The following is a 126,769-nucleotide window of genomic DNA, read 5'->3' as shown; positions in this document are numbered from 1 at the left end:
TGTTAATATTTCATGTAAAAAGAAGGAAGACTAGAAATTAGAAAATTTCTGAAATCTTTTCACAGACTCTTTGAAGGTACTTTATGAGGGAGGAAATGTATTTTAAAAACTGTGCACTAAAATACATACAATCCAGTTATTTCTGATGGTAACCAACAATGTCACCATCTTTTTATCTGCCTCACAGCCAAGTTGTCACAGCACTGCTGACAGATAGGCATTCGAAAGAGCTGACCACACTACTCTACTGATGTATTGTGGTGACACAATCTCAGACTTTGAAGTTCCTTCCCTTCAATGACCCAAAATTGAGTTATCATCAACACACCATCACTCTAATGTCATCAGGAGTCCGTCCCTACATTTACCTAGTCCATGATACCATCTATAAGGGGGAAATTTGCCTCTCTAGATTGTCTTGTCTTCAAGTCTCCTCTTTCAGACATGTCTATACAAGTGGAGGCTCAGCATCTGAACATGAAGGATTCACAGATTTCTCACATTATTATCATATTGAGGTTGTTTTTACTGGGATAAATTTAGTCTTCTTCATCTTTAAGATAGAGGACAGGATAGAGAACAGGAACTACTTGTATTTCTTACCTGAGATGCAGCCAAGAAATGATAATTCCCAACAGCCCACTTCAGATGAATCAGAGCATCAGAGCCTCCTGCAGAAAGGGAGGCAGACAACCTTTCACAACTTCCATCGTATCTGGATGATTCACAGACATGTTGCCACACAAATTATTTTCAACTCGTGTCAATGTATGAGAGAAACTTGCAGACTGCATTTCAACTTGAGATGTGGGCAAAAAAAAACATTAATTAATTAATTCCCTTATGTTTGGTCTGAACTGAGAAAGGCCATCAAGCTAAAGGACACCTGCATAATTAAGGCTCAGAAGCAAATACTAAATGAGAGAGTGAGGCAGCATTTATGAATTGATGCTGACCAGATACATGGAGAACTTTCATCACATCTTTCCAGTGAAGTCCTCAAGGAAGTATCCAAGTTCCTGGAAATTACAAAGTCTTCACACAAGCAGGTCCAGTTGCTCTGTAAACATTTACAAACTCCGAAGATACTATGACGATGTTGGATGATTGAAAACCTTCACAGATAAACCCAAAGGAAAACAAACTCTGGTGATAAATCTATTTTATCCCCTGACTGGCCTTCACTTGTATGGAAATGAGAACATATTCTCCTCATCAGAAAAAAGCATGTCCACGGGTCCTTCTTCCACATTTCAGTCTTAAACGGATAAAGATGCTTTTCCTCTTTTTCAAAAAGTTTATAGTTTATGTATTAGATTTGTATCAAAAACTATGTCCTGAATAAACTCCCTTACTCTCTCTCAAACCTCACTTTAGACAACCATTACCTTTTTCGATTATGTGTCAGTCATTATAAGAGCTGGTTTCCCCTTCTTAGAATTAAATAAAAAGTCTTATACACTGTGGATATTACACAACGTTATTAGATATAATGCTGCACAGACATTTTTTGGCATTAAATTATATTTAATTTGGTGAAACAACTGCAGATCAGTTCTGAAGAAAGTACAAAAACATACGTTTAGAGAACTACTCTGACCAATGTAATGGTTTTATCCCTCACAGTCCATCATGACATCCACACTAAATAAGAAACATTTACCAGCCCTTGCAAAAAGTGAAAATCTCTCTCGCCTCATGACATCTTTGAAAGTATGGTGACCTAATGTCACGGTGCTGCACGGACATAACTTATTTTTACAAGTGTGCTCGGAAGACAAATAGATATTTACAGCCTCTATACACCAGGCTCTTCATGTTTCTATTTGATTTATTAATAATCGTAGTCCTCCATTGCCATTAGCCATATAGTCGCATTTACTGTTGCCATAAAATACTGACAAGACGTTTGAGGCAAACCCGGCCTCAGCTGGAACATCCTCTACGCGAATATGCTGTAATTCTGTTTTTATTATTGTCTTGACTCCTGTTGCTTGGAAACTGAGGAAGTTTCAGAAATGTGAGTGTTGCATGTCTCTCTTATCGCAGTAAACACCTGACTGTTGGAGCCAAATAACACAGAAGCTATCCATCAATGTCACCCGGCCTCTAATATGAATTTACATTGCACAACGTTTCACTATTGGTTTGTGTGCAGCAGAGGCAAAAGTTGATAAATTGACATTTTGGCTCACCTTTCAAAAAATAATAATGTCTGATTTCTTGAGTTCACTATTTCTGGCAATTATTTGGTTCTATTACAGCAGTAGATCTAGTCGAACATGTTTTTTAACAATCACTTAAACATCTCTTTATTGAGTCTCATTACATTTCTGCAGGAGTTGAGATCAGGATGTCATGGAGTAAATGCCTTATTCCACTGGTCTCACACGAACATGGACCTGCAGGGGTCTTTTCTCCAGTGGGACTAAGTATGAACTTGTAAAAACAGTGCGGTATCACCTCTTATTGTTTCATGAAATTCAAGCTGGAAAACATAGGTTTCTTTCCTGCTTATAAAAAGCTCTAGAGATGTAGAGCGGCCAGTGGAAAATTATTTTTAGGTTTACTTTACAAGGGTTGGTCCCCCCCTTCAAACTGCTGCTCAACGTCTGACTTTTAGCTTGAGAACCACGCAGGGCTCTTCTGGAAATTACATTTTAAATATTCATATGTTGGCTGGGTTCCTGAATCAAAATCATTGTAATATTCAAACTATATCAATTTCTAGTGAAGAAGAAATGCAGGTTTACTGGTGACACAGCTCACTATCTCTGCATGTGTATGACTGCTGGTTGACTAGTGCAGACATTTGTCGGGCTCGTGGTGATTAGTGTAAATGTTGGTGACAGTTGAAAAAGGTGCAGACTTTTGGCTTTCAGTCGAGAACATATCATGTTCCTGCCAATGTTACCTTATTTTTAAATAACATTAGTTGTAGCCAGAACAAATTGCATTAATCAAGAACTGGTTTCCGGCTAAAAGTTTTGTTTAAACTTCTATTTTGCTCTTTTTGAGTTCTGCCTTCACTACCGTACCTGCACAAGCTCTTCATGATTTATAGTTTGTAAAGGGCTTTGAAGGGGAGAGTTTCTCTCGCTCTCACAGGTGCACCCAGCAGTCAGCAGCTGAAAACACAGACTCTCTGGCTTTAACACGTCTCAGACCTTAACACCTCACCCTGTGCAGCAGCGACCATGTGCTAAACTTTGTCAACTTTGATAGATTTGGCTCAGCTTGCCGGATAATGATATGATCAAGGAGCTTATATAAAAGGAGACAAGGACAACAAAAAAGTTTATAAGAAGAAAATAAGGAAACAAATTAAACAGGACCATTTGGGAATAATCCCTTTATAGTAACACAGGGACATAAGTAACACTAACAGTATATATCAGGACATTTTCAGAAGGGTTACCACTCTCATGTCAGTTAAAGGTGATGTTACTACCAGACGATGCTTAGATTTTCTTACAGACTAGGGTCAAAATCTGGCCTTTTACTTTCCAGCGGAAAAACAAAATCCACATTTGTTTAATCCATACTTAGTATTAGTAGAAAAAAATCTAGTAATTGGCCAGCATCATTATTGGGCATGAACATGAATCTTCCTTATCAGTTTTATCATGGATATGATATGGTTTTCTGGCAGAGCTTTAGGTTGATTTTTACAGTCTTTACGTTAAGCAAAGCTAAACAAAAACTTACTGCAACATCTTAGTACTTAAACATAGAGGATATCAATTATATCATTCAACTCTTGCAAGAAAAAGAGGAAACACATTCCCTAAGATGTAAACAAATTTTAAGCACGAATTATTTCTTCTTATCTTGTAATTTCTAAAAAATTAAAAAACAAAAATGTTAAAATCCCCGTCCAATGTGTGACCTCCATAAATCAAAGAAGTGCTACTGTAACTTAACGTAAATGTAAACAAAAGCTGTTAAATGTGATGTAAAGTAGATTTATGTTTAGCTATATCCTAATCCGTCACACTAGGCTACCCAGCCGGGCAGCGAGGGCTGACAGTGATTGGTTTAATGGGCTACAAATGGTGGCTATGTCTGGAATGCCTCACAACATACATGGCCATGACCTCCTCGGACGGGAGGGATTAACACGCTGTGTGGGAGAGGACAGAGCCTCTTCCCTCACACAGAGGGCAGATCTCTACGGTCAGACCCGCTGGTTAGCAACATTACAAGGCCACAAAGGGGAAGGGTCTGTGGTTTGGAGGTGTTGCCCTCGACAAGCTTTCTGCACATGCAGCTTTCAGAAGGTTTACAAGACCCCCAGGGTGACGCTGGTCCGACTGTGTGACCATGCAAATACTGTGGATTAGGAGGGTGTAAAAACTGTAGCTTTTATTTCCGTGCATGAGGGTCTTTATAATGTAGTCCTCCTTCAGAGAAAAGGCTAAATACATGCAAATGCATTACAGAGCTTTCAGAAATCTAAAACCCACTATAACACATTGCTTTGAATTTCTTACATGCATCATCAAAGTATTGGAATCAGAGCCCAACCCCTGGCAGGGACCCTTTAGCTAAATGGGGACCACATGCACACAAAAGTCAGATACATACGACAGGGAAAAAGTGTTGGAGCTCTATTTCTCTGGCTGACTCGGAATTTACACCCTGCCAGCATGAGGCGGGGAACAGAATGGGGGAAATGTGTAAATCTGCTCGGTGAACCTGTGAATTAAACAGCTCTGAAAAGATAATGTGAAACCTTGGCCGTGAATCAGGCAGCAGCACCATACTGTACCTTAGTGCAGCTGTGTGGCCTGGGACAATCATTCCTGAATGCAGTAAGTCACAAAGCAGAGGTGGTTGTAGAACACACACAATGGAGAGGACAGGATTATTCATCATTGTAGTCGCACTCGTGGGAAATATTTTACGTCCGAACTGACTGTAGAGGTGACGCTGTCCCAAAGGGAGCAGAGACATGGCGACTAATGGGGCATGGGCCAGATTTTTCCCTCAGTAATGACACACTGAGCCAAAGCAGACGTCTGCTCACTGTCCACCCAGCACCAGGCTTCACAAGCTGAACGCCACACTTAGAAACCCAGAGCCAATCAAATCGACTGGGTGAAGTATGATGACAGCTCTAATCAAAGCAGTACACTAAATCTTACTGTATGCCCTGTATGTGAGGTCTATACCACACAGTGTCAGCACATGTGTTTTATGTGTGTGGGGGGAGGTTTATTAGACCAACCAGGTGAAATACTGCAAGGGCTTTAAAACTGCACAAAGAAAAATAACTGGCACTCACAGCATCAATTATAGACAGCTGCACAATGTATGGATCGCCTGCAAGAGCTGCAGTCCCTGCAACAAACTCCTTCTGAGGTAATAGATCCATTCAAAGGCATTTGTTTTAATTACAGTGTGTAAGCGTGTCAAAGGCCTCACACAATCACAGAGAGAAATAAAGGGAATAATGAAAACATAACATTTTCTAACATCTGTTTATCTATAGTAATTCCACAAACGTCTGTCTGTTGAAAGTGCATCTCTATACGCCTTCTGTCTGTGGGCCAAGTTGAGCATGTCTTCCTCTACATCTAAATACCTATGAGATAGCCGATATGCAATGTATGGCAAAATAACAGCAATTAAATAAATCATTCAAACGTATACGAAGCACATACATGAGCAATAATAAAGCAAATTAATTTTAAACATCTACAATAAAATATGTGAATAGCCGCACAACAGCGTTCATTGCAGATCAACCAGGCAGGATGAACACAAAGTTTTCTAACTTCGATCTGCACCACAAACAGTATATCAAAGCTCTGCACACAACGTCCAGCACACAAACAATAAAAACTGACTGAATAGTTCTTCAGAACATTAACAAAGGCCAAGAGAACAGACCATTCCAGACAGCTTTAGAATGGGCACTGCACAAGTTTCATGAATGCACAATTTTCTTAAATTTTAAATGGAGGAACAAGAGGAGCACGAAATACAAGAAGAAGCTTCGGAGGGTGTCATCCAAAACGGGTGCACGGATATTGCAAAAAGCAAGTGTGGAGGAGCCGGGCAGGCAATGAGCGAGGAGATGAGATCTGATGGCTGAGCGAGACAGACAGAGACGTAACCTGGGAATCAAACTAGGACGATGAACAAGGCCAGGGATCGGTGTGGTAACGACAAGAGAAGCAGGTAGCAGAATCTTGGGGGGAAAAACTCTGCTAACTAAGAACAGGCGTTCACAAGGAAACAGACTAACGAGAACTAGGACGTCTGCCAAAACCACACTGGTCTACTGAATGATGAGGAGAAGACAGGAGGGATGAGATTGTGGCGATGGATGAGGAGTAGCAGCTGAGTAGGTGAATTGATGGAAGAGATGCAGTTACACACACACACACACACACACAAACACACACACACACACACACACACACACTTTATTTAAGTCTTTTACTTTCCTGCATTTCAAAGTAAAAGCATTGCAGCTATATTTTGCTCCACGGCATAATCTGGTAGATAAAGGTACTTTACTCTTACTGTAAGAGTAAAGTACCTAGTAAAGTATGTAAGTCTTACATAACAACATATGATCATCTATCAATAATAATCTATCAAAGCTCTGTTTCTTAATTTGCACTTACCATATTTCATGTCCATGGGTTGATGCACTATAGAGATATTTCCTTTACATTTCTAAGAGTGATTCATTTGAATAATCAACGCCCCAACAGGTAAACTGAGTAATAAGTAAAGTGACTTATTATAGCTCTTTTCCAGTGTAAACCTCTCAAAGCTCAGTTTTATAGTTCAGGTCAATTTCCCCCATGCACACATTGCTTCTAAATACAGTATCACACACCGGTAATGCACAGCTATCAGAGCTTTAAGCTTCTTGCCCAACACACACACACAGGAGCCCGAGATCAAACCACTTAACTTCTGGTTAGTGGACAACCCTCTCTGACCCCTGGTCCAAAGAAGTATAGTCCACATTTTTATGGTAATGCTTCTAAAAATGGACTTTGAATGCTGCTAATGGAGCCTCTTCACATTGTTGAATTGCAACTCCCACACTGTGGTCATCACATACTTTCCTCTCACACACAGGTGCAGTCACAAATATGAACAATAGGTTTTTTGTCAGTGTCTCTCTAAAATCCACTGTCCTCTCATGATGATACCACCTTGTTTTGTTAAGGATTTTTCAGCCCAGATCCCTGCCAGCTCTGACCTGACAGGCTCTGATGTGTCCCAGTGCGTCAGGACAGTGCGACAGGGAGCCAGCATGAACAGACCTTAAAATATAGGACATTCATTTTAATCTACAGATGTTATTGTTCTATTTCAAATACAGTCGTACATATCCTCATTCTCTTTTTTCCCATAGCGGCTATTTTAACGTGAAAATCAAAGTAGGTGTTACTGACCATACACATTATGGCTCTTACTGAACCGTAATTAATGTTTTCAGTACAACGCTAAATGTCAAGAGCATCATGTCCAGCGCAAGGTCAGCACCCAGATGCAGATGACAGATGGAGGAATATGGGAGAAATGTCCATATCCAGAGTGTGTGGTATCCGAAAAAACTACAGGTACAGTCAAACACTACAAACACTTGGAATATACAGCAGGAGAACACAATGAAACTGACATGACAGACTAGCAAAGAGGAAACACAGGTTAACAAGAGCCAGGTTAAACTAATGTGGAGCAGGTCAAGGAAAAAAGTTTCAAAATAAAACAGGAAACAAAGAATTAAACTTGATCAATGTGAGTTTTGTCAGTTGTGTTCACAGCAAGGAATTAAATTTGCTTGTTAGCAACTTTTGGTGCATCTCCAACTCTACTTCCCTCGAGTGTTGCTGTGTCCGACCTGATTCTATCGCTTCCAGCCAGAGGACGGGCTCTTTTAGCCTGAAGTCTCCCACTCCACCCTTACAAGCTACTTGGCTCAGTGACACTTTGTTCTTCCTTCATCTGGAGAAGATGAAGTTCACACCTTCAGGATCAGTTGACTCTTTTTAACAAATTGTGTTAACCTATTTCTAAAATCTGTCTGTAAAACCTCCTCATCAGGACTTTTAAAACCTACTCCCTTTTAAGCCTGGTTTGACCAGAGGTCTAAACGTTTGGCATTTCTGTCAGATTTTTGCACACTTTGGTAACCATCTAGCTTAACATTGGCTTAATGTGAAAAATAAATTATTTTATAAAGTAATCATTTATTCATCTTTTTATTTTTTGGAGTGGATGCAGGCTTGGGGTTTGTTTCATTGGATTAATGTGTTTTCCTGTTCTGTGTATGTAATTAGAAAAGCTCTTGATGCTATGTTCTTCTGCAGTCCTACTTGTGATATCTCTTGCAGACTGCACTCTCATAAAGAGACTGTTGCTATTAAAATTTCAAACAGTAAAACTCCATTTTACCGTCTATTTCTCCATCCTGCTTCTAATTCCAAATATCTATTGCCAGACCTTGCTTACTAATTTACCATATGTTACATCAGAGACTGTGGTCATGAAATGTAACTGTTTGTAGGCAACAGATACTAGCGAGCCAAAACATGTCTCACACTTTGTTGCCCTAAACCACACAGCATCATAATGACGACATGCTCAACTCACCAAATAGCTTCTGAGAAAGAACAATCATGTTTGTGCACTGACTCAAGAGTTCCCAGCTGCTTCATCAGACCAGGAGACAGGGAAAACAAACTGATATCGCAACAGAAACCTACAGCCTCAGTGTAGTTGAATCTCATTGTACACGAAGCTGGATCAAACCCTGTGATATTCCGAGTTCAATCAGGAAGACTATCTCTCTGTCCCGTTCATTCACATCCCCCCCCCCCCTCCTCTGCTAATCCACTGACAGGTGTTTGCAGTAATCCAATCAGAGTTTGTCATGATCTCAATCAGCCACTCATGTCGTGGCTGTCAAACTTGAAATCTGTTCTCCTCTCTGTCAACAACCAATAGTGTCTACACACGAGGGTTGTCCTATACGCTGCAGCCTAACCCCCTTTAAACCTTGATGACATCACAAGGGGTCCAAGCACCAAATAGACTAATTTATATCACATCACTTTCGATTCCTACCAAATTTGTTGATTCTTCAAATAAAGTCTCTCCTGATTGTGCAACAACCGAATTTCGTCGTTATACATTCAGTTAAAAAGTGCCTCTCTAATCACGACAGGACGGCTGATCTAAGAGCGGATTAACAGTCCACATTAAAATCCACACAGGTGTCATGGTTGCCTCCCCCTGGATCCCCTTTCTTGTTCATAAGGCAACACTAGTTCTGTTTATGAGGAATTAGCAGTGCGACTGGAACAATTCTCCGGCCCATCAAGCTGCTTGGTTGAAGCTACCTGTTGTTTTACAATTTCCGTTTACTCGCCTTGCTTTCAGAATACATGCTGCACATATACCACGGAGCTGCAGTGTTCCCATGGTCGCTGACCTTAATAAAAAGCCCCCCACCATAATGTCCTTTATTGGGACGACCAGGCACTTGTAGCCTACAGGTCAAAGCTTTGTGACCCAACATAGATATGTGAGATGTAATATAAACAAAACGCTGACAAATTGGACTCCAGGCAACAAATAAATTCTTCTCTTCCACAAGGTGGGCTTTATTCTATAGAACAAGCGGCTTGGAAAGGTTTGGCCTGTGCAGATGTTAAACTGTAAAGGTAGCAGTAAGCAGGAGCAGATGGGGACAGTGGGCGACCCTCCTGTGGTACAGGCCTCAAATTACTCTGTGTAAATGTTTGGTTTCATTATTTAGTGCTCTTGACTGTTCCCTGTAAATTTGGAGCTTTTGAACATTGTCCGTCATCGTGGTGAAATGCAGAATGCGACCGCCGACTGAGTTGCGTCATTAGCAAACAATGATTTGAACAAAGAGGGATGAATGGACGCATTTCATCTTGTTAATGTGAAACATGTGGTGATGAGCGAGAGTTGGTCTACTGCAGAGGGAGATGACGAGGTGGCTGTCAGCTGCTGAAAGCCAAAAGTCTGTCACACAATATGATTATCTTCTTTAGTATTTTCTTTTCAAGTGAGGAAGGCACGAAAAACACGGATACTCCTCTAAATACTCTGGTTTACTGTAAGAATTCATTGAGTCACAATCTTCAATATCTCCTTGGAACAACAATTGAAGAGTTTTGAAACTGACTTTTTTTATATTGTATAATAAGATGTTTCCATTCATGAAAACTTAGACAGATCATCCTTGGATAAAAGCTAAGAGGTTATAGTAATGGACCAGAACTGTATATACAAGAGTTATATATTACAGAATATTATATATTGACAAGAGATAGTGTTCATTGTCTGACTGAGTTGTTATATAAGCGATTATAATATGAACACTGATCATGTTTTTGAGCTTGTGACAAGAGCCCAAAACTCAGCAAGTACTATATCAGTGTGTAAGCATATATCATATAATTGTAATTCTATTAAACTTTATTCTATTGTATAGTATTGTATAATTGCTTTTGCTGTTATCTTCTGCTCTTTTGTTTAAAGCGATGTTTCAGAAGAAATGTAGATAATTTGTCCATAAATCTTTGTCATCCCCCAAGATTTGAAACATCTATACCTCCTGCATCAGCTTGTTGATGTTTTCTCTAATATAGATTCTCAGTAGTGACGATTGAGATTAAGATAATTAATGCTTGAGTAATTCGGGAACAGTTGCTTGAAAAAAAGACAAATGACAAATCTTTCAGTGTCAATTTCCAACCTGTTGCTGGTTTCTACACACTTGTTTCCTTATATGAAGTTTCTGTATCTAGTAGCAGAGAAGATGGAAGCGAGAAGATGGGATTTTCCCTCTGCGAACTGAGACAGCCATTCACACATGTAGATTGATTTTGTGTGAAGTCGATTAAATAAACATCACAGAAGGTGGTGTAGAGAGTTTGGCACCACTTATGAGAAACAGGCAGGAGTGAGTGTGTGTGTGTGTGTGTGTGGTACAGGACTGTGATTGAATAGACACATCTGTGTGGTCTGCCTCACGTTCGCCTCCCACGGTGGTGCGAAGCGCAGGCACAGGAGGAGAAGGGTGAATAAGCAACAAAGGGGTTAATAGGATGTAGGACGGACTCTTTAAGCTCTATAAGTACAGAGTCATGACAACAAACACAAAGTCTGTCGCACAAAGGGCCTGACTTACCCAGCACAATTGAAAGAGGCTTTTTTATAATTGGCTGAAGATATTTGTCACATCATCTGTGGTCACTCTGCCATGACTGTGATCTGAGAATCCTCACTAAGAGGATTGGCCAAAACACATACTTAGCTGGGATCTTTGTTTAGTTCAAAACAACCTCCTGCCAGAAGAAGGCTGCAAATAATAATAAAGTCCTCACAGGCCTAATAATGTCTGGTTTGGAGATATTAAATGATAATTAATGCTTTACTGCATCCTTCTTAAATCAGTGTGTAAAACCTGGGAAACATTTACAGATTGCTTTCTGTGTATCACATGTGGAGGCTGAAATGTTTCCCGTAACTTCATTGTCACATAATCATCTGACTTCCATTACTGGTTTACTCCTATTTATTTATTTCCCCTGGCAGGCGAACAGAGCCGAGGTGATGCAGAGTCGACGTTGCCGGCTGGCTGCCTGGGAGTGGTGCGTAAGTTCATGCAGCAGCCTGTTAGGACTGGGGACAAATGCCAGGCAGAGGAGAAAAAAACATGGCTCATGCTGTAGTCATTCAAGAAGTAGAGACAATGTGCGTGTGAATCAATGTTTGTTGGTCCAAGTTATCAGCCCGTGGTTCTGTGTTGTCCGTCCCCTGTGGCTTTTTTTCACACTTAACTGTCAAACAGAGCCAACGTGGTGTAAGAATAGGTAACAGTAAACTTCACCGCACTACTCCAGGGTCTGATGCCCCCTTAGATTTCAGATTTGATACTTCTTTCTGGATTTTTAGAGTTTATATGCTGAATTATATTTCTGACACCCACATTTTCAATGTTTTCATCCCTGTTTGTTTCTTTGTTTGATTGGAACCAAGATTATCAAGAAAATACTGGATGGAAAACCATGGAAATTGAGTCAGGAAAGAACCCATTAAATCTTGTTGCAGATCCGAATCAGAGGGTGGATCTAGGATTTTCATTTCCCTTTCTTTGACAATGATGTAGGGCGTTTTTCAAAATGTTGATGATTTCTCGAAGAATAATTTATTTATCTTGATTAAAAACACATCATGAAATATTTAGAGTGTTTGTAATTTGGTGCAGATCCATACGACTGTCTGGATCTAGTGAATTTAAATGCTGTCTACTGAGTGACATTCAGTTTTTATCTATATTACACTGTAGTCTATATCACACATGTTTGGCCATATTTGCCTGAAATCCTGTGCAAAACTGCCCATGCACAGTAAAAATAAGAGAGGAACTACAGAGAAAGGTTGTAGAGTAACTGTGGTTTTCTCCACTCAGAATATATTGTATGTGAAAACTGTGTCCCTTCTATAAACGTCGAGGGAACAAACTTTCTTTAATTTTGATGATTTCAACATCAAAGTGCCTCTGCGATGTTCAGACAATAGCTCTAATCTGGACTGGACTGGGAACGTGCCCACTTTCTTTTTTATATCCTCCTAAAGAAAGCACAGAACATTAAATGTGGACCTTGAAAGCTCTGAAATCCTCCAGGGTTGAAACACCACTAATAGCAGCCTTTCACAGCATCCTCAAACTCTCCCGACATTTTGTGGAGTTCAAAAACAAATGTGTGTCGTGCAGAAAGGCCTGTCAGCAAACACAACAATGGAGATAGTTTGAATAGGAACGAGTGTCATGTGTTTTTGCTTAGCGTGGCCTGGCCCATTGTTTACGCGGAGAAGAGAGAGGCACACTGAGTACAGCTGCTCTGGAGTATTTGGGCCTCGCGGTCTTTAACACATCTTCATTGTAGCTCTCACCGGTCCTCCGTGCAGCTGCAGCCATGCGCCACGCTGTCCCTGCAAATGCACAGCAGGGACAGCGTGGTGGAGAGCAGATCTGTGTGTCCCGATATGCTGCTCAATTCATATCGTGCTTGCAGTGCATTCTTAGGGGCATGGTCACACATGCACAAATGCAAAAGCGATTATCACGGGTCAAAGTTGACCAAAACTGAACTCTCCATGCAAAGTCTCTCTGCGATTTGCTTTGCCACAAGAAGGGTATGTTTTTCTTCACCTTCCCTCTCAGGCTGATTGGAATTTAACCAGGAAGCCACTGATGCGTTCATATATGTGTGAAACGGACCGTATGAAATTCCCATCACTTGCTTGAGTTTAAATATGGGCACTGTCACATATTGAGTCAATATTGTGAGTTTTCCATTTTGTAGTGGTGGTCCGAAGCTTTTGTGAATTTTCGAATACCCTATATAGTGCACTAACTGTTTCCCATAATGCATCATGAAAAATCGTTTACAACAGATGGTCACTAACCAAACAATATGGACCATCATGCAATGGGCTCAGCGGGAACAGACCGATAATTTCTACATTTAAACATGGTCAATCAACAGGGTTTTTTAACCTGAAAGTCTTTATACCGAGTGTATTATAAACATTTAAAATATATTATGGGATTTTGAACCGGCTGACATTATTGTTATTGTTGCAAATCCTAATCCTGCGAGAAAGACTTCATTAATCAATAGTGTCTGAAAGTGTTTTTTTCTTTTCTGATCACTACATGTTGCTCTATATAGAAGACCCTATATTGTAAGTCGGGCCTAGTGAATGAGTGGTGTGATCTCGGACTCAGTTGTGGACTTTATCTTGTGGGAACTTACCCGTGATATTCACTTTGCATTCATATATTTGTGACCATGCCCTTAGTGTCTTAGTGTTCAAGTGCTTTCTAAAGGGAGGGTAGTCTGGCTTGGAGAGCAGGGTCTCCAATGGTCTAATTGGATTCCTATTAGGAATATTACGGCTAAACAAACCATAGCAATCAATTTCAATTTTAATATTTTGACATACATTATACATACATACATTTCTGGATTGGGGTCTTGTGGGCGATCTTAACTTCACTAATTTACAAACACAAAGAGTCGATTTTATGTTGAGCTGGTCAAATAAAATCAAAGTGAAGTTTCAGCTCCCTCAAAAATAATATTAAATTACACTTTTTTTCTGCCTGTGTCCCTCCTTACTTGCTCCTGCAGCCTGAACGTCATCCCTGTCCGTTTCCATCCAGCAGCCATTTGATCTGGTGATGACGGACTCGAGACCTCTGACCATGCTGTGATTTCAAGGCCCGGAGCAACTGGAGATGGATGGGCTGAAGTTCTGAGCTGGCACAAGGAGGCGTGAAAGCTGGTCAAACCGAGACGGAGCGTTCATTAATCATGGTCAGAAGAGAACTCTAATAAAGAGAAAGAGGCAGATCTGATCTCAGCTCTGGTTCTCTGATCCTTCACCAGGATTGGGCTCCAGATGTGAGCGCTGACAGTCTCACACACACACACACACACACACACACACTCACACACACACACACACACACACACACACACACACACACACACACACACACAGCTCCATATACACACATTGTCTTGCATGTAACATCACAATCATGCGGGATTATGCCAGATGTCAGATGTGTTTTGACATAATGTAGCTGAAATGTGGTTTTATTGTATTAGTACTGGATGGCAGCTTTCACCTGGAGACTCGGAGCGACAGCCAGGGCTTTGATGCTATTTACTTCAAAGGCATCTGCATGTCGTGTGTGTGTGTGTGTGTGTGGTTATAGGAAACCAGAAATTGAGACCAGTTTTCCTCTCTCAGATGAATCAGTTGTGTTAATTGTGTCCACACACACACATACACACTAGAGTTGAATCAGACTTGTGCTATTGTGACCCGGCTGCTTCAGAAATGTCTGTGAAAAAAATGTTTTCCATGTGCATTACTCCAGAAATCCACAAGAGGGAAACATTTGAGCAGTTATAAAAGAGTTATAAACCTCTGAATAAATCATTTGAAATACTTTAAAATTGAAAAGAAATTGTGTGTTTTGCTTGAAGTATATACATGAGACTATATAAATAAATAAGCACGAGTATAGCCAGTAACATTAAGTCTCTACACTTATAGATCTACTATACTTTACAGCGGCATGTATCCACACAGACACGTTTAAGGGACTTTGGGGGTCACAGGCAAAAGGGACCTCATTTTGCCCTGTTGGTGTAAGATTTACTGGTTGGCCAAATACTATCACTTGATATGAGTCTTTCACACACAGACACATCAGTATATTTTTCATTTAAACATTGCAGAAAATATGTTTATTTGTCTTTTACAGTAACAAAGCATTCATTTTCTATAAGTTTTTACATTTATTTGTCATAAGGGTTTGATAACAACATCTGAGGAATCATTACCGATAAATATATAGGCCTCAGGCTCTACTTGAGATTCGAGCAGAAACGCAAGATCCCATCTGAGGTGAATGTTAAACATCAACCTTCTAATGGAGCAATGCTAAAATACACTGGGGAGGATATTGAGTTACACAGTTGTCAGCATGGAGAAACACTGACGGACCTCCACTATATTCTGCTCACCTCAATTTGTTTCTGAAGTAGGAGAGTAGCAGTCAAGATGAAGTCTTTTTTTTTTCTTCAGCCTGAAGGTTTGGGAAATCGGAAGAAACTGATTTTGAAAAGTGGCCAAAAATGATATCTTAAATCTCTGGTCGGTACTCAGGGACTATTTATATATTTAAAAGAAATGCTTTGGAAAAGTTAAAGAACAGCTTAAAAACAGCATATGGATCTTATGTGTATAGTTTTTAATAGTAAGGTGTTTAATCACTCCTAAGTGGGGTCACAGAACGTTGACTATTTTTGTAAACCGGTATGACAGGATAGGTTACTGACGGCCGCTGCACTCCTGAGATACAGCTTTCTTATTGATCTGGCTGCTGGGTGGAGGCAGAACACAATCGATATGTTTGGCCAAGAGCTAGTGAGACACACTGAGGTGAATCAGCGTCTAGGCGGAAGAAAATACTGACGTACTATGTACAGCTCTGAAAATGATTCATCTACCTCTTATTTCTGTGTCATACCAATGCATTAAGCCCAGCCCTCTTGGCATTGAAATACATCCCTAATTTACAATTACATTACACTTTACATGGCATGATTTCTCCTTCCAAAAGAAGAAAGAGAAGACACACAAAATAGATAGAAAATAGAAAAGTTCTAAGAAGTTTAAAAAAAGTTTAACAAAAAACTATTACGTATCTATAGACTGATTCTATCTAGGGTTGCAAAATTCCGGGAATATTCAAAGTTGGAAACTTTCCATGGGAATTAACGGGAATATACGGGAATTAACGGGAATAAACGGGAATATACGTGAATTAACGAGAATAAACGGGAATATACGGGAATTAACGGGAATAAACTGGAAATGTTGTGGGTAATTTATACTAACTGTATTTACCTTGTCATATACAGACATAAATATAAACATTTTGTTGTGTCATAGGCTGATTTAAGCCCTGAGGAAACTTTGGGCACTTGACTATATGCTTCTGCATCGTTGCGTCATTCTTAACATAGGTCTTTGCACAGTATTTGCTAATGTACACAGCCTTTCCTTCTACATTGGATGAGGTGAAATGTCTCCACACATGAGATAGTGCATGTGGCATTGTTCTGTAGAATAAGATGAGAACAAAGTTTGTAAAAAAACACTAATGCAATGCTAGAGATATAAATAGTTAGCCAACCAATTGGAATCATCTGTAAACATATTTTAAAATTGATGGACAAATGAATGGAAATAGGCTAGATGAACAGATGAACAATCCTCAATCAGCATGCTAATATATTTTCCCAGTAATATCATGGAAACTTACCTGACTAGTCCTGCACACTACAGCAGGCCTCAATAGCCCTGCTGTAGAGTGAAGGATGCTGGGAGATATCTGTGCATGTGAAGGAAGAATGCACAGTGGAGGGTTGAAACTCAACGTGCAGCGTGTGCTACATTCCATACATCTTTAAAATAGAGTTTTGAATGATGTTTTTATTGCTCAGCGTTTAATTTGCGTAGTTTTTTTTTTTTTTCAAAATTCCCAAAATTCCCGAGCTAAACTTCCCATGGAAAGTTTCCGGAAGTTTCCGGAAATTTACCGGAAACTTTCCGCCCCTTTGCAACCCTAGAGCTTTGTAGCCAATCCCAGCTGATTTTGGGCAACAGGTGGGGTACACCTAGGTTGCCGGTGTATCACAGGGCCAGACAAACAACCTTTCACACCCACTAGAGTCTCCAGTCAACCTTGTCTCAGTCCGCATGTCTCTGGACTGTGGGAGGAAGCCATTCAGTGAGTATTCAGAGGGAACCCAAGCAGACACAGAGAGAACGTGCAAACTCCACAGAGAATGACTGCATCATAGCGTGGATCGAACTGGGATCCCTCTTGCTGTGAGTCATGCATCAATCACTATCAATCCCTGCACTAAGATTGATGTATTTAAAAAAAGATAGAGAATTAAATGGTAATCTGTTCATCACTAAACCTTCACGACAGTGTAGTGGAAATCTACCTCGAGATGTGAAATAAAGAGTTTCTCAGACCGTTGTCTTTGAGTTTTAATAGTAAGCTCTGCAGAGGGTTACTTGGTCAGCATCAACGCTCGGAGTGCAACCTCGAATAGTTAAAAAGAAAGGTTTTTTATACATTGTGGTAAACAGCAAACATAACAGAAAGCAGACAGGACACTTCTGCCTTCTGGCTTTGCTGCTACAGAAATAGGAAACAAACCCAGCACCCAGTTGCACAGATCAAGGTCAACAGGACGTGACATGACCAAGTAAGGGCATGAACTCTGAGGTTGCATCCGCTAAGTGCACAGAAAACAGTAGTCAAGACACTGATCAGTGGAATTTTTCCATTCCAACAGTCTGGAGGAAGGCAGTGGTAAATACAAAGTGATGAGAGCATGTGTGGGAAGTTGTTTTTAACGTCTCAAAAAGTTGCTTACAAAACAATTGGTCGGCATGTGTGGACGGTACGTCTCACTGAGGCCTCAGCATCCCAATTTGGCCTGGTGATCACAGAGAAGGAGGAGCGGCCCCCTCTACCCCAGCACAGAGAGGCTCTGCTGTCTCCTCAGGTGAAAGCAGGTGCACAGTGACAGGCAGTAAATGTCAGACCGTGGGCCTGTTGAGGGCAACCAAGCAGCATCAGTCTCGCAGAGTGAGTCATGATGCATCCTGCAGTGTGGAGGACGTCAGAGCTCTGCAAGGCTGAAGATCATGACTTCCTGAATCATTAAGCCACATTTAATGGTTAACACGAATAGTTTCTACGCTAATGGTCTACCGTCTGTAAACATCACAGGATATTCTCCCACACAAGTCGTCAGTGATGCCTCTGTCCTCCTACAAACGATGTGACGGTGTTATTTGTACACTGTGTCTGGAGGCAATTATCACTGACTTCTTGCCACTGGGCAGTCAGACTTAGACAGGCAGGCACATGTGGATCAATAGTGCCAAAACACAGTTGGCTGTCAGACCAGTGGAGGGGTTGTTCAGGGACCATGAGTCGGGAACTGCTGCTCACTGGACTGGACAGAGTTAGCTAGTTAGTTATATTTTTCTGTTTTTGCATGAGAATACTCTAATACTTCAGTCCAGTCAGTGTCCAGGTAGATTCATTTTGGATAACATAGAAATCTGAAAATAATTTTTTTTACTGATTGTTATTAATACGCTACTAATTAAAAAAACAGTCATTTATAAATTGGTGATCACATATGTTAGTGAAGGCATTCATAAAAAGCCCATTAATTTCTTACATTGCAATACGTCATCTGATTCAAAACAACAATGTAATGCTCCTAAATTAATTAAATAACACGAAGGTCACTCAGCAAAGAGCATACCTCTGCCCAAGCCGAATAAGTCCCATTGTGAAACCACACTCAAATTCACTAGATCCAGTTTTTATTTGTATCTGCATCATATTACACACACTTCCAGTCCCATAAATATGCCTGATTTTTTTCATTTAATCATTCTTTGAGAAATCAACAAAAATGTTGAACAACATCTTGCAATGTTTAAAAAAAGTGAAAGGAAATTGCTGGATCTGCCTCCTGATCCAAAACCACACCAGAGTTTATTGAGTTCTTCACTGACCCATATCTCACCTTTCCACTGTGTTGTGGAGATCCATCCTATAATCCCTAATCTTGCTCATGAACAAATGGACAGGGGTGATGAAGACATATCCTCTTTGGCTTCCTTAGTCATGACACTACGTTGCCTTAGTAGATGTAAATATCCACAAAACAAATTGGGGTTTTCTCCAAAGTACGATAGATCTACCCTATGTTCACATGGGTTCATTCTTGGGTCATGCCCCACTCCTCCCGAAAATAAAATACACAGTATTTTTTGCATAATCCAGCTAGTGACAGTCAAACAAATGCAGGTGAAAACATAACCTCCTTGGTGGAGGTAATAAGAGTATTGGTTTTTTTTCAACTCTATCTTTGGAAATATTTGTTCAAAGTTAATGATCTGCACATATCTGAATAATCACCTCATATTCCTTCATACATTTAAATGTTGTTAGAAAGATAATAAATGGATTTTGGTCCAGATGCCAGAGGCCCTTTGCAGGGGTTTACTGGAATACCTGGTAATTCATTGACGCCTCCTACTTCTCATCACCTTGAAACTTTGCCATTTTAAATAATAGTTGCTAAATGATGTGTTTCTCACCAGCAGATGCTAGAAACCTGTTGTGAGAGCAGCAGAGTTGAATCAGGCCCACACACAGAGGAAACCACCCACTGCAAATAGATCCACAAAATCTCTTTTCTTCACCTCCCCCGGGAGAGTGGGCAGATCTGAGGAATGAAGAAAGGGACGTGTGTCTGTATCAAATGCTTTGCAGCCTCTTGCCAGGATTTTCATTTCATACCCTTTACACTCACAGAGTGAGCAGTATTTGTGCTTTCATGGGTAAAGGATTTAACCCCCAACCTTAAGAGAAGCCTTTTTTAAAGTTGATCTTCTCAGTTGATGGGTGAGGGAGAGAAAACACACACTTGACCACCTACTCCTCTGTAGTGACCTCAGGCCCATCTGGAGCTTCTCTGGATGGGCTTGTGTATGTGTATGTTTAGTATATGTATGTATGTGTATGCAGAAGTGAGTGCTGAAGCCAGGAGACGGTGCAGATTTCCAAGTGAAGAAAGAAGCCGTGAATTTGTATTGAAAGGACAAAAAAAAAAGCTGAATGGAAGAATGACTTAACATGATGAGTGCAATTAAGTGCAAGAATGTGCTTTCCATCCAACTGGGCCCATATACAAATTTCCACATTTTACACATTGCAACAACAACCGTGACGTGACTTTCTATGTGCGTGTGTGCATTAGTGTGTGCATTATCACTATGTGTGCTTGTGTGGCAGTAGTCCCATTTGTTTGGTGATCTGATATGACAAAGATCATCCAAGGAGTGAGATTACATCAGCATTGCGGTGTACATCCTATGGATAGTTATAAGTAGCGGGAAAGATGTCACCCATTGTGAACCGGAAGCAATCAGTCAGTCAATCAATCCAATTTTATTTATATATATACGAGGTGAAATTTTCTTGTTAATTAGTGTGCCATATAAACATTTTTATATATTTCATTATTGAACCATATTAATATTTCCAACAGACATGTCATTTTATTCCATCCATATTGGCTGTATATAGAGCAACACTCTAAAGAAACATGTTTATCTCATTATGATTGCAATAATAAGTTTGTCAGTAACTCCACCAACCACACTCATATTCAGAATTGCGGAGGCTTGATTCAGTCGCATGGTTTTTGGCAGTGTCTAAGACATTGAGAGAGTTGGCTTCTCATACCTGGACACTGCACGTTTAATGGATTCTCCCTTGTCTGCCTGATCTTTGAAACTTCTTTCGTGCTTTTTCAAAACATAACGTGCACACAGCATGGTCCTTATGAAAAACAAAGCCATAGTCTTCTGCCCGTGAGGGCGGAAATGCATGCCTGTGTCTTCGTTTTTTAAGCTAGTGGGCATATGCCATCACCAATACACCTGAACGGCTGCACTTCACAGAGATTCATGTGGGGAAATGCGAGCAGTGCCGGCTGGGAGGCTTCTTATTATTATTATTTAATGCAAGCACATAGTGGCTGGGAAATGTTAACATCAATCAAGCTAAATAAAACAGGCTGCGTGACGGCAAAACCTTTGAACATTTCTTTAATAAGATATCGCCTGTGTTCATTGGCCTTAGGTGGTTGCTGACCCCTGATATAGACCATATTCACAAATGACAATTTGTCTCATAGGGCTTACCAAGGTGCAACATGCAGATGTGAGGGATCCGTCTCCCAGGATGGACAGAAGTCTAATAGTCCTTAGCCCTATCCCTTCGTTTTTGGACGTAAAGGGGCAGCATTGTCCCATTTAGCTAGTGGGCATCTACCCCTTTAAACACCCCTTCAGCCATAGTGTGCTCAGGACCCAGGAGTAAATTGGCTCAGGAGGTAGACGAAATACTTTGCGAAAGGACGAAGCGAATCAACATGGTGATCCCTGCTGGTAAAATGCTGTATGAATCTTGCAAAATAACCATGAAATAATGTTTAAATCCAGCTGAATATCCTTTGCTCCTTGTCGCCATGACAAGCGTTTCAGGGAAATTGCTATTCACTCTGTGAAAATAAGCATGTAACCGGTCTGAGTGAGATAAACAAGTAACGTTCATCACTCCTGTTTCCTGTATGGGAAGTTTGCAAAAAAACTGAATCCCTCATCTTATAACGTTTTCAGTTTCAAACAGAAGTTTCTATGGACAGGACTGGAGTAACATCGAAGTATCTGATGTAAACACACTGACTGAATGTATATTAATCAATCTGTCCTGTCTGTCCTGCAGTTGTCCCGTGAAGACTTTCTAGCCCTCTCCCTTGTGGCTCTGGTCTTAGGGGACAATCCCAGTGAGGGTCACTTCATAACACAGGGTTGGGCCACGGGAGAGGATTTGGGACAGGGCATTAGTCTTCAGAGAAGCTATAGCTAGACCGTACTTTTAACAGGCCCACTGCTACACTGACACATTATCGTGCCATTTTTACTAACTACTAACTTATTGTACATTGGCCCAGGCCAGATATTTCTATTTAGAGGCTGTTTTTCCACTATTTCACTTCAGAGAATTCTGGGAACACAAATACCATATAATTTGCTCTTCATTGACCTCGCTGTGGTTTCGGTTACTGTGGTAAACACAACAAGCTGTGATGTCAAGTTGGAACAGTTGAACCAACATCATTAAACTAAATGGAGCTATATAGCTGTTAGCAGGGTTTAGGACGATTCCAGAGATTTATAATGCATAAAATGACCACATGAACCAAATAACTTTATCAGATATACATTTTGTTAAATTATATAGCCCTGTAAAAGACCTTTTTCAGAAAGAAAATAGAATAAGCACGTTAATTACATACATGTTGAAACTCAAAGCCAGTATATGAATCAGGCCTTGAAATTTGGAGTCATCATTTTCCTACTAAACATGTATTTTATATGTTATGGCTGTGTTTCATATGCAGTAAGTCTCCCATGACGACAGGTCATGACGACGTGACAGCAAGACAGCATTCACAGTAACTAGACCCTTAAACTTAATGGAAAAGCTAAATGGAATTCAGCCATCCTTCGTCTACACCTATACCTTATGTACTGTTACTCAAAATAAATCAAAATAACTAAAAAGATCCCTAGTTAGTAAATATCTCTTATAAAATATAAATTGTCTCACACACTCGACAAAATATCTTTTAATAATATAACTATTTATTTCAAATTCTCTGAAATGATTCTCTCTCATAAGCAAGGACATTCATGTACAGTTGAGACAATACATGCCACAGGCAGGCATCAACATGTTCAATAGTCAATACATAGAAACACAGCAATTTATTTCTAGAAACAAAAAGAATGTTAAGTGTTAGCATTAAAAAATACGTGACACCTGCCAAATAAATGTTAAAACATGATATTTTTAAACCCAAACTTCTCTTCTGGTTATGCTTTAAAGGGTGTCACATAATAATCAAGAATGAATAATGAATATATTTTCCAAATCTTTAGTGTGGGATATCCTTTTAATGCTTTAGGATACCAGACATACATCAATGTAGTGCTCTGAAGGAAACTCTATATTTGTTTCAGGTCTAAAAAAGAATAAAAAAAAGTAATATTTCTTTTCTCAGTGATGTGTCTATGTGTGTTGGTTTGGCATCAATTGACTGAATATGAGGAAAAAACAGTTTTGACCCATTTATATCCCTTTTGTCGTGGCACAAAATAAAACATTGATTCTGCATGGAATGAGAATGCAAGATACTAGAAAGGAGAGGCGGACAAATACTGGCACATTAATACACCACATCAAACCACAGGCAGAGTGGCAACATAAATGCACTGTAACTCAACAAACTCATCTTATATTGCACACTAACATTTGTGTTGCCTCTGGACATAATATAAACATGACTACAACATTAGAACAGACTGCATCCAGTACATCCAGAATAGTATACTTTATAGACTACAGTTTTAAGAAGTCACAGTGGAAATCATCACAAAGGCAATGCAGGGATGCAGATTACTGTTGATATGGAGAAAACTGCTGCTGATCCCTCCTCGCACCTTCTAGTGGTCAGTGCTTCTTCCTCTACAGACCTATAGATACACATGGACCATCTGGATATGGTTACCCCCTGAAAACACTAATTATGGTAATACACGTCATATTTTTATAAATAACATTAAACCAAAGTTAAACCAAAAAAAAATACACATCATAGCTAACAAACTGACTAAAATAAGAACCTTGAAAACCGGGGGGGTGCAATTAGATCCAAGTTACATGTTAATACTACAATAGACTGGAAATAAAGATGAACGACATGTCTCCACTTCCACCCACGATAGTGTCAGCTGTAATTCATGACGTTTCAGCCCACTTTTATAGCATCAAAGATCAAATTAAAGCCAAACTTACTGGAAAAAAACAAAACATTTTAACATTAAGCAGTTTAATAAGAACTAAAATTATAGAAATCATCTTTCAGAAAAAAATATCGACATTTTAGTTTGATCCATGTCCCATCATTTAATATGGAGGACTTATACTGCAGTCCATCACCAGGTGGCGATAGACGCTTTGGCTTCACTTTTGGGGAGATGCCATGTCGTCCGTCTTTATATACAGCCTGTTTCCTGTGTGCAATAACTCCACCCGCGGGAAACTCATGAGGCAACAGAGAAGCAGTCAGTTCATCGGCCCTATAGCATATCTGATTGGATGGCGTGCCAGCGAGCCGTTTCTATTTGCCCCCGACTGCACATCTCCTTCCAGTGTCCCTGTCCCGCCTCTGAAGCATCGCTGCCAATCAGCACACAACCCAAAATGCTGCTCTTAGTGTAGAGGCGGCCCTGTAGATACACAGAGAGAATTGCACTCAAAATAACACAAATAAGGAGATATTCATTTGCATCATATTAACACAGAGTCTGTTTTCTGTATGAAAAGGATGTAGACCGTGGTACCTGCATGATGATGAATTCAAGGATCAATGGCAACTGAGTGATGTCACCAGGGGGCAGGTCAAACAGAAACGGAGCGTTCCACACAGGGCTTGGTCCACTGACTCCTTTGGTCTCCTTGCTAGCAATAACTTTCCCATCCTGACGCAGGTTGATGACAACGTAGTGGTCTGTGGAAAACAATCACATCTTCAGCCATGATTTTATCTATTTATATAATTGTTTTTCTTTTTAGGAAATAAATGGTCTACCCATGTTGATTTAAACCCTCATAAATCTCTGAAAACCTCTCCACTATCACTGTTGTAAATCAGGATTATCACTTGCAAAATATAATTTCCCGTGTAATTCCATTCTTGCATGTTAATTGGATTTGCAGAAATGAAAAAAACAATGTGTCTCTGTCAGATAAGAATCCTGCCTCTGCAGACAGCACTCGTTTACACAAGTTTTAAGAACCATTGAAATTCACCAGGAACACACAACAGACCACATAGCCTCAAACTGTCAGGTCAGGAGTGTGAAACAAAATCACAGTTGTTTTGTTTTTACAGGAGCTCGTGTTCCCTCCTCTCTTCAGCAGGATCATCACAGCTGAGCCTTAAATTAGATGCAGTGAGATGTGATGCGGACAGGAGGGGAAATGACAATGGGCCGATCAGTTCCTAATCTAATTACACTACAAACCAATCACGGATCCTGTCGGAGTGACTGATGCTGGAGATACACAGGAGAATACACACAAGCTGTTTACCAGTGTTTATGTGCAGTGCAACTTGAAGTACCAGCTTACTAATTTTAAATATACTAATGCTTACATACTTATATAATATAACTTTACCCAAAAAGTGAAGTTAAAGAACTTGTAACTGCTCGATGAATTATAATGTGACCTCTTGTGGTAGTGTGAATAATGACACTTCTATCTCAGAGAAGCACACTCTTTAGTTTATTGGAAGAATAATTTTGTTTCTCAGAAAAAAAGCATAATCATTTGATGTTGTCTCACCAGAAAACCACAGAGGGAGCAGCTCTGAGGGATGGGTTTGGCTAAAGTTGTGTTCTACCACTTTTATACTAAAACACGGGTAAATGCACTTAATAAGGCGATTGACTCCTTTCCCATTGTCAGTAGAGGAGTTTGCATCTCTGTTTTTTCTCCCTCCGTTTATCATGTTTGACGTCACAAATGCATTGAAAATGGAGACACTCTCAGAGTCATTTGACCCCAGAGTGAATGCTGATTGTATTCATCCCATTGCAGACAAAAGCCAGATGTTAGTGGGTGTTAGTGTTTTTCTTCACTAGGAGAAAGGTCCAACTTTCACACATCAGCCTGGTGTTCACAGCCCATCTGCTTCCAATAGTCAACATTGGTTCTTTCTCAACCATGACCACACTCTTTCCATAACCATATCCAAGTAATTTTAGCCGCTTAAACGTATCCATACACTGACCACAGAGGAGGAACCGTTTAGGTCTAATGTGACTTTTTAATCTGAGTAATGGTGCAGCACGTTGAATCATATAAGAGCCTGTTGTGTTACGTATGAGTTGCTCACCTGGAGCTCCTGGGATCCGTGTGAGCTTGGCCAGATTCTCAGCCTTCCGGACCATCACCTTGATGCGCTGGGCCAGCGTCTGGTACTGCAGCAGGATGAACAGTTGGCCCAAAGCCCGAGGCACACTCACCGAGCTCTTCCTGTGGCCCAACGCCTCTAGAGAACTCGCACTCTGAAGGTGGGAAGGAGACAAACAAATGACAGAAAAATAAAGAAAATGTGAGAGATTAAGCGAGAGAGGGGGAAGTCTTCTTTCACCGAGCAGATCTTCCCTTCATCCAGTGGGAAAAATAACAAGAGAGTAGAGCAAGTAATGTCCGTAAAGTGCTCTATGTGCTCGTCAACATGTTTCTACACTTCTGTAGAGTATTCTCATTTTAAGGATTTTTCCACAATATCATCTATTTTTAATCACAAATAATCCTGCAGGATTTAATCTGCATCACAATTTCAATCCCTTACAGCTGATTTGTCATCATCAGGGTAAGTATGTTTTGTCTCTGACGTGACCACCCGTCATACATAATAGACATTTATTATATCATATCTATATAGACAGAAATAGTAATTTCTGATTTGATGTCAGTTCTCATTAGCTTGCATTGCTTGGCGTCCGGTGAGTCACAGTCTGTGAGTGTCGGCCCGCCGGCGACTTGCTGAGAGTGTGAAGGCGATTTCACCCAACAAGTGAGTTCCGCTTCACTGACTGTCTGTCACTTGCTCTTCGCCTCAGAGACCATCACTCACACTTACACTGCCTTTTAAAGGAGGAGATGCTATTCTGTACACACACACACACACACACACACACACACACACACACACACACACACACACACACACACACACACACACACACACACACACACACACACACACACACACATCTCTAAACAAACCTTAAAGCTTCAGATAGTGTAACTGCCGCACATTGGCAGTTTGTTTAGTTGGTTAACCTCCCGTTTTTGGTTCCTACTGGTTATAATGGCACTGGGGCGGAACTAATTGCCGCCGTCATATGTTTCCTACACCACACCTTTAAGCGACGTACCTAGCCAAACAGCGCGAAAGAAGCAGCACAATCAATAAGCTATAAATTAAAGTTAAAAGTAAAAGCACATAAGAAGAAGAAGAAAAAACTATAAAGGACAAGCAATAAGATAAGATTCCCTCAAGTAGTAAGCAGTGGACGAGGTATGTTTATCATTTATTTATATCTAAGAAGAATGTGAACGATTTTATTGTGTTGCTTTCAATTGCATGGTTGTGCGTGATAGTGATTTGCATACTATGTAAAGTTGTGAATATGTTTATGTAAGTTAAGTTTGTAAATGTGCAAGTTAATATTGAGCTGCGGGCTGTATGTGAGGTGTGTGTGAAGTGTTTTTTGGTGTAATGTAACACCTGTTGTGCTGCTGTAAAAACGGACATTTGCATATTGTGAATTTGTATTTATTTTCATTTATTTTTCTCTCTAAACCCAGTTCTCACGGGTTGGTTCGACCTGGAAATAAAACCCCGTTTTCTAACAAAGACCTCTGGCCTCGTGTGAACTACTTGGGAGCTACAGATAGAGATTTGTTTTCAGGAAAGTTTGAAGTTGCCTAAGTTTTGAACTGGTACTGCTCACGTACAGGCTGCTAATGGATGCAGCTTCCCAATTGCAATGAAACATTTTATTGTTGAGGTCTATTTTGTATGCAGTGTCTTATTTCTGGGGGCCTCGCTAAACAAGGATTGCAGTAAAGTGAGAGGAAGCTCACTTATTAAAGATAATTTGTCACATATATGTGCTACGTCTCTCTGCAGCGGTTGATTCTCCCTTTCTCGTCTGTTTTGTCCTAATATGTCTTTTGCTGATCGACAAACATACATGTTGTGTTTTTGTTTACTTAGTTTAAAATCTGTCTTAATGTTGGGAAGGCAGCGCTCAATGATTCAAATTATAAAAAATGCATTAAAGCAACAGTAATGATTTGAATAGGTAAGGATGATAATTACATAAAATATTAAAATGTACGAGTAAAAATAAAGTTATCAGAACAATACATATCCCAGTAGTGATACTTCCCACCTCTGAGTATTTGTAGAAACAAAGGTTGAATTAGGAAACCAGATAACAACTGGAGGAAGGTACATAATATCTCTGTGAGAATACACCAACTGTCTTGGAGACAGACAGAGAAGACACATCATTGGTTTGGTGAGATGAGTCAAGGTTTAGATATATTTTTCAAAAAAAATAGTAGTGCCACATGAAGAGTAATGGTATGTGGCCTCTGTAAAATGGGGAGATTGTTATACTTCTTTTTGCAAGGACAGCTCAGAATTGGTGCATACATTTAACATTGCTAATATTTAAGAAACTACAACCATTTGACCTCCTTTGAGGAGAAGTTACACATTAAGACATTCCAACCATGCTGTATCTTCTCTACACATTATGTACACCAGTGTTTTGTGGAGGCAGCAGATACGGTGATTTGATATGATATTGCCGAAAATTAAAAAAGTCACGTATTTCCAAACCCGACACAGAACTGCAATGCATCCCTATAGGGCTAAAAGATTTGAGACTATAGCATGGTATCTTACTTTTAAACCAGATCTTCTTGTATCAAATGTGAATATATAAAAATGGAAGAAACTGTCTAATACTGTGAGCGTATCCTCAGGCACGACACAGCTGGAAGTGAAACTTATTTGTAATTGGACTGTAGAAGCATGTTCTGCTGTTATTATCTGGTAACCCTGTTCCCTCTAGATATCTTGGGTTACATAACTGAACCCAGCAGACTGATTATGAGTCATCCAGTAGTCTCCACAGGGGAAAAAATGATAATGCTGACAAAGTTCTCCCTGGGGTTTTACTTCATTTAACCTTCATGTATTTAGGAATCGCTGACTGAACATTAACACTGATTTATACGAACTACTCAATATACCGCTGCTCTTTTCTTATGCCCACAGTCCCCGTCTATCAGGCACTGCAGCAGCTTAGCATACATTGGTATAATGCATCCATTCAAATGTTCCTTTCAGACTTTCTCCAGATCCAAACCTTTCAGTCACAGATATAATAACTTCAAGGTTACTGCACACTGCTTAGAGAAATAGTGATGGTGACTGAAACCTATGTTATAAACTCAAATACAAACGTAACATTCCTATATGTCAAGGCCTCCTTACACAACCACTTTTAAATTCACTCAATCCAGAATTTTATTTGTATCTGCACCAAATTGCACACACTCATTAAATATTAGACTCCACCTGAATTTTTCCTATCAAAACCCATGAATTATTAGTGACCTATTTCACGATGTTAATGAAAATGGAAAGGGTTCTTCCCAGACCCAGGGAACATAAGACTACACTGATTCACCTTTTTCATCATTCTATCACCAGTCTAGATGAATTCAAGATTTTACAGTAATTTATATTTTGATGTATTCCAAATGTTATTCACATTATCTTTGGCTTATAATAAAATGCTGAATACTGAAATACTGAAATGAGACGTGACACACATGAATAAACAGCAATACTCCAGCTGGTCCATTTACACAGATTAAAAAACCTGGTGTTTTCCTATGAATCCAGGAAGAGGCTATATATTAAAAGATGGAGTCACTACTGCACAGCCTCCGTACACTCACCCACTCTTTAAACAATTATTCGGTTTGCTAAGCAACCCGCGCTCGTTCACAGCAAACCTCCTGCTCCACATCCACACAGTGACACACTCTCACTGAGGATGAGGAAGGGGATGCTTGGTGTGTGTGGAATGTAGGGGACATAGGGGTGGAGATGTGTGCACTGGACACAAATCTTCACATTACTGTAAAGTCCTAGACATAATTCTGGCCCTCTCACCAAGCACAGATGAACGTTGTCTGACTGACCAATGTCTAGGGAAACATCAGGACCCCCTCCCATTAAAGGCCTGTTATTAATGCCCTCTGGCAGTGTTTCAACAGAGCCGCAGAGGGCACGGCGTGGGCACGCTGCCAATTCGCTGCACTCTGCTTGTTTGCTCTGCAGCCACTAACAACCGTGTCTCCATGACAAACATCCGTGGAGAAGTGGCTAATGGGAGAACTGATTAGATGCTACATTCCTTCATGGATAAAACAGGATTATGTGCTATTTATAGGCCTGCGTGCGTAGTTTATCTATCTGTTAAATCAACTGAAAATGTCAACTTTGTTAAAAAGATTTTTTAACATAGAAATAACAAAGTACCCACATTAAGAACAGGAAGAGTGGTCAGTCACCCGGAAGCATAGTACTAGAAGTACTATGCTCCCCCCCCACTCAGACACACAGAAAGTCCACAGGGCTTTAGTTTATTCTGGGACGCATGGAAAACTCAAGGACGCAACATGTCCACTTCTTAGCTCTTTGTTTTGTGTTTGTGTTTGACTTTGATTGCAATCAATCTAGTTTAACATAAGAAAACAGGCTTCAGGAAAATACTGTTCAGAGCCAACTAATGTTCCAGCACGTTACTCCATGTGTAAACACAAATAGGATTAAACAAGTAAGACATGACATTATTTACTGAGGCTCATATGTGGTGGTAGGCAGGTTCAATACCTTTGAACGGAACCAGGATGTTTCCCTGATTCCAGTCTGTATGCTAAGCTAAGCTAACCAGTTGGGTGGTGCAGCAGAGGTCAGAAGTGTTGCCTCACAACAAGAAGGCTTAAACCTGTTGGTCCTCCACTCTGCTTCTGTGTAGAGATGGGACCTTCGAGGATGAAGCTGTGCAGCTAATGGATGAATATCAAACTCCTGTAAAGCATCTGCATTTTGAGTTTCAACCCATGCTAATGAACTGTGTCTGGCCATCGCCGTAATGATTTCAAACTCTGATCACAAGTTGCCAATTAACTTTGGTCAAGTCGTATTTAATCAATAAGGGTTTGGTGTAGATCTGGTTAAGGCATCAAGTTATGTGGGGTTTTGGATTCTGCCTGTCGGCTCTTTCACTTGACTGTGCAGACACTGCACAGGTTTGACAGCCCAGTTTCTGATGGGGTGAGTTTGGGTAAGAGTCAGAGTACCCTCACACTGAAATCTGCTGTGTTTGGACTGTTTTTCATTGACCTTTTGATTGTTTGCTTATTTAATGCAGTTTTTAACACATCAAATCATTAAATACAATCACCATTTTACCTTTTTCAGCTTGCTTTTAGTCGGGCTGAGCTGCCTGGTGTGAGTGGTGGTGACGTTAGGCGCCCAGTCCATCTCCTCACAGGGCAGCTCCACCACCCCCAGGGCAGCCTCTCTTAGGCCTGAGAAGTCCCTGCTGTAGACGGCCAGTCTCAGGGTGCAGGTGCGCAGCTCCTCCACAGAGCCCACCTGCAGCACAAAGCTCTGACTGTGGGGGTCTGGGCTGAGGCTGCGGCGCCTAGAGGCTGTCTGCTGAGGGGAGGGGCAGAGGGGAGGGAGGCTGGCTCGAACAAACACCCCACTGCGTCTCCGACTGGCCCCTGAGAGCCCCAGGATGCTGACGACCAGGGTGCCGCAGGCAGAGGAGAAGTGCAGGGAGAAGTTCAGGAGGAGAGCCGGCTTTGTGGGGATGGAGAGAGAGTTAGAGCCGTACTGTGATAGACAATGCAGCCCCTGCAGGGTGGGGGCTGCGGCAGCTCCAGCAGTCAGTCCACTGCTCTCGCTGTAAAGAAAACTCTCACTGCTCACTGTGCTTCGCCGACCCATAGCCCGACAAGATTTGGACACCAGGCTCAGCTTAGTGAGGGTGGGCAGTGAGGCTCTGCCGTGACTCTGAGGTTTTCTGGGTAAGCAGGGAACAGCCGGGGAGCTGAGGCGCCGCATTGTGTAAGAAGATCCACGAGACTGCACCAGCTCAGTTGATCTGGTGGGGCTGGGGTCAAAGGGCAGGGCAGTGACGTCATCCTTAGAGGGAGAAGAGCTGCTCTTAGAGGACGGAAACTCCAACACGTCTCCATCCAGCTCCTCATACTGCTGCTTAACAGGCTGCGTGCACGGAGATGGAGTCAATGTTACAGTCACCCTCTCAGCAGGATGAGGAGACAGAAAAACTGCCTCCTTGTCCTCCGATGAAACACTCTTTCTCCTGCGACAGCAAAAGACGCAACCGAGAACCAGACAGTAGCAGAACACGGCCAGACCCACAGCCAGCAGAATCTGCAGGTGGACTATAGAGATGGAGGAAAACAAGGAAAGAGAGATAAAGTTGGTCAGATCATCACAAGCTGAGCAGAGAAAAGGCATTACAAGAGATCTGAGGACATCTGACTCTAAACATGATCTCGTTGTGTCTACACTATATGTCCTTGATGAGATTAAAGAGGAAATGTCCCGGAGTCACAATCATAATTTTATTTATTACATTGTCAGAGTCGCTGTTTTGATCCGAAGCAGGAGCAGAGAATATGAAATGCCTTGGTATCAATTTCCTCGGCAATCAAATCATGTGTGTGTACGTGTGTGTGTGTGTATGTGTGTGTGTGTGTGTGTGTGTAGTCTAATCTCTGTTTTTTCTGTATCAGTAAAAGTTGGATAAACATTTTATTACACACCAACAATACACTTGCGTACCATTTTATTCCAATATCCACATACTGCTTTAAATAAGTAACTGACATGAAATCTTGAATATCGCTGGTTGCAGTCATTTGATTACTTTTCTGACTGATATCATGACGGAGGTACAGAAACTGAAGCTGTCGCTGCTGGACCCTGATGGACCTCATCTAATGTCAGACATTGAGGGTGTATTGAGATGACTCATCCATCACACACACCCATCGGAGGACAGTGGTGAAAACAAGGTCAGAGAGCTGTGAGCTTCAGCCTGTGACCTTAGTGAAGCAAACAACCAACAATTAGAACGACAATAATTTAATGAGAAAACCTAATGTTTTGAGGTTTAATAAGTATACATCCATATAAAGATAAGGGGAGGAATGCTATTGTTTTTACTCATTAATAAGCCTAAGTTATACACTATATTCATTTGAGTGCATCACATTATTGATAGGAACAGATGTATTGAGCTAAACACTGAGGATGTGACGTTAATAAAAGCCATATGTGAATCTGCACATCATCACAAGAGGCTGATCAGACAGTAAAATCACACAACACTGCAGGAGGTGCATCCTTAAATGATTAGATCACTATCGAAGCAAGTGTTGCTGTTATAACTGTCAGTGCAGATCCACCTCAGCCTCTTTAAACAGTGTGTGCAGGAGCAGGGCAGCGCCTCAGCCTTTTCTAAGAGATGAAAGTACAGATGGGCTGACTGCTGCAGTGGGTTTTAGAGGAGGAGGAGGGGGATCACTCTAAAATATGAGTCAGACTGACCAGCCACTGGACTCTGATGATCGCAGGCCAAATGAGGTAATGATGAAACATGAGCGGAGCAAATTCAGCATTTAACACAGAGGGATGTGTCTGTTTTCTGTACACACGGCTGCTGGTAAACTTTAATCATGCACGCAGTAATGACAACATGAGAGAACACACTGCAGTGCGGAGCCGATTCTAACCTCGGGCTGAAATAATCTGTTCTGTTTGTCGACATAACTCTTGGTCCTTGTTCATACAAAGTTATCTAAAGCAAACAGGACTGGGGACACCTTCCATGTGAGCCGCGAAAGCTTCACTTGAAAGTGCATGTGCTTCTCTAACTGCCCCCTACCACTTTTACAGGACAAGTTAGCACCATTATGATTCCTTAATAAAATCTCTACCAGGTACTAATAGCAGATTTCTTTCCCTGCAGTAAAATGCAGGTGCAGGCTCCACAATAAAAGCATAAATTTTAAACCAAACAAGAAAAATACGAGATTACAGATGAAGACAAAAGGAGTAAAAGTAAGAAACACACACAGGCACTAGAAGATTTAAGGCTTCCTTACCTCCCAGAGTGTACTGCGACATGGCCCCTCACAGTTTGATATGTTGTGTGGAGTTGAGTCGGTGTGAGTGCTGTTTATGAGAGTGCTCCACCGCCAGTGCGCAGGGACCTGAAGCCTTCCAGCCAATAGCTTCATCGGGTGACTGAGCTTTTGTTTCACAGTGGCAGGGAGGCAGAGAGGCTGCACTGCAGTTCAACCTACCAGCGCTGCATGTGGAGCCCCGTCACTTTATTACTGTCATTAGTTCTACAGGTCCTATTTAAGAGTCGTGGAAGATTAGTTATTACCAAACTGAAATGCCAAACAATTGATGGACATCTGTCTCAAAATAGACATAGATAGATCGATTTTATGAATAAAATCAAGTAATGAAATGAAATTACTTCTCCAACAAATTGAAATTTGAGCATTTGACAGGAGGGCGACAGGAAAGGAAGGCTGTGGAGAAGCAAGGTGAGAGTGACAGACACAACCGATTAGCTAATCTGGTGGCACGTCTGACTGCGGTTATTGTCAGCTGACCGCCTTGTCGGGGAGAGCTGCCTCTACATTATCTCAGAGTGCACACTTAGGTTTGCATTTTGATGTCTGTGACGTAGGTGGTTGCCTACAGGCAAAATACCACAATGTTGTTTCTGGTCACAGGAGCATCATTATAACTAAAGAGACGTCTAATTACAATAACAAACATCCTGCGCCCCCTATCCAAATGGTAAATGGTCTATATTAATGTAGCACTTTTCTAGTCTTGATGACACAGTGCAGGTTTTCCATTCACACACTGTGCAGCACTTTATCACACAGCAATTACACACAGCCGCCAGGGACAAATGGAGCTCAGTTAGAAAAGCAACCGAGAGGTGACGCATAGCCTGCTCATGTTGTACATAGGCTGCATACTCAGGCTACTATATACACACAATTTAGTTTTTAAATGTTCAAATTATAAAAGAATATTTATAAAGAATATTTATATTAAAATAGTTGCCAAAAATGGCCCTTTTCATGTGTACCATGAACCAAAGGTGCAGTTGCTTTTAACAACTCTGTGTCTCTTGGGCTTTATTTTCCCCATTATAAGGATTTTAATCGTAGAAACATAATGTCAGACTCTACAGTGGTCGAGGGTCTCTATCGATTTTAACATTATGCAGTATATCATAAGACACCATCACTTTACCCTGCATCACGACAGAAAGTTGAATCTACAATAAATAGTTACCAATTAAAAAGGCCCATTATGTATATAGTGCGCGCAGGTCTAAATCACTGTCGTGGAACTGCCTCCTTCACATTCACCACAAGGTTGTATAACAGAAAGAGTTTGACTCACTCCTCACTATATACACAAAGATAAGATATATAGATAGAATCCTTTATTAGTCCCACAGTGGGGAAATTTGAGGGTTTTACATCAGCAGCGCAGGCACAGTGCAACAAGAACAAACGAAAGAGCAAAACAACAAAGTAAGAAACAAAAAACAACAATGAGCAAAAAGAAAAAGTAAACAGTCAAATAAGCAAATAAATAGTAAGTAGTAGAACAACTGAACAATACAATTAAATAATTAGATAATTAAATTAAATAATTAAATAAATTAAATTGCAAATATTGTGTTGTGTGTTAATGGGGTAAGAGCTGGTTATACAGTCTGACAGCAGCGGGAAGGAAGGACCTGCGATACCTCTCTCTCACACACCGGGGGTGAATCAGCCGGTGGCTGAAGGAGCTGTTTAGAGCTGCCAGGGTGTCCCGCATGGGGTGGGAGGAGTTGGCCATCAGGGAGGATAGCTTAGCAACTATCCTCCTGTCTCCTACCACCTCCACCGTATCCAGTGGACACCCCAGCACACTGCTGGCCTTTCTGATGAGTTTATTAAGTCTCTTCCCGTCTGCTGTCGAGATGCTGCTGCCCCAGCAGACCACTCCAAAGAAGATGGCTGATGCCACCACCGAGTCGAAGAAGGTCTTCAGGAGTGCTCCCTGCACCCCAAAAGACCTCAGACTCCTCAGCAGATAGAGTCTGCTCTGTCCCTTCTTGTAGATAGCCTGTGTGTGATCAGTCCAGTCCAGTTTATTGTTTAGGTGAAGACCCAGGTATTTATATGATCTCACAATGTCAATGTCCGTTCCCTGAATGTTCACTGGTGTCGGAGTTGGAATGAGTAGGTAAGTAATAATAAGTAACATGCAATACTTAAGTGTAAGGAAATATAAAAAATATGGATATTTAAATGGAATAAAAATAATTATACACAGTGCAAAAAAAGAACACAATATGTGCAGTGTGAGAATGTGTAGTGAAAGGATTGCACATGAGCCAATGTATTAGACAGACATTAATATTGCACAGTTATGAGAGTGAAACCAGAATTAAAGGGCAGTCCATAATGTGTGTGTGTGTAGTTCTACTAGGTTCTTATAGGCGACATTTGTTAATACACACTGGCTCTTTTCCTCCGTTATAGGCTTTGCATTTATAACATATGGAGTGTGGTTTACAGAGAGCTTCGGTTGAAAAACAACTCATTTATTTCTACTAGAGCCAATCTGATCCAGTGGTTTAACATGTAGACATAGGTGAGGACCTACATGAAGACACTGCCAGACACACAACAAGGTAGAATGAAAGGAGAATTGAATAAACCACACTTACAGTCTTTTGGAGGTGATTTGGAGGTGATGGAGGAGGAACATGAATGAAACAGGACTGAACTGAGGACCTGACAAACACAAAGGGAAACCCAGGGGAGACCACACAGGTGAGACACATGAGGACAGGCGCACAGAAGAGAGGGAAACTGGAAAAAGATAAGAAGTGAAGCAAGAGACACACAAGGAAAGACATTTCAAAAATAAAACAGGAAATGAAAAATTCAGTGCAAAAAGAGGTGCCAATCTGAAATTCAAAATCTAAAAGTCCAACACGAAGGCAATTCTGATACATGACATACTGGAGCTTTCGACCTGTGGGAACTAGAAGTTGATTATGCTCCGCTAGTTTGACACTAAGACACTTTTTCACTTTGATGGAAAAATTTTAATGTTTGTATTTTTCCTTTACTAATAGTCTATATTTTAGGTTCCCATGTGTCACACTGATATTGGTTCATAGTCTGAGCTCTGGGACAGCAAAACGCTCTAGGTCTGTCTGTGCACTGCAACTTGTGATACATATATAATCAAGGTTGGAGAGGTGGACAATCATATTCATTTTGGAATGTATAGGATGTCGACTTTTGGGTAATTTTTCTTATTTTCTAGGCCACACCTCCATTTTCATCAACCTTATTTCCACTACCAACAAGAAAGAGAGATATATTTAGCAACTAGCTGGTGAACATAGAGGAAGACGGAAAAGCATTTGTATTTTCATCTTTAAATAGGAGATGAAATGACTTTTTGTCTCAACACCCTGTCATGTTCTTCAACCTGTTGAGGCAAAAAAACAAAGTACGTCCTTGGAGCATGTGAAACTGAAGTGGAATAACACCCTTGTTGGCAAACAGTGACTATACATGAAGCCTGGGCTGTGTTATGCTATAAATATGGCTGTCCTCGGGCACTTAGACTTATGTCGCTCCTGATTAAACCAAACATCACCCCAGGTCACTCCTCTTTTTTTTGCTTTTGCATAGGCGGGTCAGATATCCACTGGTTTCAATCTAGATGAATGAGCCCCCATCAGTGGGTTGAGCTTCAGAAATCACAGCAAACTGTTCTAGATAGATTTCACGGATACTTCTGGAGGTTAATGCCAGACCTCTGTATGTATTGATATCTCAGAATAACTATGATACAGACGTAATTACATGCTTGGGTTGTGTATACAGACATTTACCCAAAAAACGACAATGTCAGTGTCTTACATTGTCGATAAAAAAAACATTTAACCTGCTCTGATTGGAACATGATCCCCTCTGTCCTGGAGGAACCATACAAGCTAAGTCTCCTTGTTGAAACTCTCCTGGCTTCACTGAATTGAATGGATTATATTAAAGTTTTTGCTTTTGCAAAGGTTATATAACCTTAAGTTTGTAAGTATTCATTACACTGTTACCAGAGCCACAGTTTGTTTGGTCAATCATATGTTTGTTTGGAACAAGTTTAACTTGCATTTCTGCTCCAACATGCTGATTATTTCTATGAAACAGAATCTACTTATCAAGTTCCGAAGAAACTGTGCTTCTAGTTTTTTTATATGTTCTATATCAGGGGTCTTCAACGTTTTTCAGTTCAAGGACCCCAAACTGATGGAGAGATGGAGCAGGGACCCCGTACTATGTATCGTAAAAAATTGTGTTTTATATTAAACTGGGCCCATGTATAAACATAGCTACCCTGTTATTGTGCATTCAATACTAAGCTATTCAAATAATACAGGTTCATATATCCATGTTTTTATTATGGTCGCTGAATGAAAGATGACGTCTTCTGCCTCCATTAATCTGTTCACTAAAATATGCTGGATTCATGTTAATGTGTATTTAAAACAATTTAAATTTGTCGAATTTTTTGTTTACATTTTAAAAAATATAAAAAATTGTCTAATCAACCCAAAATTTTGCAACCTCCTGCAGTACCTCCGCGGACCCCCTGTTGAAGAACTTTGTTTTAGATAGTTGTTGTTGTTGATTTTTCAGAGTGGTTGTGTGTCAGTCGTAGAAGTATTTCCTGTACACTGTAGATCACATTTACAGTAGATATTTGCATTTGTCCTGAAAAGAAACAGCTCGATAGATTGTCAATTATATGAACTTTGCTCACCTCTCCTCCCTCCAACACACACTGACATGGACTAAGATGACAAATACAACTTTCTGTGGCCACTAGATCGACAAAAATTAAGCATTACATTGTGCATTGTGGTTTAATCAATGTTGACGTACACACTGCCGTTAGTGGAAATTTGGGGTTGAGTGTCTTGCCAAAATACTTTGGCAAATAGGAGGAGCCAGGGATTCAAAGAACTGAAGTTAGTGGATGACCCTCTCTACCTTCACACCAACACTTTGCATTTATTAAAGTGACACTACATTCCAAATTGTTGATGAAGAGGATCTGGATGAGGAGCCACAGCAGCAGCAGCAGCACTATGATGCCTTTGATCATTCCCTTACAGCAGAAAGAGACGACCAGCTATCACACAGGATGGTCTGGCTCCTCCTCCTCCACTGCACAAGGTATCGTCTACTGTAGGAAAATATTAGTGGGAAACTTGTGAACAAATTAGATGACAAAAATAACCTGTTTGTACAGATAAGGTACATATAGTTTGTCCTCTTGATTAGCTTTGAATTTTTTTTTTATAAATGTCAGAGTCTAAGATAAAACATAAATAAGAGAAAAAACACTGAACAAGTGCATCATTTACTTCTCAATATCACGTTTGATAATAATAAAAGTTATTACAATTTTTAAATTTTTCTGGATCCTTTACCTGGAGCCACAAACAACTGGACTCTGGCCCCATTATCTTCATTTGTCAAATCCCACTCCAATACCAAAATTTGTGAATAAGCAGAAAAAAAATCACTACTTTGCTCTATTCTACTTTGCATCTCAGGAGAGTAAATGAATGATCTGCAGGAATAAAGTCTTTTCTGAATATCTTGCACTTGCAACGGTTCACTCACGTGATTTGAGCATCTTCACCCAGAGTGTTGGTCTGATCCTATGAGTAAGACTAGATAACTGGTATAATAAAATCCTTTTCTTCTTGTCCATGGAGCGTCATGAGCAGGGGTGGACTGGCCATCTGGCATACCGGGCATAATCCCGGTGGGCCGTTGACCCAATGTGGGCCGGTCTGGTCCGCTATGTTGTTGTGTTTTTTTTTTTCTCTTCTTCCTCTCTAAATTCCCTCCAATTGGGCCGGCCAATTGGCTACAGAGGGTTAGCAGTGTGTTGCCAGCATCGACACATATTATTGGTCTATTGTTTGTCATTGTCAATCAATCATGGGCTGACAGGCTCAGAGAGCCCTGACAGTGCTGTCAATCACAACACAAACCAGGGGGGGGCGGGACCTCATGGCATTGGCGGGGGGAGTCACGGGACGGGCTGCTGCTGAGACAGAAACCTAACTTAATGAATAATAAGAGTAAAAAAACGCCCGGGTGGCGCTGAGAAGCATCGGGAAAAAAAGCTGAAGTCTCTGGAGGTGGAGGCTGCTAAATGTGCCAAACTGACGGACCTATGTGGTGCCGGGTTCACCAGCCCAGCAGCAGCAGGTGCGCCGGGAGACGAGCGAGGAGGACTCGACAATGATGAGCGAGTGGAGGCAGACATGTGAGCGCACATTTTCAATTTTCAATACATTCTCCAAACTGGCTCGTTACTTGAGCAGCGGAGGTTGGCGTCGCACGCCTCTACCCACGGCGCACCCCCCCCCCCTCTCTCTCTCTCTCTCTCTCTCTCTCTCCCTCTCTCTCTCTCTCTCTCTCTCTCTCTCGCTCTCTCTCTCTCTCTCTCTCTCTCTCTCTCTCACTCGCTGCCCCCTCCCTCCTGAGATGTGCAGGTCCGGTGGCGTGTTTGCCGTCGGGGGGGTGGATGCAGCGCGAGAGGTTGGTCTATCCCTCCGCAGGTTCACCTTCAGAAATCTTGTTACGACTTTTACTTCCTCTAGAATAGAGATAGTGTCTTATTTTGTGTGCCTATAGTATAGTGGTTATACTGTGGTTTATTAATGTTCTTGGGCAGACACAAGAGGCACTTGTTTATAGTTAATTAGAAGTTCAGATGCACTGGTACATTACTATTTGAACCTCAGCATCTAGGGTTCAAAATTGGTAAAATTATACATTATATGCATATTGTTGTTGTAATTTTTCAGTCAGTTGAGATAAATCTTGAGGAGAAACATTTTGGGTTGTTTTGTGTCTGTATAGACCTACTATAAAAAGCACTTTGCATTTTTAATTTTAGTTCTTGTACTTTTGATACTTAAGTACATTTCAACACCAGATACTTTTGATACTTAAGTACTTTTGATATGAGCTACTTTAAGACATTTAGAAGACATAAGTTACGTCAATTTAATGGCAGATGTGCTTGGCTAATTATGTGGGCCGGTCTGAGCCAAAAAATGCCCGGGCCGTTTTGTTCTCCCAGTCCAGCCCTGGTCATGAGAGTTGGTGGACGCAGCCCTGTCAACTCTTATTATTTACTGCAGTGAGCTTTCTGCCCATGTGCTGCAACATCCACTGTATTCCTGGAAAACTTCCACTCAGAGCTGCAGTGTAGTTCAGGCTGCTCGATGAAAGAACACACAGACACACACACACGCACACAGACACACACGCACACACACACACACACACACACACACACACACACACACACACACACACACACACACACACACACACGGAAGGATTTGAGGAACACACTCACTACGTCTTGGGCAAATTGTACCACAAGCTCAAGAGTACACAAGATCAGTGATCATGTTCGATTTTAACTGAAGATATAATATCAGTATTTCCGCCAGGCCCATGAGAAGTGTCCACACACTTCTCATGATAACAGCAGATGGTGTAAGTGATGTGGAACGTCTAGCCACATATTTGATGTGAGCACTTAAAATTTTTGTTTATGATTTCTTAGGTGACACCATTAATCGGTCATATTAACAGAAAGAGCAGATTTACTTCTTTAGCTGAGGTAATAGTGACTTTCCCCAATGAATCAACACTGCCCTCTGCTGGATTTCCCTGTTCGGTATCCTTTTCTAGGGGTAGGAATCACACACACAGAGAAAGACCATCATCATTTCCCCCGAACCCCTACATTGTACTGCGCTCAAGCCAGCCGACACTCGCGTCTCTGTGGTCAAATCAGCCGACACAGAAATTCTACTGCGCACATATACTGACAATTATGGTAAACGCATCCAAAGCGTTTTTTCCAAATAAACTGTTGACATGGACCATATACAAAATGAATAATTGAAAAAGGAAATGGAATTGATTATATTCACAAGAAGTATATATCGTCTCACGTGTCATTCTTATGAATAACATTTTGACTGTATCAATTTAGAGATTTTACAAAATAAAAGTCACACATTTTTAGCTTCAAGTAGCTAATTTCTTACAATTTCAATAGGGTCTCACTGTCTGTCAGTGCCTGTCAGTGCTCGGGCCATAATTATATAATAAATTAAGAATTATATAAATGTATATATTACTACACATAACTAAATAGCAAGTAACAATATATGTATTACTTTGTATATCAAGGCAAAAAGAAGATAATTGTATATAGCAGAAAGTTTTGAGAGCCCGCTGATGCAACGGAACTAACGAAGAGACATTGTTTTGACCCGGACACATTTTCCGTGTTCACCTCCTCCTTTGTAGTGTATCGTACACAAACTGTGGTTTTGTATGAAGTTTGCCCTGCGGTCTCTTATCTAAACGTGGTAAAGTAAACACGTACACTATTCGAACGGACTCGTCACAATAGAATCATGTCATTTCTATCAGTTTCTCATTGTTTAACCTGCACGATCTGTCTATCTCGTTTTCTCTTTGCATGTTGGTTATTTAACACATCGCTGTGTATCTGTGCAGCAAAACACGTGTTTTAACGTATGCCTGACATTTTGTCTTTGCGCATTATCTTGCATTTTTGCATAATCTTTCATTTTACACGGTTTATGGCACGATCTTATAACTCTCCCGCTTAGATGTTGTACATTTGTGTATTTCAGTCAGAGGCTCCAGTTGATTTCTCAGCTGCAAACCTCACTCTGCTAATGAAACCTGTCTCCATTAGGTTATAAACAGTTATTGTCATCTTTATATTACTAGAATAATTAATAGATATTTAACAATAACTGAAATGTCAATATTGTTTTTATATTTAACACATTTAGTGACTAGTTAGAGGTAACAACGCAGGTAGCATCAGGGTAAAAATGTATCTGTATCAATATTTCCTCATTCTAAACATGACTGACCAGTGGCGCCACCACAGGCTCCCTCATCCTGATGATCAGCTCATGTCTGAACTCTGTGTATCTGCTCAGGCATGTCACAGGACAGTCAACACGGCAAGTGGACCATCTCAGACAGCGATGATGACAATGATGAGGCTCTTCCTCCCTCTGGGACTCGACAATCTAATCCCGACCAACCCGCGGCGTCCAGTCACAGCCCACGTCGGTCTACCTCTCCCCCTGTCCCAAAACTAGAACCAGCATCAGCCCCTGTGGAGGTGAAAGCTGAACCAGCCCAACCTTCTGTATCCTCGCTTGCCATCGGCTCTGAGGCCAGACAATTGGCTGCGAAGAACCTGTTGAATCCAGTCAAATATGAAACGAGTCCTTCGTTGGCTGGAAAGCGAAAGAAGGAGGTGTCAGATGGTTCTGGCTGGGCGCTCTCAGATAGCGATGATGATGATGGGGACGTGAAGGCGAACAGCGTTAGTAACCTACCGAAGAAGGTCTCTCCAGCTCCCAAAGCTAAGAAAGCCAAGGTGGAGGATGAGCGGCCTCCCAGTCCCCACGGCCGCACCTACTACATCGACGAGCCAGAGGACTTCTTCGAATCCAGTATTCCCTGTCTGAATGACACCTACAGGTTTTACCTCAACAAGGTCACAGGCCTGGACAGGAAGTACAACAATGGAGCGCTGCACATCAAAGGTGAGAGACCTCTCCCTTGTTTAAGTTTTCTGGTGTCTGCTTTGACATTTCAAGATAAAAACAAAACATAGATAGATAGATAGATGGATAGTTATTAATCCCGTGGGAAATTTAGGTCATCCAGTAGCTTATACACTTATACACCTCACCGACATACATAAAAAAATCACATATACATAGGGAGAACATATTACAGATACAGGAATGGGTCTGACCCTATGGTACAGAATGCAATGATGGACAGTGGGTTGGTATAATGAGATGAGATGAGAAGAGTAGAGTAGAGAAGGGGAGGGCAGACTGAGGTAGACTCATGCAGGGAAAACATGAGCACAGGTTCACAATAAATTGACCATTTGGAATGTCTGGTCCCTATCCTTTTTAAGTTAATGCTTTCAAAAACACTGCTCACATTTGTCACCATCAATCCTTTATGAATTAGTTTCATTAAGTAATCTTTGCTTTTATCTTTTCATCTAGACATTCTCTCCCCGTTATTTGGGACCTTAAAAGAATCTGTTCAGGTGAGTAACAATTTCCATGCCTCTGCACTGGTGACAGCAATAACAAGAGGGATTATGTATTGAGGAATTCTGTTCGTCCCTCTGCTTGTTCTTTTGTCTGCACGCCCATCTTCTCCTGCGAAATTCTCCAAATATGTCACGAACATTCAGTTGGTCTCTTAGATGAACTTATTAGAATTTGGTGGTATGAGGTCAAAGTCACTGTGACCTCACAGTTTTGCCCATAACTCAAGAATTCAGAATTCTGACAATTCTGACAAATTTTATTTGGTATTCTGTCAAATGAATTACATTCACATCAGCCTCAGCTGTATTTGAGGATGGAACACATTGTGAAAATTATAGCTGCAGACATTAGCATTTAGTTCAAAGTACTGCTGCGCTTACAAACAGCCTCTCAGAGCTGCTAGCATGGCTGTAGACTCTAGTTAACATCGCGTTGCTAAATGAGTAGACAGATATGGTTCATTGATATTCTCTTTTTCTTCATAGTTTAACTACTGCTTTGATATTCCCTGGATGGTAAATCAGTTCCCACCAGAGTTCAGGTAAGTTCTGCTTCAGATTCCTGTGTCTAGTTTGGCTGGTATTATACTGGTATTATCATGAGCTGCTTTCTCATTATACTGAATAAAAAAATAGAACAAATTAGAAAAATCTCCAACAACCCTTTCTTGTAACAACATCCTTTCTTTGCATTTAGGAGGTAGATTTTATGGCTAGGTAAAACGATTTCCAAGCCTAAATTTGAATGATTTGTTAAAATTTTGTTTGCAGTTTTCACTATGATACACTGTGTTGTGTTTTCAGGGATCTTCCAGTCCTGATCGTTCATGGAGATAAGAGAGAGGCCAAGGCCCGGCTGCTCAAGCAGGCTCAACCTTTCCCACATGTTCGATTCTGCCAGGTACACAATCATTGCAACACAAAAGGAGTTAGTGTAGCAAAGGTTTTTCTGAAGTATTAACACTCTGACAGGTTATATTTGCAAATTCTATTAAGGTGCGTTTAGTGCAAAACAACTGAGTCATGGAGAAAAATTACTCAGGTATTGCAAACTTGTAGAACAGTTGCGCCTTCTGAAATTCTTAGTTGCAGATACACAAATTCTACTTATAGAATTGCAGATTTGATGCAAGGATCATTCTCATACTTGAAATCAAGGGTGTGATGTCATGTAAAAAATACTCACATATCAGCAAATGCGCTATCTTGGTGAGAGTGGAGCAAAAGTGATTTCAGTGTCCGTAGAGCCTTGGCCATATGTTTATAATGTGACCATGTAAATGAATGGTACACACAAAAACCTTTGGAATCCCAGAATAACCATTTGAGTATTTTATGAAAAAAGAACCCTAAACTCTCTTCTTCTGTTTAACCTCTGTGACTTTCTGTGACAGGCCAAGCTGGACATTGCTTTTGGAACTCACCACACGTAAGTATTTCATTCCTTGCCTTGTATTTCAGCTGCCATTTTTTAACGTTGCTGTTGCTAACTCATCATACCTGTCCTGAGGACTTGGCTAGGAAGCAGGATTTTTGGTTATTCGGATAAACTTTAGGTTTACTTCAGGGTTTTCAGTCCTATTAATCTCGTTTACTCACTGAGGTAACTCATGCTGAACGGCTCACCTGCTCCGGAGCAGGTTAAGTTGGAAATAAGAGATCAAGAACTATAAAACCACTGCCAACTGACCAGTAGATGGCGGTAATGCACCTTGACGTTGGTTGCAACCGGCCAATAAACCTAACAAAGAAAAGAAAAGAAAGAATCAATTCCTTTGAAACATGACATCCTACAAATACATATAATAATACTATTATGATTATTACATTGTTGCAGCCCTGTATCATTATGCCACTCTGTACATTCTACATGAAATTATGAATTATTAACTATCACACTTTACACTGGTATCAGCCGGCGAAACACACAACATTTATAATTTATAATAATAGCAAATAAAGCATTCACTTCCTTTACAGGAGCAAATCCACAACTTTGGTGAACTTCGACCTCTGATATTTGCTGAGCATTGGCCTTTGCTAGACCTTGTCATAACATGTAGTACGAGAAGTGACCACATCTCACCAATCCTTCCCTTCACTAGTTACCTGTGAGTTTTAGAACTGATTGAAGACGTTACTGCTCCTGCCTACATCTGCGATCTGCTAATCCCCCATGAGCCTAATCGCTGCCTAATATCTTCAAGCCGGGTTCCACACTTACTATTCTAAAATATCCACTTGTAACCAAATGTGATCGAACTTTTTCCTGTTCGGCCCCTCAGCTGCGTTTCTCTTTCTTAAATCTCTTCCTATAACACTTCTGGTATGGTATTAATTGTATTTTATCTTCTTAACCTTTATTTCATGACGTAACTTTAATTTGAAAAGTTTTATATCTATGAAGTTATTTATCTATTTATCTTGTGTGTGTCTTTGTGCAGCAAGATGATGCTGCTGTGGTATGAAGAAGGCTTCCGAGTCGTCATTCTGACCTCCAACCTAATCAGAGCCGACTGGTACCAAAAGACACAAGGGTGAGTCTGAAAACTCTTCCGACCTTTGAACATTATCATACGTTTCATCTTGTTTGCACCATATCCAGATATAAGGTTTGTTCGTGGATGTAGCCCTGAATCTATTACTTCCCAACCAGGATGTGGATGAGCCCTCTGTTTCCACTGCTAACAAAGGGCAGCAGTGAGAGTGCAGGTGAGTCGCCCACCTTCTTCAAGAGGGACCTGCTGGAATACCTGGCGTCGTACCGCGCGCAAGAACTAGAGGAGTGGATCCAACGAATCAAAGAGCATGACCTGTCTGAGACCAGGTAAATGGGAAGAACCTGCAGAATCTTGTACATGACTGATCACAGTTATCGTGATCGTGAATATAATAGGATTGCAGGTTAAACTCACATTATTGTTTTCTTATCAGGGTGTATCTGCTTGGCTCAACCCCAGGCAGGTATGTTGGTGCAGACATGGAGCGCTGGGGCCACCTGAGACTGCGGAAGGTAAAAAATAATTCTCTTTCTCTCTCATCTCACTATTCTCTTGCTATCTTATCTAATCTACAGTCATCCCTGAAAGAAAAGTAAACAGTAACTTCATCATGACCTTTGGTTTTATATAGCCGCATCTGATTATATTTTCACTGCAATAAGAGATGAGCAGAGTTATTCATTGTTTCAGTGCAGTGTTTTTTGGTACGTGTTACATAAAGGATATGAGAATAAAAAAGATTTATAATTACCTAAGGGATGTCCTTGAAATACAAATCACGAATGGAACGGTACTGCAGGAAGCTGCACGCACTCATACTAAAAACTCCTCCGTACATTTTGTTTGTGGGAATTTCCAACAGACATTACAGTTTGCTATTAAAGGACTTTGCATACACAGATGACTTAGAAAGAAAGTGAAAGCGGTTAATCAATGCAATAAATCAATGAGCAAACACGGATGCTTCAGAAAGGGCAATGTGAATTTGGCTTGTCTCATATTATAAATCTTGATTTTTATTAAATTCCAGAGCTTCCTTTAAGCAACCGAAGACACAAAGACGAAACAATCCCATGTAGCATTACCAGCCAGTAAGGAAACTTGACACTGACTGTGATATCTGTGATGAGTTTGAAGCCTCTGTGCATTCATTCTTGTATTGTATTGAAATGAACTGAAATTGCTCAAACCTAGACTAGCTGGAATTTATAGTAACAATCTGAAAGTGGATATTCCTTTATTGATCACATGAATGGTCAATACTGCATCATTACTTTATGTGTAGTGGTGAGAACAGGTGTAAGTATCACTGTGAGGACCCGATGAATAAGATAATACCAAAATGCTCTAAGTGTCTCTAAAGATGTAATGAAATGTATCATGTAGTCTCTAATTGTAATTTTTTTTTTTTAATATCTTTCTTCCATTCCTGGTCTTTCTCAAGCTGTTGCATGACCACACTGAACCAATTCCCGGGGAGGAGCGGTGGCCTGTGATTGGCCAGTTCTCCAGCATTGGCTCCATGGGACTGGATAAGACCAAATGGTTGGCAGGGGAATTTCAGCGCACCTTGACCACGCTTGGGAAATCCTCTCTTCGTTCAGACACCCCTGTGCACTTGGTATGTTCCTCCAGCAAGAATTGAATGTGGTCCTCTGCTTGAGTGATGCAGCATATAGTGTTCAGTGAGTTGGTGCAGCACATCAGTTGTTTTGGTAACAACTGGCCTAATTTAAAATTATGAAGTTTGTTTATGGTTAAAAGCAGCATTTGATGACAACAACCCTTTGACATCTATTAAGCATGGGTGAAACAATATCCCATTGTGTGCACAGGGAAGAATGGATTCTACTGAATATCAGCCAAATCAGTTAGTATTAATCTTGTATTCCATAATTCCTCTTTTATGAACGCCTTCAACAAACACTGGCGGAAGCTTTTAGATTGTCTCTCATTGTCCCCTGACCAGAAAACTGAGAATCTGTCGTTGGATCTTGGACATTCTGCCCGGGCAAGGCAGCCTAAAATTTTGAATTTTAGTTTAAAGTGATCTCCAAGATAAAACCAAGAATGGAGAGACTTTTATTTGTGATATAAAAAGTCTTCACAGGCTGTGGTATCTGCCAATAAGATGACATTAAGCAGAGAAACTCGCCGGAACATGATTTTAGTTTGGAGGGTGGGAAATTCACCGCAGCATCAAGAGCCCTGAGCTCTGCCAGGATGTTAGACACTGTGGGACTGGGTTCCTCCTTCTCCTCTGTGAACCACCTCCTGGCAGTGTTGATGAGCCACGCTGCAATGATGAACTGCTCGCTGGGGTTGGAAGGCAGATCTGGACTGCAGACAAAATTAAGTCTGGTCTGGTTGTTCAGGTTTCATTTGGCCACAACTTCCTCATAATTTAACAGCTTCAGCTTTTCCAATCTCCATCATGACAAACTGCTGGTAAGCTGCTCAGGGACCACGGCCATCCTCATCTCTTTGAAAGCTGTATCTCACCATTTTGTGCTTTTTACCAACCCCTTGACTCAAAATGAAACTTAAAATAAAACTGGATGAAAATGTATGTCCTGCTAACAATGTAATGCAAATGCTAATGGAAGAGCTCTGCCGAATCAATCTTAAACTGTAGGAAAGATCACATCACTGCTAAATTCACAAATCAAGTGAAGAGCTAATGGGTTGATATCTTTGCAGCTGTTTCCATCAGTGGACGATGTTAGGACCAGTTTAGAAGGCTATCCAGGTAAGAAGCTTTTTACACATTTACACATTTAGATTTTGCTCAAATATATATATATTGGATAAATTTGACGAGAAATTATTTCTAGAAATGCAGGTTAAATTTGGCCACAGGGGTGTTGGTCACTTAAAAAAAGTATTTTATTTATTTTCTTTTATCCATCTAATATATTTTATACAGTCAGACTGTTATTATTTGGTGACTGGTGAGTATTTGGTTGTCATATAAATATTTTTTTTCCTCCAGCGGGAGGCTCTCTTCCCTACAGCCTCCAAACAGCTCAGAAACAGCTCTGGCTCCACTCGTACTTTCAGTAAGTTCATTTCTACTGCTCATCAAATTCAGTCCCACTGTTAACATTCACTGGTAGGGCACCATCAGTAGTATATTATTATTGCAGTCTTCTTTCTTTATGCTGCCGCCTCTAAATTAGATGTTATTTTCCTTCATTTTCCAACACAACACCAAGGAGCTCATTGTGCTTGACTTGTTGTTAAATGCATAGTAAATGGTGAAGAGATACAAGAGAGACATATCAACATTGTTGTAATTTATTAAAATTCATATTTGTCATACCATAATTATAGTCACCAAAAATATTAAAGTTATCAGAATTGTGGTATAATTAGAATTTCCTAAAAATGTTATTTCATGTAATAAATTAAATAATATGTTTATCAATAATACAATTAAAAGAAGAAAGTTTAGCTTGTTAAAGCACAACCTGAAATAAGAAAATCAAATGTGCAAAGTTATGCCTATTGCTTTTTCAGAAGTCTTATAAGTGTAATATCCTCTCATTTCTGAATATCATGATAATGCTTGTTAGAGAATGTTCAGCTCAGTCTGTGGAGGAGCTGTGATTAAACCAGTGACCAAATCACCACAATAATCATGGTGATTAAAGACTGAAATTGTACAACTAACCGTTAGACATCTTTACCACTGTATACGGTGATACAGGTGACCGCTTCATCGGTAGTTGTAATGTGTTGTAATGAAGCAACACATTACAATTTTACACATTACAACTATACTGTAACTGGTTAGTTAACGCAGCTCTTTCCATATAACTACTTTTTTCAAGTTTAATTGAACAGATCAGTGACATATCATATTTGTGTGTGTGTGAAATTAGCCGTTGGAATGCAAACACAACAGGAAGAAGTCATGCCATGCCACACATCAAGACATACATGAGGGCCTCACCAGATTTCACTGAGCTCGCCTGGTTTGTCGTCACAAGGTGAGTGTGGAAATATTTATGCTTCTTTATTTGCACGTACAGTATATATGATTGTGTTTTTATTTCATAGACGCATAACAGCTCCCAACAACAGTCCGTTATATTGGAGTGTTCCCGAAAAACGTCCACACCACTGAAAATGATCTGAAATGATCATGTCATGATATATTTGTGACTAAATGATCCTTCCCTTATCACACAGATGTACATTAAACCTTGTTGTGTGTTCTGTGTGTGTGCTTCAGTTCCAACTTATCCAAAGCAGCATGGGGTGCACTGGAGAAGAGCAACACTCAGGTGATGGTCCGGTCGTACGAGCTGGGAGTCCTCTATCTGCCCTCCGCCTTTGTAAGAGAAACACACATAGACACACTTTGTGAACTTTGTAGATCTTTGTTCACATGAATGAATGCTGGAGATATAACGCTGCAGTGATTGTATTACAAAAAGTACATTTGCCATACAAAAAAAAGTATTTATACCCGCTGGATAACTACAAGTCTCATTCTGCATTCTAAATGATGTATAGATCATTTATTAGATGTGATGATGTCTCCTTACAGGGCATGAAGACTTTCCCTGTTCTCAAGGATCCATTTCCTGTCTCCTCGTCCTCCTCTGGTTTCCCTGTGCCCTTTGACCTCCCCCCTGTATGCTACTCTCCTAAAGGTACAGCTTCAAACACCACATGATCTGTTATAATGCTTTACTGGGTTGACCTGTTAAATATCTCATGGCATTTCATTTTCGGTCTGCCGTGCTCATTTTTTAAATGCATAGTTAGGTCGTTTTTGTTTCTGAAGCCCCTCAAGAAAGAGTATTATTTATACCTATTCTGGTAAAATGATAGTGAATAATTAGTCCTATTTTATGATTATTTCTATTCAAATAATTCATGGATTATTTCTGAAGCAAAGCCGTTCAATTTAAAATCTTTTAGCAATTCAATGCATTTGAATTAGCATCATTCAAAAATGATGAAAACCAAGAATAAATGAGATGCCAGAGGAACCACTCAGATATGCAGCTTTGTGTGAGGCACGTTCTCCCACTTTAGTCAGTGAATGAAAACACTGTCTCAGCACAAATGCTGCAAGTTTATTTATCAAACGTAATATTCTTCTAATATTCACTGGCCTTGTTTCTCTCTGTGTTTTCAGATGAGCCTTGGATCTGGAACATTCCGTACAACCAGGCTCCCGACACACATGGCAACATCTGGGTTCCCTCCTGATCTCACACACACACACACACTTTTCTTACTTTAACACCACTGTTTTTGTAACTGTCAGTATTGTTTCTAGATGTTAGTTGTCAGTAACATTTATTTTTTTATATTTTATACTGAACTGTAGACACATGTTAACCAATAAATAAAAAAATCTAACACTATCCACTTATGATATCTATTTTATAAATGTAGCAACAGGATTTTTGAAAAGGACAAACTCATTAGTTTGGGTTAAGCATGTTGATTAGTAGTTGGTTGGTTTGTTTGAAAGCAAGATTACACAAAACTACTGGAAGCATTACTATGAAACTGGGTGAAACCATGCGCAATGGGTAAGGGAGGATCCATTGAAATTTAGTGTGGATCAAGGCAGGCTTTTCCCCACTTTCTTTAACACTGCGTTTATCAACATTTGCCTTAATTTCTCAACGAATAATTCATGCATCTAGAAAAAAAAAAACTGGCCTATTTAGAAGACAAATAAGTGTTTTTTTGTGTGGGAACTGTTTGGCCTTGGCTGAGGTATGTGCTTTGAGTGCCATTCTAGTTCAATCTTAATTTTTATCCCATAATGTGCGACTGTTGAAACATCATAAAATCGTCAAGCAACAAACAAATTATGTATCAACAATCAGATTATCCAAGTGAGTCAATGTCTCCTGAAGTGCTTCCTGAGGTCATACACTGACTTTATGCACAGATTTAATATCAGACTGAGTTGACTTTCAAATCTAAATTGTCATACAGTAAATTCATCCTCCTGACGTTCATATTAATCATGGATATAAACAGATTTGAATAACTTTAATCACATATACAATTTAATATGCTCATTTTTCTTTCTCACCTCATGCCTGACACAGCGATGTTTCTCAGTGTTAGTGGTCAGGACCTACAGCAATGCTGGTTTTACAAATGACTTGGTGATTAGGCAGCTTGGACGCACAGCAGCAGGGTTCTGTGTAATGAGCAGAGAACCACTGAGCAGGGAGGGCCGCCTCTCTTCTGTTCCTGACACATCAGCTGCTAGAAGAGTTTGAGGGTCCCGCTGTCGGCTCCACGAGGGGCTCATACAGGATAAGTGCTCCTGCTTTTAAGATCCTTCCTTCAAAATGAGTGTTTTGCTGGGATTAAATATGTCAGTGGCCTGAGGAGACAGTTTTGCCTCAAAGTCACACGGACTGCTACAATATTGGAAAAAAAAGAAATTGACCTGGAGATTCCTGTTGCCCAAATGTCTCAGGATAAACAGCGTGGATCTCTGTCCACTCCAGTGTTCTGCAGGTCTGTGGGTGGAGGATGAGGAGAGATTTGATAAACTATTATGTGTAATGTTCACTTCAGCAGGATGTCCTGAATCTTTTACTGCCATTTTGTAGAGAAATTCTGGTTTCATAAGGAGACTGTAGGGCCTTTGTGAAGGTATGTGTACTCTGAGATACATTCTAGTATTAATTTGTACTTACGTCTACCTGCTGCTATATACTTAAGTTATTTACATACATTTATTTGTAAATAATAATTTGATTCTATTACTTTCTATTCAAACGTATTACTACTCTGGTTTTTATAACTCACCTCCTTTATTTTGGCTTCTTAACTTTTAATGGTGCTTCCCTGCAAATTATTTTTATGTGATTGTTAACCTGTGTGACAACACACAACAAAGTGATGAGGAAAATAGTAGGCGACAAAATTGAAGAGCTGAGGCTGCATATTAGAACTGTCCTTAGACATAAGCTTAAAAAAAATAAGTACAAACATCTCACCGGGTTGGCTGCTGGCACTGTGAACAATTAATATATCTTAGGTTATTTCATGTTTCGTCAACCAAACAAAACAGTTGAAATGCAAACACAACGTATTGAATGAAAAGGAGCCGAGAGAAGAATAATATTCTATAATCTGCTACTCTTTCACAAGACATTCATTAACAAATAATTCAATAAAATAAGCAATTAAACATAACACAGCCCCTCACATCCCTGTATTAGTATCTAAGTTACAATTCAAACCATTCAAAGTAGCTCACAAAATGATTTCCCTTTCACAACAAAACAGAACTTAACTTCCTAGTATGTCTTAGAATGTCCTAGTATATCCTCAACACCTAGAAATAAACTTAAAAAAAAACAAAACAGGTTGGCTGCAGGCACTGGGAAATATTAATATCTATAAGTTTATTTCATCAGTAAACCAAACAAAACAATTGAAATGCAAACACAACGTATCGAATGAAAAGGAGCCGAGAGAAGAAGAATATGATATAATCTGCTACTCTTTCACAAGACATTGATTAACAAATAATTCAATAAAATAAGCAATTAAACATAACACAGCCCCTCACATCCCTGAATTAGTATCTAAGTTACAATTTAAACCAATCAAAGAAGCTCAAAAAAACATTTACCTGTCACAACAAAACAGAACTTAACTTCCTAGTATGTATTAGTATGTCTTAGTGTGTCCTAGTATGTCCTAGTAAAGCTTAACAGGTTAAGCAAATGGAAAGTTGCATATGTAATTGAATCCCTTCAATTATAATCCCACTAATTAAAGATTCTGTCATCAGACCCAATTTTGATAACATTTACATTCATATTCTTTAATCTCCTCTGCCATGTGTAGTAATATTCACTGGTGCCAATGTGTGATTTACACGACGTATCGAATGAAAAGGAGCAGAGAGAGGAATAGTATTCTATAATCTGCTACTCTTTCACAAGCCGCTCACATCCATGTATTAGTATCTAAGTTACAATTCAAACCATTCAAAGAAGCTAAAAAAATAATTTACCTGTCACAACAAAACAGAACTTAACTTCCTAGTATGTCCTAGTATGTCCTCAACTCTCTGGCTTCACTAGTCGTCCACAGCAGATCCACTCCACGCCCTGAGCTCAGGTGATCGGCAGCTCGGAGTGCGTGTAGTCTCTCACTCCAACTTCTGTGAACTGCGACTCCCGTGGTTCCTTGCGTCGCGGTGTCAACATGGCGCCTGTCTGCCGGACAAAAGGCGAATCTGTCTGACGGCGGATTGAAACCCAATTAGAAACAGAGGAGACATTTTGGGAAAAAGCCTGTCAGTGTGGGTGAGTCGTGGCGCCGCCAGGCAGCAGCTACATGTCGGAGTGAAGGCTTGCGGAGGCTCCGGCTCTGGAATGATCAGGTGGGTGAAGCTGAAACTACATCTGTGTTCACTCGGCTCTGCTGTTAGCTCCGGAGACGTTTCCCTCTAGACTCACTACTGAAAACTCCTCAGAAAAAGGCAAGCCAGTGCTGTCGCATCTCACTCGTCCGCTCGGCTCCTCTCCGCTTCGGCTGCTTCTGTCGGGCTCATCCGGTCACTAACATGTCCGGCTGTCATTCGGCTTTCACCTGGCTCACCGGGAACCGTTCGATCAGACACAATGTCAACTTTTCCCAGCTTGTCCACACTGTGATCCACCGTGTGGTTCCGTCGTGTTCGATCATGACGCTGGACTCCGGAGGAGGAAGCGGCGATACAATGAGCCAGTGTGTTGTGGGTTGATTGTGTTGGTTTGTGGCGTGCACGCCGAATTGAAGAGGAGTTCTTCATTGTCAGCAGAACGTCCTGAGATACCATCTGGCGTCCATGTCTGTTTGGCTGGAGGAAGGGCAACAGTAAAGACATTACTTTCTCAATGTAATTCAACGTGCAAGTAGATGAACTGTATATACAGATCTGAGTTGGGGGCTACCTTTTACTTTGGGGTCTACCACCATGTAGTCTGTGAGCACATGCACCAGCTGCTCGTTCATAGTTGGATTTCACTCTGCACTTATTAAAGTTGTTACTGTAATTATAACTTGTCCGAGTGCTCAGCTGCAACCAGGAGACAGTCGGTGCCACGTCTGGTTGGGATCTCAGGCAGGTCACCGGGTTCATTTATAAAAGTCCTGGTTATCTTTAACATGCTAGACTTGTGTCAGATGTATGGAAAGTGACATATCAGTCTGAGGAGTAAAACAGCTACTGGTTCAGAGTCTTATTCTGAAAGGGATCCTCTCCATGGAGAGGCCAGAGGTCAAGGGCTTCAGGATTGTGTGAAGGAAACACAAGGTCTAGAGTCAAACTGTTGAAGTATTGCACTGGTTGTGACTTCAGCTTTTGTGGTTTATATATTTTATTTCCACTTTCTTTATGTCCATAATGTCCATTTGCCAATGCTTTGTAATTTCCTCTCAAAGACTTCAGCATTGTGAGACACCACAATCTGATTATTACTAGTCCTTCCTCTGTACCAGAAACACAGTAATTACACATTACATACACACAACTCTGACAAAGTGTCAATTGTCATTTACCACAACCAGAACAACTGACATCCATTTAAAACTAGACCATGTGATACATGTTTTTAAAGTTTCCAGACTATTTCTGTCCATTTTAGTTGAGGCTGTCCCTCCTATAAAATAATAAGTAGAATGGTAGTCAGTAGAGCACATACCTCTGCTGAGGCCCAGCAGTCCTCTTATGAAATCACATTTACATTCACTACTTAGGCCACATTTTATTTAGATCTGCACCAAATTACACACACTGAGGGGGGGAAATAAAATTGTATGGGTTCTCTCTTGGCCCATACCACACCCTTCCAAGTTTCATGGTAATCCATCCAGTAGTTATTGTTTAATCCTACTAACTAACACACAGACTAACAAATGCAGAAGGGACACTTTACCTCCTTGGTGGAGGCAGTAACTTCAAGAGAAAACTTGGACCACTTCTTTTAAAGGTACAGTGAGAACCCTGTCTCGACCAGAGTAAGTGCAGCCTCCAGACAGTGACGATTGATTTGGTATAGCCAGGGTGAGAAACTTTGGTGATCATCAGCTCAGCTTCAGTGACTGGGTCCTGAGTCCAGACAGATGCGCACAAAGGGAATCTCAAAGTGGTCTGGTAGCTACTGTGGCAAACACTGTATAAAAGTATAAAAGTCGGTTTCCTGCCTTGATTTGGTTGTTTTGATGGCAAACACTCTTGTATTCCGGTCTTATGATACATAATTTGCCCATTTCTTTTTTCAGGACAGGAAGGGGAAAAGTCCAGTTTGCCTCCGAGTCACATGGTGTCATTGTGTCTTGTTACAATAGTTACACCTTTAAGAGGAAAGTTGGTTTCCTGCCAGTGTGGCTGGTAGAGACGGTAACCTTGCAGATAAATTAGGCCAAACATTGTTGCTTTTGCCCCGCGGCTGTACTGAGACGTCCCACCCTGCTCCTGTTGCAGTAGGATGTGCTCTATTTTCTACCGCACTCTACAGAAAGTATGCAAAAAAACAATCAAATCAGTGAGATACTGTATAAGTTAGCCCGTGTTAACCAATCTTCAAGTCAAGCGGTTCTCTTGCTGAGTTTTGTCACACATTGTTCAAGTTCAAGGCCTGGTGGACTATTTAAAGATGGTGACTTGTGTACAGCTGGTTGTCTCTGTTTGCAGCGGTCTACTGTAAACTCTAAAGGCTGGAAGTGGAGCTTATTTCTCCGTATTTATGAGAATTAAGTTAATTCTACTTAATATAAAAAAAGCCTGGAGCCATTAGTCACGAGTGTCATAGAATGTCTTCAGCATAGCATAGTTCAAATGAGATTTTCACTGGTATGAGTTTCAGTCCCATTTTCTCAGTGTTTTGTCGGTCACCCTCTGCTTGTCTTAATTTTAGTTTACAGCATCTGCAGCACTGCTGGTTTGTAAGTAATGGAATGAAAACATTTTAGAGCTGGCGTTAAGATGCCAGCCACTGACCAGTCGTTATTCTCAATCTCATTTACTTCACATTATGTATCTGATAACATCACCGGAAATGTAGCTGGTGCCTCCCATTGCTTTAAGTCACCTTTGAGATGTTGGAAGTTCAATTGATTGGACACGGTTTGGAAATGCACAATCTGTCTATACAGCGTTAGTAGTTGATGAAGAAATGTCTTCTGCACAGATGTCTGATGATGATAATGATACAGGCTGAAAAAGGGAACTATAGGCTCAGTTCTTATTTGAATATATGAGTTTATTATGATATGGATCAGTTGACAGAGAAGATTCTCGGTCTAACGTACATGCATAGATTCAAACCAGAAAGCTAAATGAGTACAGCAGATGCCTCACAGTATTATACTCTCTGGAAGGAAAAAAATATATTAGCCTGCGTCACCTCGGTCCCCCCACAGACTCAAGGTCTGCCTTATCTGGACATACAGACAGGCTGGCATCTTCCTTACACAGGCATTATAAGTCCTACAAAGGATCTCATATACTGTATTTGGGTTCAGGCCTTGTACAATTCACAATAACTTGTACAGATCATTTAGATGTACAAGAACCATGCAATACATTCCTCACAGGCTGTGGCAAGAACCAGGCAAGTTCTCTCAAACAGAAATCCAGAATGGCAACCTGGGCGTCTTGTCTCGACACAGTCTTGGCTTCATTAGACCAGCAAATCTTGTTTCTCACACACCGAGAGTCTTGTCGGTGCGTTGTTGAAAACACCAAGTAGATGTTAATTTCCTGCACTAAGGAGAGGCCTTCGTCTGAACACCCTGTCATGAAGCCCAGATCAATGTACTTCTACAGTGATGGTTACCCTTTTTGAAGTGTCTCCCATCTCTACCCAAAAGTCTCTCCGGAGCTCGGCCAGAGAGACTTTAGGGTTCCTGGTTACCTCTCTCACAAAAGCCCTTTCTCGCTGATCTCTCAGTTTGGCCTTTGCTTCCAAACTTCTTCCAGTAAAGAATCACAGAGGCCACTGTGGTTCTAGCCTAAACCTTCAATGCTGCAAAAATGTTTTTGTGGCCTTTCCCTGATCTGCGCCTCGACACAAAATCCTGTCTCTGAGCTCTGCAGGCAGCTCCTTTGACTGTGTTGTTGCTCTGATATACATTGTCAGTCATGAAACCTCAGTTGTGTGCTTTACTGAATCATGTCCAGTCAAATGAATTAACTATAGGTGGGCTCCAATCAAAGATCTCAGAGATGATCGAGAGAATCATAAGTAACCTGAGCTAATTCCCAAGTGTCTTTCATTCTTATGTCGATATGATAATCCAGCTTTTCTATTGTTTTCTCTTTTGTCAGTGAGGGTAATTGAGTGTATGTACATGTATGGCGTCTACAAGTTAAGACACAACTAAAGGCAAATCATTTTGATCAGTTAAATATAAATTGTTAACTAAAATAGTTTAGTGAATCGTTTTACCATGATTTTGTCGCCTTGTTATCGATAATGTTTATCATTCCAACTGTCTAATAGTCTACAGTATGACTCATCCTCTGCAGCAGAGACACAAAGTATGGCGCTTGGCTGCCTGAAATGTAAATTTTTCTTGGCATTTTTCCAGGCACACACATACACACACGCAGTAAACCTCACCCTCCCTCTCTATAAGTGTTGACATGTCTGCTGACTTTGATTCTTTGTCCTGTTTTTCTTCTTGGCACTAGAAAGAAAAGCACAGAGACAGATGTGCTACATCATTTGTCTGTTTATCTCCTTCTCCCTCCCTTCACTTCACTTCACTTCAGTGACTATGATTATGAACCTTTTTTAGAAATGACATTAAATAAAAAACTTCAGTTCAGTGACCATGATTATGAAATGACATTGAATTAGAGCACATTTAGGAAAAAATGTCATGTCGGAAAAAATGACAGTAAAACTAAAACCACATACAATTACAATTCAAAAACTGTGTCTGCAGCATCATGTCGGTAACATGATGTGATTACTGGGGTTAAAAACATCCACTGTAATAACATTCTTATTTAACCTAGAGGAATGCACTTCAGATCTGGATAGCAGCTGCTGCACTCTGTCTTCTCGTGTGTGTGTGTTGTAAATCTGCAGACAGGAAGCTAGCAGACGTGACTTTGCCTCATTTTGCTGTGTGATCGTCTCCTTGTCGGTGCTTTTTGGGGATGTAAAGCTTAACAGATTAAGCAAATGGAAAGTTGCATATGTAATTGAATCCCTTCAATTATAATCCCTCGAATTAAAGATTCTGTCATCAGACCCCATTTTGATAACATTTACATTCATATTCTTTAATCTCCTCTGCCATGTGTAGTAATATTCACTGGGGCCAATGTGTGATTTATATTGCACACAAGGAATTTCCTGAAAACAATGCATGCAGCAGACGTGACATGAAAGACGAAAGCCTGTGCATAACTGCATTTCACACAATGCGTAAAATTACTCCTGTCTTCTCCAGTCTCCTTCATTCAAATCAATGTGATGCTTCATGAATCCCTCCTCATATAGTTCCTGTCCTCTGTGGTATTTCCTTTTTCTGTATTCAAAGCTAATGCTCCCTCTGGACCTCTAATCTAATGTTATGTTTACATGCAGTGTTTTTCATCCATGTCTAGAAATATGCTGAATAAATCTTTATTTAATTCAAAAATTGGTCATTTTTAGATATTGCCTCCTACATTTATTTGACGTGTTCCTGCTTCTCTTATAGCAGAGATTCTTTGCCTGGCATCAATCATTGGCCCCTTACTCAGCCAGGATGACCACAAATAAACCCCATGACCTCTGCAGGTTGACCTGCACCCAATCCTCATACCATAACACTCCATTTCGGACAGTAAACAAATGCATAAGAAACTGTTGGTCCCCACAAACCTTTTCAACCTGACAAAAGAGAGAGGATTACCCTGATGATTAGTCAAATGATTCAAGCAATAATTCCCAATAACTGATGCCCAACTCCTTTAAACTACATTCTGCCTCTTTCCCTGCCCTGTGGGGGTTCACCAAATGTATATCTCAGACAGATGTCCTTAAACCACTGAACTGAAAACCTACTCATTTATTTAGATGTCTGAAGCAAAGTTAGAATAATGTTTTAAACTTTCCCTTTGTTTCATATTTTTTTCTTCATGAAAGCGAAATTTTAAATTTAAAGATTGGAGATATTCATCTAATATACAACTAGGCCTACACATTTACCTCATATACTACAGCTGGCCCAGTCTTTTTGTGTTTTGTTTTCTTTGGCATATAACTGCATGCATTTCATTATGTTAGCAACAGTTAAATACACTGTTGTCAAATTAACTTCTAATGTTTTGTGTTAACCAGTTATATCCTACATTTGACACTTTATCCCTTTATCTCCCTCTTCTTCTTGTGTCTTTTCTTTTGCTCAGGTTTAAGTGTCTCACCGGTTACCTTTTATCTATAATTACTGTATCATCTGCATGTTTAGGCAATATTTTATTTCCCCTCTTAGCCAAATCACCAGCCAGCTGATCTGAAGAATAAATGATCTTTTTTTGTTTGTTTTTTAAAATCTATATCTTCATTACAATTTTGTTAAAACATTTTTGGGAGACTTGAAGATTAATAGATTTGGAGATCTTGAGTGTTTATGACTGTGTCAAGCATAGAAATGAATGGATGTGCTCAGACACCAACCTGTTTTGCTCTGATAGGAGTTTGTGCTCTTCACCACAACGTGTGGGGTCTTACTGCGAAGTGTTGAAAAGTGAGACAGTCAATCTTCTTTGGTATTAATGTTGCTGTTGTGATGTCCTTCAGGATGTTCCAGCAGGGTGAAGAGCCTCGTTTCACCATCGAGCAGATCGACCTCCTCCAGAGGCTAAGGAGAACGGGGATCACCCAGGCGGAGGTCCTCCATGCCCTGGAAACCCTGGACCACCTGGACCGGAAACATGGACATAAGTTGAGCCACAAACCTTCCTACATGCCTCCCTCGTCTTCTTCCAGTACCGTCCCCGCCTCCTCATCCATGACTTCCGCTGCCACTCAGACGAGCTTCCCTGACAACCAACTTTCCATGTCACCCAACAATAACTTCGACACCACCTCCCTGCCTCTGCCGATTCCAGTAGCCTCACCTGTCGTTATGGCAGCGGTGGCTCAGAACGGCCTGGTTGCCGTCAGCAATGGGAGGCTGTCACCGCCGCGGTTTCCTCTCGGCGTGGTTGGCGGCAGTGTGACTGTACCAGGCTACGGGTTTGAGGCCAGTGAAGAAGACATAGATGTTGATGAAAAGGTGGAGGACTTGATGAGGTAAGAGCAGATCAGACTTGTCTTAACTTGGACTGTTCTTAGGCCAGGACTGACTAAACCAATATGAACCAGGTCAACCTGCTGGGGACAATTTTGTCCATGGGCGACTTCTCATCAACCTCAAGGGGGCAGCAGTGAGCCCATTAGAAATCAAACAAATCTAAGCCACCAAAGATGATGGTTATAAGTTGTTTTCTAACATAATGCTGGTTTAACAAGAGACGAGGCTTCAATTATCAGGACTAACTTTGTTGTTTGGCAACTGTATTTCTTCTTTAATTGGTCTCTTGTAATAAAGCAGCGCATCCTCTTCCTTGAGCTTTACAAACTGATGTTTCCTCCCCCCAGTGGAGAAGTCAGCTCCACACATGGCTAAACAAGGGATAGACCAGCATTCCACTGGTCAAATATAATGACAAAGTAATGGACATTATAGAGGAACGCTTTACCTCAGTGTACAATCCAGCACTGATGGGGTAGAAACCCAGCTAAGCAGTTTGTTTTATACGGTAGAGATACTTGCTGCAGTCTGCATTGAGCCATTATTTGTCAAGTCAGTAGCTGCTAAAATTTGATGCTTGTTTATATGCGGTGATACGGTACAAGTGCTCGTAGCTCCCAAAAAGAATGGAGTTTGTGTTTATCCTTTTTTCCCCTGAATAAGGTAGAAGTGAAAGTTTGTGTTCCTCGTTTTCTTCCTGAAAGGAAGAACTCAAACATTCTACATAACTGTTTTTGTATTCTAAAAGCACCTGTACATAGCACCTTATGTTGTGATGTCACTTTTGATTTTTGTGTTTTCTGTTTATGTGTTTGTGCCACCGTGGTTTTATTTCAGATTTCTATTATCCGTAAAATAATGACTGTTTTACCCTACAAAATCAAAACATGGACACAACAGCTGAGAGAAAGCTTCAGTGTTAACAGCTGAAGCTTCTTAGTTACTGGTGAGATGTCAGTTGTAAACAAAGCGATAGGGGCAACAAAAAGACCATAAACACAAACTAGTTTACACTAGTTGGCATACTACCAAGAACCTTGTTGCTGACTGTATAAAAAAAGGAGTCTGAACTTAGCGCACAGCAATAACTGGACAACCACGACTAATCAGTGTGGAGAACTATGATTATTCCAATAATGAAATGTATGTGGTGTTTGAACCACATTAAAAGGTATAGGTCCTGACACAAGAGAGCAGGTGTTAATACAAAAATCTTGACAAGGCTGCTTATAGCTCACACTGAATGTGAATATGATACGAGTATTACTGTCTACAATCACAGAGACTGTACACACACACACACACGTACACACACACACCAACCCTCCAGTGCCTCTCATTTGTAGTCTGCAGCCAGACAGCAGCAATCATTGTTATTGATCTGAATGTGTGTGAAGATGAAATCAAAGCAGAAGAGCAGAGAATATTCCAACAGAATCAGGTTTAAATTCCTGCACATGTTCCGCTGCAACAGATACTGTCGTCCACACACTGTGACTCACAGTTACAGCGGGTTAGAGCAAAGTGACTGTTGTGTTGTGCATTGTGTGTCTGTAATGTCTGACCGTTGGGAATGTTGCCATTTATTACACTCTGTGTGAACACTATACTCTCTGTGCTTGTAGAAGGGACAGCTCTTTGATCAAAGAGGAGATTAAGTCCTTTCTGGCGAACAGGCGGATTTCCCAGGCCGTGGTCGCTCAGGTAACGGGTGAGTATCAGCTTCATCTGTACTTTGACAACCAGGCCCATTAAATCACTACCAGAGCCGCATGGTGTATCAGCAAGCATCCTGCCAACTGAGGATTCCGATCTGACGCCGCTCCGCTTCCTCCCAGGGATCAGTCAGAGTCGGATCTCCCATTGGCTCCTGCAGCAGGGATCTGACCTCAGCGAGCAGAAGAAACGAGGCTTCTTCCGCTGGTACCAGCTGGAGAAGACTAACCCGGGTAACACCACTGCCCATCTCCCACATAACCTTGCCCCTTCTCCCACTTGTGAACACTGCTGCCTTCGGTTACAGTTTCTTAACCCTGACTGAGCACAAAGTCTTTCCCTAGAAGCTGCTTTCAGACTAGCACTAAAATATGATTTTCCAGAGGGGCTGTATGTGAGAACGCAAATGTCTGGGTCTGTTGCTCCAAACAGTCTGTGGAGTTTTTACTACCAGTGTCCTAGCTAAAACTCTGGAGAATTTGCTAGTGACTCCATGTGAGAATACAGCAGCAACGTGTCATGTTTCTAGTATGAGACAGAAGAAAACTGAAGAGGTGCCATACGTGTAGAGGACTCAGACATAGATTTCAACTGGGAAAGATGAGATTCGAGAGCTTTTGGTGATAAGGGCCAACCGCAGCAGAATTTAAACATTATGTTCTGCCTCTAGTAAGATCTACCCCTATGCCCCCCCTCGCCTGAATGTCCCAGAGATTTGCCAGTGTCCTGCTGCATTCCTCATATGTGAAAGCCAAAGTCCAGATAATGTATGGACATTGTCTGGACTTCATGTCTGAAAACGGCTGTATTGAGAGAAAAGGATGGTTAATCTGTAAAAGCACAGTTTATTTTGGACAATTAATGTCCTCTGCATATTGTCAGTGTGTCCTTGGGTAGGACCCTGGACACCCTGTTCTGTCAGCTGGATTTCATCAGCGCAGAAAATAAATTTTGTCCCTCAGCTCACTGGTTTTCAAAGCTATGACTGCAATTAGAAGATAAAGAGGGAGAGAGAGAGAGAGATATTCTTTAGCTTTAATTGAGAGGATACAAGACATGAAGACACAATGAACGTCACAACAGTATTAGATAATTCAAGGAAAATAAAATGTAAATAAATACCAGTTAAATGTGAAATGAAATAAGTCTGAAGGATAAGATCAATGAATAATGTAATGTATAGACGTTGAGATGGCAACAAATGAAGTTAAAACAGTACATACACATACAGTCGCAGATGTAATGTTTTATTAAAAGAAGCAAAAGCAGTGGCATATGTTTGCGTTTTTTATGATCATCTTGAGATTTTACTCCTCAGAAAAAGAAAGCTGTTTGGCTGTCATTGAACAATGAATACACTGTGTCAAGCTGAGTGGAATGTAAAGTATGAAAAGAGAGAACAGTCTTACTGAAGTGAGTCTGTGTCTTCGCCTGGAAAATTAAGACTGGAGTGATGCTTTAATAATAACCCCTTCTGTACATCAGGATGTGACGGGTCACTCTTTACAATGTGATGCTGACATTAAAGTCTAAGTTATATATAACTTTGCAATATACAACGATTTCTTTTCATGATTATAAATTAGATGTACAGTATTTTTAGGTGGAGGAACTGAATGTATACGTTTATATAAACTAGCTGCAGGGATTTTAAAGTAACTGTGAACCTACCCTCAGAAGCAACTCGGAAAAAGACACATCATCACTCCACATTAGTTTACTTGCTTACTTTCACTCAACTCATGGTTCCCATAGACATTCAGGAAAGTTAGGCTTATATTGCTGTTTGACAGAAATTTTTTTTTTTTCCAAAGATATTTATTAGTGACTGACTATAGAAACGTTAAAACAGTGAAATTCCCAAAACGACTTTTTCTCTTCAACCAAATCACACATATTCAGGCTTTTCTACACGATCTTCTAGCGTACTGTTTCTTCAGCTCTTTTTTCTTCACAGATCATCCCACTTTAAAGACCTCGGTTCTGAAAGTGACTATGTATTTTATTTTTAATTGAGTAATGTATTTGTGATTTAAGGTGCCACTCTGGCCATGCGAGCTGCCCCACTGGCTCTGGAGGACATGATGGAGTGGCAACAAGCTCCGCCCCCATTTGGCGCTGCCCCCGGTGGCTTCCGTCTTCGGCGAGGGAGCAGATTCACCTGGAGGAAGGAGTGTCTGGCTGTCATGGAGAGGTGAGGAGGAGGAGTGGTGAGGAAGGGTGGATGGACAGGAGTGTCATGGTAAATTGTTTGATTGGCATCGTAATTATATTGTTGAATTGTGTGTGTTTCCCAGCTACTTCAGTGATAACCAGTACCCTGATGAAGCCAAGAGAGAGGATATCGCCACTGCCTGCAACGCCGTCATTCATAAACCAGGTAGATGATAATCTAAGTAAACTTTGACTTGGTCAGTCTGAACTTTTATTGACTCACAAATGCAAAGTAAGCAGTTACATTTGTTTAATGAGTGAGAGGACAAGGTCTCATTGTGTTGCTCATCTGTGATAACAAGTCAAACAGGGTTCGCAGGGTTCAAATGCAACTTCATGCATATTTGTTCAAATTAGCTACTTATGAATTATATATTTGACTGAAGACATGTCCCTAACATCCGATAGTGCTCACTAACATCTGATGACATCCACTGGTGGTAGGCATTAATTAGTGCAGTAGAACATACAAGGAATATTCTCCATCTTGTCCCATATTCTAAAATTAACGTTTAGTTTAAAAAGGCAGAGAGGTAATGATGTGTGATCTACTGAGCATCAACATGGCTTTAAAAGTGCTGCTATACAATCCAGTAGCCAATCAGATTTACCTTTAGCCTCAGGATGCCCTCAAGTTCGGCCTGTAAAGTTGATTACAAGGCCAAAACACTTGATAACGCTAATGTGCACAGTTATGTCCTTAACACCTGCTGGCAGCCGCTAACACAGGCTAACATCTACTGGTAGATGGTAACTTAAATTGTGCAGATGACCTTCAAACGTACAATGGGAATTCAACATCTTGTCCTATATTCTAAACGATTAAGTGGAAATATATGATAATGAAGGGAAGGGGAACACAGGAAAAACGTGTGGTTTTCTCTCTTCCCTGCCCAGTACTGAGACTGATCAGAAAGTCTGGTCACGATTTTAAAAGTCAACATATCAAGACTGTAAAATGTCATCCAGTTACTTTAGACTTCTTTCCATTGTCATGGAGAGTACATCTGTCTTAACACATTTGGAGAATTGATTCTGTTCTGTTTGTTTTTTAACGACTTTATTTTATTTAAGCCATGTGTGTGTTTGTGTGTGTGTCACAGGAAAGAAGCTGACTGATCTGGAGAGGGTCACATCTCTGAAGGTCTACAACTGGTTTGCCAACAGACGCAAAGACATCAAGAGGCGCGCCAACATTGGTAATGTCTACCTGTGTTTGTGTGTGGTGTCTGTAGTTATAATCAGTGGGACTGTAGAACTCAGCATGACAAAGGTACAAACTTAATGCATGTTATCTTTCATGCTGTGCAGAGATTTATTTATTAGTCTCTAAATAAATCAATAAACGCACATGAAGGAGCCTTTTCACTTTAACTCACATCTTTGTTAACCAACTTGTTGACTGTAGACCCACACCTTCTCTACACAAAACAACACAACACAGTTGGAGAATCTCACACACACCCGGGTATCAGTGACAAACGCATATTTGCATCTTTACCAGCAGGTGCATCAGCAAGATGACATTCTGCTGTAGAGGAGCAGCTTCTGAATGCATCCGAGTGTGTTGTTGATGCAGGTCGATATGCTATGATCAGGTTTGTGTTTTTGAAGAAGCAGCCATCTTGGAGAGTCACGGCATCGAGGTTCAGAGTCCTGGAGGTCAGTCCAACAGCGACGAGGTGGATGGCAACGACTTCCCTGACCAGGTAAAGTACATGTAGATTGATTTACACCCAACAGCTTAGATGAGTCACTTTTTGTTTTTACCAAAGTTATAAAATGTATCAAATTGAACACGTATCATAACGCCACCTAAACTATTTTCAACAGTACATGAAACTTTCTAAAATCTACTTTAGTTTTTTTAAAATTTACAATGTTTGCCTGTTTTAAATATACATTAAGTAATTTCCCCCGATCTTTCCAGAGACTTGGTATGGTCAGTAGTAAAAACAGCATCACTACCATTATGGATATGTAGTTATAAAGTCACAGCATTGTGATACTGTTTATCTGCCAGTATGAGGATGTGGTTATTGTATAGCCTGCTTGCTGCTCTGTTACAGGGATGTGAGGTTTCTTTATTTGACAAGAGAGCTTCAGCCAGGCAGTTTGGGTTCAGCAGAGCCGACCTCTCATCTCCAACACAGGTACAGTTCGACTGAGTTTCCGTCTCAGATTGAGGCTACATCCATGCTACCACGTTTTTGTTTTAAAACGCATCAACTCTGCTATGGATACGCCTGATGTTCACACTACTCCAGAGTTTTAGAGCCACTAACAAGGAGGAGTTTTAAAACCGCAGGGCTGTCCACACGTCTGGACAGGCAGAAACAGAGATGCTTGGAAACGACAGTCACAACGTTGCTTTAGCTAATTCATCAGGCTTCCATCATATGACCCCCTTCTGAGAGAAAACCACCAGCATTCTCCTCAGCTATCAGTAGAGAACACAACATGGACAATCAATACAAATAGTTGCTGACCCTGTTTTTTTTGACAAGCAGATGTTGTGCTGTAAAATTCTGCATTTTACAATGGTAGAACTGCTTACATGCGTAGGTAGGTATATAGCACATGCACGTCTTCCTGTTTACACTGACATGTGCATACCGAGTGTATGTGAGAGGTCATGTGATATGCATTTTCAGGCGTGTTAGTATGGACCGGCATTAAACTTGATATTTAGCCAAAATGCTTGTGTGGAGAGATCGTTTTAATTTTCAAGTCGTACGGATGTAGCCTTAGAGAGGAGGGTTTATTTAAAGGAAAGAGTGTTGATTCAAATTAAATAACAAACATAGATTGAGCCAAAAGTCATTCTCTCCTCTTCTCCCTGCTCAGGTTCCCACACTGCTCCCCAGCTGGTTCTCCGCTCTGAGTAGAGCAGGCTTGTCCGGACAGAGGGGCACGTCTCTGATTGGCCGCTCCCTAGTGACCGGGACGGGTCCGCAGGCAGAAGGATCCAGATTGACAGGCGTGTCCTGGTCTCCGCCGTCCCCTTCTCTCCAGGACGAACCCAGCATCCACAGCGTGCTGTCCGAGCCCCAGGACCCCATCGGGCTGGAGAAGGCTGCCAATCTGGTGGAAGGGGCGGGCTGCAGCGTGGGGAATGATATCAAGACGGAAATGCTTGAGGATGACTGAAGAGGGTGGTTGATACTGGAGTTGTCAGAAAACAGGTGTGTTAATATGCAAGCGGATTTTATAGGAATGTAATAAGTGGAAAAAAATGACCAAAAGTCGTGTAAACGCCAACCCTGAGATACCTCCCAACCCTACCTCCAACCATCAACCTGCTCTGCTATGCTTCTATAGGCATTACTAGTGTATTATAACAATGACAATAATAATAACGATTAACTTCTATCTGTCAAAGTCCTCGTCAGATGACTGTGAATATTTCAAATGCCTTCATAACAAGAAAATCAAACAAAGAAATTGAAAAACATGACAAATCACTCAATTATGAGGCCGAAAATCCAGAGTATCCTCAAAAGTAACGTGTGTTGTTTCACGCATTATTCTTTGTTATTAAGGCATTTTTAATCCTCCATAGAAGAGACTGACTTAGTAACAGGACTTGATGTTTTGTGCAGATTTCCTTGATAAACTGCGTTTTTACAGACACTGTATTCATCACGGGATTCAAAAGATTTCAGGGTCTTGCACTGTGATCACAACACAACTGAACAGCCTCAAAAAACGAAATACATGATTTGACAGTTAAGTTCATTTTAACTGCTTGTTTTAAAATCAGAGTTATGTAAATCATGTCATCACAGTTGATTACATTTCACATTCGCTGTTGATTCCTTCCAGTGAAGAGAACAGCAGAATAAGCTTAGTTTTTTTCAAGGTCAAGGTCACGTTACAGCTCCAGATGACTTAAAATGACCAGTTCCTCTGTCCCCCACCCTGATGAAATAAGCTCAACATATGGAAGCAAAGAATGGGTACAATCATTTGAATTTGAACACATTTACTCCAATGTTTTTATGGTCACAAACTCTGATATAACTCCAGCTGTCCAGGTTTTCAGTCACTTGTCTGAGCGTCTCATCCTTGGACGACAAACCTCATGTAACACAACCTCATTTCCTTGTCTTCGCTGCTTGAATTTAAATTTCTGTTTTGAAATGTATGTGTAAAAAAAATCAAAAGGTGCTTTTTGGTGCTAAAGTGACTGATTTTGATACAAAGAAAGAAAGTAACCCAAAGCACTCTATGGAAAATGAACAAGCCTTTATTAGTGTGGCTAATGCAGGACAAAGATAGAAATAACCCGACATGAAATCTTTGCCATGCATTAGTAAAGGCTTTTTTTATTTATTCACACCAAGTGTGGAAGTGAAAATGGGCAACTGGAATTTTCCACTTTATGAAATAATGAGTGATCTTTTTTTAGAATTTTCAGAATTCTTTTCAGGTTTCTCCAATTTACATGGTAGAAAATAATATTTTCTATTACATTTCACAAATCAAAATGAGCTACTGAAATTTAAAAAAAGGAATTCAAGCCCCATGAGCAGCACCGTACTTCACTGCTCTAAATCAGGCGGTAAAGCTGAATGACACTCAGCATACCTAATTTTAAAGAAAGTGGAGAAAAAAAATCCTGATCCTAACAAAGTTTAGTAGTTGCTTCTTCCCCGACCCATAACACATCCTTCCACTAAGTTGTGTAGTAATCTGTTCAGTAGTTTTTGTGTTATCTTACTTACAAACAAACAAACAAACCAATGCCTGAGGTGGAAACATAACCTCCTCGGCAGAGAATTCAAATTGTTATCGCCTCTTTGCTTCCATATCAATATCAAATGATTAAGAAAGAAAAAGTGACTCAACACAAATGTCACATGTCGCCAAATACAGATTTGTGTAAAAACTAGAAATGTGAGCGTCCAGACGACCAAGTGTTTTCTATTCATTTGTGCCCTGTTCCGTGTCGGATGCTCAGGCAGAATGAATGATCACTGTGAGATCATCTATAATCAATAGAATCAGCTGGGAGGGTTCAACAGTTTAATCAAACTGTTTCGATATTACAGATTCAAGTGTAAAGTGAATACATGAATATAAAAGAGGCGTATGTACGCATACGTACACACATACGTATATACAGTATATATATGATATAAACTGTGAGGGTGTGTGTATGTGTGCCCGGATCCATTTCTATTTACAGTATATAAACATATTAGCTTCAAAGGAGAGAAACTATCAATATGAGTCTTTGTTGTTGGCAAAAGGTGAGTGAAGCTTTAGCCAAAGTATTAAGTTGAAAGTTTCTGTATTTCCTGAGTGTATGATCGTCCTGGATGGAACTATGTATTAGAGATATGCTAATCAATGATGCATCAGATGTGTCACATTATCGCAAAGCTAAATGCATCGTGTTCCTCTGTAGGTATATCTGTGTTCGTGCCCGATATGCCATGTGTTCTAAACACACATGTTCACGTTTCAACTCAGTTTTCATTTCAAATGACACTTTATTGGATAAATGTCATGGTGCTTAAGAGTCGCTGCTCGTCCAACACTTCATGGTCAGTGTCAGTGACCGAACCCAGAGCCCGAAGGTAAAAAAAAGATTAGGGAAACTGAGGTTGTTCCTGAGAAAGCTCAGAGTTAGATTCTTTACAGACAACCACAACGAGAAGGCGTCTTTATCTGAAATATATAAATGTTTGATCACACGAGTCACATCTAGAAATATTTATCCCAGTACAGCCGCTGTAGAAGTCCCATCTGTTCTCTGCTTTACAATAAAATCCTCATGGGTCCTTGATCAGGGGTTAGCCCTTTAGACCAGAGTCTAACTACTGGTTGGATGAGAAAATACTAAATAACTAGCAGGAGACATGATTATCTCATCATTATTCATCCCACTTTTGTGTCCATGATATTCATCTCATCCAAAACACTTTTGTTTGGGTAAGATTGCACATGTGTTTGCCGTTGAGGTGACAGTGCGAACCACTGCCCCCCTGTGTCCCCCAGCAAGCATTGTTATTATTTCTATAATCATACAATCTCCCCTATAATCCACTAACATCTGGTTTCTGCAGTGTGAATGGATACAATCAGCATTCACTTCCTGGTCAAATGACTCTGCAGTTTAATCGGTTCTGACTCCAATCGGTAGTTATGGAGACACTTGGGTGAACCTGCTAATTTGGTAATTTGGCAACACAGCAAGTGAGAGAGCGCCTCAGTTGTTGGTGCCCTCCTTACTTCGAAAATGACATGGAAAAAAAACCCTCCTCTCAATGGGAAAGAAGTCATTCACCTTTTTTAACGGGTTTACCTGTTTTCTAACAAAACTATTTATACCTGCTAATGTTGGTGTAAAAGAGATTGAGGGTGTAGTGAGCCAGAAGCAAAACAATGAGCTAAAACAGGCTGAAAGACTACAGAGTGGGATGGTCCCAGTATTCCACACGCTGGTTCCTGTTTCTATATCAATTAGTGTAGCTTGGCTCCCTGATGAGGTTTTTAATTAAAAGATTTTAATGATGCTGATTATTAGTCAACTTCAGCAGCTGATCTTTGATAATTGATTGTGTTGTTATCAGTGTATACAGCTACTTCTGTTTTATTGTGTGACCCAGGTGTTGCTGTGGGGCAGCTGGTAGAAAGAGCTGTCTCTCTTTAGTACGTCAGCTGGGATCCAGCTCCATGGAACCATGTCCCTGACGTGACATTAGTTATTCAGCACATGAGATGTACTGGATGATTTTAAGTTAAAGTGCCTTATTTTTTACAGTGTACAGGATCAGTGCAGGCCGGAGGTCTCCTACAGCGGCTGTAAACACATTATAATGCTAAGCTAGGCTACATACGAACAGTGAAGTGGCTTCATCGTTGTTGATCACCAGGTGCTTTACAGGCTCAGCTACTAGTTCAGAGTTAAACACTCGACACATATACCTCACTAACAATCAAACTACCCCCCTAAGCTACAGTATAAGCTACACCTCCTCCTCCTCCGCAGCTGCTGTAATGTGAATCAACGCCCGGGCCGCTGGGAATTAAAAAAGCTGTAAAGACAGCACACGCTGGTTAATAACAAACTTCAGTGTCCTTTTTAAAGGGAAATTCCCTCAAACTCGAGCCAATAAATATTCATTTGGAAAATAAAGGGAAGTTCCACTCCGAAAAAAAACATATATTTGTTCATCAGCTCAGAGTCCATGGAATAAATGTATAATAGTTTATTTTACTCCTCATCCTGGTGGAGTCCCAACACGTAGTTAGTGTTGGCTTCAGACCGAGCGTCTGAGAAAGTGTTAAACTTAGTGGTGGAATGTCTCTTTAGTTGTGCGGCAGCAGAGCTGTCCTGGTGTCTTTGCTTTAAGCAGTTAGACTCTGAGGCATCACTTATGTAGCTATGTCATCAATATATGATTATTTACACCAAAAATATCGTACCAACCCCTCCCAGGGTTGGAAATGTTTTTTTTTCTTCTTTTGAATCTGCCAAGCAGAAGCCTTTCTGAAGTGAATCTGTGGATTTATTTGAGACAAAGTGCTGTTCTGAGATTATTTCAGCATTTGAAATGCTTTAAGTTGCTGCCTTCATGTTCTTATCGTGAAGTTGTACTTTAGAGCTCTGATGCAGAAAATTGAAAGATTGTCAATATCCTTGTTTTTGTGTCATTACAGAGCCAAGAAATCTGAAAGCAAAAATTCAACAAATTAAAAACAAAAGATTTGACACGCATGCGTAATGAGGAACCACAAACTAAATGAAACTGTAAATGAAAACCTGAGACAAGCTGCTGTCTTTTTTTTTTTTTTGTTGAAAAGTTGTTGCTCTCAGATTTTCTTCCTGCCTTGTTTGTTGCACATGTTCTGTAGGTGGGTTTAATCCACCTGCGTTAATGTACATTTCAACATAAAAAAAAATCTCAATCTATAAAATTGAAAATGTCTTTTCATATAATAAAAAAGTTATATCATATTATATTTCCCTTAAAAACTCAAAGCATTTTGCTCTTCATGCTCCAGTCCGCAGTGTGTCAGACTTTGTCTCTGACAACAGCGCGTTTTCTTCTTCTCTCGTTTAAATGCAGTTCTATCTTCAGCCTTCATTCCTTTGTTGCCTTTCTGTTTTGTTTTGAAACGGCGAGCATCCTTCAGTGCTGAATCAGATCAGGTCCTGGAACATGTGTATGTGTGTCCAGGCATTCACTGTTTTCTCGATCACATTCATAATTACACATTGTCGTCTCTTTCTCAATAAACACAGCAGAGTAAATATGTACAGGATCTGAGATGTCCTCACTGGCTCCCAGTAAAGCAGACTGGGCTGTAGAGGCTCCATCTGATCTGAGATCTGCTGCCTGAACTTTTATTTAACTGGGAAAAAGACAGTTATTGTGAAGGCATCCAGCTAAAAATGTTCCGTCTTAATGTTCATTTAATCAGCCAATGACTGGAAATGCGACTATACACATTTGATCTGCTATTTCATTCTGGAAATAAACTCTTGAATAATTCTGTGTAATAAGAAAAGTATCGAACCCTCAGCAGGATGTTTGTTGTAGCAGTTTGAATCTGTTTTTTCTTTTGAATCCCCTCTCGTTCTCTTCTATTTCAAGATTTAGTGCCTTTTTTGGACGGTAGACTGTTCTGTAATCGCTATGTAGAAGATCTACATATGCCTTTTGTTACTTTTTCATCTGTTGGATAAACCTTATTTGTTATTTTTAAGGTGTGTTTTTATTGATATTATATTTACAAGGGAATAAAAACTGATCAGTCCACACAGTGTGTCTTGGTTTGTCCTGCTCATTTTTATATCAGCTGCTCATGGAAATGAAGTCTGTCCCAGCAGGTCTCGTAGAATATGTAAAGGATCAGCTGGAGCTATGCAAAGACGTTCATTCAACGCTCCTTTCACTACATGTAAAACAGTAAGGCAAAGTTGAAATCATTGAAAACCAGGAAGTGCAGCTTGAAGAAGCCAGAGCTTCTTTCATAAATGGTTTGAGGTTTCACTTTCAGCTGCTTCCCATATGTCCATCTGACCATAAAACCATGGTGCATTCTGAGGCCCTGGAAAGTTTATATCAGATCTTTTTGTTTTCTTATAACTGTCAAGTTTATTTTCAAAACTTTTTACGTGAGAATATTTTAAACGTCCCTCAATATTTTAATACTGTATTGTAACCCTAGAACTTATGAATATGATGTGATAGGTCTTAAATATGCTCAGGTTGGTGTTAATCATGTGAAACAAACACTGTTGAAATAGTGAATGTTTGTTCCAGGGATGTCTGCTCAAAGAAGCTGATTCCAACGCAGGAAATGTTTGGACCTATAAAAATAAGTCTGAATTAAATTTGTATTAAAACGAATCCCCCATATTACTAACAGCACCTTAAACGAGCAGTGAGATTTATCCCATGAGGTGGTTTATCTTGCTTAAAGTACAAACCCTCAGAGAGAAACTGGATGAAACAATCCCAATTCAAGGTCCACTCACCAGGTTTTTCTGAGCCTTCATCATTATCATCAGAGGGTGAAGTTCACAAGATGACAATTTGAGAAATTGGCTACTGTGACTGCATGCCGATCTGTCTCCATGACAACGGAGAGACCCTCATCCGCTGATGATCCCATGTGATGTGAACATTGTGTTTCAAGAAAGTAGAAGATTTACGATCAGCACGTACAAAAATCTTTCAGACGGGTAACAACTCAAAATCTTTTATGTGATACACCTCCTCTGACAAATCGACTTACAGCTGCTTTTATTCACCACCTACCTTCACGTAAATTGCAGTTATAACAGAACAACTCTGCTTCAGTCTCCCACAGCTCAGCACGTCTTTAAACATTTATTCTCTCGGTACAAATAAAAGAACAAATCCTCTCGTTAATCTTCCTTTTGTTTATTTCTTTCTTACCAGATTACTGTTCAGATGATAGAAAATGAAAATGATAAATGTATTATAATACAGGTTTATTCTTTGGATTGCAGCATAGAATTACACAAAACCATTAAATTAATCAACAAACCCAAACTTGTGCTCAGATGGTTGTTTTTATAAGTCTTAATATGCGCATATTTATACACACACATACACTGAACTACCACTCTGATGGTGCACTCGCACGCACAAACGACACATCAACACAAACCTGCTCCACAGAATCAACAGTAGCAATGATAGATATCGATTAGTCGGGATGATGGAGATATATTGATAATGTAGACGAGGCCGAGGCCACATTAAAACCATTTTGATGATGTAAATGTGTGACAGGATACAGGAAGGGCTTCTTCTCTTTTTTTTTTGCAGGAATATCTCCCTGCCTTTAAAAGCACCAAACCCTCCACTTCAGCTTCTATTATTACACAGCTCAGTTTATTATGGCTGCAGGTACCTGGGAGGAATATTGTTAACGACTGTCTTTAAAATGCACCACGAGGAGCAGCCGCAGCTCTCAATGGAAAAATAAATAAAGCTGTAAAAAGGTTGTGCCGTATCACCTCGCAGCCGTGTATTGCTAATGTGTGGAAGAGAGCTGGATGCAGACAGTTGAGAAGTGAGAAGGTTCAGCCCTTTATCAGCTGAAAGGCCTCAGGGAGGAAGTTGTCAGATCATCGTCTTGGCGACCGCGACGAGGGACAGAGGTAGTCACAAGGTGGAAACTCGCTATGGAGGCAGGAACGGAAGATTGAATATAGGTTTGATGTGATCCCGGGCAGGCAGACACTGAGGCACGCTGCTGGGGGGCAGTGTAGGGATGCAATATTTATAGTTTGACAGTAGCCACCAGGGGGCGACATAAGGGCCTTCCCTCTGGTGACCAAATGACTCCAGGTTTTAAAAATTGTAGGTTTTTGACGTCTTTATTGTTTCAAAGTCAAACCAACGTGGGTAAAGTGGGTTTATATGGGTTTAGAACACTCACACTGAGTCCGCACAGGACACTGAGGGTTTTGCAGTTGGGATTATTCCTGCTAAAACCGGTCTGGCTCCAGTTTAAAAGGCCACGTTAAGGCAGAGAGGAGACACGCTGCTCCGAACCAGAGGTCCCAACACAAAAGATATGGAACCGAAATCTGAGCAAAACAGGAGCACTTACGATAAAAGAAAGAAACAAGAATAAAACAGTCAAATAAAAAAAGCGAAAAAATTGTGAGGGGCTGAAGAATCAGATCAGTAAACGGTGTGAAAGTTCTTGGACACATACGTAAAATGACAAAACGTGGTTCTGATGGTGGATACAGTCACATGAATAATACTGAAGGCTTTACTCTAATCTACAGTTGGACACCATCACTGAAGTGGATCATGTGTTTCCATCTGATGTCAGTGTCACACTTCACCTGATGCTGCATCTGCATTGAGACAAGTAGAGGTTTGCTGGAAGTGATCTGACCACTACATTTGAGCTGAGCTCTGGTGTAAAATACTGTGTTGCAGTATTATTGATTTCCCTCTTTTTACATGACTGGCAGTAGAACAGTGGGTGAAGGAATATTGCTCCAAAAAACCTCAATGTTGACATGAAAGTTGAAAAATAAAAAAAAACATCTGAATGATAGAAATCTGGTTATATTTTCTTCCTACTTGTTCCAGAGATGAATTATTTGATTCCCTCTGGAGACGTTTGTGCAAATGAACTGAAGCACTGATATGAAAAACAGTGTGTGGAAGATACATGGTCTCGTGGTTTCAGAGGCACAATAACATAAAGAAGCCAGAAGCCTGAAGTGATCTCTAACCCCCCGAACCCAAGTGAGCAAGCTGAGACCAGGACGGGAAAGACCACCGGCCACAGAGACGGGGGGTCGGGCGAGCGTCTCTCACCCACAGCAACAAGAATCGTGAGGAAAGACGCAGCCATTGGTCGCTTCCCATCTCGGAAAGAACTCGCTGACAACTGGATCAAAGCCTGTAGCCCCCCCCACACACACACGCACACACAAAAACTTTCCTCCCACTCTTCATTTACCATGTAACTAACAAAAACTAAACCAACGAGTCCACACTACATAGCACCTCACATACCTGCCAACCAATAACATTCCAGACCTACAGTAACCAACCAATCAGAGAACTCCAGGGTCCTGGGGCTTTAAGGCCAGAAATAAATACACAGGCAATAACTAGAAGATGGCGACACACCGTGTCCTCGTCTCACACTTCAGCTTTAACACACCTCTGAGTTTTAATTCCTCCTTTCAAATCAATGCAGAGCGAATTTTCTTATTCTAGCCATCTCTTCTTCAAGGCTCACTGTACAAAGTGCCTCGTTTTCTAAAGGTTACCTCTTCATGAAAAATATATTGGTCACTGAACCCAAAGCGCTGACATTAGTTTCTCCATCAGGATTGAAAAAGAAAAGACAAATATAGAAGTCCAATCTCGTGAACAGAAAGATACACAGAGAGTGATAGATAAATCAATTGATCCATTTACAGGTAAATTTACAATGCTAATAGCAGCAATTTTCATGGAACCATTTGTGCAAGATTTATTCAAATAAAAGGCTTTATCAATTTTCATGCGATAAAGGCATGTGTACGAGCATTTAAATATAAATAGTAAGATCTCGCTTCTTGAATTAAGAAACACATGATATACAGGAATGAGGAAAAACAAACACATGTTATCAATAAAGACGATAGTGTTTGGAAATACTCGGTGCCTTTACATGCACATATAGTATTCCATATAATGTATTTATACAAGTTGCTATATCATCTCCATCTGAAATCGATCAGATTCTTTTGAATGCAATTAACTGTTACCATAGAAACAGCCAACGACGACAACGCCTGAGTCAGTGGACATGAATGAACATGTCCACGAACATATTAAGGTTCGTCGTCATCAGGATATGAACTGAACGTGGCAGATTCAGCCAATCAGGCAGAGGATGACTCGGACACTTCCCACTGACCACATAGCGCAACGGTGACCGCCCACTTTTACAACAGCTCTGGTTCCGAACATTAATTTCCAATTCAATTTCTGCATTGACTTTTCAGAAAAAAACTGGCCAACAAGCTAGTACGTAATTCTTTAAAGAGTAAAGGAAGTGTGTATCCTATAAACCACTTCGAGTGATCCCAGAGAGTCTGTGGTGATAAGAACCAACACCGCTGTCTGTTTTTAGTAAAGTATGATCACGTGATCTCCGCAGCGGAGTTTTAACGTCACTTCCTGTCTCTGCCTGCTGCACCCAGCTGCTCCACTTATCGTCTGAATAATGCAGAGGATTTGATGCTGTTGTGAAAGTGTCTGTGCAGAGAACCTCCCGCTGTGTTGTGCATGAGTGAAAGACAAACTGTGGGTCAACTCCGTAGCCAATTGGTCGGATTTTACCCGCAGGTCATTTCTGAAAACGGCTTGCGTGACTCTTTCATTAGACCCCTCCCACATGATGAACACACATTCGTCAAACTCTGCACTCCCTGCTCTTCTTGTAGTCTTCATGGGCGTAACCCTGGTGACATCACAGGGTTATTTTCTCAGACCGGACAGAGAGCTCCTCCAGAGCCACACCAGACGAGACAGAGTACCACTGTTTATAGACGCTGAGGAGGAATAAACTGAACTTCATCTGGAAAAGTTTTGGAATGGCCCTTTAACTTATGGAAACGTTTTTCAAGCGCATGTGTATTCTGTCAACATTCCTCATGGATTTATGACCAATGCTAAGTATCCGACAGCTGCGGTGCACTGCCAATGCTTTCCTATAAATTATTACACAGGAATGAGGTCAGTATCAAACGTTAAAAGTCCCTCAAGGAATTTCAATAAAAACATTAATTTAAAAATTAAAAAATCCCAAAGTTCGTCTTCATTTCCTCCAGCAGATGTGTCAGGAATGTTCCATCAGTCCAAACTGCTTCGGTGTTTTAAAACTTTCCCAAAACGTACATCTCAGCTCATCTCCCATTTGTGTGTCATATAGAAATAAAATATAAAACTTAAATTTCTTTTTTTAAAACTTCTTTTAAAAGCAAATTAAAATGCATTAAAGCAAATCCTTCCTCTTCTCAAGCCTGAAGCTCCTTGCAGGATAACTTACTTTCTTTTCCTCAATGTGCACACGTGTCTACTTCCACCAACGCACCCCCACAGTACTACTCTATAGACCTCCTGGTTTCAGAGGACGACCACAAAACTCCCTGTCAAATTCAGACACCCAGAGAGCCCGGATAGGCTTGTCTCCACATTCCACCAGCCTCTGTCTGATATCATGTCCCCTACCTCTCCATTTCGACCGCCTCACATACAGAAGCTTCTTATCCAACATCTCAAGTGCAAAATCGACTTTTAAAACCTCCCAGTACAAACTAACTCTCTCCCATAGTGGCTCTGTCCAACAAGGACACACTTTTCCTGCTCTACACGTCTCATCGTCAACACCAACACGACTACAACAACATGATCTTGTGCATACATGTCAACACTGTACAACATTTACAAATACACACATAAACACACACACATGCGCCCATCCTTAACCTTTCCCCACTACAGTCCCTGAGATCACCTCACACGTAGCACAAGGCTTTCTCCTCGACACAAACACAGCCGACGGAAATTAAATACACGGAAATAAAAATTGCAAAACAAGCCGTGGTGAAGGCACATTTTGGGAGAGTCTCATCTTCGAGAGAAAAGAAAAGGAGTCAGAGGGGGAGGGAGAGACGAGTCTCCATTGACGAGTCAAAGTGTCAGTCAGTCTGCAAACTGGACCCAGAGGGTTCAGGGAAGTGGCAGCCGGAGCAGGGGATTCTGGGACATCAGGTCTGCACTTCATATCCAGGGATGCAAACACATCACAGGTTGGAAATGCAGCAGAAGTCAGCAGCCACTGTGAGGGCTGACAGCATTTGTTTGTTTTTTTACCTGCCCCAGATTTAAAACATAGTTAAATGTGAGTAGTTTGCATCCGTGTGTATCAGCAGAGAAAACAGATCAGAGCGCCTGCAGCGTCGAGTCCACTCCCTCCAACCGGGCTGACGCTCCAAACATGAGAAGATCTGCTTCCATTCACTCTCAGCAGTCGTCCCACTGACCGCCATTCATTTCAATTTACGTTCCAAGATGTCCTTTCATAGACCTCTGCATAGTCTTTCATCAACTCACTCTGAATTGTCTCTTTCCACCCATTAACAGTGAATGGATGTGAGTGTTGTTTCCCTCAATAGGAGCATTGGCAGTAAGTTAGTTCTGATGCGTAAGCCGGTTGCATAGCTGAGCGCCGGAGCAGGAGGAGCAGGTGGAGCAGGGTTGTAAGGAGTTCATTTCTCCCATCGAGCTCCTTGTTTCTGTGTTTCAACTGCTCCAGGACTTGCGGTTCTCCCCCCTCCGTGCAACAATGGCTTCTCCTCGCAGAATGGGGACGTGGGCGGCAGGTGCAAACTCTCCCGTCTGCCGACTGGTCCGTTCGCGACAGGACAGGCGGTCTGGGCGAACCAGCACCCCGTAACCCGGTTTACAGTGGAAGTACCGGTGACCTCCGACTGATCCGTCGTTCTTACCTGGAGGAACACAACCACAAACATTATAATCATCATCATTTACAGCACCATGTTTGTTCTTTTTAAAGATTCAGTGTGTAGAATTTAGTGACATCTAGTGGTGAAGTTTCATGTTGCAGCTGAATACCCCCACCTCTCCCTCCCCTATTAAACATGAGACCTCAGTTGTCTTAAAACCTAAAATAAGTTTTTTTTTTTTTTCTTTCTTTAATTTAATTTTTCTCTTTCTTTCTTTTCTCTGCCTTGTCTTGCAGCAGTAATGTATGCAATTGTATTGTATTGTAATAATCTAATATCCCTATCAGTGGAGGCTGGTGACATTTTTTTTGGGGGGGGCGCACTTGGGCGGCACGGTTTAAATAGCCCACCGCAATGAGAGAAAAAAAACTGAGGTTTTGATTAGAATATTAAAAAAAACATAGCTTTATTTCAATAACATACATTGCTCAACACTATCCAACAACAATAACCTGTTACTAAAAAAGGTGCCCTGCTAGCTAGCACGTCCCCGGAGGTGCTCCGGGACCGGACCTGCACCTCGGTGCACCTCCGGGGACGTCCCCAGTCCGGGCACGGAGGTGCCCGGAGCTGCACCTCCGTGCAGATTAAAAGTATCTGCTAACTATGCAGCTCCTGTAGATCAGTGATAAGGTCTCTGATTGGACAGTCCTGTCAGCATGATGTATAAGAAACCCTTTCATTGGCTGTGGGCGCAAGTGAAGTGCGCCCATGGCTCGAACTGTCATCCGCCAATGAGAAGCTGTCCTTGCTCAAATGTTCCTGCCCCTTTTTTTGGCTTCCATAGACTTCCACTTGGCCGGCGCCCACAGGGAGGAGTGGCTTCTCTCTCAGTGATAACGAATGGCAAATATATTATATTTGGTCAAATTTAACTTAAATGTGACCAAATATAATATATTAAGTGGTTTTTGACAGGGGCTTACGGTCTCCGGCACACATTTAACGCTTTAAAACAGTACATTTCTTATTAAATTATTTGATATATATCGATATATATAGATGTTTTTTGACATTTTTTTTTTTTTTTCTCATCTCAAAATTGTAGGGTGGGCAGCGCCCCAGCGCCCTGTATTGACACACCGCCACTGATCCCTATATACATATATATATACATTCTATGTACTTCTGCTGCATGGGGTAGGCTGGCCGGGGGTGGGTGGGTAGTATTGTGGGTAGGGGCATATCCATCAGATTTGTGTTTATGATTGTATAATTGTATTGACTACCCAAAGAAAACCAATAAAAAGTGTTAAACATAAAAACTAAAATAAGGTGTTTAGTTTGTCCAGTTTGGGCTACTGTAAAAAACATGGCGGCCTCTGTAGAGAGGACCTGCTCCCAATGTAAGTACTAAAGTTTGTAAATATAAATCCAGATAAAAATGTGGATCTAGTGAATATAAATGTGGTTTGATAAGGAGACTGTTGGGCCTCGTCAGAGGTTTGAACTCTCTGAGTGCCATTCTAGTTTGTGTGTGTAATTTGGTTAAACCTTTAATCGTGTACTTACCTACAGGCGTATCCAGCTCCACCCCCACCCACACGCCCTCAGCAAACTGCGTCATTCCCATGTAGCGCACTGTCCCCGCCTTATTGCCTCCGACTGTAACATACGACCCGTCCGTCAGCCAATCAGGCAGAATGTCCACACGGCTGCGCTCTTCATCGTCCACAAAGATTTCTAGCCGCTCAAACCCGTCACCTCCTCCTCCTGAATTTACAAGCTTCGGTTTGGAGAAAGAGTTTTCCGCCTTGCCGTTGTTGTGATTGGCCGAGCTGTTTGAAGAGGGTGGCGCGATGACGGCCATCTTGGCGGCACACTGAGAAGGAGAGGTCACAACATCGTTCCTGTCAGCCCCCTGCTGCTGCTGCTGCTGCTGCTGCTGGGGATTTGAGGGTAACACGGTCTCAGCCGCCAGGAGGGAGGAGGACGAGGAGGAAGGTTGGAGGACGTCAGACAGGGTAACCGTAGAAACGCTAGTGGAGAAGTAGCCGCTTGACGACTGGCTGAGGGGGGTGATGTCATGCGGGTCATGCACAGGAAGAGGAGGGACTTCTGGGAACTCTGCCCGCTTGTCTTTGGTTGGGGGCTGCAGAATAACGGTCTACAGGAAACCCACAGTTGCCGCAGGAACGGAGGGAGAGAGGAGAACATGCAGACAAGGCAAAAAAATAAAAAAATAAATCAGCACTACTATTCAACTTCCCTATATATGCTATAATATTTTTTTTAGCCCAAAGGAAGGAAGGTAACAAGTGCGTGGTCTGTTATGTGGTTGTATTATTTATATTAATTTCCCTCATTTGCCTTTTACTTCTGGAACTGATCAAGAACCAAAGTGGAACCAGAAGAATAAATTAAGTTGATAGCAGTAATTTAGAATTACAGGAAAGATTCACATTTTGTGTCTTATTACAATACTGACACGTCCACTCATCACTGTTATTGTTCCTCCTCTCCTTTCTGGTCGCAATTAGTTCCTTCGTAAAGTGGTTTCAGTGCAAGTAAATCCTCATTCTGTGTAAAAACACTGTTCAAGCAAAGATACTATGAGAGGTTTGCAGTCTGAGTTAGTCAGATCTGGTGCGTGTCCTCCAGAGCTGCTGTGTTTATAGTACGATAAAAAAAATGAAAATACAATTGGGTGTTTTTCCATTATAGGGTTTAAGAGTTAGAATTGCTCTGATGCTTCTGCCTCTCTCTTTGCAACTCCCCTATTAAACAAGTCTGAGGCCAGTATGGACGGATGGAACTCAAGGGACCAATAATGCTTCAATGTGAATATGTGCATGTAAGAGTTTTACTAAAATAAACTTGACTCAAGGGTGTAGTTCACCCAGAAATGAAAATGCACTCATCATCTACTCACCCCAATGCCAAATGGGGGGTGGGGGGGGTGGGTGAAGTGCTTGAGTCCACAAAACACTTTTGGAGTTTCAGGGTAAACAGTGTAGCTGATTAGTGACCTATCTTCAGACGTATTAAAACAACAGAAAAAACACAACATGCCTCCATACTGCTCGTGTGGTGTCATCAAAGTATCTGCAAGCCCCGACATTTATATTTGACTTGAAACAAGGTCATTTACATCGTGTTTAGACCAAAAGATGGTTCCTGAATGCACCTTGTCGGAAGATATCAGCAGACATTTCGGTTTAAAACTTGGTGTAAACGACCTTGTTTCAAGTCAAATTTAAATGTCCGGACACTTGGATGACACCACACTAGCTGTATGGAGGCATTTTATGTTTTTCACTGTTGTTTTATTACGTCTGAAGTAGAACTCAACATTGACTTCAATTGTATTGGATTCTGCTCAAACAAAGTTTGCCCCTGAGACTCCAGAAGTATCACACTTCACCCCCCTTCCCCTATCGCCATAGTGGTGAGTAGACGTTAAACTAAATTTATTGGTATAGTAAAAATTGTGAATTCAATTTGAAGTTACTGATTAACCAACAGAAGTGATAAAACAAACCGAAGTCAACATGTAAGGGGAGGGAGGACGGGGCACAATCTCACCGTCTCTGTCTTGACTCTGTTGTCGTCGCCTCCGGGTGATGTCACAATGCGAGGCACATGCTGCTGGGTTACAACAACCAAGGTCAGGAATAGGAAAGAAGGGTACATGTATGCATGCACATATGTTCACTATACTGGAAATGTACTTGTCGTAACAGTCTAGTATATTGTTTTACTATCTCCACCAGCGCTACCTTGATCCTACCACGCACATGTTAACACAATCAAATAAAGCTCCACTCAAAGTTCCACTAAAGCGTCATACAATTTTTTTCTCCGATTTGGCTTGTAAATCAAACAATATCCGTGTGTGTGAGGTAAATTATTAACTTAATTACTATTGAACTACTCGGTTCAGATTCAGACATGAAAAACTAAATGCCTTTCGGGGTTCGGGTTTATTTATCTCGGGCTCGGACAAGTTTGGACGGTAAAATGATTTCTACTGAAGAGTTTCACCTCCTCCAGCTTGATGTGTCATTCTGTGGCAGGATGACACATCAGGCATCAGCAGGAGGATCAGTCAGACTCACCATGTCTCTTCTTGCACGTTATGTAGTGATTAAACAAAGTTTGGGGTAGGGTGTGACTCCCTGTCGTCAGTCAATCGTGTAGTGAGACCTCACAACGACTGCGAGACTAACAAGACAAGCTGTGAACTGGGCAGTGATCTGATTACTATGAAAATCGGGATTGAAGTGAACTGAAAATGAAATCCAAGTGCCTTGCTCAAGGACATCTTGACTGTAACTGTGGAAGCAATAGAGAAGGTTTGTGTCACTGGGCTCTACGACCCAGTTTCGGCTGACCTGCTGGCTGTTTGGCGACGGTCTCAGCTCCTTCTTTTCATCTCGTGCAGGAAACAGGGACTTTAGCAGTTTGGGCATCTGAGGAACCAGCGCCTTCACTGAAAGATAAGAGGCAGCAAGTCCTAAGCGACCTGGGGGAGGGGGGTGGGGAGACGAGAGAGGAGGAAGAGGAAGTAGAAGAGAGGAAGGAGGCAAGGAAACAGGAGGAGGTACGGGAGGTAGAGGACGTGTGAAAGATTAAGACAGGAAGTTGAAAAGCGAGTTCAGGAAATGGCCAAAACCCCCAAACACAGTGAAAGACTGACGAGAGAAAACTTCCGCCGGCGCAGGCGGAGATGGTTGTTTGAGCAATTACAATGAAAAACATTCTAGGAGCAGTCTATTAACTGGAATGAGAAATGAATCAAAAATCAATTAACTCTGTTCATTTTGAAAACAGAATTAATCTCAAACATGTGTCACAGTACCAGGGAATGTGACTGACATGGAAAAATAAATCACTAAGAATCAGTTGACAGAGAAACAGATTGATTAGACACTCTAATCTCAAATCATGAATATGAGCAGAGAGGAAAAGGCATTCACAGCATGAAACCAAGAGAGGGAAGTAAGAGGAGAGATATTACACATCACATTTGCTGGGAATGATGGGAACAGAGAATAGACCCAGTGTCTTACAATGTAAACAGTGACACACGGGATGTTGTAGTAAAATACGCTTTTATGGAAACATCAGACAGAAGAAGGGAAGAGGTTGAAAGACCAAGAGGAGAGGGCGTCAAAATAAAAGGATCATAGAGAAGAAATGAATTAACCCAGAAAAGAAAAGAAGAAGGAGAGGAGAGGAGAATGAAAGAAGGAGGAGTAAGAGAGTAAGATGGACGAGTACAGGGTAGTCACGGGGGGAGAGGAGAGACAGAGGGGGGTTAAAGGGAGGAGGTTTACCTTGCTCTGGTTCCTGATTCTGTGGCGGGGTTGTAGCAAAGGAAGTAGTGGATGAAGAAAGGGAGCTGGAGTAGGTGGACGGGGAGGAGGCTGGGCGGGGGAGGGTGCGGTGAAACTGAGAAGGCATGAAGATGTCCTGCTGACTCTCCCATCGGCCCTGAGGAGGAGACAGGCGCAGAGACGACAGGACGAAGCATGAAAAAGGTGAAATAACTATCAGATATATGTACTATATGTGTTTTAAAAATTTTTTTTACCATATGTCAGAAAAATCTACAAAAAGTATTTTACCTTATCGTCCAGCAGGCAGGTTGTGGATAAATCTTGCCTACTTCCAGACAGCTGAGGATGGACAGAGATCATATTACAATATACGAGTATCATCTCATAAGCCGCTTTCAGACATGCATTGAACTCCAGATAATCTCCTGACATTCTCCAGAGGGGCTGCATGTGAGAATGCAAATGTACGAATACGTTTCTCTTGCCAGTGTAGTAACTCCAGATAATATCTGTATTAGCCAATGTGAGAAAACAGCATGTGACCCTCCAGAGGATTCATCATGGGCAAGTGGGTTTGTTGATGATGTTTTTCTACTACATGGAAGACGGAAAACTAAAATAAACTTGAAGAAAACAAATATCTCCGGATGAAAAAGCGGTGCCATACACATAGAGGAACCGAAAAAGATGTCAAGAGAGCTTTTGGTGAGAGGACCACTGCTGGTTTAAATGTGCTGTAGACAGAAAAAAGTGATCTCTTCAGCACAAAAAACTCCCTCAGGGAGATTTCTGTGTTGCTGTGAATGTGTCTGAGCTGAGAATCTCCCACTGCATTCATATGTGAAAAGCAAACAGGGAACAAAGTCCGGGCCCAATTCTGTGGACATTCTCTGGAGTTCATGGCTGAAAATGTCTTTGTGATTTTTACCCTGTGGACAGATGGAGAACTTATGCTCCGTCTGTTGCTCCGGCCTCTGCCAGCCAGTTGCTCCTTCACTGCTACCTCCTAAAACAAACAAACAAACAAACAAACAAACAAACACACACATTGATAGTTTGTAGTTTTATACTAGCTCTAAATATATCATATCTATCGTTTTGTGTGTGTTTATATGCATTTCTATCAGTTTCTCTATCTACCTGTCTTAGTCTGTCCAGAGTCAGGATGTTCTCCAGACTCATGACACTTCGGAGGTATTTCTCGATGGCAGCCTCTTCATCTCCTGACTGGCTGTTGTGTGCGCTGGCGGCGAGGTTGGCCAGCATCTCCCTGTCCTCTGATCCAGGGGCATCCTGATGGGACAGAACATATCAAAACACATGTTCAGTAATCCACTGTGTTGAACACAGAATGTCTGACATCTTTTCATTTCCTCACCCCGGGGATGTTGGAGACCACCTCAAACGTGACCCCACAGCCTGGTATGGTGCTGCGGGTGGACATCCTTCTGAGGAAGTTGTGGGCAAAGCCTTGGCGGCCGGGATTGACGTTGACACAGATTCTCTTCCTCAGCACCAGCTGCATGTCGGCAGGATGGCTGAGCTGGACCATTACTCTGATAGTCAGGTATACCCGCTGCTCGGGCCATGCTCCACCACGGCTGAGCTGGGGACATTCATGGATGGTGGAGTCCCATGATGCCTCGGCTTTCACCTGTGGAATCGACACACACAGTTTGTCAGTGAAGTTGTTGAAGATAGGGACTCCAGCAATGGAGGTTCATCCTCACTAGGGTTGCCACATTGTTATCTGTGTTACACAGCGTTCAAATAAATACTGATTATATAACTTTATAGACAAAAACCCATTTGGCTGATTTTTGCAGATCAGAAGTTGCACCCACAACAATCAAATAAAAACTTTCATTTGTAAAATACTAGATATCAATACTTAGCCTGACGCTATAGTTATATATAGAAAGTGTCTGCTCAGTGCAGCCGCAGGGAAGCGGAGTCTTATCATGTGGGAGGAGGGAGGAGAATTGACAGACAGTGGCACAAGGGGGAACCCCAGGGAGGAAAAAGCGCCTATTTTGCAACATTTCAGATTTAACCTGATGACACAAGGGAACATAACATTGATCTGCAAACTCTGATGTCTGACGAATGTGGCAGCATCACGAGATAACAATTCTAATCCACACACACGCACGCACTAGATCAAAGTGTTACTGAGCCTTCATGCCACACCATTTCATCCCTGATGCTCACCTCTGCATCATAGTGTTTGACAATTTGCAGGTCAAAGAAGTCATCCTCATCTTCTCCACTCAGAAGCGCATCCAAACCTCCGGCCTCAGGAACCTCAAACTGGTCCTGAGAGCTGAGGTCATCGGCTGGAGTAACAAGAAAAAAAAACATTGTAACGCAGCCTGAGAGTAGAACAACACTCTTTCAAGCATAAATTACTCAACCAATAAAAGTGTTTCTCAATATAGATCGTAATATGATCTAATATAATTATCGGTGTATGGATCAGAATTAAATGGTTTGACACCCAAAGAAGTGACGTACGTTTGAGGTTCAGGAAGAGGACAGGAGTATGAGTCTCCATGCCCGGCAGAGGAACCCTGTGAACACACATGCGCAGCAGCTCGTCATCATTACGAGTATTTGTCTGTACCTTCAAGTGATGTAGTTTGAACAAGAGGAAACATTCAATAAATCAGAGACAGGAACCCGTCCTGCCATGTGTCGCACCATTCAGCAGGCGCTCCGGGAATGCCGCTGCCAGCAGAGGGCACCATGACGGCGTTTCTCTCCTCTGTCAGAGTCAAGCGCCACTCCAGCAGCTGAGCCTCCCTCTCCATGTCATCCTCTGTCTTCTCTGTGCACACAACAATACTCAAACATTTAACAAGCCCCTCTGAAGACACTATGGACGACTACATCCCTGAGAATTAAGGGAGCAATTGTGTGTTACCTGATTTGCTGACCAGGCTTTGCAGGTGTTGGTCGAGGTATTCCTGTCTCTTGGTGAGAGCGGCTAACCACTGCCCCCGGAAACGTTCCAGATCTCTTTCCTGTCCAACAAAACAGTCACTTAATCATCTTTGGCGTCAATTCAGCAGCACATTGATTTAAGGTTTACTGAAATTAGGTAAACAGACACTTTGGACAGACATATATATTCCACTGATCTACCTGATAACTGTCCATCTCATCTTCTTCCAGGTTTGCTGCAGTGTTCCTGATCTCAACGCAGCCCACCGACACCGCAAGCACTATCTCTGAAATCAGAGGCATGGTGCCCGAGTCCTGAACTGAACGCACGTCCACCTGGATCCGCCTGGACTGACCCTGAAGATGAGCAGGGAGAGGAAGTGTAGAGGATAGGACATAAGTTAAAACATTTTAATAATATTTAGAAGTCGGCATGTTTGCAGGAGTTTGCTTGTTCCTACCTGCCGAAGCTGGAAGATTCCCCCGGTCCGTATATCTCTAGCAGGAACCACCTCCACTGGGACAAACTCTCCGTTCTCGTTTATCTCCAGGATTTGAATCCACAGCTCCAGACGACGTGTTACCTCACTCCATCTGCAAAAAACAACATCATCAACACATCTCGGAAACAATAAGACACTGGTTTTGCATCAGTTGCTGGAAAACTAGTCTCGTAAGCCAGACTCAGGTGAGTGTCTACCTGTCTCGTAGTGTGCGTGTCTTGGCCTGGATGATGCTGAGGTCCCACAGGGCGGGGTTCCTGCCTGCATCTGCCTGCCTGTGGCCATAAACCTCGATGGCAACAGCTCCTTCTGTGAGGTACTCGATGAAATCCTCAGTCACTGACACCGCCAGTTCCTACGGTGCCCATAGAGACCAATGTCATATTCACAACCTGGACGTGAACACTTGCCCACCACTGTTATAAAAATCTTCCCACAAATGACCTATGAAAGCTGTTAAGTTTGTTGCTATATGACATGATTGTCCTCCCCCTCCAGTGCTCACCTTGCAGCTGTCAAACACCACCATGCAGTGTGGGTCCTTGGTGCTGGGTGACGAGGAGGATGGGTCGACTTCAGGAGCCACGATGATTGGCTCAATCTGGTCCCAGAAGGAGTACTGACAGAAGACGAAGTTGGAGAGGTACTGGGGAAGACCAGTGGCCTGAAGGATCTTTATCTGCAGAGGATGCACAGGCCGACGGTCATTTAAATATATTAATAATTCAAAATAAAATTCCAAATCTTGCTCTTTCTACCATATCACAGTAGACACAAGAGAAAGTGCCACTCTGATGATGTATTAGTCTTACCATGCATATAAATTTGCGATCCTGGATCTCGTTGTCTTGGTTGTTTTCTGGTTCGTCTCCTCCAGCTATGTTGTCCTCTAAGCCGCCTCCCACCCGCACCACCTCCACATGGAGACGCCCTGCCACCTGATCACAGAGAGAGGAGGGAACACAAAGACACAATGGAAGATTTAACATTTAATAATCCTACTGTCCGTTTGTCTTTTCGTAGAATTTTGGAATAATTCATAATCATTGTGGTAACAACATTATGGTCTTAATGTGACCTTTGACCCTGACATGTTTCCCTCTGTTGTGATGGTGATGACCCACTGATTTAATCTTCTTCAGTTGATCAATGAGTCACTCTAGACAGGTGTCAGAGGGATCACTACAAATGGATGGGGGATACATCTATTTCTATACTTTTATATTCTGTGTAACTGAACAGTATCCCTACCTCTCCCTTCTGGTTGATGATGGGAATGGCGTACTGCAGCTTGACATCGTAGAAAAGACAGGACAGGAAAACATTGGCCACGCCGATCAGACTGTGGTTTTCCTGCTCGTCAAAGAACGGGTCAGCCCGACGGAAATATGAGCGCATCACCTAGACAAGAGGAACCGAGAATTATTTTTAAATAAATGCAAGTTTTAGCACTTTTTAATCACAAGTCACATAATCAACACAGTCATTTATGTGTACACTCCTGCTACTGATGGTGATGTCATTGTCACCAGGCAAGGTTATTATTTGAAGACTTGACATGGCAAAGTTGCGGTGCTAACTCACTGGGTTGTCTTGGTGATTTTGGTGGTAGTCCTGCCACTCCTGGTACAGCTCTCTCATGTCAACCAGTCGGTTCTCCATCTTCTCCAAGCTCCAGATCTGTTTCCCTCGACAACGACGCCGGACTTGAATCGCTGGTTCACTGAGCACAGCATCCCTCTACACACAGACACATGCAGATGTGATTAGGTTATGGATTACGAACAGAAGAAAGGAGACTTGCTCATGAGTGTGTTTGTGTACCTTGCGGTTTGCGTTGAGGTTGTCTGATGGGATCTGCAGAGTGACTCGGTACTCAGTGTTTCGCTCCAGCTCGTCGGAAATAAAACAGGCTTCTTGCACCAGGAGGTTTGCCCTCACGATCTGCTCCCTCAACCTTCTCAGACTCCTCACCAACACTGCCTCCCTGCAGGGGGTGTCAGGGTAGAAGAGGAAATGTTAAATCTGCAATAAAACAAGCATGCACATGCCGACACAGTCACAGACACTCACCTGTCCTCATTCCACTGCTTCAGTCTGCTCTGAGCGCTGGTTGAATGGCTCATCCCTCCCATGCTGAGTCTCTCCAGGCTGCGGTAGTGTGACTGTTGTCCTGGAACTTGCTGGCCGGGCGTCGCGACTCCAGACTGACCTGTGGACAGTCGGTCCGGGTTCAGCTTCTTGCGGAGCTGCTGGAGTTCCTGCTCGTACATCTGCCTCTGCCGCTCCAGAGCAGAGCGCTTCTCCTCCTCATGCTGCCTCTCCAGGGACTGGAGGACGGCCTGCATGGGGTCTGACAGGACACAACACAAAAGAGTCAGAAAACAGACACAGGAAAATGAACTAACATTGCAGTAAATAGATATTTCATTTTCCCAACGTGTCCTTACCATTATTGCCCAGGGCTTTCATCATGACCTCTGTTTGGGCGAACTCGTAAGAGAAGCTGACTTCACTGGACACTTCGCTGGCTGAGTCACCATCTGCATCCAGCTGTTCACTGCTGCCACTGTTCTTCATTACTCCTCCCTCACCAAACTCTTCCTCACTTCCACGGGAACGTCGCTTAGGTAGGTTGATCCTGCAGGTAGGACGCAGGTTTATTATTTCTGATCTTTGGTTTCATTTGGTTAATTTGCTCAAAACCTGATTGTTCCATCTTCAATTTGTTAAATTAACTGAGTAAAAATGTTGTGATATAAAATAATACTTGATTAACTAATTAACACCAAATAGAATAGAGGGATATCCTATGACATGAAAAAACGATGGAAATTAACAACAACATTTGAACTTTATTTTCCAAACAACATGAAAACCTTAAGGGATTGTATAAAATTACCTAAAGAAGTGATTGTTTCCCCAGAAGATTCGGTCTCCATGGTGAAGCTGCAGAGCGCTGGTTACTGGAGAACCATTAACACATGTCCTACAACACAATGGAAACAACAGTGTCATTGGGATTTACTCTTAAAAACCGATGTTTCTTATTGTTAACGAATCATTGATCCTTGCAGTGTTGCTTTCCTCCCTAAAAACAGAGAGTTGCTCAACACTGGAGCCTGGCTCTGTTATGTAACTTACCGAGCGTTGCGATAAGGGGTGAGGACAAAAGCAGTGTCTGGCGTAATGTCGATGATGCAGTGTTCTCCCTGGATACCCATCCCACACAGCTGGATGTCCTGAGAGTCTGCGGAACCCACTTTGGTGTGTTCCTGAGACACAACATTTAAAGAAAATTAGACAAATACTTAAGTTTACTCCTATACCTACAAGTTTGTATTTCATTTATCAGTTCTTATCCAGGCCAATAAACATCAATATATTTTCTCTTGAAAGCTGTTTGATGCTTTCCACTCCAGCAGCTACTGTCATTCACATTACACCCGCCGATTAGTTGTTAAAAAGCAACTTCAGTCTGTATAATGCAAACAGTGCATTTGTAAGGATTTTCTATTTCAGCAGGGATGTGATGTTTTGAATCTGAGTCTTACACAGACGCTAAATGATTAGTCCCACTGGTCCCACTGATGTTTGGTCAATAAGAGAAAACCTAACAGATAATTAAGAAGACGAGAGCATGAGGAGCACAGTGTGTATGTACCTTCAGGTAGTACACCAGCAGTTCATTAAGAGCAGGATCCGCATTAAGGTTGACGAGAAAGCTCTTGTCATCTCCGACTTTAATCCCTGATGACTGGAGAGAAATACCCAGACTCTCTAACTGCTTCTGACGCTCCTGCAAACACACACAAGGACAAACATCATACTCACGTAGGGATTAAAAAGAGAAATTCAGAAAATCTATTCAATTATCAGATTTTTGTTTGTCTGACCTGTGCAACCTCCTCCGTTTTGCGAAGCTTTTGCTCCCATGTGATGGTCATCTCTTGAATCAACTTCTCAGACTCTTCCAAGCGCTCCTTCAGGTCAGGAGCCTTTAAAGACTGGAGAAAGAAAACTGTGAATGAGCGCGGGGGAAAGCTGAGACTTTAACATGCAGATTTCTAAGATTTTGAAGCTGTCTCACCTCTGCCTGTGTGAGCTGCACTCGCAGTTTCTCTACTTCCTCTCTGAGCTCCCTGATGATACGAGCGTTGGGGTCTTCATTAACGACAGCATGGTTGACGATGCTCTTAGCTCGGTCTGCGTAACGCAGCGTCGACAGCGTCTCGTCATAATTGTCTGCTGAAGGACTCACGGTCGCAACCATCGCTGTGCGACTGTTGCCCCCCAGACAGTCCTGGACACAGGAGAGAGGGGCAGGGAGAGAGAAAGGAGTAGTTTAATTAGATGTGTTGCGTTTATGAGACAATGAGAAAAATCCACAAAATAATGTATTTCCTCTCTGTGGTGGACATGCAAGTCTATGTTTCTGTACCTTCAGCAGCCATGTCAGAACAGAGTCTCTGTAAGGGACAAACTTGGTCTTGTTTTTGGTATTCCCCTGTTCAGCCAGCGCAGAGATCACCAGGCCGAGAGTCGTCAGAGACCTGAAACACACAAATATACAAAAAAGGGGCTTTTCACTTGCTGCAGTACGACTATCTGGAGGTAAATAACATCAAATTCACTAAAACTGTAACATTATCTCTATGATTTCTTACACATTTTCAGGTTCAGTGCGCGTGCAGAGTGATTTGACAACTCTCTTTTGAAATAATACAAATGGGAAATAAATGTAACACGTCTGTAAACAATCTTGGAGTTCAGGTTCAAGTAAACAGCCTAAATGGGGAAACAAGCAATCATGAGTTTGTAAATGTGTGGTCAGTTTTTGCATACTTGTTGATGTTGCTTCCTTCTTTCAGTCGTTCTCCTGCGGCTCCAGTTTTTGCTGCTCGTTCACTCCCAGCCAAATCTACCAGACTCAACCGACTGACCTTTTCACCACTCGTCTAGAAAAAGAGACAGAGAAAGAAACGTCAGATTATTAACTTAAATGTTAAAGAGAACAGTTAAACTGACAAACTTGCCGTCATCTTTTACTTAAAATTTGCTGTATGTCATTTTCACTGTAACCTACTGTTCATCAAAAGCTTTTTCTGTCCACAAGTCATTTTAAACTATGCACTTTTCTATTCATGTTGGTGGAAATGTATAGTTAATCCTACCTCAGACTTTGTCTCTTTTAGTCCCAACTAGTGACAACAGGATATATTAAACATGAAATACTACTGCCGACAAATAATTACACCAACCAACTTGAAACTGACATTCTGAATGTAACTCAAAGCAATAAATGCCACTATCATCAGGGCATGTTCTGTTGGTTTAGTTGGGAGTGTGACGTGGTTGAGCATTTTCAATTCTGTCCATGTTTCGCCTGATCATCTTCTAACAGCTGCCACACATTTCTGATTCAGGGTAGGATTCCATATGGCAAAGAGTGATGTAATGTCCAGCCTGGTGTTAAGACATACAAATATACAGATACAAATATCCAGGAGCTGGAACATTTATGCAGATCTTATGTGCTGATATTCCTGAAAGCAGCTATGCATCTACATAAGGTCTGACCAACCTCTGACGGGACATTAATCACCAGAGACTCCACACCAAGACAATCAACTGCTGACTTTTCCAACAGCTTTCAACCGAGCACAGCCCTGATTTGTGAGCATCAGAGCAACACAGAACCCAGATAATAAATAACGAGGCATTTACTTTTCATCAGAAACCTCCCCTCATTAATTAGCTGGGAAGTTAATTTGGGCTGGAAGCTCTGGTCCATTATCGCTCTTTTCTCACTGTCTTTAACAGCTAATGCTGTTTTTGTAAGGCTTTGGTTTCCCATCTTTAAGTATTTTGTTGACAGTTTCGCTCTGTGTCTTTCCAAGAGCTGTTGAGGATATAGATATCACTTCCCCATCTGTACTGTACAGATCAGATTCCCTTCAGGTCGAGCGTGACAAGCCAGTAGCTGACAAAGCTGAATGTAACACCCGATCTACAACTGCAGCCAGAGCAGAATGTCCGCTGATGCAGTCCTGTGTCTGCACTGGACCGGTAACCGGCTATGCTGTTGAATATATCTGATAAAGAACTACTCAGGTGTTATACAGAAAAATATAAATATTATTATATATCAGCAAGAATAACAACCCAGTGACCTCTGACACTGATTTACTCATAATATCAAGCAAAAAAAAAAAATCCTTAAGTCCTTAAGTCTCAAGAGGATTGAATGTAAAAGCCAACTCTAGACTGTTATTTATTTCTGCTTACAAACACAGCTACATAAATCAAATCTGCAAATTAAGCTGACTTTCTCTTTCATTCTTTCCCTCTATCTTTATTGCTGCTCCCCTCCTTCTCATTCACTTCTTCTCTCTCAGTCTTCTTTTAAAACGAGTCAGGAACCATGACTGACTCATCCTTCACTTTTGCCAAGTGCTGGCTCATGTGGTAGCTGCTGGGTGGTATTGTAAGGTCTCCACTTTGCAATGCAAAGTGCCCTGAGATGATCTATATTGTGCAATAAAAATGTAATCAAATTTCATGGAAATTAATTGAATCAGTACTGGAGTAAGTCATTGTTGTATGTGTGAAGTGGTACGTGAGTTGAAGCAGTATCTGTGTTTGACTGATCAATAATACTCTGAAAACCCTGTCACCCTGTCTCTGTCTGTTCCTAAACCTTTGGAAGTTACAACATCAGTAACAGGGTCTATTTTAAGCACCAGAAACTGTTGTACAACAGCTAAAATTAGTCCCTTGCTCCTCCACTCGCCAAACCGTTTTAGCTCTTAAGTTCCTAAAAGGGGTCTTGGTCCCCCTGGTAAAGTTCTTTTAAACCAAAAGCTCAAAAGCTCAACGCTGAAAAGACCCAGTCATGAAATGAACTGATAGAGATCAACCTCTGGGAGTACTGGTAAAGATAAGCCTGTGGCCGAGAGTAAAGCTAACTATTAAACAAACAGGAGATGTGTATCTGTAACTCTGAGCAAAATGAGATCAGAAGACAGATAAAACCTGTTGTTTGTTGTTGTTGTAAAATAATATTTGAGAGGCAAACAGATGGAGAGGAGGCAAAGCTGGTGATTGTGTACATCAGCACATACAGTGGGAAGCAACAACTTACTGTAATTGAGTTATAACAACTGCTTAATGCAATAACCAGTGACTGGACCTTAACGTACAGAACCAGGCCCATTTACCTGGTGCTGTTAAACTCTGAAAGAAGTGGTTTTATTTAATTAGTGCCGGGTAATAAAATCAACAATTATCGAAACGTAAAGGTCCAGTATATATATATATACAATCCTTTTGCATTTCACGGCAGGAGGTATAACGTGTAGATGATCAACCTCAGATGAATAATACTTTGTCTAGTGTCATTCTCTGCCCATAAAAAAATAAAAATAATAATGTGACATGTATTGTGATGATCTGTGTCTATATCTGCAGATTTTCCTTTTTTTTTAATCTTGGCTGGTGAGATAGTGAGGAGAAGAAAATGCCAGCTCTTGTGGCATCGTCTTCCCAAATAAAAGATTCAGTTACCGGGACAGATGACACCAGGGTCAGTAACCAAATCAGCAGGAAGGACATTCAGCTCGTCAGCCTTGGCAGCTTTAAGGTTTTAGCACAGAACAAACGTCAGGGCATCATAACTACCCATGCTTGTCATTATTGATAAACATGCAAAAGATTGTCTGGAGTCAGCAAAGCAGGGATCAAAACAGCAAACAACTGAGGGTTTGGTGACAAACAGGGCCAAAGTACTAAGAGAATGAACTTTGAATGGAGTGTCTGAGCACACCATGCAACTGAAAGGAAACCCTTTGATGAGCTGTCGAGCTGCAGAATGACTCATCCAGCACTGAGTGACTCTGCTGTCTGCTTCACACAGATCCTGAGTCAGTAGATGGTGCAAATGAGCTCCACTTATATATCTACAGTCAATCCTCTAAAGCAATTCGTTTTGATATTTTGACATAGCCTATTTTTATACACATCCAATTAGTCATGTAAAATAACAACACAAGAGAAATGTGCAAAGTTTCAGTACTTCTCCCTTTAGAGCGGGATGAGAGATTTATGCATTTTACATGTTGTTATCATTTTCAAGACATGTTACTGATGAAATACACTGTCATATGCTAAAATAAAGGCAAAAGCATCATGGCTAAACAAGGGGAGTGATATTACAGCAGACTACAGCAGGGCTTCATAGATGAAAACAACAGTGAAATAATGAAAAAGATTCAGATCCAGGTAAGGTTCCTGCTGACCCAGAGTAAAGATCAGTAGGAAAGAGGCATGTCTGTGATAATTTGAATGGATGAATCTTCCAACTTTTCACGGACACGCATTTGAGAACCACTGATCAGGATGATGAGAAGTAAGTGCAGTGGAAAATCCTTTGTCTCTGTTGCTATTAATAACTGGCGCTGTTATTTCTGATGTTATTATTAATACCTTTGGGTACTGTTGCTGTCATAAGAACAACCAGTGTGCCAGTGGTTAACTACAACAGCTCTCCTCTAGCTGTCCCTCTCTTCTCTCTCCCTCACTTTCTCCCCTGTATGTGGCTGTTTACATACACACTGTGCATGGATTTAGCCAACACTCTGGGGACTAAACCAGATGGACGATAGTACGACTTCTCATTGCCTTGGGAACATTGTTTCATTGTTCAGCAGTCAACTTATTAACTGTTGTTTTCAGAAGTTTGCACACTGAGCACTTTTTATTGTCCACTTGCTTCTTTAGCATTTTGAAGACAGGTCTAGCATCCTCCACACAGCAACTTCTTAGTAACAACAAGCAACACAATGTGGAAGATAAAACCGGCAACTGAACTACACAACAACCCCGGCACATGACGTGCCCAAATATAGGCTGTGAACATTATTTCACACTGTACTGAAAAGAACATGTGTCCTACGTGACAGGGGCTTGAACCGGTCATAAATAAGTTTCTGTTAAATAATATGAGCTCATTTGAAATTTTCAGTTAATTTAAAATTTAAATACATTGAATTAAAAATAAATTTATTTAGAAAGTGGAGAGAATACAAATCACCCAGAGAAAAATAAACAACTGATACAAGCAACTACAGGATGTGTCAGCTGAGTGATTCCCTCACTGACTACACAGTGTTTGCTGTTTGCTTGATGAATCTACTGACTGACAGACTTTGTGACTCTGGAAGTTCCTTGAAAACAGATCATCCTGTATCAGCTGACGGTCTCACAGTCAAGCCTGTGAATTATTTACAGGATTCACCGGTGACAGGTTGGTCTGGAAAAAGAGTAAGAGCAGCAGAGGCTAAGTGGGTCAGCGGGGACGAAGAATTAGCCATTTAGGTTTTTCCTCAGAGTTCTGGTCAGACCGCTGAGCTGACATCACCCTCCAGCAGCCGATTGATCAACAACTGTTTGTACAGACCAAGTGCACAAATTGACACACGGATGGAGTCTGGGACAACAGAGGACCAGAGAGTAGTTTCACGTGTCCTGGAACAGTTCAGCGTTCCGGACAAACGAGAGAAATCACGGTCAATACTATCTATTAACTGTGTCATTAGAGTCGCTGTAACAGTGAATGGAGCCTTAACTGCTGTAAGAACAACTTGTAGCGGAGAGTGCAGCTTCATGTTGAATGTTTCGTTAGCCGTCACGCTGTGGCCTATCATTGCAGCTTGCTGTTAGATTATGTTGACAGCTGATGCCTGGTCACTGCACTGACTGTGCTCAGTGAGAGACAATATTTTCATGTTCGTTGCACCGCTGGTAATTCCATTCCTCCACCCTGCTTTCTCGCGGTGTGGGCAAAACATTTTTCCTTCTCCATCCATAGTGTTGCACCTTAGCCTGGGGTATTTGCCTCTCAATTCAGGCCAGACTCATATCCTTATTGGAATTAGACCCACCTAGTTTTTAGAAAAAACTTGTTCAGATGTGTTAGACCATGTCTAATCTCTGTTGTTACATGAATTTCTGATGGAATGGCGGTTTGCAGTTTAAAGCATGCACTTTATGGGCCTATGGTATTGCACCCGAGCCTACAGGAAATTAACGATCACATATTGTATATAATGTTTCTGAATTGGCTACAGTTAAGTTTCTATACTTTATTTACTGTTTTCTAACAACAGAAAGAGCTTATTCTTTAAAAATACTGGAATAAGTAAACAAGTACGACAAAGGCTTCTCTGGGCTCCAACCCCCATGCAGGTGCCATAGCCATTGTTTTCTGCGCCCTGTGGCTGTAGAAGCAGAGAGTAAACAATCCCTTTGCAGTGACCATGATCCTTTAACTCCAACTGTGACAGCAGCAATCCCCACCCCGTGACTATCCCAGACCTACCCCCTGCAGCCGAAGAAGGATCCACTCCCTGTGGAGGCCGCGAAAAAGCCAATTATCTAGTGGACTTTTACAATTACACATGATTGATGGCCAAACTAAATCAACCACACACTTAGAACAAACGAGAGCTCGCTTCAGCAGCATCAGCAGCACCGGGAGAAATCCTGCCGCGTCAGTTGGCCGTCAAAACATCCATAACGCCTTCCTGGCAAGTAACACCGCAGATTGAACCCAATTCTGTGGCAAACAGTGATTTGTATTATTAGGTCTTACCCCAGACTTCAAGTCCGTGAGTGTGTGTGTGAGGATGATGTTGAAGACAGCGTGTGATCGACTGCTCTCCTCGTTCATGTTGGTTGCAGCGACCGTCCGAGACTTATTCCCCTCTGACATTAGAGACTCAATGTCCTGTCAGAACAACAGAAATCACACCTTGATTAACAAGTAATAATAATGTCTTCCCATTTAGACTGGACTGTTTTTGTGTGTACCTAAAACACCTGTATCAGTGTTTGTGTGGAAGAACATTTGACTCGAGTGAAACTATGAGTATGAACAGTGTGCGTAAAACGAAAGAGACTGGGAGCCACAAAATAATGTCCTTTGCCCCCAAGAGGCTAATTCATCATCAGACAATAGCTGATGGCCTCCAAGATTGTATATTTGCTGACCATTGTATTTGATAAAGAGTGCCTATATAGGAAGCCTTGTTTAAACAACAAAATGTTATAAATTCAAACACTTTTCGAGCCATCCTCTTTCTGTCTAGTAGATGTTGGGAGTGTGATTGAGGGAATCGCTAAAATTAACGTGTAACAAACACTATTTGAGAAAAGTATTTTACCTTGTAGCAGGCCACTGCTAGTCGAGATAGGCCATCCACATAAGGACCCAACACTTTATGCTCCCTCACCCTCAGAGTTTGTCGACCCCTGGACAGAAACCAAAAACAGGTTAATAAAAACAGACAAACAACAATGTCACACTTTAAAACACCTTTATCTGCTGTAATAGTAGGAATGACTAAATAAACTCTGGCTCTGGCGACCACTACAACATTCCCCAGTTCACATAGACTTTTTGACACTTTGCTCTCAGACTCTGATTCAAACTTGCTGTGGGCCTGAGAACTTAATCATTCTCTGCTCCACTGCAAAGCCCATATGGCTGTCAGATGGTCCTCTCCTCTTTGGCCTGTTTTACAGAGGTTGGAGGTCATGTAGCGAGTGAGGGTCAGAGGTTATGTTGTCTGGGGCAGCAGACACAGGCCTGTGCTGCTGATATACTGCTGACCTGCTGGACATGAACTGGCGTCAGTCAGTGACTGCATGGCAGGATGATGATCCTTTTATCCACTGACCACAGCAGCTGGTGATAACAGAGTCGACCATAGACTTTCTCTGTTCTACCAACTAACATGTAGTTGAAAATTGAAAATGACTCAGGATACTGTCTGTTTGCTTAATCAAAATGGTAAAAATATGGGTGAACTACGGAGTTCAGTAAATGTCTGAAAGCAGCTATAGGGATAACATATATCTGAGGTTAATGCCCCAGTGTTTGTGACATTCTAAATTCAAATTAAGTGCAATGAAACTCCTGTCCATGGGTCATTTGTAAATTAATCTAATATGACTCTGGATCAACATTTAACTGTTTTTGAAGATATGTTTGGGCCTTTTTGTCTTTATTAATAGGACAGTGCAAGCGGGAAATGAAAAGAGAGAATGGGGAAGACATACAGCAAAGGGCCGGGTCGCTGCAGAAGGCTCCAGCTTCTATTAAATTAAATTAAAATCCTTCCACCAAGCATTATATTTCAATCACCTACAATAACTTAAATTTGCTCTAACAGGGTGTTCACATAACAAAGACACAATCTGCATAAAAACCTGCATAAAGTTTGGCTTGTGGAAGGGAATGTAAAAACAAATGCAGCTCTGCAGGTGGGTAGTGCTTAGGCCACTGTGGCCTTCAGTTCAATCTGTTGAAATTAGAGGTTGAGGTCATACCCTTTGGGGTCAAGCAGATCCCGGACCTTCTCGTTGTAGATCTCCATGTAGGAGACCTCAACAGTGAAGCTCTCCTGCTCCCGCTGTTCCTTCTGGGTTCGGTCAAACAAAGCACTGCACAGGCGCGGAATCAGACCTGGCTGGTCCACTGAACCCATCATTGTGTACGACTTTCCCGAACCTGCAGACAACACAGACACACACACATGCACAAACTCAAATGTGATGTAATGTTGCTACCTGAGATATAATAGGTGTATGAGATTATATGATGACAGACTTTGAGTCATGCTACTCCCTCTGAGTCATTGACTGTCAAATAAAACCTGATGTATTATACAACTCATCTTGACACTGGCCCTCATTGATTAATCCAACTTGTTTGACATATTTGTAAGGTGGGGATAGTTTATTATAGGTGAAATAAGGGAAGGTGCAAATCATGCCTAACGCAATAAAACAGGCCATTGCAGATATCTCCAACGTCTGCCTGACATTGGTGATGCGTGTTTGAGTACCAGCAACAATTTGCATATCTACGATGGCTCTGAGCTTTGGCATGTTGTTCCTTCTGGAGAAAGGAGAGGCTGACCAAGCTTCCTGCCCCAACACATCCCCACTGACGCTCCTCTTAATCATTTAACTAAACAAAGGCCCTTTGCCATTAATGGGAAATAGACATGTTAACCTTTGCCAAGGGGGTTATTTTTTCATCCCTGCTTGTTTGTTTTTTTGTTGTTGTTATTTTTTGTAGGATTATGAAACTTGGTGGAAGGATGGGACATGGGCCAGGCAATTAGTTTTTGGCAAGGATCTGGACAAAAGGGTGGATCCAGGATTTTCTTCACTTATTTAACATTGAGAATTAGGGCTTAGTCAGGGTATGTGCGTACTGTGCACAGCTCAGAACAGTGAGGTACATCACAGTAATTTACCAGTTTGTCCATAGGCAAATATACAGGCATTGTAGCCCTGGAAGGCATTGTTGAGAAGACTCTCCCCAAGGCACTGGAACACCACCTCCTGACCTGGAGACACACACACAAACACACAGAGAATGTCATCCTGTGCAACTGTGAACCATCTCTATTCAAAGCTTGGATGATGATGACATGACAATAACAGTGTTAATAAACCTACCTGCATATTTCTCTTTATCGGTATCATCAATGGACCAGAAACAGTGATCGTAGGCAAAGACCTGGAGACACAGCATAAAGAATACCAGCATGAGAGCCACGCAGGCTGGTTGAAACACAGCAACACGAACAATCAACTAACATTTCCTCCTCCTCTGGAGTCTCATGAGTTCTTACTTCAGAATATACTCAGTTTGTTGCTCAATCTTTTGAAAGCTCTGATATTTATGATAATGTGATGCTGGTGTGCCAAAAGATTAAGTATATTTTTATTTCTGAAACCTGTACTAAGGAATAACTTAAGAAGCTGATCTTCTGATATCCACCCTATAACACAAAGCCTCAAATTATGACTATCATACAACTTTTTTCTCATAAAATCATGACCTAATTCTCATAATATTGAAATTTTACTCTCAAGTAATATTATAACACTACTTTATATTCATAGTTTATTTTTGGTGAGAGAATACAAATATGAATTTTGTTTGTACATGTAAATAATAAATGCTTTTCTTAAATATCCAAGAAATTAAATCTAGATATGTAGCATGTGTGGGCATTTTCAGGTGAAAGAAAAAAACACATTAGGGAAATATCAATATATATAGTAAAGTAAATAAGAGAAGGTTCTTAGCAAAAAGTTTTCCTGAGATGTTAAATGCTAATTTAAAAAAGGCTCTGTTGGAAAATGTATTTAAACAAATTATTGTTTTATAGCACTACCTTTACAGTTGCACACATCATAAACTACTAAGTTGAAGAAATACATTGGCTTCTTTGTTTGACAAAGGTGATTCACTACCATGGAATTAGCTCAGTGTTAAAAATGTCTGTGTGCGTTTGTGTGTGCCGTTACCTTGGACTGATTCCTGATGAAGTTGGGAGGTTCAAGGTCCAGGGGAGCATGTGGAAAGAGAGATAACAACATTTAGTGCAGATGTCAGAGAGGATGCAGTATGCTAGACATTCAGAGTCAACATACTCTGAATGTTGGCTCATGTTGTTCCAGATCGAGAGCAGGAATCATTTATGTATCTCAGTGTCTGTCAGATTTTCTTTCCATATTAAAAAGTAGAGAATAAGACAGACAAAGAGAGAGTCACAGTCACTGGCCTCAAGCCTTCCTTCTTTTCACTTTAGTAAACACAATATCAACCTTTTGTGTGAGTGTGGGAGTGTGTGTGTGTGTGTGTGTGTGTGTGTGTGTGTGTGTGTGTGTGTGTGTGTGTGTGTGTGTGTGTGTGTGTGTGTGTGTGTGTGTGTGTGTGTGTGTGTGTGTGTGTGTGTGTGTGTGTGTGTGTGTGTGTGTGTGTGTGTGTGTGTGTGTGTGTGTGTGTGTGTGTGTGTCTTGTTCATATCTTGTTTGTCACATGACAAAACCAACTTCTCGGGGGATTTGGTGAGGGTGTCTGTCTGTGGATGTCAGGAAGGGCATTCGTCTTTGATGGCTCGGGGAGACAAAAAAATCTCTGGAACTTGGTGACATTGTGGGAACGTCTGTTAGTGTGTGCGTTCCAGAATGCGTGTATGCGTGCGGGAGTGTGTGTGTGTGGGATGAGTGGGTGGTGGAGGGTGTTGGTGCTGAAGCTGGCACAGTGTTGAGATAGTGTGTGAATCAGATGGTGCTGAGGAGGGGTTACTGTGTCGAGGTCACGCTCAGAAATGTACTGACATGTGGGGGAAAGGCCTTTGAAAGCTAAAAATGAATATTTGACATTTAGGATTGCCCACAGTCTCAGCGTGATATTCTAAAGAAAAACTAGGGAAACACATGTGCATGCCAAACACTCACGAACAGTACACACATGAACCCACACACAAACATGTCTGTATTATGAGCATTTAGCCAGTAGCAATGTCCTTTAATACGGATCTCCTCAGACTCCTCAGACCATTACTCCATCGGGCTATTTCAGCATGTTAGGAAATATCAGACCACGATCAGGACAGGATAATGTAGCAACTGAAATACTTCCTAAAAATTAAGCTGGCCCAAACACAAAGGCCAGAACAGAACACTGGCCCCAGGTAAACTGCCCTACTGCCCTGCTATGATAAAACTACACCTACATCTTCTAGAACACATGACCTACTTCTTATCTGTCTAAAATAACTAATAAATAAAAGTTACAAAAATAATTTTGAAATGATAAAACAATAACATGCCATTTTACTCATCCTGTGGGTGTACTGTCACTTCTCAATGCATTTTTGCTCTATTCTGCTTTCCACTTCTCACATATACGTGGGCGCCTTTTGACTGTGTATCATGTTCTTTTTTTTTGAGTGCTTAATATGTTCTGTCTACTTATGTGGGTACACCTGGGGATTAGAGAGAAACAGCATTTTAATCCTGTCTATGTCCTGTACATATGGCAGGATTTACCATAAAGTTGACTTTGACTTGATAAAGTTAAAAAAGACATAAACTCTGCAACACTTTTCACTTAAGGCTGTGGGAAAAACTAAGATGATGTTTTTTTTGTTTGATGGAAAACAGTGTATTTGAACACACAATCTATTTCACACAATTGTATGCATATTGCTGTGCAACTTCAGTTTTTGATACCTTAAAATATTTGCTTTAATTTGTATCCAAAACATGCAACAGCACAGAGCCTGGTATTCAGAGATCACATCCCTCAGATATAAAACATCTCAATTTATAGTGTTGGGCACAGGGTTGGAACCCTGCAAAATCTGAATGGCCATTAACTCGTTTTAGCAGCGTAATTACCTGGCACCAAGTAATTTTTACTGTCATCAGCTGATTCTGATACCAAGCTGGGACTGGATGTTTCATTTTAAAATCTCGATACTGACCCCATGCTTCTGAGTGGAAAACCCACACCATGCAGGTTACAACTGCTGGTCAGTTGTCTTTATTTTGTAAACGTTTTAAACCATTGTAATTGTTTCCGTGTGTGCTGGCATAGCAACACAAGCAGGGTCCTGTTGTTATACCTTGTGGACAAAACACAGGCAGGGATATTTAAAGATGCAACTCCCCACGATGCACACACCCCCAGCAAAATGCCTGGAGGATTTCAAAAAGCTAAATAATGCGTCCTCACACAAACACATACCAAGGAAGTGGTCAGACTGTTTTTGTGTTTCCCATCTGCCTGCCCTGGCAATGCGAAAACCAGTCCACTGCTTGCTAGTTTGTGTTCACTTGAGTGTTTCCAGGTCTCAGCTGAGTCCCAGGCATCAAAGCCAGTGTGTAGACTGTTTTTTTGGTTTGCATACAGCTAGTTTCCTGATTTACCAGTCCATATATCCCTAAAAAGTATCAACTTCAAAATGGACATTGGGAGGTCATATCCAGCACATAAACATTTGTTGCAGATCAGTAGGTCAACAATAATATGTCATGAGATTTGGTATTAAAATGAATAAAAGTCACTGACATGCTTTTTTTGTGATTGCATGATATTACTGTCATCAGGCCATTTTTGGGGGGCACAAATCACATAAGACTTACTGCAATATGTCACTGTTGGGACTCATGGGCCCTGAGGGAGCATAATACATAACCCCAGCAGCATTTGTGTCCTGATCCTCTCAATTCAACAATTCATTGAATGACATCTCCTGTCAGGGTTTTAATGACATTTTTGTTCCACAGACTTAATTGTTATGCCCTTGTCTGCTCCTCTTCACGTCTTCTTCACTGTTGGAAACCTCCTGTCATCTTCCTCTTACATCTGTGCATCGCTGGATCTGCCCACAGGGGGAGGGCAGCTGTCAGAGAGCTGCATAAAGTCAGATGATGACACACACACACACACACACACACACACACACACACACACACACACACACACACACACACACACACACACACACACACACACACACACACACACACACACACACACACACACACACACACACACACACACACACACACACACACACACACACACACACACACACACACACACACACACACACACACACACACACACCTATCTTAGGGAGGACACCCGTTGGCATAATGCATTCCCTAGCCCCTTACCCTCACCTTAACCATCAAAACGTAACACTTGACCCTTGTCTTAACACAAACAGACCATCAAAAGTAGGTCAAAATGTGAGGCCCAGCCACACAAGTGTCATCACTTTCCCAAAATGTCCTCACTCTGTAGATAGTAGGCTCAAAATGGTCCCCACAAAGAAATCTGTACAAGTATACACACAGACACACACACACAAACACCTGTTTCCTTTTACCATTGTGCATTCTTTAAAAACCACCAAAGCCGCCAGCCTCCCGTCCAATCTGCAACACTTCATATTTCACTGACATTCCACTGCTGACGGGCTGCGTTCAGCAGAGCGAATACATGCAGAATAATCCTCATCTGCAGCTTAATTGATTCCACTAGCTCTTTAAACCCATGGACAATTAGGACCTCCAGTTCTCCACAGCACTGATTTGAAATATGCAAGACCTCCAGCAATCAGTGAGGATCATCTAGATGTGTTGAAGTGGTTTTCACCATCTAAACACGAAGAGAAGATCCTCCTCTTAGAAACACTGATGCCACATGTTACCATTAAAAGGTTCTCTGACATTAACTCCATGTTTTGTCGATGTTTGTTTCTTTGAACGCTCTTCTCAGGGGCTTAAGAGCTCCCTACATGCCTGCCATCATGCCTCCAAACACTTCAGGGGTGAGATCAGCATGGCGGGTTTTGACGTACATAGTGATGACAGCTGTCATGGTTGCTTCACAGGCTGCAGGCAAGAAGGGTCACCCATGTCTTGCGCTCAAGCTCCCATTAATGAAGCTAGAAGGAACCACGACCAATGAGAGGGGAGAGTGAGGCGGTCAGGAGAGCTGTGAACCCGCCTTCCTAGGTCCTCGAACACGATTTGTCCCTCCTCCCTTCAGCCTGCTCCTCTGCTCTGATCACCATCATTTAAAAAATAACTTAATGCATGGCTGCTTCTCCCCCCTCCTCTCTCTTTCTCTACTGTTCTTGCATTCTTTTTTTTCCTCTCTCTAGGACTGTACCATTCACTGCCATGTAAGCAGGAATGAGGAATGGAGGATAGAAAGGAGGCTGAAGGTAGCCAGGGGGTGTTAGAAAGGAAAGAGGCTGGGACCGAGACTGGAATGTTAAGCTGAAACATACTGATGGCACAGGACAACAGGACATTTACTGTAACAGGCTAATGCTTGAATTCAGCACGTGGTGACGGACATGGAAAAGGACCATAGGTCTTCACATACATGGAAGATGACAGCTGTAGAGCAGTAGCTATGCAATATTTTACAGATACAAAGCGTAGGTTCCAGTATATATAAAATGCAATTTACATATAAGAAAAATATAAGTGATAAATAGGGTGAAGATCCATTACCAGGGAAAAAATGGCAACTAACGTTTAAATGAAAGAAATCGAAATGCCACATATATAATTTCAAAGTTACAACATCTAGCCTAAGGCTTGTTTTGTTCATACTGCAGAAATCTGCTCAGGCAATTGTTTTAACTTGCATGTACAGAAGTGTCCAAAAGTGTTAGTGCTCTCACACCTCACTGAAACAATGCACTGTATTTAATTAAACCCTTATTTTCCATGTATACCTGCATGCCTTTGTTTTGGTTTGACAACAAAACAAAGAAGCTGAGAAAAGAGCGGAATTCTTGCTTATTCTTCAAAGGTCTTCTAATTCACCCTGGACAAGATTACTAGTAATAAATAAGCACACTATTGTCTTTAATTAATATCACATCTCCAATCTTATGATCAGTTACGCTGCCTATTCAAATGGAGATGAATGCAAATCGTGGTATTTAGTATCCTTGTTTTTGCTAAACTAAGAATGTACAAAATAAAGAAAAGAAGAGAATTTTCTAAATGAAAAGCACCAGGAAGAGCTCATGTTTAAAAAAGAAGCTTTAAACTTAACTGGACTTAAGTTGTCTGGACTTTTCTAAAACACTTGACGTTGTATTTTGACAACTGAAAATGCCTCGGAGAAAATTCCTGTGGACAGTTGAAACAAAAATAGCTTTTTGCTAAATAACATCAACACCACAACCCCCACACTGACAAATGGAGGAGGTTAACAGGGTATATTTTATCTCTGCAGGGTATCAGTGACCTCTGAGTCCTGGTCTTAAACCAATAGACTATCTGTGGAAAGACATTAACTTCAGGTTGGGATCAAACCTGTGAGAAGTGGACCAGTAGGACAAACTACCAGCTGCGACGTACTGCTACTGTACTTCAGGTTGAGCACCATTGGCTTTTGCTGTATCATTTCAAATAATATGGAATAATAAGGATGCCAATTTGGTTATTTTCAATTTATTTCAGAGAAAATTAAAAAGCAAGCATATTTATTTAAATTCTTATTTGATAACCTGAAAATTACAAAACTTAATCTAATCCTTCTGAAAAGATCAGTCAAATATTTATGCAGTTATCATAAATTTCTATTTCACCAACAGATTTTGCCCAAGCTGATGACAGGGGAGTTTGAGGTTTTAAGAACAACTTAAATCGATGATCTATGTGTCTTCAACATTCAGCCCCTCGATCAGATGTGATGCACAGTAACTGGACTTTCTTCACAGAAAATGAACAGACAACTTGACCTGGGAAAATATATAGATTGCATGGTTAATATTTATCCTATACCCATTACCAGCAGTGAAGCACTTCATAAAAGTAAGACATTTTCTAGCTACGCTTTAAGTTAAATGTTGGGCATGTCTGACTGAAGCGAGCAAGAGAACAGTGCATAGGCATTCTGGAGTGTAAACTCACATCCTGCTGAAATATTTTTAAGATGAGCAACACATTAGTCTACAATTAGTCTACAATCAGTCCACATCCTTTAGCCACGTCCTGATGTTCGGGCCGGAGCCAAACAGCACACAGTGATTTCCTTCCCCTTGCCAACCTGAGCTTGGTGCTAATTATATACACTCACACTCACACCATAACACACAGTCAGGGTTCAGCCCCACTAGTCTGAAAAAAAAAGCCCATTTCTTTATCGTGGTGAGATAGGGTGGTAGCCTTGGGGGACCTCTGTAGTTCCTGAGCTGCTCTTCTAGTTGGATCTGATATTGTTGTCTGACTATGAAGGATCGATATCCATGGCTGAAAATGGTCCTTGCATTACAGGCAGTGGTGACTATGGTAACCAATTAAAATATTTCAATGGTTTATGGTCAGGGACAACATTGATGTGTTTACATTACAGCCCAATACATCTGCTCACTGAAGCCTGAACAAACTCAGTTTATGCCCATGGTAACATGTTTATTGAAAGTCCAATGTCCACTGAGCTGCTTAACAGCCTAAAAAATGTCATCAGTCTTATTACCAGAACACACATTTTGCTTGCATTTTCTCCTCTATATCTGACTTTGGATATGTGAAAGTGTGAATGGATTAAATGTTGCTCAGCTCGTATGACGATTCTCAGATGCCCAAGTTACCACATGCACATGAACTCAACACAAACTTACAGGCATGTGCTGCAGAATGCTTGCAGTACCATTATGATTTTGTAAATTCAGGTTTCCTGGATTCATCAGCACTGTTGAGTGTGTCTTAGTCAAATAAAATAAATTCAAAGCAAGCAAGATACTGGAGAAAACATGCCACAGTGATTATCACTCTTTAATTAACGCTGCCATTATGTTAGAGGCCTGTAAAGAACTCACAGCCTCACATGGTTGCTTCAGACTGCACTGGTCAAACACTTGACCTCAATATCACCTTTCTTCATTCACAGATATGCTGTATACTTTAAACACAGGTATAACTGAGTACTATTACACCACATTTACCTCACACACATGCTGATACACAGAAAAATGTGCGTGTCCATGATACAAGGCCACACAGTCCCTTTTGTGCATCGTCTCGGCAACCAAGGCACTTGTGTTTGCCTCATTGACATCTGACAGAACTTGAGAGTGTGTCAACATTCAGCTTCCCCAGTCCAATGCAAACAGCCTCAGGTCATCATGCAGACTGCAGTGTGTAACCACACAGCTGCACAGAGGGGATCAGTCTGCTGCTTATCAGACACACTAGCACACAGTGACCTAGGCCAGCAGTTCCAACTCTGGAGGTTAAAACACCCCCGGAGGTCAGGTGAGTGATTTATCCAAAGTGATTCAGGCAGGGCAGTTGGAAAAACAGTTAGGAGACAGAATACGATTTAAGAGGCAATGCAAGATTTTCTATCCCCAGATGGCAAAGAAAACCATGTAAACCATGTCTTCTCTAAACAGTGCTTAAAGGAATCAAAATACTTCATGAGACAGGATTAATGTCAGCAGTGTGGTGAGTCACTCAGGGTGGCAGCATGAGGAACTTAAATCTGGCCTGCCCACAGAGCGCTCCTGGAGGAAAAACTGAATCAGACCGACAAGAAGAGCACACAGAGCAAGAAGGAAAAACTTAACTTGAAAAAAGTAGTAAAAGTAAACAACCTTAAAATGAGGACATTTCAAATTATTCATTTTTTAGAATCCATCTACAAAAATAGTCTGTGGATGTTTTGAGTGTCACCACAGTTCTGAGCTGTGTTATGACAGTTGAGAGTTATGATATTTGAACATGGCAACAGACAACTTTCGGCCTCTGGCGTCAAATGTTATTAATGTTGGTGCCGCTGTGCGACAGTGAAAAACAATCATGAAGTCTTGCTGCTTATTGAAAAATATCTGTCTATCAAATCCAATCAGTTCATAGGAAATCATTTTGTTGGTTAAAATCTGTTTTGTTGGTTAAATTAACAGATAATCTTTCAGTCAGACAATCGTTAAAAGGGATAGATATTGACTCATTATCTACTTAACACTAAGATGATAGAGGAGTGGGTAAAGTGTTTGAGTCCAGAAAACACTTTATCTCAGAAGTAAACTTTGTAGCAGCCGAATCCGATGCAATTGAAGTCAATGGTGACCTGTACTACATAATAAAACAACAGAAAAACGTAAAATGCCTCCATACTGTTCGTGGGGTGTTTTAAGCCTAAAAGTCCACTGGAGTGGCTAAGCTAGCGGATTTAGCTACACGATGGTGTGTCTGAGGGTCTGTGAATGCACCTAGTAGGAAAATATCAGTGGACATTTAGGCTTAAAACATGGTGTAAATGACCTTGTTTCGAGTTGAATATTTATGTCGGGGCTTGCAGACAATTGGATAAAGCCACATAAGCTGTACGGAGGCATGTTAAATTTTTTCTGTTGTTATTATATAATTCTCAGTCAGCAGTTACATCAATTGTATCAGATTCGGCTGCTGCAAAGTTTACTTCTGAGACTCCGGAGGTTTTTTGCAGACTCACAAACTGCACACACCCCTTCATCGGCATAGTGGTGAGAAGATGAGTGTATTCAGTGTATACGTTTTCAGTGAACTATCCCTTTAAGCCACAGATGCATCATAAGTCAGTTAGCTCCAGTTACTCCAGTTGTTACTGAATCTACAAAATGTAATGTGTCAGTGTATCGGTGAAACTAAAGCATAGAACAAACTAGAATGGCACTCAAGCACATACCTTGGTCAAAGTCAAACTGTCCCTTTAAATTCAATCAAGCTGCATCAAATTGCACACGCTGGTAGATACGAGTCCCCTAATTGGCCTAACTATTCTCTTGGAAATCTGTGGAAATGTCCCAAAACATCCCTTTCCCACAATGTCATATATCCTTGATCCACCCTGAAGCTAAATGAGTTGGCCCATTTCTTGGCCCATGCTTCCACCAGTTATGTGCAAATCTGTTCAGTGGTTGTTTACTTAAATAAAATGAATATCATTTTTTTTTTAAACTTTTAACATTTACGATTATTCAATGGACTTGGACTGAAATCTTAATAAAACTTGTAGAATGGAGGTGAACTGCTGGTGTATGTCGTCCAAGTTTCAAACAAAGGCCATTCTTGTGGTAAGTCAGATAGCTTAAGCAAACAACTTGCAACTGCAACATCCTCACTTTAAAGCACACTTCCTCTATGCATGGCAAACTCTCAACTTTTAAAAACCAAGTGAAATGCTGCCTAAAAACATAATGATCCAATTGTACACTGTGTAAATGTAGGAAAATGACATCTGCACCGGGAGGGCAGCAGTCAGTCAGCCCATCCTCCTGCTGCTTCCTCGCTCTTTTGTCCCCGAGACACAGACTGAGACACTGCAGCTTCGCTCTTGTTCTGTCCAACATAAAAGTCACCGGGAGAAGTTTATGGTCGACAGATGCTTGAGTAAATTAGGGTTTTTCCCCCTCTACCATCATGTCCTCACTCAAGGAAGGGGCTTCACGGTCACTGACAGCGACCCTGGGTTAACCTCCCCCTGTGTTGCCACAGAAACGGAAGAGTTAAGAAAAAAAGGGAGGAAGCTAGGCAGTGGGAGTTATGGCATGATAGAGAGGGAAGTGGAGTCTGTTTTTTCTTGTGTCTCTCTTCCAGACACAGGCACCTCTGAAAAACACACGCATTACTGCTGCCGTCTGCTCCTGAACCTCTGCCTGAAGCCGACATTATTCACCACTTCTGATCATCTCCACCAATCACAAGGAGATCTTTCTTCCGACTTAGCCCCTCTCCTCCAAGATAGTGGCTCGACAGAGGAGCAGAGCCTACTGGTTTAATCAGAACAAAAACTGTAATTCATAAGAGCTTTTTCATTATAGATAAGAAGATTAACTTCACATTTGGTTCGCGGGGTGTGATCGCTGCCGAAACATTCCCTCGCTCAGACAGACACACTGAACTCATGCACACATTCCTGTTCTGCCAGATGCAACCACAATTAACAGGATCTCAGGCCTTCTTCAATGCAGGCACTGAGAGACTCTACAGTAGACCCTGAGCACAATTCATTACCCACTAACAGCCGCTGACTAACAACATGGAGGTGAGAGTGAAAGAGAGGGGAAACAAGTGACTTGTGTTGGAATACACCTGTCTCTAGTAAGCAGCTGGTCGGTCATTACGTCATAATTATAAGGGGACATTCCAAACAAATTAGACACAAGCCTTTTAAGAAGAGGTCAGGGAATGGACACAAGAAATGTTTTGAGGTTTGCAGTATGGATTACAGAATATCTGTAACAAAAACAAACTGCGTGGGTGTGATGAGGTCAATAGAAAGTGACCTGTGACAGCTGATAGGAAGCTAACAAGTCCCATGGCTGTGAGTAGTTCCTGTAGTTTAGAGAGGGTTATTGAAGTCTGACAGTGTGGGCTCCCCCTCAGATAAAATCAAGATAACTGCAAGACCCAAACACTCCCTGTCGTCATCGCAATCCATTCACATTTTGGCAAATTGGAACTGTTTTGCTCTGTGAAGTTTTTCTCAGGCATGATTGTTATCGCCGCTGAGAAACCACAACCACACCACTAGAAAAAGGTAACAAGAAGAGGTAACACGTCCACGCTCAGTCCATGTTTGTGTATGTGCTGGCCTGCGCCAAGTAAGTTAGGAGGTGCACAAAAAGCTGAAACAACGCTGTGTGACGGACGTGCACCAGCAGATGTGACACCAATTCTAAGAAACAACGAAGGAAGGGTGGGTCGCAGCTTGAAAATTCACTGTGACACGTAAATCATCTTATGTTTGATAAATGTAGAAAAAAGAATACATTTAATGTATAAAACCTCAACGGGTCTTCATATGGTGCTACAGAAGCAATATGCTGTAATACACTGAACAACTCAGGGGGAAAATATCAAAAGGAAGGTGGATGTATATATAAGCACTGAATGGTTAGATGATAACGGGGTGTCCATGAAAAGAATAAATGAATTAATTTGGACACAAAATGTCATCAGGCGACAAACATACCTAGTGTCTGCTTTGCCAAGGTTGGTTGCCCCAGGGTGGAGGATCGTCTGGTTCTTCACCATCTCCACAACACATTTAGTGTTCAGCTCCTTTTCTGTGGATCAGACGACACACAGTTAGTTTTAAAATCACTGGACCTCACAACAACCTCAACAGGTCCAGCTCTACTTCATGAAACGGAGCAGAATGTGTCATGTAACCACAGATGTAGTCAGCATTCCCAAAACAGCAACATGAATCTTCCCCAAAGTCTTTCCCATGGTGGAAATAAAGCTGCCAAATTTGACGAGCCACATTTTTTTCTACTTGATGTTTAGATTTGAAATATTAAGCATTTCATTACCTTCAAGGACACAAACGTTTAGGATCATACATCTGACCGTGATTAAGCCAGCTCGCTATTATAGAATGAGCATGAGTGAAAAGTGGCATAGTAGCACAATGATTTCCTGTTGAACATCAACCTCAAACAATAGTGAGAGCAGACTTGGAAACAGTGACTCTAAAGATGACCTTTTTCCTTTGCAATGGACCTTTAGGCTAACATACAAGACAGTCTATCAAAACAAACACACACACATACACACCTAAGGATGTCCTTTACTGACCTGTTTGTGTCATGACAAAAAACTTTGCCTTCAAAACACCAAATGCTTTATACCTAAGGAGTGGTGCTAATGCGTTGTCCACTAATATTTATGTGAAATCACAAGACACTATATAATGTGGATCATCAAGGCTACTTCATCAAGGTTGTAGTTTTGCCTTTTACAATTCCGCTGTCCCATCAGAAAAAAATGCCACGTTTCTGATAGAAATTTAAGAAAGACTTCAACAGCGTAGCTGAATACTTTTCAAATTTAAAACAGATAACTGACAGTGTTCACGTTTTAACTGTTGCATATTTAGGTTGTTTTCGTAGGAGATTCAGTCGTATAACATTCAAATAGAAGTCTTGCTGTGTAAGTCACCAGCAGAAGCTTTGGAAAATATCAACATGGACCGCACTGTAAATTCATGAAGCTGCAAAGACTCTCCATTCATCTGTCTTTGCCAATGAGACCTAATGATGGTTGTCGACACAGGCTAAGTGCTGCCAACACATCCTGGGCATCCAGTATTTGGCAGAACTGGTCATTCAGAATACAAACAAAAAAATAAATGTATTTTAATAACTTGCAAAGCAGACAAATGTATCGGCTGCAGGCTACCATTATTTTTTAGGCCCCAGCAACTATAATACTTAAAAGTCCATTAATTACAGTGAAACAAAGTATGTGTTAGGGCCTTACTGGGATTTTTAAGGCCTGACAGGGATTTTTTTCAAAAATAAACTTTTTTAACTGGGTGTGAACATTAGAAACATCATAACAATTCGTGATTTTGTCCTTCATTTGAAAGCTTGTTTGTAAAAGCAGGCAATAAAGCCCAGAGAGAGAAGTTAGAGACAGATCTCAGGAATCTTTGCCCCCTGTGTTTCCCCTGGTAGGGATATCCTCTTCCATTGTGACCCCTTTTACAAGGGGGTCAGAGGTCACAGCACTCCCTGCGCTGCAAATCAGCGTTTGCTCAAGGACACAACATCAGTGAGGAAACCCTCTGATAATAACCACCGTCCTTCAAATGTAAGACCTGGTTCAGGGCTCACATGTAAACAAGTAACCATTCCTGCTCAATGTCCACTCAGAACCAACTGACTATTCTTTCCCAAAGGTGAATCATTACTGCCAAGTACGCTCTGTATCTTAGCACCACAATTTACATCACCATGTGCCCAGTATAAACATGTAGATACATATAAACATGTAGACTGTTTAGGATTTGTGTCAGGTAGTCATGCCCCAGATGGCTGTTGATAATTATAATGCGCTGAGACAGGACAAATATGCTGTGGTTTTAAGCCCTTTCTTCTACAAGAACTTTCAAAAGCAATATTACCTGGCGTCTCTGCAGCAGAGATTTGCATGTAGAGAAAACTAGAATGGCATTCAGAGCACATACCTCCTCCAAGGCCCAACAGTCTGCTTCTCAAACCACATTTAAATACAAAGGATCCGCATTTTAATAGGATCAGCACCAAAGTGTACACACATAAATATCAGTCACCTAAAGATGCCAGATTGTTTTTCATTAGTATCTATGAATTACTCTCTGAGAAATGAAGGAAAACTCCCAATCTCTCAATGTTAAACAAAGTGGGGGGGGGGGGGGGGGATCACAAATCAATACCAAATTTAAGGGGTTTCCCTTGGGTGATTTCATTTGTTTGTTAGTTTATGCAAACTAACAAACAAACGCAGATACAAAATGATCAGTAACTTGTCAGTTGAGTACAGTCCCTTTTTTCCTTGATAAAGAAATACTACACTATTCTAAATAATCAATGCACCACACAGGCTTGGTCGTGACAGTTTATAGACAGTGAATATTTTAATAAACCTTTTCGGATTCCAGCAGACGACAACTTATTGATTTGTTGATGATGTGTTTGCTGTTGCAAGAAGCCATCGTAACCGAACGGTACCAGGCCACACTACTGCCCCTCTGTTTCTGCCAAGAGGGTTTCGAACGGCTTTGCAGGTGGTCGACGGGCTGTGTTTTTATCATCTTGTTTTCCTAACAATCTCAAATGTCCACTTTATCTGTACACAGTTGGCTCACAAGTTTACCACCTCTTCTGAATGGCTAGAAATGATGAGCTTAAATGCCCAGCCACAGTCAAACTTCACTACCATTAGTCTGATTGGGGATGACACTATAGCGAATCTCAACCAGAGCAGTTCCATATATCTGAGGTTAACCATGCCATTTCAAACCAGGACGAGAGGGGATTTAGGGCTGGAGTATCTATTTAAAGAGCCTCAACATTGCTGTTACTGGCAGGAAAAGAGGTAGAGCAATGGAAACTTGGTGTCAACGGTCACAGACCTGAATCGCCCTCTAAGTCTTCAGCTGTCAGACACTAGAAAGCTCAAATGGGAAGTGAACCAGAGAGGAAGGGACAGTGAGAGAGAAAGAAAGAGATTAAGTTAAAAAAGATGGAGAGCAAGACAGACAAATTGGGGATGAGGGAGGAAACGTTCTGTTCTGCTCTCTGCCCTGCTGCTGCCTACATTACCCACATGCCCATAGTTCTGCAGCTGGGCTTCCTCCTCAGCAGTAGGGAAAGTGTGATGCGGTGTGGTTGAGAGGATAAATGTACCCATTGTTATCTGCCTTTCCCTGCTCCATAAGCAGCTCCCACTTTCCACTGGCTTTCTCTCCGGTCCTTCCCTGGGCTACCGGTGCTGAGGTTTTGGCACAAAAGCCCTGACATCAGCCGATTGACCAGAGTGCTGCCGTTGCTACGCCTGGGGTTGCTCCGTTCTTCGAAGGCCACGGCCATGGGAACAAGGGGCATTACGCAACATTAGCAAATATTCATTCAGACTCACTCCCTTCCTGCCTTTGTTCGGCCAGGCAGCTACACCACATCTCCTCCTCAACCTGGGATACACAGGGACAGTGGCCTCGAGGTAAAAGAAGCCTGCTTAATATTACAGTGTCCCAGGTCTGAATTACCGCTGCTGAGGAAATGTGAGAGAGGAAAGTGAATGAGTAATCTTCACCCCACCCACAACCATGGCTACTGTGTCCTGAAGCAACTGACAGCAGCAGAGAAAGGAATAGAGGTGCCTGGACAAGACTGAGCAGTGCAGAGGTGTGAATGTGAGCATGGAGAACAACATCCCTAATGGCCGAGGAGATTTTCTTTTTGTCTTTTAAGTGTTACCCTATCAGAGGGTAAATGTGACTGACGATTTTTTTTATATTTGTTTCTCTCAGCTGACATGTCCTTTGGCTGGTTATCTCAAATCATTCAAGTCTCAACACTGGTAGATGTGGACAGAAGTCCTATTCAGTCAGAGAAACTAGAAAGACAGCAATTCAGAACGGCTGGAAACGTGGCACTGCTGCTTCCAAACCCACTGGCTACAGGAAGCCATCAATTTTCCTTCTGGTACCAAAATCACAGTTTAATTATTCTATGCTGAGCAACGGAAAATGCACAATGCTGATGGAGGTCTTGCATGTTTGATACCTTGGTCATGTGTTGCAGGTGCTCATGATAAAGGCAACTTTTAAAAAAAAAGAACTGTAGCCTGGAGAAAAAAAATTAACCAAGCACATACAACTGTCAGCAAACACCATGTTGTCCCTGCTCATCTTTATGAAGCAACAACAACAGCTTTCTTCAAACCAGCATCACTTCAACCTCTGAAATTTGCTTTAGGTTTGATACTAAACTAGTTTAAAAACTTGATTCAAGGCTGCCATCGGAGAGGCGGTGGACTAGTGGCAGAAACTTGGACTATGGGCAGAGAAGGTCTCTGGTTCGTCTCTGGTTCGACTCCACGGAGAAACAACAAAAAGACGAACCTGGATTGATCTGTCCAAAAAAATCCAAGAGGATTCTCCCTACCCCGTCTAGTGCCCCTGAGCAAGGCACCTTGCTCCCCCAACATCTGCTCCCCGGGCGCCGTACATGGCTGCCCACTGCTCTGTGTCCTGCACCAGATGGGTTAAAAGCAGAGGTTAAATTTCCCTCCAGTGTGCTTGTGAATGTCTGTGCATGTGTTTGGGACAAATAAATGTATCTTAATCTTAGAGTAAACTCTCATCTGTGTGGAAAGTGTTTAATAACGCTGTAATTCAGCTTTTTTTAAACATTGTCCCACACTAGCTTGGGAGGACACTTAAAAAGGGGAGATGATGGTATAAGTTAAATGATTCTGGCTGACAGCTTGCCGTCACCTCAGAGAACACACTGACAGGAGAGAAGAGGCATCAGGGACACAGAAACTGTTGGAAACTAGAATGACACTCAGAACAGCACATACTGTACTTCTGACAACGCAACAGTCCCTTTAAATGCAATCAAGCCGCACAAAATTACCCACACTCTTTTACACCAAAATTATTATTTTTTAATTTTTAATGCTCATACACCTGCTAAAAAAGGTGACTAACTCCTTTCCCATTGCCAGTAGAGGAAATGCCAAATTAGCACTTTCACCCGGGTGTCTTCTTTCCATAACTGCCTATCCGAGCAAGAGCCATTAAAAACGTGTGCCTACAGCAGAGTCATTCGACCTGGGAGAGTGAGTATTGATTGTATCCATTCCCAGTGCAGGCAAAAGGCAGATGTTAGCAGATGTTAGTGGGGGGGTTTTGACCAGTCGGAAAGAGAAACTAATTTTATATTCTATTTTTAATGGTATTGTTGCTTGGGAAATCATTTAAAATTAGGAAAAAACTAAACACCCTATCTGGACATTTAGAGAGATATCTCCCTATCTCTGTCTGAAACCATGCCAAAATGTAATCGGTTCTTTTTAGGACCATGACCCATCCTTCCACCAAGTTTCGTGGAAATCCATTCTGTAGTAAGAGTGTAATCCTGCTGAAAATCAAACAGACCAACAAAAAGGCAAACAGTCAGCCACATCCCTTTTACTCCTTCGACAGGGAAAAAATGTATTAATAGTTACTCTCTACCTCTGTTAAACCAAATACACCTGATCTGAGAGCTAATTCTGAAAGAGCACATCTGTGCTCTACTTCTCTGTGTCACCACTGTCTTCATAAGCACCCAGCATACTGACTCATGGTTGATGTTCACAGATACACGTGGATTTGTGTGTGTCCAAAACAAATGTCTGACCTTGCAAAGAGCTTACACCCAAAAATGTCATTGCCACTGTAGTTTTTACGACATTTGAGTTCATGGTAAACCGCTGCCAATGGGAACATCTACTGCCTTGGTCTTGTGACCGACTTCTGTGGCTCAGAGGGAAGAGAGAGAGAGAGAGAGAGAGAGAGAGAGAGAGAGAGAGAGAGAGAGAGAGGGGATGCGTGTTTTATTCGGTCAGTTGTTGGTCAACCACTCAGCCTCGGAAGCTCTCCTCCTCCTCCTCCTCCTCCTCCTTTCATGGGACACATGGTCTCCCACGGCCAGAAAAAAATACAACTTGGCAATTGACCAGGAAATGTCATCCTTGTCTTCCTCCATGACAGTGAAAATCTGGAATATAATTGACCGGAGCATTTGAGCGTGCATACAGATTTGTCCAACACTGTGCCTTTGTTACCCCGGCTTTTAAAATTAGAGTAGAGGATGTGAGTGGACATGCATCTCCCCAGGGGGGGAAGTACTGGAGATATGAGTGCGTTGGTCTAATGTTAGGGAGGAAAGTGATGACAGTGGAAAAGCAAAGACCAAAGGGAAAAAACACTATTTTTAGCACACGAGTTGCCTTGATGTTGTAGCAAGTGAAGGATTAAGAAGAAGTTATTTGCATCTGTATCAGCCAGCAGAGGAGGCCGAGTCTAGACAGTTTGGACAGTAGATCTCACACTGCAAGTCGACTTTAAATCCCTGTAGATGGCAGGCGGCCACAAGGGAAGCCCTATAGCAGCTCTGTACGACCATGTGCCAGCCAGACCACATCCTTCTTCAATCTGCAGCAGCTCAATTCACTAATGGGAGAGGTCAATTCTGAATGGCACCGAGGAAATTAAAGTTCAGTAAAGTTGGCAAGACATTCACAGATTCGGACTTCCCGGATCAATAAGTCATAAGCGAAACGTTGTTAAAGCACAAACGCTGCATAATTCCGTAATTCCATAATACTGTTTATTCTCACCAAATCACGTCACATGTCCAGGGAGTCCTGCTGACTATGCTACACTACAAAGTTTAAAAAAATGTCATTTATCATAATTTTTGTAAATATTTTAATGAAGATTAGCATAGCCAACAGGACTCACTGAACCTGTGAAGTGATTTTGGTGAAAATGTACAGTATTACAGTGAAGCTATTGAATAATCTTCCTTCAAATATTTCCAAAAATTATGATAAATGACATTTTTTAAAACTTTGTAGTGTAGCATAGTCAGCAGGACTCACTGGACCTGTGACATGATTTTGGTGGGAATATACAGTATTACAATGAGGTTATTGAATATTTTTGTAATATCTCTTTTCGGTGTTGCACTTTGTAGATGGTCCCTGCTCACTCGTTTCTCAGCAAGCTGTACGTAGACCACCATGTTATGTGTCCATCACGGAGGACGACTCGTATTGATGAAAACCCGCCTGTAGCCCGTTGTCCACATTACTACGGTGGGAATTATGCAGCGTTTGTGCTTTAACAACGTTACGCTTAAGACTTATTGATCCGGGAAGTCCGAATCTGTGAATGTCTTGCCAACTTTACCGAACTGGACATTAAACAGGGGGAGAGTAAATCAAAGCCAGTCTCCTGTGGACAATGGTTCTGTTGAGATGGGCATTAGCAAAACCATGAGGGAGACTGTGCATCATCTGGGTCTGAGCTGGAATAACACCACTGATGTTGCATTGTTCTACTCACGGTGATAGACCCTTCGCTCTGTGTGGGTGTCCCTGTGTGTGACATGTAAACCGGAAACGTGACAGATGTGCCCTTTGAGTGAGGGTCTCAATAACAATCTGAAGTCATGTGTGTGTGTGCAGCAGACAGCAGCCCCCTCCTCACCTCTCCTGTTGAAGGGCCGGACGCGAACTGCCACCTTGACATTGGCCTCGTCCAGGCTGGGCTCCCCCATGCTGCCTCCTCGCCCGGGGAAGGGGATGGGAAAGTCGGGGCTGATCCGTCAATTAATCAGCTGGAGCCGAACACTCATCCAAAAAACACCCCAGGAAACGTTGCGCTAGCCGGGGCTCGTCGGCCAGCTAGCTCCGCTCAGCTTCCCTCCTCCATAGACAAGGCATGTCCACGGGAAGAACAACCAAGGAGAGAATGCCTGTGCAGAAACCCAACGCAGGAAGCCGACCTCCTTATCCGCTTCTCCTGCTCATGTTCCCGGTTAACTCACATCCGTGGAGGCTGGAGGAGAATGGGTTGAACTGGGTGGAATGTCCCAGCAGCTGGTGGATGGGACTGAACAAACGCTTTGCTATCTGCGAGGTGGAAAACACAGCGCCGGGCTAGCCAGGGCTAATTTGCCAGGCAGGGTGAAGGGGAGCAGCGGCAGGGGGGAACCAGGGGTCTCTCTTTTCAGCTCCGTCCCTCCATCTTAGCGACGTAACACCCCCCGAGCACCAGCCAGCCTCCGAGCTACGTCCCTCGGCGGATTCATCCCAGGGGGCGACACCGTTAACCTAGGCGTACGACGGGGAGAGATCTCCGGAGAACCGCCCGGCGATGATGTGCAGCTTCCCCGGCGGAATGGGTCCTCCTCTCCGGGTGTGTCGAGGCGCAGGCAACGAGCAGAGTCCGCCCTTCCGCCTCCAGGCTTCTGCTTCAAAGTAAAAGCAGGACGGTTCAACTTTGTCAGAATCAGAAGGTATTTATTGCCAAGTAGGTTTACACCTACCTGGAATTTGCTTTGGTTATTGGTGCATACAATGAACATAGAAACATAAAAACACAATTAATACACCACACATAAGAAAACCAATAGTAATAATAAAAAAACAATATATATTTACTCACTATTTACTTCTTATTTACTCACTTTTTCTAATATTTATACATGGTAGCATTTATTTAGACATAAACATATCTATATAAAAATATATAAAAGATATAAAAAGTGAAGTAAAAGGTGAAATGCACAATGCCCAATGCAAAAAGCAAAACAGTGAACAGTGTCAAATTGCAATATGCAATGTAATACAGTGTAATATATATAATATAATAATCAGACGTCGACATAAAAGATGTGAGAGTTATTCGATAGCTAGTTGTCTTGCTTTGACAGCTAGCTTAAAGCGTAGCTGTTTTACCCCGGATGCTTTTATTGTTCCGTGCCGTTCACAGTAGAGCTGTCACACTCTGACAATTAAGTGAATAACATCCGCCTTTGTTTACATTTTCTACTTTAAATTCACTTTTAAATCATCTAAAGTCCACTGAAAGCTCAAACTAGAAAAAAAATTTTTATAAATGAGCTGAACTCCGTTGTTTTGTGCCGTCTCCTCTGAACACGTGTGGTGATGAGGTCACTGCGACCAGTTCCCACAGAGGAGCTCATGACACCAGCCCCCCCCCCCCCATCCTCCCTCCCCCTCACCAGCTGAGTGAGCCTCCGTTAGCCTCGACCCGGGTTATGATTTAACAAGTCGATCAATCGATAACCGATCGATAACGACTCTGATCTTACTCCTGAAAACACACGAGGTGGAGAAATGTTCCCGTTACCAGATGTGTCCACGACCCCAGAGTCACACGACACTTCCGGTGTCCGCTGTCAGAACCAAACAATAAACTTCTCTCTTCCTCAACAAACTTTTCAAAATATATTTTTATTCCCAGGAATTATAAATTGACTATAAAGCAGACATGTACTTTATACATGCAGGGAGATGCGGATTTAAAGGGTACTTATTGTCGTGTACTCATATGTTGTGTATTTTTATGTTGTAATACTTGTATGTCTACTATATGTTTATTTCTCTATGTCCTGTACATATGGCAGAGTTGAAAATAAAGTTGACTTCACATTGATCCTCCTTAGAGAGATTATTAAATATACCAATAGTTGTACTACTTAATTTATACAAACTTTAAACTTGTGCAAAAAGCTAAATAAATGAAGCCTACCAAAATAGATTCAGTCACCTTACAACCGAACTCTCTCAGTTTAGATCGGTTCAGTTCAGATCACACCACAACACGTTTTAACACAGTAAATTTAACACAACAGTGGAACAAACTCAAATACATGGCACTAAGTTAAAATGTATATTTAAAAATAGAATGCACACCATTTATTACATGTTTTGACTATAACATGTATTGACTATAGAGCAGACATGTACTTTATTTATGCGGGTAGATGCGGATTTAAAGGGTACTTATTGTCGTGTACTCATATGTTGTGTATTTTTATGTTGTAATACTTATATGTCTACTATATGTGTATTTCTCTATGTCCTGTACATATGGCAGAGTTGAAAATAAAGTTGACTCGCAATAATATTTTCACATTATTCCTCCTTAGAGAAATTATTAAATATACAAATAGTTTTACTACTTCATTTATACAATCTTTATACTATAAATAAATGAATGAATAAATGATGCCTACCAAAATAGATTCAGTCTCCTTACAACCGAACTCTCTCAGTTCAGATCGGTTCAGTTCAGATCACACCACAACACGTTTTAACACAATAAATTTAACACAACAGTGGAACAAACTCAAATACATGGCACTAAGTTAAAATGTATATTTAAAAATAGAATGCACACCATTTATTACACGTTTTGACTATAACATGGTTTGACTATAAAGCAGACATGTACTTTATTTATGCGGGTAGATGCGGATTTAAAGGGTACTTATTGTCGTGTACTCATATGTTGTGTATTTTTATGTTGTAATACCTATATGTCTACTATATGTTTATTTCTCTATGTCCTGTACATATGGCAGAGTTGAAAATAAAGTTGACTCGCAATAATATTTTCACATTAATCCTCCTTAGAGAGAGAATTAAAAATACCAAGTAGTTGTACTACTTCATTTATACAATCTTTAAACTACTTATGTAATTACATCTTTAAATCCCAGAGCAATTACTGCTTACGTTCAAATGAGTTTTATTTATTAATTATGCCCAAAGTTCACTCTGAATTTGGTAAGCACTGTTTTAAGTTCGCTGCACCTGCTGCTTGGAATGCACTGCAAAAAACTCTAAAGTTAAAGGAGCTCATAAACCTTGAAACTTTGAAGACTCGTGTGAGAGAAATTGGAGCGGCTTCATACCGCACTTGTTCTTGTTTTGGCGTGAATCCGGAGCTTTAGTCCTGCTGCCTTATCTTTTTTTTAAATGTATTTTATCTGTGTTATGTGATTTCTGTGTGTCTTGTGACTGTTGAAATTTTTTTTTGTATGCTGCTGTCTTGGCCAGGCTTCCCTTGGAAAAGAGGTCATTGTATCTCAACGGGACCGACCTGGTTAAATAAAGGCAAATAATAATAAAAAAACTTGTGCAAAAAGCTAAATAAATTATGCCTACCAAAATAGATTCAGTCACCTTA

The 126,769-nt window shown here is 41.3% G+C and overlaps 4 protein-coding genes across 5 annotated transcripts; 2 read left to right on the top strand and 2 right to left on the bottom strand.

The window, feature by feature from the left end:
* Window positions 1-22,940: 22,940 nt before the first annotated feature.
* Window positions 22,941-34,219, bottom strand: LOC132998915 (synaptotagmin-5). Its single transcript, XM_061068663.1, has 5 exons — window positions 34,154-34,219; window positions 31,422-32,425; window positions 26,241-26,412; window positions 24,682-24,848; window positions 22,941-24,567 (listed from the first exon to the last, which is right to left on the bottom strand). The coding sequence occupies exons 1-5, from the start codon at window positions 34,173-34,175 to the stop codon at window positions 24,418-24,420; spliced, it is 1,515 nt and encodes a 504-aa protein (XP_060924646.1). The 5' UTR covers window positions 34,176-34,219; the 3' UTR covers window positions 22,941-24,417.
* An 8,293-nt stretch (window positions 34,220-42,512) lies between these two features.
* tdp1 (tyrosyl-DNA phosphodiesterase 1) lies at window positions 42,513-52,194 on the top strand. The gene is made up of 16 exons (XM_061068330.1): window positions 42,513-42,579; window positions 43,189-43,806; window positions 44,287-44,330; window positions 44,823-44,878; window positions 45,141-45,237; window positions 45,731-45,765; window positions 46,781-46,873; window positions 46,993-47,163; window positions 47,271-47,349; window positions 48,282-48,458; window positions 49,538-49,586; window positions 49,830-49,896; window positions 50,722-50,829; window positions 51,075-51,177; window positions 51,393-51,498; window positions 51,990-52,194. Exons 2-16 carry the CDS (start codon window positions 43,191-43,193, stop codon window positions 52,061-52,063), a joined length of 1,875 nt encoding a protein of 624 aa, XP_060924313.1. The 5' UTR covers window positions 42,513-42,579; window positions 43,189-43,190; the 3' UTR covers window positions 52,064-52,194.
* A 2,859-nt stretch (window positions 52,195-55,053) lies between these two features.
* On the top strand, window positions 55,054-74,831 carry LOC132998679 (homeobox-containing protein 1-like). The gene is made up of 10 exons (XM_061068407.1): window positions 55,054-55,229; window positions 61,630-62,124; window positions 63,751-63,836; window positions 63,964-64,074; window positions 65,879-66,035; window positions 66,139-66,221; window positions 67,159-67,254; window positions 67,670-67,764; window positions 68,125-68,208; window positions 68,903-74,831. The coding sequence occupies exons 1-10, from the start codon at window positions 55,222-55,224 to the stop codon at window positions 69,203-69,205; spliced, it is 1,518 nt and encodes a 505-aa protein (XP_060924390.1). The 5' UTR covers window positions 55,054-55,221; the 3' UTR covers window positions 69,206-74,831.
* Window positions 74,832-75,944: 1,113 nt separating this feature from the next.
* kif13ba (kinesin family member 13Ba) lies at window positions 75,945-123,949 on the bottom strand. Of its 2 annotated transcripts, none has more exons than XM_061068552.1 (38): window positions 123,257-123,949; window positions 115,697-115,790; window positions 104,716-104,728; window positions 103,858-103,918; window positions 103,653-103,745; window positions 102,718-102,898; window positions 101,550-101,637; window positions 100,979-101,113; window positions 95,173-95,285; window positions 94,769-94,880; window positions 94,418-94,630; window positions 94,224-94,334; window positions 93,992-94,126; window positions 93,472-93,602; window positions 93,230-93,316; window positions 92,778-92,968; window positions 92,401-92,680; window positions 92,152-92,314; window positions 91,912-92,067; window positions 91,579-91,728; window positions 91,140-91,265; window positions 90,833-91,006; window positions 90,525-90,682; window positions 90,286-90,418; window positions 90,026-90,181; window positions 89,805-89,904; window positions 89,582-89,708; window positions 89,396-89,451; window positions 89,093-89,217; window positions 88,260-88,535; window positions 88,022-88,174; window positions 87,810-87,887; window positions 87,170-87,220; window positions 86,879-87,035; window positions 85,934-86,031; window positions 85,125-85,187; window positions 83,112-83,706; window positions 75,945-81,581 (listed from the first exon to the last, which is right to left on the bottom strand). In XM_061068552.1, exons 1-38 carry the CDS (start codon window positions 123,324-123,326, stop codon window positions 81,376-81,378), a joined length of 5,409 nt encoding a protein of 1,802 aa, XP_060924535.1. In that variant the 5' UTR covers window positions 123,327-123,949; the 3' UTR covers window positions 75,945-81,375. The 2 variants fall into 2 exon arrangements, with proteins under 2 accessions (XP_060924535.1, XP_060924536.1); XM_061068553.1 differs by having other exon boundaries at window positions 85,125-85,184.
* Window positions 123,950-126,769: the final 2,820 nt, after the last annotated feature.

Source organism: Limanda limanda, chromosome 3 (genome assembly GCF_963576545.1).
Source record: "Limanda limanda chromosome 3, fLimLim1.1, whole genome shotgun sequence".
NCBI lineage: Eukaryota > Metazoa > Chordata > Actinopteri > Pleuronectiformes > Pleuronectidae > Limanda > Limanda limanda.
The sequence above is the reverse complement of the archived record's forward strand: the minus strand, read 5'-3'. Positions and strand labels throughout refer to the sequence as shown.

Coding starts and splice junctions, on each gene's coding strand:
- kif13ba (XM_061068552.1), bottom strand. CDS start 123,326: ATGGGGGAGCCCAGCCTGGACGAGGCCAATGTCAAGGTGGCAGTTCGC. Junction 94,631..94,768: donor TTCTGACATGGCTGCTGAAG/GTACAGAAACAT, acceptor TCCTGTGTCCAG/GACTGTCTGGGGGGCAACAG. Junction 91,007..91,139: donor ATCGCAAATTTATATGCATG/GTAAGACTAATA, acceptor CATCCTCTGCAG/ATAAAGATCCTTCAGGCCAC.
- LOC132998915 (XM_061068663.1), bottom strand. CDS start 34,175: ATGTCGCAGTACACTCTGGGAG. Junction 26,413..31,421: donor CTAAAAGCAAGCTGAAAAAG/GTAAAATGGTGA, acceptor TCCCACCTTCAG/AGTGCGAGTTCTCTAGAGGC. Junction 24,849..26,240: donor ACGGATCCCAGGAGCTCCAG/GTGAGCAACTCA, acceptor TGTTTTCCACAG/ACCACTACGTTGTCATCAAC.
- tdp1 (XM_061068330.1), top strand. CDS start 43,191: ATGTCACAGGACAGTCAACACGGCAAGTGGACCATCTCAGACAGCGAT. Junction 49,897..50,721: donor TGGCTCCACTCGTACTTTCA/GTAAGTTCATTT, acceptor GTGTGAAATTAG/CCGTTGGAATGCAAACACAA. Junction 51,178..51,392: donor TCTATCTGCCCTCCGCCTTT/GTAAGAGAAACA, acceptor GTCTCCTTACAG/GGCATGAAGACTTTCCCTGT.
- LOC132998679 (XM_061068407.1), top strand. Junction 62,125..63,750: donor AAGGTGGAGGACTTGATGAG/GTAAGAGCAGAT, acceptor CTGTGCTTGTAG/AAGGGACAGCTCTTTGATCA. Junction 66,222..67,158: donor CGCCGTCATTCATAAACCAG/GTAGATGATAAT, acceptor TGTGTGTCACAG/GAAAGAAGCTGACTGATCTG.